The sequence below is a fragment of the Centruroides vittatus genome, unplaced genomic scaffold (genome assembly GCF_030686945.1).
Source record: "Centruroides vittatus isolate TY-2023 unplaced genomic scaffold, ASM3068694v2 contig_954, whole genome shotgun sequence".
In the NCBI taxonomy this organism is placed as follows: domain Eukaryota; kingdom Metazoa; phylum Arthropoda; class Arachnida; order Scorpiones; family Buthidae; genus Centruroides; species Centruroides vittatus.
Window position 1 is genome coordinate 308,094 of NW_027122633.1, and position 144,179 is coordinate 452,272.

Here is a 144,179-nt window from a genome sequence, read left to right on the forward strand (position 1 = left end):
CAAATCGACGACGTGACATCAGCGGGAGTCTCATTAGTGTGCATTATTAAGATAGATGTCCCGTTGCATTCACGTTTTGTTCGATGTACTTCGGCATTCGAGCTAAAACGGGAGATTATCTCTACTGATCATTTTTCCTGATTTGTGGATTAAAGTGATTGAAAGCAGTCGAAAAAAGAACTAGTCTATTGTTTTGTTGGCTGAAGAAAGAATGGATTTATTGCACCAAAGGGACCGGGCAATATTCCTAATAAAGGTCAATATACATTCTTTCGATATTTTCTTCTTTCTACTTATTTAAGTTTTAAATTATGAGTGTCGGGAAGAAATTAAACCTGTGAGATTGAGCAAAGTTTCTAGCAGCTGTCGAATGGAACCTTTTATGTAGAGAAGAAAGGGGACGTTTTAATTAGGTAACTCGCGGGAACTCATTAAGTCTTATATTACGTTTAATTTTTTCTGCCTATCTTGTCTCTATCGGTATTACACCATAGTTTATTTAGAAGGCGAATCTTCTTTCTTTTCAAACAGATGTTTCATTATTGGAAAGCAAAGGTTCTTCTATTTTAAAATATCCAAGGTCCATCTAACCTCGGTTTTCTTCTGCACGCATGGTTGCCACTTACTCTTTTTAATTAAGTTTATTGTGGTTTTTATGTATTCTTAGGATGATAAATATTGAAGATTACAACCTTTCTGTTGAATTTATTCTCGCTTTTCGTAGTAATTTATAACGTATAAATTGTTTTAAGTAAAAATCTTTTTACGTTAATTCTTTGGAAACTTAACATTTACTTTAATTAAAACTTTAAACATCAAAATATCGTCATATTTCATATTTAAAATATAAATATATGGGTATGTATACTTGCTTTTTGTTAAGATAATTTATCTTTTAGCTTAACTATAACCATATTTGGAATAGCTTATTTACTTTCATATTTATAAAGTATCGATTTAAATTTTAAGATGATTATTACGACAAAAATACTTAGTTAAAACGTATAAATTATTTATTCTTTATATACCGTTGCCAAACATATTGGCAAGTTAACAAGAACAAGTTCTTACTCTTGTTCAAGTTGATGGATTCACATAAAAGTTTTAACAATATTCTAACTATGATATTTATTTCTGTGAAACTAAAGTCTTAAATAACGAGAATGAGTAAAATCAATTGGAATAATGAATGCAATAGTTCTCTGCATTCCTTTTAATAGGAAATGAAAGGATGGAAAAAAGACAAAGGTGTATTGATGCGTGCCCTACACCGGTAAGCTCATAATGGTTTTAGGTCGGGATGTTAACGTTCTAAGCGAAGAGATATCCACAAGTAATTGGATTGCGAATTCTTGAATCCATACGAGGAAACACCGACTGAAATATTCTAGACTTAAAACGGGGGAAATTCCATTTACGGTAATCCGTGCTACAACATAAAGCACTCTCATTACACAAGTGTTCCATCGACCCATCTTGAATAACAAAGTCTTTAGCTGTCGCAAATAATATTTATTCGCCTGTACACCTCTGCATAACTGACAAATTGTATCTATTTTTGAGAATTCGCTTCTTTCTCTGCCAATGGAAATTGATGGGGACGTTGATAACATTTCCTGACACTGTCAAGTCAATGTCAATAAATTGAGACGAGTTCCGTTTCGTAAAGTTTAATGATGATTTCGTTTCTTTCTGAGATAAACACAATAATTTGTTTTATCGGTCTTATTCTGCGATAAGACATTCCTTCTATTTTAATTTATAGGGAAAGTCTTCATTGTTAATTATTTTAAGTTAAAGACTGATTTCTATTTAACAGAAATCTTATTGTTAAATATTTAATTTTAAACATCCTAATTAAAAATCAAGTCTGTAAATAATGCAGTTTAATTAATAGTCTAGTTTAAGAAGAAATAAATTTATTCATAAAAGAAATGTTTTAAATTAACGTTTAATTTATATTTTTACGAAGTGCGATTTAATAATAATTTTAATAACCATAAATAATAAAAAAAATTCAATATATATTTTGGGAAGAAACAATTCAGTTCAGTAAAATATGTATGACGTATAGATCCAGCTAGCAATTTGGAAACACAAAACTTTAAACTAAACGATTACTTTTTGTTGTTGTGGTTGTAAAACGAGATTTCCAATATCTCAAATCTGAAATGTTATTGCTGCATTTTATGTTATAAAATGAAGAAACTGTTGTCTATCAAATAAAACAGGTCGTTACTCTATATTCTCTGTGATAAGACGAGTGTTTTCTTTTAGCTGCAAACATTACCCAATACAGGACAATTGTAGAGGATTTCTCACTTGCTTTAGACGGGATATTGAAATATTGTAAAAATCTGATTTCCTATAAAAGAAAAGGAAACAGAGACTTTTGGACAAACACATCTCTTCCATAAGTGAATATAGAAAGTTTCATTCGTTCTAGTATAAACTTTGAATTCCTATCACTTGTGTCCTTTGACATTCTGAATTTGTTTCTAGTATATTGTTTTTTTTTCTTCTTCTTCTTTCACAAACAAAATAAAAACTATATATTCAAACCCTATGAAAAAATCTGAGTCCATGCGCGATGCAAGCTTTGCCTTAGGCATCACTTCTCAACAACCGATCTCTTGCAGTTATTTCGTGTTTAGTCAGCGCAAACGACCGTAGTTCCTGAATTCGAGAAGGCACAAGTGACCCTAGTCCAAGTTATAAGAGTGTGGTTCCTGATTATGATTTAACAACCTCTCATCTACGACAATATGAAAGAGATAATAATATGATAGACTGTAGAATGCATCATGTCACGTCACTGAGTAAAGAGAAACTTCTGGACAATGGTTTATAGAGTGGTTCGACTTCCCTCATCTTCACAAAATATATGTTTTTACACCGATATATTTAAGTTACTCACCAAAAACGTATATTTCTTCTGTAATATTTCAAATTTAGTTAATTCTGCTTTATTAAGTTAATTTATCACTTCAAATACGTCGTAACATAGAAGCCATAATAAACATAAACGATTTAAAGATTTTCTTCCTCTTCGTATGCTGTTTATATTCTAAAATATGTTGAAGTTGTTTGTTATTCTATCTGTAACTGGAGTGACGTTATTGTTAACTTTAAATTAGAAATTTTCTTGGATTCTTGTCATTTAAAAGCAAAATACAGCAAGATTTTGGTTAAGATAACTCAAATTTAAACCACAAATATAAGAAAATTTTAATAAATAGAACTGATCAACTAGAGAATAATTCAAAAAATAAATAAATAACGAGATAAATTTAATAAATTTTAAACCGTTATATATATATATATATAAATTTATCCAAGTAAACAATTTTTAAATATAACTTTCTTCCATTTTATATAACCATAAAGTCAAGTTAATGTTATATGTCATAATTTAAGCTATTACGTTTCGGAAATTTTTCAAATAATATTCTGTTTACAAAATAAATTTTATATTTAGAAAGAATTCGCATAGTAAAGTAGAATTTTAATAATAGAGTAAAGGCAGGAATATTAAATATCGCCACCAAATTTAGTTACCAAACAAATTATTTTGACCTGTCGTGTATGTAAGGTCTTTTATTTCAGTAGAGTCAATATGTACTTAGCTTATGAGAGGAAGCCATTTTATTACCAGGAACATTTTTATCAAAAATTTTTATTAAATAAATAAGAAACCCGATAAATTTGCAAACATTTATTTTTTTAAAATATAATTTATACTCTAATACATATACTTAGAACAACGTTTTATATATTAATTATTAAACAATATTTGCATATTTAATATAAAATGGGTAAATATTCTGTATATTGTTAAGTTAGTAAAATTATAATTAAACACATTTTATTAAATTGAATCTTAATTATAATCAGAAAAAATTAATTATTAATTTAGAAAATTTTATTTAATAATTCATCGATGTATAAAATTTAAAATTAATAATTTTTTTTTAAATTTTTTATTTAGTTAAAAATATATTTTATAATATTTTAATTTAAAAAAATATATAATCTTTAATTATTTTTATTACCAATACTGTATTTAATTTTTCATTTTGTCTTTAATTAAAATTTTAAAGAAAAATTATATAAAATGCGCAGTATAAAATTAGATTTCTTTTTCTTTAAAAAATGTAATTTAAAACTATAAAAATAATTCTGAATATTTGACTTTTAAAAGTGTCATGCTCATTTTTCGAAAAAGAATATATATATATATTATATATATATATTATATATATTTAATTTAGTCACGAACCCACGCTATCTCTTAGTTATCAGCTCACCTCTTTAGGATCTAGCAAAATCTAGTCTATCATTTTCAGCTTTCATTTTTATCAATATAAATATTCACGAAAAAAAAATGAGATAGAGGAATAAATTCACAGAAAAGAAAGTTATTAAGGATATAAATCTGAATTTATCGCAAGATATCTATCGTTTTTCGAATAAATAATATAAAATTCGATATAAAATATAATGAAAAATTTATTATTTAGTAATATTTTTAGAAGGGTAAACATGTCGTTAGATAGATAGAAATCATTTAAATTTAAATATTATAATTAATATTTTCGATTAAAAAATTTTAATTGCGTATATTAATTATATAATTATAGTTATTACGTTAACAACAATAGCATTGCAATAGTAGAATAATAATGATCGGATGACAATAGTGATGATAAAATTCATTAGCATTAATTAATAGACATATATTCATAATCATTTGTAATAGGGTCTTCATTGTGATTCTAACGGTGAGATTATGGTTATGTTACTGAACACTGTATGCATTTTTATATTTACATGAAGTCATTAAATATTCACTTCTACATAATTTTAATTTTTTATAATTGAGTTCGATTAGATAACGAATTTAATCCATTAATATGGAATGATAATTATTTTATCTTATCGTAAGAGCATTATCACACAACGAAGGAGATAATCTTCATCGGCTGAATCTTCTCCAATGGACATTTTGGCTACGTAATCCAAATTTAATTAGAGATAAGAATTCGTTTTAGGAGAAATATTATTATTAAGTTACTTTAATAAAGTTTGAAAGTGGAAATTTTCTCTTTTATAATTATTAATAATACGTTCTATTATATAATAATAAGAATTGCCCATAAACGGACGGTTAGGAAGAGGTAAGCGAAAATCTAAATAATTCTTCTTACTAAATACAAGTCAGATAATAAGAGTGAACAGTGCGAGGTCGTTCAATACATGAATATTTCAACATGTTTGTTGTCTTTATCGGCAACATCTGGCGTCCAATGCATAGCATCTCTAGAGAATCTACAGACACAAGTCTATCCTTATTGTGTTAGATAAATATCTCCAGAGATGGTTTATGCATTATCCACCATATGACATTTAAGCGAGTTTGTTGAATTTCCCTAGATATTGTCTTAAAGATTGATTTAATAAACCGCAAGTTGAAGTATTGTTCACAATTTTCAGATTCGTTTCTTAGATTTATTCATTTAAATAATCATTTTCAAATATTTAAGCAAATTCCTTATACCGTAAACGATACATTTAGTACGTCTGTTATATAACATTAATAGTTCTTAATTTGTAATTTAAATATTTGTAATATTTTATACAATATCCTCGTGCGAAGTAATAAATCTTTTCTTCTCTTACCTTTATATATATATTTTTAAAACATTAATATGTGGAGAATACTGAATCAATGAGATTGTTAATGTTAAATCTAAATAAATCTATAGTAAGATCGGATTTATTAGCTGAATCCGTTAATGTAAATATAGTTAATAATCTCATTAATTTCCGATTTGGAGTATTTTGCATGAAGACCATTACATTGATGGATCTATATAATGGATGACTGTGTTAATGAGGATAATAATGAACAATCATGTTTTATCGGATTCTGAATTTACAACTCATGAATCATTGTATAAGCTATCGTTTAATTATTTATATTTACCTACGGTTAGTTAATTAAATAATATATCAATACTTTTTAAAATGCTTAACTGTTTTATGCTTAGTTTAATTTGAAATAATTTTCTTTTTAGTCCAACAACGTTGCCAATTATTAAATACGTGATATTTAAATTATTAAATGGTTCTGGAGTGGTTTTATTTGGGTCAAACATTTTGGCAATGCATCGACAAAATTATAAAATAACTTAAAAGTTTCAACAATTTTCTAAGTATTAAATTCATTAAAATCTGAAACGAATCTAAAATATATTAGAAATTATTTTTAAACTTTAAAAAAATTTTAAATATATTTTTTTAAATTATAAAAATAGAGTATCTATAATAGAAGATTGTGAGAAACGTTTTATAGCTATAAAATATTTTTATATTTTGTAAAGGAAATTCTTTTATTTTCATGTAAATCAAAGAGGTTATTACTATATTAGCAATGAAAGAGAGATGAGTTTAAGATCCTGAAATTAATTTTCGCTCTTTAATTTATAGCTTTTTCGCAGGATTACAATGTTGCACGTCCTGTTGACGATATCGTGACTGGGAGTGATTTACGGCACGCGCTTTCCTCGACCACCAGCTACAGTTGCAGATGACAAGATTAGGACAGAAACCATGGAAACGCCACGACACCATGGACAATATTACACTAGGGAACATAGCAGAAATGACTTTAATAAACGGCTCCTAAACTTCGAACAGGTAACTAACTATTTTATACAACAAAATATTTATTATTTAAATAAATAAGGAACTTTAAAATTATATTCCACATTTTACAATTTTAATTGCTACTAAAATGTATGGCACATTTAATTCCTAATAAGCAAAAATGAAGAAGAATAATTTTAAGTATTTAATTTATGTATTTGAAGTAATATTATGCAAAGTAAAATTTTAAAATGCATAATATAAGAAATGTCTTGTGTAATTAATTGTTCGAAGAAACAATATTAGATTATTATCTTAAGAGAATTTGAAAAAAAATTCAAAATCTCTAGAGATATGAATCGGAATATTTTCGAAAAAATATGCTGTTGAACCCTTGTTTAAATAACAAAATACGATAACAGATGGCAGTAAACGACAGATGTGATATTTATATTTATACCAAAATATAATATTTATAAGAAGATTTTGAATGGTTCTGGAATTTTACAGTTCACTCAAACAATTGTTCAAGTTTTCTGTTATGTAAATTTTGCCAGAAATGCGATCGATAGAGAGCAGCTCAATATTCAATCCAGGAATGGGATGGCGGTCAACGAATGCTGGTAATAGGCAATCACAGGAAACATTGGCACTTGGGATTAGAGACTAACGGATATCTATTACTCCTTGTTGTTCTCGCTCTGCCACCTCCGGCAGAGGGTTCAAAGAAGTGGACTGTAAGATCTATCCTTCTTTTTTCTGTCTTTATCTGGGAATTGAGAAATTCGATTTGCTTCGTTCACGTTCCACAACAAAAGTGCCTAAGAAAGAGGGGAACGAAAAAAGTATCAAAAAGAACAAAAAAAAAAAAAAACTAGCAGTAAATGAAGCCGTATCCTCTAACTGGGCTCCGTTGCTTTCCCCCATCACAGCTTACCTCTACTTGGAGATTTTTCTAAGTGATAATTGTTTTAGCTTGTCGCTCGTTCTGCACTCTGATCACGTGCTTCTTCTTTTCCTTTTCGGATGTCGGATATAGAAGCCAGAGGGAGGGTTGCAAGCATCCAAACTGTTTACAGGAAGTAAAGGTAACCATAGCCTTGTATTTCCAAACACTTTCTAAGTTGTTAGCTAACGATGAGGAAATTCTTCTGAAGCACATCATTTCATTCGACAATGGACTAAGTGTTTCTAATTGTTTCGAAACTCTTCCATCAAGCTAACATGCTGCAGTTAGTGATGTTTTGTCGATGTCTGGCTTCCGCTAAACTTTTCTCCAGCTTTATCATTGATTTTCTTTGGCGTTTGTTTTTATTCTTTCTATTCGTTCTACTAAACCGTTCTCTCTTTTGTTTTCTTTTCGTTTTATACTTTGGTTTTTCTTTCTCTTATAAAAAGTTAGTTCAAAAAATTTCGATGATTCAATATGTAGTTAAGTTAAAACGTTCCATAATCAATTAGAATTAGATCCATCAAACTTCAGAAAGCTTAATTAATTATTTAGAATCTTTATATTCGAAGTTTTCCATTTACTTTGAAAAGCAAATATTTTTAAAATTTACATACAAATTAAATTTTCTTTCACTAGATAATTCATGGTTATTTTATGAAAGCAAATCATGAGATTTAAGTACCATATATTCTTTATTCAGTGCACTTTGTAAATTCTATTTATAACATAATGCTGCGGGAGAATTTTTTCAAAGAAAATCCTCTCATTTATTTCAAGTAAAGATAACAAATTCAACGTCAAGTATATTTACTGTTATTTTTAAAATAATGTGATACTTAAATGTGATGATTATATAAAATAGTTTCGAATATCAGTCTGTATTTAAAGTCGTGCAAGAAATCTATAGAAGAGAGGCTACAAAATAATTTATGGCAAGAGTTTATTTCGCTATATTTTCTAAAACTGGTGTTATCGAAGTACATTTGTAAAGAAACTTCTTAATGAAATGTTTACTTTTCTCCGGATACACTTTACGAAATTAATCAAGATTGTAAAGATTATAAACATTCTTTAGGTTTATATATATGACAAAATGTAGTTTAAATCGTATCACAACTTCCTCGAAATCTCTCGCGTGGCTCCGAGATTCATTTTCAATTAAGTGATGGGCATTTAGGTCATCTTCTTGCAATTTTTCATCAGTAGTAAACGTTTTCAGTCACCCTACGACTATCCGGAAGCTTTTTGTCAATTGTGGTTTTTCAGGAAATTGAACCATTCTGTCTTTTGTTCTCTTAACCGTAGAATATCTTTTGGTTTTCAATCTTGATTTCTTTATCTTTCATAATGTGCATCACCGTAACAGCGTAAAAGGAATACTAGAGATAGGCTTAAATTATCTGGAAGCTTCTGAGTGCTTTGCAACATCAACTTTATGACATCTATTTGTAGCATCTATACAGTTTTATTCGCCTCGTACCTCCACTTCATTTTTTATTTTATAAATTGTACATGTCGAAAGTTTTTCTTAATCCTACTACTATTATTACAAATTAATATGTTTACGTGTAGCAAAGTCGTTTTTATTAAATTATAATTTATTATCGCTATAACTCAGAAAATTATATTCAGGTTAAGGAATATCATAAATAAAAAATGAAATAAAAAAAGTAATTTAGTGTTATAATATTCACATTTTAATGTTGAAGAAACAATTTTCATTTTAGCAAAGAAAAAAAAAAACAAACAGAAACACTTAAAAATTAAAGTGTTATTAGTGAAATTTAAACAAAGCGATTTACTTTTTATACAGACGATGTTTATTTAATTTTTTTATTTAATAAAATAATTCATATTAATGATGAAAGAATTTTCAATTAAAATGCATTTTTATTCAAATAATTTAAATAAGGATTAACGAGTATTAAACGGAATTAAAACGAATTGTTTCCTGTAAACTATTACATTTTGCAACGAATGGAGAAGATCCATTTGTAACCTTATAATGTTTATAAACATTTCAATAAATAACAAAGCAAGAAAGCGATATATCGTCATTTCATTTATATTATATAACAGAAGGACAAGTCTATTATTAACTGAATAAAAAATTCAAAAGAAATTGTTCCATAGTCACGTGTAAATATGTCTGGCAACTTTCCAAAATCCATCAGAGGAAACTATATCCGGCAAGTGGCAAAAGCACATTTTTGTACGCAATTCTCGTCTTCCATTTCTTTCCATCAACAGGCCATATACAGTCGGTAGAAAGTATGCGCTTTCGTCTTTCCTCTCATACTTCAAATTCTGACATTGATTGAAGTCATCAGAAAGCTATAAAACAAACACTAGAAAGTCAAAGAGAAACCAATCAATGGGTTTCCAGAAATGGAACAGATTTATGATGAAATTCTTTTTTATCACTACTACAGTACTTCTATATATATATATATATACACACGTCGCATATTTTTTGAATGCGAGATTTAGGTTTATTGGTCGATATTGAAAGGAGTATGCCTTCGCTCCTTTACTTAAAAATCTTTTTCGAAGTCCCCGTTACAATCAGTAAATAAAGATATTTAAATTCTCTATAGCAATAATTCTCTATATGCATTCAAGTTTCTAGGTATAAGAAAATAGTCTCCAAGACTACACATCTTTCTACTCGCTAAAATTCATATTAGTTATAAATCACTAACTTTTAAGCTTTAAAAACTATGACTAAAACATTAACTTTTTATTATAGATTTAATTAATCGTATAGAAATTTCAGAATATAATTATAATAATTTTTGATGTAATCATTAATTAAGTCATAATCTTAAAAAATTTTAGTTAAATAACAGTATGAGGTGATAACATTCCTTGCTATTATATATACAAGGAGCTATTCATAAATGACCTCCACAATGCAAGGGAGGGAGGGGGTTTGAACTTCAATGGACGTCCGTTTTAGTTCATTAAATTTTATACAGTTTATTATTACATTTTATTATTTATAAAGTGGTAAAGATTTTGGGGATGGTTGAGTTTGTTGGACGTCCGAAGAGGGGGTGGGGATTACGGAAACTTCGACAAACTGGGACAATGGGGAAAGGGGGAGTAAAAATTTCTAAAAAAAAATGTGGACGTAATTTATGGACATCCCCAAGAGTAAGGTGCTTTAACGTTATTTTCTATTCAGAACTCTGAATTTTAAAGAGTATTAAACTTTATTTAATAAGAATGTGTACATAAAAACTTCCTATTACCGGTGAGGTTATTACAAACTTGTTATGATTAGTTTTCTAATAATAACATGTCTAGCACTTTCATAAGATATCTGCCGGATTCATGTTACACGGCATCTGTAACCGGACACCGATATTCTTGATTAGTTTCCTCATGTTACATGATTGTTTCTATTTCAACGAGATCTTTGCTTTATTTCTTGATGCAGGAGGAAAAAGAGAAATCTGACGAAACGATTCGAAGAGGAAACCAGTCGTAAAATTCGACTTACACGCCATTAGCGTCCTACAATTGTTGTTTTCCTGAACAAATGCTGACATCCACACGATTTTTCACAATCTTGGCAAATTATGACTGTTCGCTTGACTAATAGGTTTTGCGTAATTGTCTAATTGTCGTGAAATTTCTGTGAAATATGTGTAATCCGCGGAAATATTAATTTCTCAAGCCAACAATTGTTAATCTCTGTTTATGTCTATTTAGAAATGTTCTGAAGTTGTAAATTCTGCTTTTAATGTGCATTCGCAATGTTATCTTTGTTTAAATTCTTATCGAAATATATACATTAGTTTATTTCACCATTTAAATATATTAAATTTCGTCTTTCTTCATTTCGTCAATAAATAATCGAGTTAAACATATTTTTTTTTATATATTAAAAATATTTATCATTAATTTTTAATTTGTAAATGATTGTTAAACTTAATTACTATTAGAAATTCTATCTGATTTTAACAAGCGATTAGGGTGTTCGAGAGAGCTTGTTATTAGTCATTATAATTATAATCTGAAGAGAAATTTGAAAGATATCGTAAGCATTATCATTTAAAAGAGTATAAAGTTTTAATGAGTGCAATTTGATTCCTGGAAGTGTCGCTTGATATTCCAAAATTATCAAAATAGCATGAATATCTTTACGAATAACTGATTAACTACGTTATAATCTTTTATTCCTTTAATAAACAATTTATCCAAGACTTTACGCAAACTTTTACTTATAAATTATTATTAATAGTTATTTTAAAGTATATCTACTATTTAAAATTTATTATCTAAGTATGTACAGTCGAACATCCGTTAACGGCTACTTATAAACAGTGGTCATTTTTTCAGGAACTTTTTAATAATAATAATAATAATAATGCATACGAAGTAACCTCCAAACAATGACCATTTTTTGAAGTATTCACCAGTGGCCATTGTTCACAAGTTTGATTATATTTAGATAAAGATGCGATAAGATAATATTGGCAAATTCTTTTATATTAAAATAATTTATTAAGACGTAGAGATGGTTTTTTTTTAGAATTTACTGAATAAAAATTAATTAAAAGATTATTTTAAAGCACTTAAAATAAATTCTCAAAGTTACATTAACATAATTTCTTAAAAATATAGATCTGATTCATTATGCGATATTTATTATTCGTGTTTAAAAAAATTTATTGTAATTATAATTTTAAATTTTAATAAACAACTTTAATTATAAAATAAAGTTATCTAATAATTAAAAATATATTAAAAATAATTTTAAGATTATATTTTAAAGCATGAATAATTTATTCGGGTTTCCATTCATTAAGCTAAGGAAATATTAATAATAATAAAATTCACCTTTTTTGATAACTAAATAACATAATATATTAAATTTCAATTGTCATTCATCTTACTTACTTTTATTTTCTTTTCGATTTTAAATCTTTTTCTAAATCAAAAGAGAAATGTATTAATCAAAAATTATAGTCTAATGGAAACGTATGTGTAAACAAACATTGCATTAACTAAAGCTAAATTAAACAGAATGTTTATAAAAATGTATCTTATTTCACAATTTAAAGGTTGAGTAAATTTTTATTATAATTAAATACTGTGTATTGTTAAAGAAAAAAAAATATATATATATATATTTTAAATGTTTATTTTAAAATAGAGAGTATTAAATTACAAATATAGGCTTTTAAAATGAACTTTTTAACTAGTAAATTTACTAAGATGTTAAATATTAGGTTATAAGTTAGCATTATATATGATAACGATACATAGTCTAATCTTTCTGCTATTTTTCAAATATATTTTACTTGTACGATGGCAGAAAGAAAACAGTTTCTCATAAAAATAAATTTCCTCTAACAAATTAATTATGTTTATTTTTTGTATTTTCTTCTTATTTTATCGACTCAGAGTAAAAAAAAACAAAAACAAATTATAGTTTATTTCTCCCTCCAAATTTTTAAATTTATTTTTTAATATACTTAAATTAGCTTGTAATTTTGAAACGGGATCTGAAAAATAACTTATTAGGCTAGGAAAAAACATTTAAATTTTACTTTAAAAAAATCAATATTAGTAATTTAATGTTTCATTTCCAGGAAACCGCCAGGATCGTATCGAAAACAGTTTAATTAATTTTATAAATTAAAGAAATTTTGCAAAATTTTACTAAAATTTTTCATACTTGCTTATCATTATAGATAAGTTTTGTTCTTTAAAAATAGATTTTTCTTTTCTACACATATTATATTCTTATTTTAAATTTTAGAAAATAAAATTTATATTTTCATTTTACATAAGATTTGTATTCATTACAATTGTTAAATAATTTTTAAAAATTTAAATATTAATGACATGACCGTTTTATGTTCTATATTTACTATTCGTGTGCAAAATAAATTGACAAATTTAAATTTTTAATTAAATTTTGTCCTCTATGTCTTCTTATAAGCTTCTTTAATTCATAGATTTTATTTTACTTATTTTGTATTTACTATAATTCGAGAACTTCGTATGGGGATAGAGCAGGGATAGAGCGGGCATTTTAGTATTTGCCATTAAAAAAAAAAAAGTGAAGTTTAGAGAATGTTTCATCATTAATAATAAATAGTGTTAAAGATTTTAATTTTATATTAGTAAAAATGACTATAATTTATAGGGGTAAGAACCACTAGAGAACCGTAATTTTTCTCTAGAACTGGGGAAAATTCCCACTCTGGATGGTTCTCGCTATAACTAATTTTACTGTTAAAGCAAGAAATCTTCATTTGAAAGAGATGTCACTTTAAGTATTTTTAAAATAGTGTAATAAATAAATAGTTGTTATGTAAACGTTTCATTAATTATACTGTATTCATTAGTTGACAGCTTAATAGTGTAGGTCTATTTCTTAAAAGTAATCATTCATTTTCATTGTTGAGGAACATTTTTGGATGAAGTATGTTCTTCGTTGCTTACATCTTTTAGTTTTCTTAACCATAAAAGTGTTGCTAATTGAATATCACTTGCACATTTAATTAAATTAAGCCTTCTTTATTTGTTATTAGAATCCTCGTATCACTAGATTTGTCTTAGGTTGAGATTTGTAATTAAAATATTTAATTATCTGTGAATAATAACTGATAATATTTTCTATCAAATAAAATGAATGTTATTAAATAAATAATTACTAATTTCTCTACATAAAAATAGAAACATTATATTTATGATTTTATGTTGAAAAATAAATTTTGTGATACATTACATCATAGGTATATATCTTTTGGATTTTTCGAACCATTTTTAGATAATATGTAACCGAATAATAAATGTAATTATATTAATGAAATATATTTATATTGTAGCAATGGTCATACATTATGCATGTTCATATGTGTGGCATAGCATTATATATAAATAAATTCAAAAGAGATATCATATTTTCTCCTTTAATAATACGCATTTAAGGCTATAAATTATTAAATTCTCCGGTAGTTATGCTTTTAACATTATTTTCTATTTGTACACTTAGTTTAATTACTGATATTTATTTGTATCTGAAACCAATGCAAAAACAATTCAACAATATTAATTGTGATGCTACATCCACAATTTGCGTAATGAGAACGTAGGTAGAATTGATATAAATTTTGTATCATTCTTGAATATTGATTATTCATTCGCATTCAGCTTGAATAAATCTTAACGGTTAGCTTTTATTTTAGTTTAAGCTGATTTTATATAAAGAAGAAGAAATAATCTTCCTCTCTCTTTTTCCATGTGTTTGAATATGCGTAGGTCGTCTGAAAAATTCAAGGAATCGATGCATTTCGGTGAGAATTGGATAGTGAATTTTAGAATAAGTAAGAATTTAAAGTCAGAAAACGTTTTAATTATTAACAAAATAAAATGTAATTTAATAGAATTATTATATCGAAATTTTAATGTGTAATTAAAAACAATTTTTTTTAATAGAAAATAAAATGATAAATACGATAAGGGGCGTTATAAAATAAGAAATAAATGTCGAATACGACATTTAATGAATAAATATAGCAGAAAATTTAAGAGTTAATTAGAATTATAATGCTACTTAAAAATTGCAATTAATGAAATTTTTAAGTAGCATATAATCCTTATTAACTCAAATTCTCTGTTAATATTATAATCCTAATTAAGTAGCAAATAGTATAACATTTTAGTGTTTTGAAAAGTTTTCAAATTATTATTATTATATGCTCAATTTTAATTATTAATCTTATTAAAACATTGAGAATTAAAAGGAAAAGCAGTATTTCATTTAGCACCTAAGAGATTGTATGAGAATAATTTCATTTCTTGCTTCTGTTATCTGTGCATGAATTTATATTTTATACAATAAATAAATAAGTTTAATTAATTTTTTAATATATATTTGATAAAATTATTAAATTTCAAAGGTCTATATTTGTTTACTCCCATATAAATTAATTAATAAGTTTTAGATATACATAAAAATTGGTATTTAAAGTTGTAATTTTTTTAAAGAAACAAAATGTGTGACAGAATTTCTTTATTAAGTTAATTATTCTGTAAAAAATATCGCTTTAAAATAAATATATTAGTTAATTAATATTCCATTTTGAAAGATTATGTATAAATTTAAAATAAATTTACGAGCTTTCTCGATTATTATATTTTCCTGTAAACAGTATCACATTGCAATTCATACTTCCGATAATTAAATATTATGTTACTTGTACACTTGTTTAGCATCTCAATAGAACGAATGTTACGTTTCGTTTCAGAACGTCATAACAAGAAATTATTTATAAAGCATCAGGAATTTAGTAAGAAATTTTATTATTTGTAGTAACATTACGCCATTCTAATGTATATACTAAACTATAAAAAGGTATAAGACTATGCAATCTTAATATTTTAAATGTATTGTTTAATGATTTGTTGACAATTTTTATATATTTCATCACTTACATATATTATTTTTTATGTAATTAGGAGTTTTGTACCTCTTTCGTCTTTTATTTACTTAAGTTTATTTAATTAAGTACTCGTTAATTATATAACAATAACATCATTGCAGTTGCTCCTTAAAAGTCTTTAATAAATTTTAAATTATATATAATCGAATTTTAAACTATTTTATATTTGAACATGCATTAAATGTCTAATTGTGTTTCATTCTATAAATATAATTATTTTTGTCTACTAAATTTTATCGCCTAAAAGCAAAATTATATTTGACGTAAGAAATATAAAAGCCTTTAGAGTACTTTTTGCATATCTCGATGACTTTAAATTTGGTTTTAATAGAGATGTGCCAGGTTAAATTTATATATCAAGAGTGCAAGAAATATGTAAAAAGCATTTCTGGTCTGCAGTAACTTTGCTCTTGACGATGAAATTATAACATAGCAGAAGAAATTTATATCATATCCCAGTCATATTCGAAACTTTAATAGAAGATGAAGTAAAAAGGAATTATATAGTTAATAATATTTAAAATGATTACATAAAAATTATTTTTTTGAATATTGGAAAAGTAATGTTTAAACAACTTTTGAAATGAAACAAATTTTAGAATTTTTGATAGAGCCTTTTGTATTTCATTACAGTATAAATTTATCATTTCCTTCTCCTAAGCAGTTATAAGTGATATTATTTTAAACTTAAAGATATAAAAAACATGATAAATTCTGTTTTTGTAGCCTCTAATTTAATTAATTGAAATAATGCACTTTCCTAGTTTATGAATATAAGATTTTTTCGCCAGTGATACGTGTTAATTAAGTAATAAATTAAGAAATTAATTAAAATTAACTGAGATAACTTTTTAATTTTATAAATTTTTTGAGTTATTAAAATATTACGAAGAAATAATTAGTTGAAAGTCTTACAGTTCAAAATAGTTTTTTTAAGATGCATAATCTAAAGCATCAAGACCTATTCAAGGATCTATCTAATCTGACGAAAGGAAGAGAATGAGGGACGAGGAAAAGAATAAGAAAGAGGAAATTAAAAGATGCATTTAATTAAAAATAGTTATAAGAAATTATTAAATTTTAAATATTCTTAAATAACTTAGAGATCACGGAACCATTAAATTCTTCTTGCCTATTTCTGAACTAGCAAAGATTAATTTTTAAACGAGCGCTTATTTATTGCGACATCTGCAATGCCAAGCTGCAATTTTAATCGTATTTTAATTTCAAAATAAGTTTTCTATATCTGGTCTCGATTATCATCTATCTAATTTCCTTCTAGAGATTAACGAAGGACAGACGGACCGACAGCGTGCAATAGATATAAGTTCCTTAGTTGCGTAATAAATACATTAATTTGTTTTTTTTGTAACGATATTTAGCCTATAAGCTTAATCGAATAATTGCAACTAAATTAATTAATAATTTCGTTTTATTTAAAATGGTACAGATCCGGATTTTATAGGATATAATGAAATGTACATAAAATCTAATGCCAAAAGATTACGCTTCAAAATAAAAACCATTGTATTCTACAGTCTTTATCCATCTTGATACCAATTCTTGAATTTTGCAGTTAAATCATTCCTTGAATTTTGAGGCAAAAACTCCTTGATTCCGTTTTTAAAATTCACAAGTTTTTCAAATTGTTTCCCATGCAGAAAGTGTACCATGGACCGGACCGGGAAAAGTAATAATATGATGGTGCTAAGTCTGAGCTTAATGGTGGATGTGGCATCAACTCCATTCTGTCCATTTCCTGAATTTTTGCTTTTGTTAAACGTGCAACACATGGAGGAGCATTTGTTCTATTGAAGCATCCATATTCGATTGACTAAAGTTGGGTATTTTTGGATTAGAGCTACATGCATTCGCTCTAATTGGGCACAATAAAATTTTCTTAATGTCTCTATCATCAGAAACCAACTCCCAGTGGAGTGAACCCTCAAAATTTCATTTTTTGACAGTTGTGGCAGGTATCTAGGATCTTCCATTCACTTCTCATGTCAGGATTACGAAAATATATTCATCAGAATCTGACAATCTTTGAAGAAACACTGATCATTAGGATTTCTTAGCAATTAATGTGGCGCTGAGCTTGTGAAGGTGTCAAATCATGAGGTATAACACATCAGATTCTACTAACCTTACTAAGCTTATGAAAGTAATGATCAACACTGGATTGTGATATTCTGGGTTCGTTAGATGGTGTTGAGGTGCTTCTTCTTGGATTGAAAAGAACAGATTAGTTTATAGCTTTAGAAGCCACTATTGTAGGGCTTCCAGACCGAGAATAATCTTTCAGTCTTTCCAGTTTTGAAACGTTTATATCAGCAGTATTTTCGAAGACAACACCTAAACTCTCCACTGTACAAATTTCCTTTGCTGTAACTGTCTTATTAAAAGCATTTTTTAAGAAAAATTGTAGATGACAAATTTTTCATCAATTTTCAAGTTAAATGGTAGCTTTGAAAGATAACTCAATGGGAAAGCTGAGATCAAAACGTAATGTTCAGTAGATAAATAACTAAACAATATTCAAATTATGATACAGGAACTCACGAGCGAGTCGTAATTGACTAATAAGTGTTGCCATTACAAAACCACAACTTAAGGCTCACCCTTTCTATTGTAAATATTGTAACCACATTTCAAAACAGATTTAAGTTCCTTAATTCCATAACAAATACATTAATCTGTGTTTTCTTCTAGTTCACGGATAGTAAAGAATAACAACATCGTCTATATTTTAAAAATTAAAGAAAAATTTAATTATACAGATTTATAATTATATTTTAAATATAATTTAATGGGTAAAGTATGTTAATAAAGTATATAACAGAAATGAAAAAACTGTACTTTAACGTATTTATTTTTTACTGTGGCCCATTTTTATACCTTGTGGTCATCTTTACCCAAAAGAAATGATCGATCGCTGATCTTTGATCATAATATTTAATGTTTACGAAAAACTTATAAATTATAATATCAAACATTTTGTTGCAAATAATAAAATATTGTAAATAAAGATTTCGATTCTTCAAATATAAAAGTAATTAGCAATTATTTATTGTAAGATTATCACAATGCCGGGTTGCAATTTTTAATCATATTTTTAAAATATATGCTCTCGATTTTAGTGTCTTGCCCCTGTATATCATACTTTTCCTGTTAACAATAGAGTCATGCCAGTCATTTATCTAACTCCGTTCCGGAGAAAATTTTTGAATTGAAATCATGTAACTTCCGGTCCAAACCGGAAGTTTTCGGACATAGTTAATTAAGGCGCCCTGCCTCTAAGCTTTCCATGCTTTCCATATCTAGTCTCGACTTTAATGTATCTAACTCCGTTTTCGCCAGACAGACAGCAGTGGGAATTTATATGTCGGCAATTTGAAAATTACATCCCAATATTTTTTTACTTTCGCTAAAAATTAAAAACGAATGTAAAATTATTATCGGTTTTAATTTCAAAAATAATATATAAAATTTCAAATGTAACTTTCTCTATTGATCATAAATAATAAACAAATAAGTAGCAAAAAATCCAAGACGAATATACTATTAAAAAGTTCTCTAGTAGAGGAAAAACACCTCTAAAAATGTCAAAGAAGCATATCTATAACTTGTGTTTTTCACACATCTCAAGAAAAAAGTCAAACGACAGAGTCAATCTTTGTTTTGAGGCCCTCTTGGCCTCACTATGTAAAATTTATTAAAATAATCTCTTTGGCGGTGACACAGTACAGAAATATATCAAGTAGTAAAAAAGTCCAGGACGAACTATCCAAAACTACCAGAAAAATTCATTGACTTTATTTTCTTGGTGTATAAAAAGGACAAATTATAAAGCCACACTTTAAATTTTTAAAGTGTTTCTTCTATCCTACAAAAAAATTTAATAGTATATTCGTCCTTGGTGTTTTACCAATTGATATATTTTTACACTATGCTACTGCCAAAGGGATGATTTTAACAAGTTTTACATACTGAGGCCGAAAAGTGCCTCAAAATACAGGTTGACTCCGTCGTTTGACTTTGTTCCTGATGTATGTAAAAAAGATATGGACACTTCTTTTGTATTTTTAGTTTCTTTTATTCTAGGAAACTTTTTAATAAGTAATAATAAAACGAAATTATTTATTTATTTATAATAATAAATAAGCAAATCACTTTATATATAAAACTTGTTCAAGAGAATAATTTATTGACAATAAGAAAATGTATTTAATATTATTTTAAATTAATAATAAAACTATAAAAGAAATATGTTTACTCTCATGTTAATCTAACTTAATAAATCTTATAATAATATATAACATATTAAATATTAACTAAAATTGATTTATGTGTTAAATTATTTAATTTATCAAATTACAGGAAGAATCAAAATTTTATTATCCATTAAAATATTAATTAATCATTATATTTATCATATTTTAATTATATATTTATTTATGCCCCAAAAATTAATTATTAAAATATGCCACACTTTAGATGAAGAATTAATTTGGTCGAAATAAATTATAGCCCATATTTATGATCGACATTGGATTAGAAGTTACAACTAAATCAAGAATTTTAATTTAGCCTTCCCGAGTATAAAACCATAAAAATATTTAAGTTAATATAATTTTATTCAGTAAAAAATTCAATATTCTATTAAATTAGACGTATTATTTATTATTAATTTTGCAGGAAGACTTCTCACATTTCAGAAATATGAGAAAGACAAATGCAAAATTTCAAATTTAATTAAAGCATTTTGTTTTCTTTTAAATTTTATATTTACATTTATATTATAACTTTCTACTTTCTATCAGTTTCTTTACTTTTAAACAATTTTTTTTCCTGTTGGAATCTACTTACTCCAAGTTTTACATAATTTTAAATAAAAACAAGTTATATCATAGTAGACCCAAAGGAATATTATTATCGGTAGCCATGTCTGTTGCACTGCAGTCGACCAGAGGGGAGAGGAAAAGGAGATAAAAGCAATCGATCTCGGATTCTCTTGATGATACATTGGAGCATTCTTTTCTCAATTAAACACTTTTCACTTCTTATTCTTTTCGTTAAAAATATATAAAATTTGCTGTTAAGGTAAATGTAAAAATTATATTAAATTTTTCTCCCCCCTCTTCTTCTATAAACGAAATCAGGAAACTTTCAACACAGTTCTACATTACAAAAATAATATTTTTACCCTCTAACCGATATATCGTTTCCTCTTATTTCCAGATGCGCCTCTTCCCAGCAACACACTTTATTGCATAATTTCCAATTTCTACCTTCTCCGATAAATATAAAATATTCTATATTCGTAAAAAATTTTATCGTTGGAGAGTATATGTATGCCATATTTCACCTTTATAACTCTTTTATATTTGGTTAGCAAATTATGTGAGATTTTGTCCTATAAAAATAAAAAAGAATTACTTACTATTATTATCAATTCTTTCTTTTTATTTTTAATTAGCATATTTTTATGCGAAATTTTAACTCTGTCCTTTCGCTGAATTTTTCTAGACGTTTTTACGATCGTTCAATCTGTCGCGAGAAATCTTATATTGAGAAGAAAAGTTATAATTCTTAAAAGGAAAAAAATATATATATATATTAAATTAATAAATTTTAGATAAGTTGTATTTTTATTCACGAAAATTTAAATTATTTTCTTATTTTAATATTTATTTGTGATTAATTTTTAACTTTATGGCTTTACCAACTGATCAATATCATTTGCTGTATATAGGCCTACACACTATATATAGTAGCTCGTTTCCGATAATAGACTTTATAAAAATGTAAAAATTCCATTCTGACTTTATATATTAGAAAGAATAATTAAAAAAATGTGTTTATTGGAATGATATTTCTACAGATAAATGTAACTAAAACCTATAAATAACAAGTATATCGGTAAGAATGATAAGTATTGCAATAAATCTCTAGACAAACATTTCTTTTATTTATATATTCGTTTTATTAAGCTTCAAATAGAAAAAATATATATATTAGCAGAAAAAAAGAAACTAAAAATAAAAATAGAAAATTTATACTCCTTAAGAACTTTTAACTTTTTCCGCTGTTTTCTAATTTAAATATCTTTTAAATAGCATTAATGATCCAATTTGAAATAAAAGTTGATACATCTAATTGGATCAAATTTATCCAGTTTTAATACATTAAAAAAATTAAAATCTCTCTTAAAATTTTTGTTTCAATTTCAAAAAAGATTATTTTTTTCCATTAATTAATATTTCTTTTAAAGTAACATAATAATCCAATTTATTTATTATTCTTGTTTTCCATTCTGTAAAGAAGAAATAAATTTATTAAAATGGGTAGAGTACAATACTATTTGTAATTTTATCCTTTTCTGAACAAAGCTTTCGGAAAATGTAAAGAATAATTGCAATTACAGAACACGTTATTGAGGTATAATCCCAGTTTAATATCATTATCATATTGAAAAATTACTTTTTTGTGTTTACTTCTTAAAGACTTTTATAACTTATTTTCATTTTTTAGTTATTAATTATAAGTTTAGTTAATTTGAATGTTTTTTTTTACATTTTTCAAATATTACGTAATTAAAAAATTGTAAAAAATAATAATTTTAGAAATGAACTAAGTCGTATTTAAAAAATAATTTATTACAGTTATTTTTATACTTTGTATTATTTAAGAATCAAATCATAGGGCCGAACGGTTGAGGCAGTGTTTTTCAACTTTTTCTAATAGTGGCACCTTAACTTTATAAATTTTTCTTGTGGCACCCCTACTTTAGAAATGTAAATCTAATGCGCTTTTCGTACTTTTGGTAATATACGTAAGAGGCGTTAAGGCTCAGCACTATGTTTCGCGGGACCCCAAAAATCTATCTGTAGCATCTTAGTGTGCCACTTGACCTCAGTTGAAAATCACTATGTAGTGATCTCAGCCTTCTCATGTGAGAGGATCAGAAAACTCCAAGAATTTATGAAGATGATCCGTCCCAGATATGTCTGGTCCCTTTCCCTCACTAACTGACTGTCCCACTGTGTACCTGGAGAACCCACGAAAGATCATCTCAGTGCCCACAGGGTGGAATGAGCAAAAAGGAAGTTTGAAGACATAAAAAAAAATTATAGAAAAATAATAATATTTCTCTTTCATATTTTCTTTTCTTTTTTTATAACTTAGAAGAATTTTATGAAGATATTTAAACTTACCATAAATCTTTATTAAAAGCATCGACGATACTCAAAGTAACAATTCTTCAAGTTAATGATCCTTTTTATTCAATTTAATGAATTATTCATAACATTAGCATAATTATTCTTATAGTCATAAATTTAGTATTTATTGAAACGATCAATTATATTCAGTTAATCGTAAATTTTAAAAATGTGAAAATTGTCAGCCCGCTTCAATTAACGATGGGATTTTTACAATAAAGAACTCGTCGCTTCGTATGGACGTGCGATTTGCAGAAAGGAATTTTTGAATATAAAAAATTTTATATAAGATGTAATTAGTAAGGAACTTTATTATTTGTAACATAAATTTTGTAAATGAAGATAAGAGTTTACTTTCTTATTAGTGTTGATGATACAGATCAATAAGCAAAATTTTCTGTTGAAAAAAAAACCAGGCAAATGTAGCCACTTTAAATGCAAACTTTTACCTCCACGAGAAGACATACTTATTGAAATGAAGTCGAAGATTTCTTTTATTCTTCAATATAGAATGGCTGCGCAAGCAGTTCTTGAAAATTTAATATTCACCGAAAGTAGTGGATGAGAGTTCATTGCAATATTCAACCATTATCTAGTACAATTGACTCGATCGATCGAACATTATACATGCCAAGGTATCCATTGTCTTTCCTACTATCATTGCCAGATTAAACGTGACGCGTTAAGTAGGGTGTCTGGCGTAGCTTCAACCCCACAATTTATGTTATTAGTGGAAAAAGTCCAAAGTTAAGTGGACCGAACACGCTGGAAACCAAAGAAAAATCACCATTCCTTCGGGCGTACATTATTAACTGTCTTTTTCTTGACATCTGTCAATTGTCCCGAGCGAAAACCTGAATAACTTTCTAATAAGGTTATAAATTCTTCAAATAACAAAGTGGAAATTATTTATCTTAAGAATATTGTAGAAAAAAAATTTCTTTTAAAATGTTCCATGTTACTTTTTTATTCTGTAATGAATGTTAAAATGGGAAAAGAAAATGAATAAATGTATGTTTTTATTAAAATACATTTTTTAACATCATATTTACATTTTACATCTGGTTGTTATTTTTAGAGTTGCTGTATGGTAATGTTTCTTTTCACCGAAATAAATGCAAATTATTTTACATTATTTCTTTTTCTTCCCCCTCTTTTTTTGACAGAAATTCATGAAAGTTGAGAAAATGGAAATTTTTAGAAAAAATTTATTTATATATATTTTTTAAGATTAGAAAGCAAAAGTAAATATCAAATTTTAGTGATATCAAATTCTTGTATATTATGTTTTAAAAATAAATCAAATATTTTTAACCGAAAATAAGAATTCAATTGATTTTTTTTTCTTCTTTTTAATGGTATTTATTTCAACATGTCAAAAAAAGTTTGAAAAATAAAATAAATATTAAAAGGTTGAATTATTTGATTTTTTTAAGATTAAATTTTTTAAAATATATTTTAAGTTTTAATAATTTTATTTTTTTGTAATTAAAACTTAATAGTTAATTCGTTGTTAATTATTTATCCAGTTTAAAAAACGAATTTTGTATAACGATTTAATCATTTATTTTCATAAATACAAACAAAATACTTTACTTTTTTTTTAAATTTGTAAAATGGAATTTTCTTTTTGTATCATTTAATATAAAGAAACTTATCGAGTGTGATATGACTAGAAAAAACATAAAATATTGGTCGGTGAATTCGATAGCAGAATACAATCTGTATTCAACACGTCTTTAATAATATCAATAAACGGATTAAAGGATCAGAACCATTCAAAATTCAATATGTACAGCTTTAAAAAGTTACCCAGAATACAACATCTGTGGACACTACAATATGCATGGCTTCTTCGGGTGAAGGCTAGACGCGAAAATCACAACTTCCCATCCAGAGAAAACGTCATTGCCGCTTTTTTTAAATTTTTTTTTTAAATAACAAAGTGCACGATATGCCGACATATACAATCGCTGTTACTTCCATTCGGTAACAGAATTTCCAAGAGCGAAATAATTTCTCTCAGTTTTCCAATACACTTGTCACTTGTATTTGTGATGTTCAACAAAATTGTTTCTTGCAAATCGGCGATGCCGCTGTGATGAACATTTTTCCTATCATTGGCACCGTGATTGCTAGTGTCGTTATCCACACTTTTGACCAAGGAATAAACACTCGAACTCCTGCCGTCAAGTCCCTTGTCATGTCTAGAAAATTAAAAAGTAATCTACTATAAATTAATAATAAAATTGGTGTATTTTTTTCTCTTGTTTAAATTTACAAATTTATTTAATATCGGAATTTAAAAAAAAAAATGTTAGAAAACAAAAATGAAAATTGTATAAATTTTTTAGACACTTCAAAATTTGATTTGTGTGTGTAACGTTATTAAAATTTAATGTTTCAAGAAGAAATGTGCAATAATTTTATGGACACACATAAATTTAATGTATTGTCAGAATAATTTTCTTTGAGATGTCGGAAAAATGACTAGAAAACTAAACGCATCAATATATTTATAAAGCAATCGTTAGAGATAAACATTATTCTTGAAATAATAAAATAATGTTATAACAATGTACAGCGACTTTGATCATTTCCATTAAAGGACTTAAACTCATAATTCTAACTTTAAATAATGTTTCTTTATCATATTTTTATAGTTTTTTCAACCCGTTTTCGGCCTTCAAACTAGGCCACTACTAGAAATAAATTTCGAACCAGTAAAAAGGGACTTAATTGTTGAGGTACTGTTTTTAAGATTTTTATGAAGTAAAATTAAAAGAAAAAAATGTTATAAACATAATTAGCTTGGTTTAAATCAACGATAAGCTTAAACAATTAGTTATTCCTTTATAATTAAATTTATATTAATACGTAATAAATATTTAAATTGTTTTAATAAATAAATGTGTTAATATTGCTTCGATTATGGTTTAAAAAAATTTAAGGTTTTTTTTAAATGAGTCTATAATTGTTATATGCAACATTATATTTTTATATATATTTAAACAAATATAATAAAACAAAAATAAAATATTAAAAGGTGTATAAAAATTTAATTTAAAATTATTTTCATAAATAAATTGATTATTATTTTTAATATCGCAAATTAGAAAATACTGAAAACATTAGTTTTAATTTCGACAAATTTGTTTTTCGCTGAAGTAATACATTTCTTTAGTGAATTAATTCAAAGCTATTTATAAGAGAAAGTATCATTTATTTCTGGCGAACGTATTTCCGATGAGATTTTTCAGAATCGGATAATATATTACTTGTTTTCTTACCCTAAACTACTATTGTAGACTTAGACATTCATCACTCTAAGTAAGGAAAGTACTTTGTATCCGTGGCAAATTATTTTTTAAAGATCATCATTTAAATTCGGACAACAATTGAATGTTTCGTTCCAATCTGCGAGCTTCATTAAGCAACAATAAAGCATTCATGAGATAAAACCCACAAAGCATACAACATATCCTGTTTGTATTAAAAGAGCTAGAGCTATCCAACATTTTTCTTTCTGGTCTTCCAAGGACCAACTTCCATCTTGCCAATAGAGTTAACGAGACGTGGAATGCCTAACGAAGCCTGACCGATAGTATCATATCAGTTGTTTGCTCCAAATAATCTTAGATCCAGGGCATCGGATCAGATCTAGCTGCTTCTAATGCATCGCTTTCTTTTCTTTTTCTATATTCCTTTTCGGTTAAAAAACCCTGTCAAAACTCCCAATCTTCTTTGTAATCATTCATAGAACTCCTGCCTCTTTCTATATTGATATCACATTAGTTAATTTACCACCAATATAATCCATTAACTTAATTCTAGAGTTGAAAGCACCAATAAAGTATGTCTAAGGCGATTTAGAAATTATCTTGAGACCTAAGAGGATAAGGAAGAGTAAGTACTGTGCAGTCTAAAATTATTTGGCGAATGAAATATAGAAAAATTTCCTTTTTCTTTTAAATTAGCTATCGTATCTATTCAACTATTAAAAAAAAATTTTCTTTATATACTCGAGGAAATTTTAAGTCCTTTTAAAGTTAAACTATCTGACAAATTTAATACGTTATTTCTCTATTCGTATTTTCCTTTAACGCATCTTTTTTAATCTGCAAGCAAAATTGGACTTCTTCACTCATAAGTTTTCATTCAAAGGAATTCCTCTCTTGTCATTTCCGTTACTTCCATCGCATAAACGATGTTATTTTACGCACATTCTGTAATAGAGAATGACTGAAGAGATGGATAAATCTAGAGAACTTTATTCCAAATCTGTAGTTTCCTGGAAACATAGTTTAAGTTACAAAAGACTCGACGTAACAAAGTCCATGATAGGAAGTAAAAAAGACAGGAAATGATTTCTAACTCGTTTTCCTTCACGACATAAACTGTCACTCTTTCTGGAAACGTATTTTCTATTACAGCATCCTCTGCCGTTAATGGAGTATCGATCAGTATAGAAGTGAGAGGGTTACAAGCTCCTTCAAATACTTTTTACTAACCTCACCGGTATACGGACTTCATGCACAAGAGTGCAAAGGGAGGGGGAAAAAAAGAGGATTTCGAACTAAAAAGAAACTAAAAATAGAATTTGCTCCTGCCTGATAGAAGGAAATGGGTGTGAGAAAATCGCATTCGATTGAGTAAACAAAAGAAATTGATCATACTCTTTGGCTAAATTTACCTCCAATTTTCTTCGAATCTGAATATTTCATTCTGAGTATTCATTCTCTGTATGAGATTTCTAGCAAACGGACTCAAATAGTGAATAATTAATTTTTCTCTCAATTAAAAGTTAATTAAAATTAAACATCTTGATATGCATAATCACAAGAAAGTTAAAGAATAGAAAATTCATTTACTATTCTGCTCATTTTTATATTTTTATATCTATTCATTAGAATAATGCTATTGATTATTTAAAATAAAAGAAAATTCTTTTCTTAGTTATATCATGACTGTTTATGTTTGTCTCTATGGTGTTATAAATATTGACAGATGAAATATAATTGAATATTGCGTTAATATATAATCTTCTGTAAGCGTCACGAGACATTTAATTAAATTACATTAAGTCAAATAGCAAATATTCTATTAACATATATGCTTCTAGTTCATTATATAATGAAATTCTAAAATTCTATATTTTTTAGTGTAATCAAAAAGAGGAAGTTATGTTTTAAATTTAATTTATAAATGAATTTTGATAATGTTTTTATCTATTTTTTAAAAAATAATTTTACAAATTTTATATTAGATAATTTAATAATTAGTTTTCTTTTCGCCCATTTAAAGGTTTTTTTTTATAATAAAATTTTATAAATTGTGCTTTTAATTGAAGGATTGAAACTAATTATTCAATTCGTTAATTAATTGAATAAATTTTTACCTATTTCTAACAATTATAAATTTTTCTAGCAACTTTCTTAGTTACCGAATTTATCTGACAGACGTAAAGTAAATCATCAATCAAATTAGATATCCAGATAATCCTTGATCCTCTTAACCTTCTTTCTCAATTTCTTTCTAGGTGAAATAGTTTCCAAAGAATTATGTCTGAAGGATAGTTTGTTCACATTTACAACCCTCCGAACATCATGTTGAAGGCTAATTTACATTAATTGACATATTAAAAATCCTTCATATCAATCATGATTTAAGTAGATTACAATTACCATAATTTTTTCTGTCGTATACATAAAATCATATCGGAAAAATTTAAAGAAAAGGAAAAAAAGGGGGGTTTAATGTGACGAAAACTCATTAAATACAATTCGATAATCGAAGTCGAATTTAAAAATTCATTTAAAATAATCATTATAAATTAAAATGATATTTGATTAATAATAAATTTACGATGCAAGAAACCAATTCCCTGATTATATTGATTTTTAGCTATGAATTTTCTATTCTTTTAAAATTTTATGATGCTAATAAAAGAAATTTATGCTGATCCCTTCATGTTAAGAAATAGCATTCGGCAAAGTCAAATCTGCGAGACAAATCTTCCAACCGAGAACTAATTTAAATTAACAAGAAACTTAATGCATACTTGAAGTCGAAGCAACATTGTCTTACCGCATGTTTGTTAACGGATAGTAAGAGAAAGAAATTTTAATTATATTTGCAGTAACTTAAGACTCTGCTGATATCATGATTACAATGTTTTACAATATTTAAAAAGTTTATTTTAAAGATTATTCTCGTGTTATTAGCATCTATTGATGCTCTAAGTTTACATTGTTTTGTTATCTTCTTCTTAATATAAATAGAAAATTTATATAAATATAAATTTTTGGATGTTTTAAACATTAAAAATCTTAGAAAAACTTTTATATAAACTAAGAAACATTCGAATATTTCGCCTTTTATCCTGTACAATGTGAAAATCTCAAATGACTAAATCGTTGGAATATAACTTTTGTATTAAGTCTATAGTTAAATAAAAGACTTAGGAAAGAAAAACAAAATGGATAGGTATAAAAAGATTATAAGAAATTGGCTAGTCGGTACCAAGATTTCTAATAGGATTTTTTCTCTGGGGATAGGTAAAACATCGCATCAATTCATCTCGAAATAGAAAATAAAATATAATAATAATAAAAAAAAAGCTAGAGAAATCACAAAGCTACATTCTGAGTGTGTAATGAAATATCCTCTTTTCTGCCATCTTCACTCAAAATGAAAACTTGATGAGATTATGTCTTTATAAATAATATATCTTGGACAGTTTTTGATATTGTTTCTCTCGATTGTTTCTCTTCTCATTTCAAAAATGAAATAAATATATTCTTTAAACAGACATAACTGTCTTGTTAACTCGTATTTACATTTTAAAATTTATAACTGATAAGTGTGATTTATATTAAATATTTTTATTCAAACAATTCGAATTTTGAGCATTTTCAGGAATGTAAACTAAGCATTTGATCAGAATATTTGTTTTATTATGTATAGATGCTTACTGACCGTACATTATTTCCGGACAAGACAAGTTAACAAAAGAAATTTTTAAAATCATTTAATATTGTCTTTCTGTATCACTTAATATTTAGTACTTAATCGTTTTGTTCATTATTGGGACAAATTGTTGACAAAACATTTTACAGTAGAGAAGAAACTTTAAACTTTTAAACATCAATTATATTAAATGATATCAGTTTTCAACATTATTTACAACTAACAACAAAACCTATTAAAACGTTAAACGCTGTTCTTTATTAAATCTACAAGTAAGAAAATAATTAAAATGTAACTTACAATTATAAATGAATTTAGCGAGTTTTGATGATGTACAACTTCATTATTAGTTAAAGGATAACGACAATTACAATATATTTTTTCCCATAATATACTTTAATGTAATATAATTAAGTTAATGTGCATACCAATCAGAATTTTTTTTATAATTTTGTTAAAATTATGAAAAATACTACTAAACCCTAGGCAAAATAACATCTAAATGAAGCGTTCGTAATGAACTATATCGAGTAATCAAAGATGATAGTCATTAGTATAACATCATTTAGGAAAGAAGACAAGAAGTGCTTGACATTGTTTCAAACACTTACCATATTTTGTTGATCATCAGGGACTTATACAACATTCTACGAAGACCCCGGAGTGTTGTCTATGTCCTGGAGGAACATTGATAATGCAACTAAAGAAATTTTGCACAAACCACTTAAAACATCTAACAGGAGATTATTAATAAGTTTACTTAAGGAAAATTCACTCCAGGCTGTTTACTTTCTCTTCGATGACAAGATTCGTAATATTCCGCACGGTACCCTCCCGACCTTACCTTTAAATTCAACTTTATGAATAAGGGTATCGTCAACTTCATCGATCCGTTCTAACTTTACCTGTTCGAGACTCTTAATCCAATTAGTGAGTTGTGGCAGAAAGAAGGAGAAACCCAAGTGTGTAGGTCTAGACAGACAATTACGTTCCTCCGGAGAGGTTACTAATAATTAACCGCCCTGCCTTTCACTTGGTTGACGAACAATATTTTGTGTCGCCATTTTTGACAGAATTTTGTCACCAAATGATCGAATATTCAGATACGTCTCACTTTAAATATTCGCTCAGGAGTCATCGTTTGTTCTTTATTAATAATAAATTAGCATAACCAAATTTATACTTTTGCTCGCACTGAATATTTTAATCATAGAGCGAATTAATTCTCCTTCTAAATTAAGCTAATTAATAATATTTAAATTTATTATGATTGAATTTAATTTACAACAACTATAAATTTCTTTAAGTAAAGTTATGAATATGTAATTTTTATAAATATTTATATAAACAAATATTTTTATTTGCTTAAATATATTTGCGCACGATACTAAGATTTGAATAAGCGATAAGTTGTAATCTACTCTGACATTATAGAAGTAAAATTTTTTAATGTTATCATCGGTGCTGCGGTCTGTCGGTTATAATCGATAACTTTAATAACCCCTCTCACAGAAATGGCCTCCTATAAATTTCTACCTCCTGTAAGTAACTCAAATTGGCATCAATTCACTTCAATCTTAAAAATCATCAACTCTAATTTCGACTCATTCCGGATATATATTTAAGGAAAATTTTAACCCGGGGCTAAACCAGATGCATTACATCTTCCGTAGAGATAATGGATTCCCGCGCATACTTTTTTCATCTAAGTGGCGATTCCTTAGAATAAACTTGATTTTCTCCGGAAAAATCTAATCATTCTGTCTCTAACATAGTTCTATCGCTTTCTCTTTACGCAGAGAGGCAAAGATTGAAGAGTAGACAAGTGAGGAGGAAATAAAAAATGCTAGTGTTTTAATGGATTTTAGAAGAAGGACGTCGAATACCAGAAGAGTGAAGCAAAGAAATCTGATGGTCCGATCAATAAATTTCGTTTCGGATGTACTGTGTATTTTATTTCCACATCTCTCAAAATTGAACAGGTATGGCTAACATTCTTTTCAACTGTTACTTCATGCTTATGGACAGGAACAACAATCGTTATATAGGCCATTATATTCGACAATCGTTAATCGTTATATCAAGAGAAGACGACAACTTGCTCGTAAAACACATTATTTCGACTTTACAAAATTTTAAATATCTTAAATTACTACCTTTAAAGCTTTAGTTTTGACTCTTTATATTCAATATTTTCATGTATAATAATAATGTAAATGTTATTCAACAGGATAAAGATTCCTGCTTTAATTCTTGCTTCTTGAGACGATACACGTTTACTAATAAAATGTTATCGTAATGAAGTAATTACATCGAGGAAGCTAGTATTTCTAGATTCAGGTTATCATGTATTACCTGTCATTGATAGTTATTTTCCACTTCCTCTCCAGATCCGATAATATATCTCGTAAGCCACAGATGATCCAGAATCAATTCGAGTCTGCTTTGATAGATATTTATGCTTCACCGATTATGGGATCAACAACAGAATGAATCCTATTGGAATTTTTTCCAATCGTTAAACTAATATCTGCTAAAAGCGTAACTTAATATAAACATTGGAAACGATTTAAACGTTGCAATGAAAGGTAACAGTCTACTTATCGTACTCAAGAGGTTTTGGCGAATTATAATGAATACAAAACAGTTTTTGTCGAAAGGTGCAATAAAGCGATAAATGATAAATCATTTTTCATTTATTCGATATTGAAATATCAACATTCTGATTTGAATTTCTAAAGTCCATTAAGAAGTCTATAATCGTTTGAAAACATCAAACCTAATTTCGAATTGACAAATGACTCACGTTGCAAAAATTGTAAAGGGATTGGAATATTCAATTAAATGCACTCAGACATGCACTTTTGTTCCTAAAGAGATTTTCCTATTCAATGTATCGTTTGTAAGAACCGTTCCAATTCACTCCGTAAATTCAATTTCCAAGTATTTCTCCATCAATCACTCGGATTCGTGTCTTCTTAAAATTCTTAATTTAGACTCGCTGTTTGATATTCCTCTGGCAATTTTGTTTCGTTGGTTTTTCCAAGGTTAAAAATAAGATCTAGGGATGTGAGAAACATATTCTTATCCGCCATAGTAATTTGCTGTATTGTTCTAACCACTATCGCTTCTATTCCTTGCAGCTGATCGTCAGATTTAAGTATCGTCTCAACAGAATACTTTCTAATTGTATAAATGCTGGATTTTAGCTTTTTGTACTGGTAATTTCCTTGTGTTAATTATTGTAATAACGACGTAATTACTCGATGGTTTGTTGTTATTCGCGTAATAGCTCGACACTCGAGGAAGAATCTTATCTGGCCATCTTGTAAATTGTTTCAAAATATCAGCAGAAAGAAGGAAAAGTGAGCGATAAGACACCTTAGCCGTTTTGTAAAATGAGAAATTTTTATTTATTCTTGGAAATTTCTTTGCAAACGGTTAGTTCGCAGAATGATAGGTTGTAGAGAAAACATTCAACTCTTATCGATCCGAGTGGAAAAGAAACAAATATTGACAACGTCTCCATCTAGAGACCGAAACTCTCACTATCTGCTGATAATATACGCGTATTAAACAATATTAAAAAGAAAATTTAATGAAAAATTTCACTTTTCAGTTATTGGAAAGTTTCTACATTTCTACTTTACATTGGACGGATAGTGAAGTTAAAAGAGCAAAATTAAGATAAATAAGAGAAATTGAATTTTATTCTGTAAGGAGTTCTATTTTCGGAGTTAAATGTGAAAAGTTAAAATGGAGTGGGGAAGGTGGTCCTATGAAGTTTGGTAGTCGAATAATTCACCTTTCTTTTCTTGGTGTCTAAGCGAGCGAAGATTTTTTTCCTGATTCAATCTGCAGTGGAAGCAAAGGAGAGGTGGTGAGCATTGTAAAATCCCTTCAGACGTACAATGGCCCGAAAAACGAAAACTCCTTTTCGCATTAAAATTTATTCGACAAGGTTCGGTTTCAATTCTAAATTACTTCAATTCTTAGCGAAAATACTCCCAACAGAAGATTACATTTAGTGACTTTGGCTATTCGGGTTAAAGTTCTACATTTTCGGCGGAGAATAGCCTCGAATGAAATAAAAAGTCTGTCGAGTAGAAAGGCAGAACGGGAGTACTTCAATTTCTACAGTGGGCCAGATAATTGCTTTTTTACTTCCGAAGACTTCATCCCACCGGCCGTGCCTCTATTGTTCGACACGTTATATTACCAGTCGAGCTTAAAGTATACCCGTGATAAGGCATGGACGGGTTCATCCGAAACGACTTAAGACACGATGAGTTTCTTCGTTTTTCTTCACTTACACTCGTTTATTCTTTCTCAACATGCCAGAAATAACCTAAAAACTATAACCTTATCTTCCTTCCCTTTCGTTTTCATTTCCTCTCACTTTCTAATTTATTTTGTTTTGAATTCCCTCTTCGGATTATCTCCATTCCTACGATTGACTCCAATCGGCCATCTTCTTCCTCTCTTCTAAGAATAAAAGAATGCGCCAACTAATTCGATTTCTATAACAAATTTCGCTAATGATGATAATTATGCATATTGGAGAATATAAATTACTTTAACGTAATTAAATATAATTAAGCAATAATGATGATTATATTAATCATCATTACGGTGATTACAAACGTTAACCAATATCATGTATCGGTAATCATCTTTTTAAGGTAAATAAATTAATGAAGTGTTATTTTTTTAATTAAAATTTACTACTTAAAAATTCGTTGTATATATATATTTACAACATTTTTTTACGTAATTTTAGTAATTCGATCATAAACATTGTTATGTATAATTACCAAAAAAAAAATAAAAAAAGGATCAAGAAATAATTAATTTCTTCGTTAGAGGCGATCGTGTTATTGCCGTATTGAGTAATTAAAATCGATAAGAATTTTAAAAGACGGATTACGTTTTATTTCGCCACCAAAAGAAAAATTTCTAACTTCTCGGCTTTCCAATTAACTTTTGCGAGTTCAAACTTGATAAGATAGAAAAAAAAAAAAATAAAGTTCTGTGGTTGTTATCAGTTATTTTCTTCCCCACTGTTCGACAGAACAGGAAAGCAGGAAAAAAAGAAAAAAAAGAGAGAAGAACCGTATTATTTTTGTTACCTTAATTGCCCACATTTGAGTTTGGTATGTTAAAAAAACTTAAGTCTAGATCCATCTCCCTTAAAAGGACTTATGTTTATCTAAGCAAAGAGTCTTAGTACATTTGCTTTTCTTCGTTTGGTTTTCCCAATCCAAAATCGACGCCTTTAAAGTAGGATTCAAAAAATTCCCAAATCAAAGAATTCACTTGGACGTGGGTAAAGCTGATTGAAACTCAGAGACGATTTGATTGCCTCAAAGAACTTTAGTCCCTAAGGCTCCGGCTCTTTTTTAAAGAATCGACGAAGGAGAGAGAAGAGAGAGAGAGAGAGAGAGAGAGAGAGAGAGAGAGAGAAAGAGGGATGAGAAATAAGTGTGCAGAATTCTTTTCAAAAGGGTCCAATCTATTTCCCTATCGAGAAACTATAGAAGAACGTCCACAGATGCGAAGATAACAGCTTAGCTTTTTAGCTGAGGCAAGTACAGAAACAATTAAAAGGTCGTAGGAATGTCTTCGGCTCATTTAGCAGAGACTAAGCGATCTTTTAATGGATTAACAAACTACAAAATAATTGAGAAAAAGACTTAAGTCGCTTAAGGGACTTACAAAGATAAATACACTGGTCTACTAAATATTCGTCGTTTAAAAACTCTTTTAGATGTAAAAGATAATGCTAATGAAGCAAAAAAATCTAAACAATTCGCCTTTGGGTTAAGAAGATCCCGAGGTTAATTAGAATTATGGTAACGATGCATCACGCTATTACCATATTACATTCTTCCCTTCTACCTTCAAGTATTGCATTTCTCTTTCACGAAATATCTACTGCATTCGCTTAACTTTAACATCGAATAATCATATAATTACTATATCGATTAATCGATCATTTCTAATTAGATGTGTTATATTTTGTGCTGTATTGTTTAGCTATCAATATCAAATATCATTATAAGTATGAATATCAATATTTATTGGCATATAAGTTACAGAAATTCAGAATATGAGCATTCGAGTTGTTGAATATACAATTTTTTTAAGGATCGTCATGGCTCGTACTGACGCCTTAAAATAGTATAATAATAATAATACAAATATAATGCAATTAAGGTTATTTTATATGATACAGTACAGTTTAAATGTATAAAATGTAAACAAAACTACAAAAATAATTGATACAACAGTACATATTCGTGAATACTTCGAAGTACATTTTGTAAATGTAAATGAATTTGTTAATGTATTAATTGTTAGTAGTGTGTTATTATATTGAAAAGTTAAAAATTTAATATTACTGCTAAATTATGTTAGAGAATTTTTAAAATTAATAATGAAAAAAAAAGAGAGAGAGATTTAAAAAAAATAAATTTCAGTAAACTTTCAAAAGTTAGAAATTGTTTAAATTTAGAATTTCTACTAAAAAGTGATAATTAAATAGAAAATATAAGAGAATAAATCTATTAAGCCTTTAAACTTACCAGAAGCCGGTCTGGCGATGCCTGAAAAATAAAGAATAGCCATTGTTTAGAAAAGAATTGAGAAATTAATTATTTAGATTTTCTGCCAATGCATAAAATTATAAAAGTTGAAATTATTTTAAAAAGTGTAACAATTCTAAAAAAGTTTTTTTTTGTTTTTTTTTTTCTTCCTTCTGATAAGATTTCTTTAAGTGAATTTCTTTATTGAAGGGAATAATAGGCCTTAGTCTTCGTTCTAGAAATACATTCTTTAATGCTAACACCAGTTTTCTATTAACAAACTAAGTGAAAAACCTGATAGAAAAATACAGAAATGCAATTAACATACAAATGTGGAAACTAAGTTTGCTAAAGAGTAAGATAGTGGTTGTTTCCTTCGCTAATATCAATCCTTAACCCGGGTTTTTATCAGTTAAATATACAAAAAAAATTCTTACAAAAGCTTAAAATAAATTAAATATTAATTGAACATATTTAATAAAGCAAAAGATCCTTCAAACGTGATCCTATTTTCCAATAAGATAATTCTTTCTATAGATTCTGAGTGCAGAACGAACTGTTTATATTTATAAATATAAAATAGGAAATATTTTGTGGACTTTATATATATATATATATATTACTTTTTATCCTTATTACACTACAAAAAATTTATTAATATCCTTATAAAATTTTCTATGCAATCAATTATTTATTACAATACAAAAATCTATGAAAAAATTATAAGAAAAATAACATTTTTACCTTATTATAATCGAAATATTTGTTCATTTTTTCATAAAATTACCATATATTATCACGCATTTTAACTTTAATATTCATAATATTAATAATAAAAAAAATACCAAGAGAAATTCGATCAAGTAGAGCAAAACATGGCGTGATAAGATTCTGTAATTGGTTTTTATGTAGTTGAAAGGTAGAAGAATGAGCCAATTACAATATGAAGGATTAAAAGCCAAAGTAGTTTCTCTAGTTTTCCCTGCAGGATCTATAATACTAACAAACGATGCATCTAACCAATGCATTAATCCCAGCTCCACACGTGTTTGATCAAAGTCCATTTCCACTCTTAAATTATCCAAAGTTTCGAATTACTTTTATCCAGTCGACCTTCTTTCATTTACTGTTATTTACATTTTCCGTTGTTTACAAAGTAGAAAGCGTATAAGTGGAAAGTTCTTCAATGGTAATCCATATTGACATATTCGTACATTGTATTGATTTTTACGTAAATAATTAATTAATCGGGAATTTTGTTTTTAGGAATGATAGTTTCCTCTGTGATTCGCAGATGGCGCCACCGATCGGAAGCTTCTCCATCCCTCCCCCCTTTTTATATACATTCTGTTGATGATGTTTAAAGAATTTTAATAAGATCCGCCCAACCAATAGAAATTCGTTTCTTAAAACATCAAAATTCTTCTCGTCTAAAAATATATTTTTCTGGAGAAATTTAAAATAACTTCCACCCTAAGCTGACTGAAGATAGATTTATATTATATTTAGTCCCACAAGACGTGAATTTAATATATTATATATATAAATTTATTTTAAAAATTATTTTACTGAATAAACTTAATTAATTTTAAAAAAAAGAACTATTATTGTTCAATTAAAATAAATTTTTTAAGCAAAACTATTGTCACTCCCGTTTGAAAATTGTTTTTATAATAAATAAATAAATAAATATTATTTTAATTTTTATTATTTTTATTAAAAATGATCATAAAATACGATATTTAATATTAAAAAAAGAGGATAATTATAACAGTATAGAAGCATAAGTTTTGGAAAGATAAAATAACGAGCGATCAAATCTGTAATTTTCCTTCTGTCGAGGACGAAAGTAATAAAAATGTTTGAAAATAATACTCAAGAGGGGGAAAAACACCCAATCAAATTCAACATAATATATTTTCTTATAAACTTTCTTACATCTTTATGTACAGTAGAAAACTTTCCTTATTTAAACATGGAATATTAAAGTTCTTAATGTTTCTATTCCTCTTAGTTTCGGCATCCAATTTAAAAGTGTTATTGAAGCGTAGAATTTATTTTATTTTATTTTTTTTTTTGTATGGCAACAGGAAACAAAGGATACTCCCTGTTAACGACGAAGAAAAAATCTTATAAACTACGATCTTTGCAAAGATTCTGATTTAATGATACTGTTTTTAAACCCGAAGGAGAAAAAAAAAATTTAATATTTAAAATAAATAAAAAAAAAGAAGTTTCTATTGTTTGTTAATTCTCTGTTAAAATTGGAATCATTTCTCTAACTGTATTTAAGTTTAACGATGTTTTTTAGTTGGAATATTCTTCTTCTGTGTGGGTTATCTTTTAAATTTTGTACAGTGTAACAGCATCATTACTATAAAATATTGCATAATTGTATTTTATAAAATGAATTAAATGTGAAATTAAGAATGAAGTGGTGCTTATTTAATATGGTTTTTTTTTTAATATCGGAGATGGAGGAATAAATGAGAATAATTATAATAATTTTTGTAGAAAATAACAATAAGTCATTTTATTGTTATTTTTAAGTCACAATTGTTTTTTCTCCCCGTTCGAAACTTAAGAATTTGTATTAAAATTTATATAATTAAGTGAATAAAATTATTTATAACTTACTTTTAATATTATATTTTATAAAAGTAAAAGATAAAGGTGAATTTATAGTAAAAATGTAAATAAATTATTAAATATCTTCGTACTTATCGAATAAAATTCTTGTAAAAAAGTTCTATCATCTCAAGGGAAATTAAAATTATTATGAAGAAAAGTAATTCTTAAAATAATTAATCATATATTAAACGAAAGTTAAAAAAAAAAAAAAAAAAGTGTTGACTTCTATTTTCGTAACACGATAAAAAGTTTGTCTTCTTCGCTAATAAATTACCTCGTTACGTAGGATCGGATGGAAAGTTGTTAAACATTTCAGGATAATGTCAAATTATACAAACGAGATTTTATATCTGTCAAGTTTAGTAAGGCAAAGAGGGACCGATCTGTCCAACGAGCGTCAAAACACGGTGGAAGAGGAACAAGATTTATCTTATTATTCTAATTATCCAACGTACATAACGGTGACAAAACTGTCACGTAAGCGTTATGAAACATTCGTTATCGTAGGAGATAGCAGACAAAACTGATATAATGTCCCATTGGACACGTAACTACTATAATAAACACGTCTAACACCTTAAGTCCCTCTTCCTGCTAAGTGAAGTCGTAGGAATTCTACAGTAATTAAGCGAGATACGTCACAATACCCCGAAATTGCTTCGACAGTCGTTTTGTACAAATAAAAATCAAACGTGACAGATACTTTACTCAATTGTCAGAATTGTTTATTAAATTCTGTGTTTATTTCGAAGCAGCTTGAGGATATGGAATTAATAAAATTAATATTATGAATTATTTATAAGTAATTATTTAAATACATTATGCTTTATTAAGTTCAATATAGAATGACACTTCTTGTATTTTCGAATTTCTGACGTATTTAAGACGTTAATCACTCTTCAGATGATTCTAAAGTTAAGAATATTTTAATTTTTATGTAGAAAACGGAATATTTTAAATATATAATAAAGTTTTTTAGTTATAACTAAACAGAATTTAATACTCTTATATAACCGTTTTTCTCTATTTTAAACTAAGTTTCTTAACTTTATAATAGAAAGAATAAACCACGATTTAGGGACTTGTGCGATTTAAAAGTACGGATGGAATATTTTTTCCTCTTAATGGAATTTTGGAAGTAAGCTTAAATCGCAGTGGAATAATCCCGAACCATTTTAAAAATTAAAAAAAAAAAGAAAAGAAAAAGCCAAGGAGCTGCACAAACGATGAAAGATGCGGAGAACGAGAAGTGTGTTGAAAGTGGACCGGTAGGCGATTCTCAATTAATGACATTCCATAGGGGAGAATTCCTGATATCAGCAAAGTCTGGACAGCCTTTGACATTGGAGAAGCGTCATCTGGACAATGGAAGAGGAAACAGAGCGAAGAAAGAGGACCCCCCCCCATCAGGACAATGTCCACTCTCTTAGAATTGCAGAATTATCCACTCGTAACTCTGCTTTTTTCCTCCTTTCTTTCTTTCCTATTTATCTTTCCATAAAATATCTAATTGTTTAAACATAAGTTTAATTTAAAAATAATTTTTTTTTATTAAAGAATAAATATATTTCAATTATATTTCAGCAATATAAAATTTTGATTTCGCAGCTATTAATAAAACTTTTAAAAATATTTTAATTATAAATTGCTTAAAATTTTATGAATTTTTATACTATTCTATTCGATATTTTAGCGAAATAAAACAAACTTTTTAAATTACTAAAATCATGGAACGTATAAACTCGTGGCGCCATCTGTTGATGTATATTTGCATTACATGTTTTTTTTTTTATATTTCGAGTAATGAAATATGTCAAAATAAATTTATTAGCAAACAAAATTATAAAATAAGAAAGATTTAAATATTCTTTTAATAAGGAAATATAACTAGACGTTTAATATATTTAAATAGTTACTTTTATGTAGGCGTAAGTATGGTAAAAATGTCAAAATTTGTAATAGAAAAACTATATAATACCGTAAAATAAAAATTATTTTCGCTATAAATTGAATTTATAAATCATTTCTTTAAGCCAAATTTATTAAGAGGGGAGGGGGGGAAAAAAAGAAAATTGAAATCGATTTTCCAGTTACGTATTCGTCCGATAGATGGCGACACGAGTAAAGAGGGAGAAGCGACAGATACATCGATTAAAGAGAGTAAGACCAGTTAGCCAGGTTAGAGGGAAATTGTTCGATATCATGTTGCGGGTCAGAACGAAATGACTTTTTCTTCGATGTTCTTCGCAGACCTTCCATCAATCTTCCAGTGGGAGCAAAGTTTTTCGTGTGTCTACTCGTTTCTCTTTGGCTGTTTCTTGCCGACAAAATAAATGACGGACATTAAAAGAGTCGTAATAAAACCGACACGAATATAGCTCAAAAGCAACAGGACGGATGACGGAAGAGCCAATCGTTTCATTCATCAAACAGTTGATAATCTTTCAATAACATGTCGACTGCACGGAGAAAGAAAGTAATGACCGCATTTTGTCAGGCCATCTTTCTTGCCAAAAAATATACATCAAGCTTCCTTCCAACTTCTTTCGATCGAACCCTTTTATAACGCTCCTCCCCAAAAACCCATTAACCACGTCCCGTTAACACCTATAAATAAAGCAACACTTTCGGGTTGGGTGCTTATATTTTACAATATTTTTTTCGCCTACCCATTTTCAAAAGTAGTGGAAGAATGATTTACTGTGCTTAAAATTTACGTATGGTACACTTAAAATTTTAAAAAAGTTGAGCGTGTTGTGGAGGGGGAAAAAAATGCATTTTTTATTGGGTTGAGGAGCAAAATCCCTTAAGTTGAGCGATGTCTGTGTCGGATGTCTCTTTCCATCTGTCTGAGTTTGACCGGAGCACGTTCCGCATTTATATTGTTCCCTGGCGACTAGGTTGGCTGATACGAGAGGACATACTTTATCCTCTTCTGTAAATAATGTAATCATCCACTATTCTTAGAGCAAACATATTCCGGTTAACTTAACCAGAAGATAAGTTGCTCCTCGTCGCCACCGTTATAACCTCTTCACTTATCCTTCTTTATTTGGTATATTTCTGTGCAGGGTATGGTTACTCTTATGTATAACGAATATTTTTGATCATTTCCAAGTATGTCTTCCTCTTTTTTTATTTAAAAATTTGATTCAAATTGTGCTAATCAATGTTTTAAAAGTTATTCTTCGTATGTTAATGTATAGGGTTGATTCATGCAATTATAATCGTATATCTTTTTGCACTTTCTTAAATGTATTTTAAATAAAGGGTATATTTATAATACATTCTGAAATAGTTTTCATTTGTTTAGAATGTCGTTTTTCCTCTTTTACTCCTGCAATTAGTAGTAGTCCTAAACTCATCTCATAGTCCTTATTAGTAGAAATCCTAATTGTTACAGTCTCTGTCAGTAGTCCTGCCACAGTCTTCTTATAGTTCCTATTAACAGTCCTTCTGTAGTCCTCCCTCTTATAGTCCCTATTAATAATCCTCCTATAATACTTGAAACTAGAAGGACTTAAGTTATGCTAATTGGAAGAACTATAAAAATAATTTTTTACATTTAAATAACATTAGAAAATATTTTAAACTTGTAAGATTGCAAGAAGACAAAAAATTCATTGAAAAAAGAATCAATTATAATATTTTGTTGTCGTTAACAGCGATAATGAGAGAATTTTATAGTGATCAAAGAAGAATTTCCGATTGTATAATCTGATCAATTAGTCGTATTAGCAGAATCACTCTTACTTTCTATTAGTGGTCTAAGGATAATCTGGAGAAGTTCTGGCAAGCTGGCATTGTCTGCAAGAAAAGATCGAAAGTTAACAAAGAAAAGAAAGTGTCTGTCTTCTCGTTGTCGTGTCTTCTATTAAAGGTACTAGAGCAGATTAGCTCTCCCAATCGCTAACAAATAGAAGGGTGATTAGAAAGTGCACCTTAGCAAATTGTGTTTATTCCTCTTCATCCTCTTCGCTTCTGTATAAATGTGTCACACGCGATCGCTGATTTCTTTTCTAGAAATCGAAACCTTTATGTAAAATAAATTATAATTATTTAATTATTCTATTAAAAGTTAGTTTTTTAAACAAAAAAACCGACTGTGACGGCATAAAATTATGGGAAAAAAATTATTTAACTTCCAAAAAAAAACAGGGTCATTTAGTTATAAAAATGAAGTACAGATGGCGCCTCTATATTAGTTGGCACATTTACTCCCATTTATTTATCGTATTAATAAAAAATAATATATAAAATTTTTCCATTAGAATATTCGAATTTAAAACGTGAAAAACGTATGGAGATATTATAATTTTTAAATTATTTTATCGCATTATAAACGAGTTTATATTTTTATTAAAGTTTTATAAATGATGGAAGTTTAGTTCTTTTTTTTTGGTATAAAAAAAAAGAAATAGATATTCGAACTATCCTCCCTAATGAGTCTACAGTTTCATCCTGGTGCTCTTCTGCAGTTGAAGTCGCATCAGTTTATCGATCGAGTATAACTCGCACTTCGCTAACAACTTTTTCCCCAAGTCCGATAACAAATGTGAAGAGTCACACACACCAAAATTCGCAACCCCAAAATACATTGAGGTGCTCTTAAATATCTCTTAAAGTATTAAATTTTCTTCATTAATAAAGATAAGTTATTCACGCCACTAAATAATTATTTTAGAATGAAAGATAAATTATTAATCTTCCACTTGTTATTAAGGTATCCAAAGAAAACGAGTGATTAATCTATATTTTGAATAATGACGGATTTAAATTTGACCTTTAAAAATGTCCACGTTAAATATACAATAATTGGAAATCTTAGAACTAATTTGAAGTTTTAGAATTTTTAATTAGATATTTTTTATTAAATCTTTGGAGAATTAAATCTTTTGTCGGTTTGTGTATGAGAAAAAAAAAACAAGATTTTTTCAAACTTTTAGGCTATTTAAACCTTAAAAATTAATGCTTAAATACCCGAAATTTTTTAAATAAATTAATTATTTTTTTCTTGCTTATACAGTGTGGCCAGAAAGTCACTAGCCAAATGGGGAAAGAGGACATTTTACAAATTACAGACTAAATACTGTAAATGACTTTAATGATGTTTAATGCAATGTGTGACACTTAGGTTGAGACTAGTGTGAGTAAAGTATTGTACTGTACACCACAGTACTTATCGAAGCTCATGTTTAAAGTGTTTTCCACGTACTCAAATAGTGATGTACACGAGGCAAGACTTCATGTGTCACCACTTTAAGAATCGCGTGTGGAATTAGGTACCAAGTCATTATTGCATTTGAAACAATAATAACTGTGATTACATCCATTTGGCAATCAACTTTTTGGCCACGCTTTACGTAAAGAACTGTCGTCTTCCTCCTTTATCCTAATTGGAAGGACTATAAAAATATTTTACATATTAAAAATAATATTAAAACGTGTTCTAGCGATGAGAGATTTATTTAAATGTTTACAAATATTCTTACAAGATAGCTAAGGTTAATTCAAGTAAGTGGGGTCGTTTGTTATTCTGTGTACTATCTCTTACATAAATTAATATTTTATAGTTTGAATAGGCGAAAAATTGGTATGAAACATTGTAAATTTTATTATAACATTCCTCTACACCAGTTAATCAGTTTATAAACAACACATCGAATTTAAACAACACACACTAAAGTTCAAAAATTGAGTTAACTATATAGGACCTCGAGCATTAAATCTGCTTAAAATAAATATTAGAATTAGATATAGTTTTAACATTTAAAAGTTAATAATATTTATATAAAAATTCTAAATTTTGAAAGCAAATATTCTCATATCTGGCCGCACAATTTTTATGTTTTCTCACACAAAAATTTTATCTACATGAAAAAAAGGGGAGGAAATCGGTGACGAACTTTATAAACAACTTTCCTGGGATTTATTATAGTAATAAAATTAAACATCCCTCGCCTTTATTTGCAAGATACAAAATGTCAATGCTGTGCAAATGTCAATTTTTTTTTTCTTTTTTCTTTTTAAATCTCATCTTAATTTTCTGCGAAATCGACTTTAGTGCGGGGACACTGCAAAGTCTTTTACACACAGCGACTTTTCTTCTCTGCTCATAACTGTCAAAAGTGCACAGTTGCCGACATTTTACAACCCGTTAACTTCCTGTTAATAATTAGGAAGAGAATATTAAATTTAAACTAGCCGAGATAATTTTTGTAATTTTATTACAATGATTTGCATTAACTGTTGAATAGTAATAGGAGTTACTTTAACTTTGTTTAGCCCTTATCCTTCCATCTACCCTTTCAGATTTTCGAGTAGATTAAGCGATTTTAATGATTTATTAATCGAGATAATAACACCAGACGAAATCTCTCCGTAAATAATTAATTCACAATGAATTATAATAGTAAAGAGTGTGATAGAAGAAGAGACCATTCTGCTTACTTTAAAATATATGCGAAGATCGAACGAATCGCCATTTTCTCGACCTTTTTTTTTCAGCTACTTCATCCTGTTCGAGTTTCTTTCGATACTAATACTTCAGTAATTGGGTCTTTGTAGCCCTTCGAGACTCTCAAAGCTCACTCGTTGAACCAGTAACTGCAACTGTTCTTAAAGGCGTACAATACTTCGAACTGTGCAGCCTTCTATCAATCACCGAAGCAACTATTCTTATATATTCATTGATTGATTCGTGAATAGAAGCTACATAATCTATAACACCAATATTCTCTATCTAAGATATTATTTTAATTGTCAATTTACCACGCGTTGAAGTACACCTTTCGAGTGTCAAAGCCGAACTGAAATTCCTACAATGAGGTAAAATGAAGCGAGATTATCGAGTAATCTTCTTACGTGAATGTTTTTTTTTTTTTTTTTGCTACTGTTCTTCATTTTCTCGATACTTTTCTGGGTTTTTGCACCATATTCTAGCAAAACTGGTTATATTAAATATGCGAAACACGTATGGCATTAATGAATATTCCGAGTCTTGTTGAGGAGGTCGGAGTTAATGAAAAATTCGGGTTTCGGTCCATGATTGGATTTTGCCTTCTTTCGATAGTCACGTGGGCCACGTCACGCCAGGCGATCGTTACGCCCCGAGCCTTTCAGCGGGCCTGATGCCGAATTAGTAGTCTGCACGCAACTGTTTTGATTTGCATAGAGATTTAAGAGAAAATTAGTAGCTGTAGACTTCCAACCGATAAAATTCCGGGGAAACTAATTCCTTTTGCTTTCTTTCCCTCGTTGTCTGCCTGGTTTTTTTTCCAAAAATAAAAATAGAATAAAAAAAATAAGAAAGAACAAAATAAAAAAAAAACATAAGAAAATGTTTCCCCTAATTAAATTGTTGTAAGTCTACCGGTTGGAATTTTTTACTTTTCAGTCGTTACCTAGTAAATTTCAATTATAATGAACAATATTTTTTTATTTTTTAACAAAATTGATTTTTGAGGAATTCTTTCGGGATGAAAGAAGAATTATAATTGGAAACAGTTTAATAATGGAAGTAAGAAAAACAATATTAATGCAATTCCGAATTGGAATTCAGTTTGTAAATATCTAAAATTAATTCCGTTTCTCTTATTGGAGAATTAATCGGAGTTAATGGAGGCTTTATAATGATAAATGCTCTAGAGGAAAAAAAAAAATTAAAAAAAAACCTTCATCCTGTTCTATATTTTAATAAATCGCCGACTTGTTAACTTTAAATCTTTTCCAATTTTACTATTTAGAATTAAATTTATTCTTATTTATAATACTTTTTTTCCCTTTCTCACGAGTCTGTTTTATTGAATTAGAACAAAACTTTTAATCGCTGTTTTATTATTATTATTATTATTTTATTAAAATAATACTTTTTAAACATTTAATCATTATGTTAATTTGTGTTTTATATTTTATAGACGTTAAACTTAGAATATAAATGATATATAATAAAATCAGAGCAATACTTAGAAGAAAACACTAATTATATTGTTGTTAACAATATATTTTCATATAAGAACGACTAGTCATAATTATATATTATTATTAAATTATCCAAGATAAACTTGAACAAATTATCATTATTATTACATGCAATACATTCATTTTTTATCTCGCAAATACATATCTTCTTTCTCTGTTCTATTTTCTGTATGTCTTTCGTCTATTGTTAGGTTCACAGGAGGGTATGACCTACTCTAAGATAGGTTAACATCGATAAGGATTGAAAGACGAAACAAAGCTACACTAAATCAAATATTTTCCACTTTATACTGAAAACAATAGGGCCAAAATATATCCTTCTATAACAGCCGGGTCTGTGTAATGTAAATAAAAAACACAGTTAAATTAAACCTTTGTTATAATTGATTCTTCTGAATTAATTTGCAATTAAAAAGGAATGGTTATTGTTGGATTTTGGTGACAATAGATTTATATATATATATATACCGCTCGATAATCATTATTTATTATTATAATAGAAAATAGTGTGAATTATTAAATAATTTAATTGGTAACGTCTTCATTTATGCCCAAAAACACCCCCAAAAAAACTAATTTTTTTTATAAATCGAGTCAATTATTACTTTAATATTCCTCATGCTGTTACATATAAAGTGTAATTATATCTCAGTTATGACTGTCGTGATGCAGAAATCATTTCTAGAACATGCGAAACTCATTTCTAATTTCGCAATTTCTAGATATTAAAGCGAGAGAAATAAATTATAATGCGTTTTAAAGGTATAAATTAAAGAATAATGAAAATTTCTACATAGAAAATTACACGAGTTCAGTTGATGTTGAAAGAGAAAAGAGCAAAAATAATTCAAATATTTTACACAATGTAAGGGAATTTTTTTGCCAAAATGTAAAATTGTTGTTGAAATTTTATATTATATCAAAAGAAGCGAAGAAAAAAAAAAGAGGTGATATTGAATTCTTATATTAAGAAGAGAGAAAAATCTTACAGATGGTACTCTTGATAGAATCATTATTAAATTGAAACAAATAATAAAAAAAAAGTACATTGGGACATAGAAAATTTTATTTTAGATAAAAGAATAGAAAAATTTTCGAGACAATGCTGTAAATTCAAATGAAATTTTCAAAAATAAAATTACAAATAACATTATTTTAAAATAAATAAATAAGAAATTAAGTATTGTGTAAACGTGGAAACAATCGACATCGATCAAAATAGATTTTACTTTCCTTTTTAAAAAGATATAATTAAGCCAATTATTTATTTAATCATTAATCATTTATTTAACTAGCAACAATAGAATTAAAGCAATTTTAATTTGGTAATAAATTTTAGAGTATTTAAACAAAATTCTAATTATAACCTGTAAAAGAAGGCTGCTAAGCAATTAAATTTTTAATGTTATTAAACATAACCGAGCAAAATTATAATTATGAGATATTATAATAAAAGAAAAATAATCGTTTTAGAGGAAAAATAAGAGAAAATATATTAAAACATTTTCGTCTTAAACACGAAAAGAAAATTAAAATAGAAAGAGAAAGAGAAGGAGAGAAAGGAAACATAACAATAATTTGATTTCTTTAACTAGATTTAAATAAACATTACAAATTTTAATTCGCATTTTCCTTACAATTTAATAATAAATTCAATTACTTATATTTACTAAATGAATTTCGCCTGAAATTAATTTTGTAAATTTGAAAAAGACGACTTAAAAAATGTAGAAGAAGAAGAAAGAAGATAATCTTCTTCGTTAATGTGAATCACAGAAGAAAAATATTCGTAAACAATTTAATTTATTTTTAATATTACCTTTAACTCGACACACTTCATGGATATATGATCCTTTATTATTATTTTTTTTATTAGAAAACTTCTTGTAATTCTCTTCTTGAGGAATTAAAAGGATAAATTGTTACGTTTCTTCACTTTATAAAAATCATTTGGGAGGTTAGAATTTTAAAAAATGGCGATAACTTTATGTAAATCTTTAAAAAAAAGCCCTAGAAAAATCTCTTGTGTAAACACTAAATTAAAACTCCATTAATAAATCATGTGGAAACAAATGATTAATATGAAGAAATGCATGGAATAATATCACTTCAAACTGTTTTCCTGTTCTACATAAATACTTTGGGAATTAATTTACCTTGACTAAATTATCATAGTAATAACTGTACCAATAACTGTAATAATTTGGTGACAATGCTGCTGATATTACTGCCTCTGTAATATCATTAGTACGATTCTAGTATCCATGATAATTAGTTGTAGTTTTATTAATAGCGACTGTAAATACAATTATAACTGATTACGATAGTTTCCATTACCATTTAAATGATTTAACCCTTTCCTATGATAATATATTTATATATAAATCGTAACAGAATTCTAAGTTAGTAGTGCACTGCAAATTCTGTTAACTGCGCTTTAATGCTAACACGTTGTTACTACGAAGATTTTGGTTTCAAATTATTTAAATATATTAATCTTTTTTAAAAGATTAAACGGTGGGGAGTAAAGAAATTCAATACGTATATATATATATATATATATATATTTTTTTTTACTCGATTTAATTGCTAATTTCCACATTTATATTGATTTTTGGATTAACTATCGCGGCGTAAATTAAATTACACAGGAGTCAATGAAATATTTATAAAAATAGGAGATGAGTTATAGCGAGACAAAACTCCTCGGATGAGAGATAATTAAAGGAAAATTTGAGATGATGTTTACTTTTCTATCAAACTCAACCCAATTATTTAGTTTTATTAGTTAAAAATAATCGAATTTGTAGCAAAAATTTCAGAATAAACAACACGATTTTGTGCCATACTTTTGTAAAATTTAAAATAGTGCGTGATTTAATTTTGCACTTTACTTTCGAAGTAAAACAGTTCGACTGCCTTCTTCTGAAAATAAAGTCACGCTATTTACTTTTACAATTGAAACTATTATGGATAGTTTACTTCTGCACCATTATGCATTAGCAATTTGAAGCTCTTTTCATTTTTTGCAACGATAAAATGTTTATTATTATTTTTTTTAAGTAGCGCTTTGTATCATTATGATTAAATATTATAGTCTTAAAGATAAAAAAAAATTTTATAAAATTAATATTTTGTAGCCATTAGGGGTATTATAATATATATATATATATATATATATATACGTGTTTAAGAAGGCACGAAATTTTATGTAGAAAATCTGGAGAAGTTTGTTGTTTGTGAATATAAACATGCGAAAAACCATACGAAGCATGACAACTTAAGAATTCTAATACAAAATTTCTAAAAGAATCTGGAAAGAATAAAAGTTTTATAATTAAAAAAGTTTGGGGAATGAACAGTATGAGTATAATTGCAAAATTTTCAGCATGGTCTATCGAGCGTCGGAGCAAGAGAGGAAAGGGCTAATATACTTAGGAATTACTCACAGATATTTGGAATGGCTATAAATATCTGGCTTCTTAATGGAATTTCTCTGTCAGGATATTGTAATGCTTAACGCACGATGTGTTTCATGTTCTGCGTTAAAATAAAGGAAAATTTCGAACCGTAAGATGATGTGATTAATGCCAACCTATTTATCTCGAAATCAATGCCACTGTAAAATACATACCAAGTGCCAATTTGACCATTCCATTAGTTTTTTATACAAAAATCACTGCAATGACAATAATTCTACTAATCTCGTTAGTTAATATCAAACTATCTACAATTCTTACGCTCGAACGATTGATGGAAGACTTGCTTCTACTTCCAACTTTTTACTTCCCCCCTCTTCAATCAATCAAGCGGACGGCAACTCCGAGTAAATCTATTGTTTCGAAACTGCAATGGCCAACTTCTTAAGAGTTAAAATGGAGAAAGGACGAGTATCGAATTCTTCGAAAAGAGTTTGATATGTTACTTCGATTTGTCACTTGCGATTTATATGAATTTAACATTGAACATTCCGCGCCGTTCTTGAAGATGAAATAGTAAAGAAAAACAAAAAAAAACCCGTTTATAGAATAAGAATCGAACATCTTTTTGAAACTTCTTTTATCGTAACAGTGATATATCTGACAGAAATTGAAAAAAAAACAAGATATTTGAAGTAGGTGAGATATAATAGATGTAGTCTGTATACATTTTTCTCATTTCGTTCAATACAGCAACAGTTTAGACGGTTGTTGGGTTGCCAACTGGGCAATAACTTGTATCGAACTTGTCCATTAAACTAATGTCTATTATAGATTTTTTTACTCGTGTTCTTCGTGGAAATTCTACAATGTATAAACGATAAAAACACGAAACATTTTTAGAATCTAACAACAATAAATAGGGATTAGATTCCGTAGCAATCAGATTTTGATCTATACTTTGGTGAACTATCATGAAACTGTTTAAATTATAAATTATAAATTATTCGAAGTCCTCAAAACTACGTTCAGAAAGGCTCTTCTTGCGTTACGTTACGTTACGTCCGTCCAATTAAAGAAGGCGTTATAACGTAACGTAACGCAAGAAAAGCTTGTCTGAGCGCAGCCTAACAAGTAAAATGAGTGACGAATTATAAATATACATTTGTTTTATTTACACAATTATATAAATGAATATTTATAAAGATTTTGCTAAATCCTATTAAATAATTAAAACAATAAAAAATCCATTAGAACACTTGAAATAATTTATTTTGCTTTTAAACATTTTGTTAAATATTAATTCATTGTCCTGAAATCAAATTTAACACAAAATATGTTCAAAAATTTATTCAGGAGAATTTGAGAATGTTTAAAGGGCAAAAAAGCAATATCTTAAATAAAAGAGGGAAGTCATTTAACGTGTTGCTACATTATAAAACCATTAATTTCGACTGTCTCATATGTTATTTAAATTCATTTCGTTGAAAGATGCTTTTTTATGAGGCAATGCCCTCCTACTCATATTATCCAATATTTTAATTGCTATATGTTTTGACAATTCTTATCTCTACGGGCGACATATTTATTTGTTTCGTCTGATTCCCAGAGCATAGGGGTTCCATGCAATACATGAATATTTCAAACTATTCACAGATTCCTCTCGCCATTATTATTTATGACGTATTCGGGTGCTGCCTTTCTTCTGCACAACATGAAACATTTAAAATGAATTCATTTAACATTGTTAATAATTTAATATTTATTATTCTACATTAAACTACGGAAACGACGTACAAATTATTCATTTACTTTGCTACTTTATCTCTTTCGATATTCAATTTTATTAAAAACGTACAATGTTTCCTTTACATTATGTTTAATTATTTATTGCTAATGGGACTACAGAATGATAAAGTATAATTCGGCCAATTATTTTAATAGTTTCTTTACAAAATAATGTACTAATCTATACATTTGCACTTTTTGCGAAGATAAAATATCTAATTTTCTCATTATATATGAACTAGTTGTTGTCTTTTAAAATTTCATTTTGTTCTCTTCTCCGCTGACATTTCTCTCAAAAAAATTAATTTTCAACGAATTAATTTGCAATTAAAACTCAAATTTTATAATCCTTTACAAGCCTACTTGTTTTGCGTCATGAGTACATATTTAGTGGTGAAATTTAAATTCTTTTTTAATTGAATTAATATATATTAATTCAATTAAATAATTATAAATTTATTTATTTAAAAAAATAAGTTTTCTAATTAATTTTTATTGATATTTATATAAAAACATTTTTTAAAAAGTAATAAAACTTAATTAATATTATAAAGATTGGTTTACGAGAGACGACAATACAACACATGAACGATCCGCCAAAGAGGTGCCACACGAGATACTGGCCTCTCTTTAGGTGTTAGGCACGTGAAGAAAACCCACAAAACTGCACGTGACTACCTCGTTTATCGGGCGAGACCCACGACCAACAAGTGGTCAGTTGGTTTTACCCATTCGATCCCTTAGTGAGAACAATATTCTAAGTAAAATGAGATTAACTTACAATATGTTTTGAAACCGAATAAATTTATTATTTATTAATCATACAACGTTAGAAATCCAATTAAATTAATCACATAAGAAGAACTGCAGTAAATAAAGTTTAATAAAATTAAAATACTAAGAAATGTGATATTTCCTCTTTCATTCGTTACCGATTTTAATTTTAATCTCGTTAGTATTAGCGAATATATAGCAAAATTTCATTAATAAATTTAAATAAATTTAATTTAAAGCGACATGTAAGGATTGCAAGTTAATTATACATATAAGTTAATTTTCGAATATTTAGAATCGATTCAATTATCTTAATAAGCTTAAGATAAGTTCAGATATATATTTGTTGCAACATCTGTTACCATTTCGACTGTTATAGTAGTACTTTAAGCATTATGATGGGACATTATATAGCTTTCGAGGTTATCGATATAGAAACATAATACAGAAAATACTAAAATAGTAGTAATGTTAGCTATTTATTTTCTAAATGTAGTTTGGAAGTTTCGATACGTGTTGCAGTAAAGGAAAAACTTTACTTTGCCAAATAATTCAATAAATTAATTAAATTCTTTAGTCTATATTGAGATAAATTCGAATTGATTAAATAATGAATACAAATTAATGCTCAAGTTTAAAAGAAAAAACTTTATCTTAAACTCTTTCTGATAAGTAAAACTTCAAATAGGATAAATAAGCCATAAAATCTTTGTAAAAAAAGCAATAAAATACTAAAAAAAATAGTTACTTTGTCTGATATCTGTATTCTCTATTGAATAGTTGCGAATCTATTCTTAGTCTTTATCCACTCTACTGTGTAAATCTTCTAGTACGTTACTTCAAATCCACCTTTCTTATCTCTATTAAATCGTTGCCATGTTGGATCCTGTAATGCTCTAAGCTTCTATATATATTCAGGTTATTTACTTTGTCTGTGTTCGATTGATAAATCGCTAAATTCTGTCAATAGAAAAGACTTATTTTGCATACTTAAAACATCTGGCTCCTGTCAACAAAATTGTAAATTATGTAAGAACGTAATGCTAAAGTCAATTAACTTAGTCTCTGGAGGTAATATTGCTTAGTTTAATCTCACTGAATGCAATATATATATGGTTCTTTCTCCAAGAAATTAGTGTTGAGCCAGATTTGTACGTCAGATGGTAAGACGTAGAAGCGCTTGAATGACACTTACCACATGGCCGAAGTAAAATCAAAGAGGAAGTTTCTGTTACCATTGCTTCAACTTAACCTCCATTGACAGAAATCAAGATGTGGTTTCTGTTGTTTGCTATCCGAAAATCTAATTTGTGAAATTCTACTTCTGATGTCAATACACTTACAGATGTTTGTTGTATTAAATATTTACATAACTAAAATGATCCATAAAGAAAATATCATTCTGTAAAATACACTTTAATTAAAATTGTTTTAAAAGCTTTAAAAAAATTTAATCTATAACTTTTAATTAAAAAAGATAAACAAATATAAAATTTTTAATTAGCGTATGTACTGTACAAAAAATAGAATTTAATAGTTTATTTTAATGAAATAACTGATTTAAATTTTACAATATAAATAGTTTTAATGAGATTATATTCAATCTACAGCTTTTAAAAAGTAAAAAAGGCAATTAAATGGAATATTTTAATCCCATTACTAAATATTCTGTTAGTTCAACAGTAAAAATTATATAAAGTGTTAAGGTTTCAAATGAAAATAATCATAGTAATTCTAGCAAAAATTATTTGCTGATTCCGTTTAAATCGATAAATTGAATCTCAAGTCTAGCGAAAGAAAAATTTTTTCTTTTAACTTTACTTTTTCTTTACTTTGTGTTCTTGTTATTATTTTATTCTTTGCCATATAATCGTATATTTTAAATAATTTAATTCATTATTTATAGATCTGATTAATTTGTATTTCTCGAGTAATGTCTCGTGGTTTGTAGATAGAATAATAATAATAATATATATTTAAAAAACTTACTATCGATGTAAATAAATTTCGTTTATTTCATTGTGGACATCTTTATGAATATTTTAGACGGTAGCAAAATTTATCAAAAGTGAAAAGTCACCTTTCATAAGGTAAAATGCTGTAAAAGTCTTCGTTTTACAAGTCAAATAACTTTAAGAGACAAGTCTATTAGTCAGACGTTTATAAATATACAATGTACAGTTTTATTTCCTCTTCCATTTCCTAAAGGAAAGAAAGCTTCGATTTTTGCCCAATGAAGAAAAATGGGACATCCATTAAACAACTAATTCCCAGAAAAAAAGGGATAAAATAGAAAAAATGCTATACTGATTTTTAATCTTTATCAATCATGCATGAAACAAAAAATTCCTTTGATATCATTCCGACGATAAGATATGACAAGAAAATCCTTTTACCGAGACAAGTAATCTCTGAAGAATTTCGTAGATTAGACTATGTTTGCCCTGCTAACTAATATTTTCTCATTGAAGATGATCCTTTCTCTCTATTTTCTTTTTTCCTATTTGTATCCGTTATAATTCTAATGCATTTTTGATGTCCAACTCCATAACTACTAAAATAAGAGTGAAAATTCTTTAGTATACTTCTTAAAATACAATGGTCGAATTCGCACTTTTCTTTAATTTATAACTCAATTTTTCTGTTTTGATATTCTTTTACAGATTTCTCTATACAATATACCACTAGACTCTGAACCAGATTAATTTTTTAACATGTTAAATAACGTTTTTTTATTTTGAATTATATTAAAATATTAGCAATTATTATTTTATATACAATAAAAAGTTAAGAACAGTAAAATTTTTGAACTGTGAACGAGTTATTACATATGTTTTTTCTGTGATATTTTAGGGTAAATAAACTGTGTAGCTGCAATTTAACACGATTGATTAAATATTAAAACGAGAAAAGACACGCGGCCTGAGAAGAAAATCACTATAATTTTATAATAACGATAATGGAATAAGTGAAAATATTTGCTGTTAAACCATTATAAAATGAAACTATAAACAATTATCAACTAACAGCTTTACGTGACATTCGTGTAGAAACTCGTGTCGTGTCATAAACGTGTAAAGCTAACTTGCAGCGGAGATATTATCGTGACGTAGGACAGATGTGTTAATCTATGCCAGTCAATAAATTTAAAACTATTTTCATTTTATTACACAGACGTGTTCTTAATGAAATTTAATACGGCATTAATCAAATACTGAAAACTGGAGTTCGTGTTTCCTAGAAGCTTTTAAGTAGCTTAGATATTTTAGACAGTTGGTCAACTGGGATGGAGGAAGATAATCATTAACGATTATTTCCGAATCGAATAGATATCGGTGGAGCGGGCTACTTCTTTGGTGGGAATGGAGGAGGAAAGAGGAGATTCTACTATACCGTTGCCACATCAATCCCGGCGATATTTCTCTCTTAGAAGCAGTGTGAAATATCCTTTTATATCTAGGCTAGATATCAGTTATTTCTGATCAGTCTAGAAGCAATAATTGTGTGTCCGTAGGGATGATAAACCAGCTTTAAAAAAGAGCCCAGACCCCAGAGTGGCCATTACGACACCATTCCATACAATATAGGCAGTTCTCCAAAGCCATAAACCGATCTTTTTTCCTTCTGTCTCCCTCTTCGTCACTCGGGAGTTCTGGTCGAGCGGAAAAGAGAAAAAATACTGTTTCACGTCGTTGACTACGATATAGACGTAGAAAATTTCAAGCTAGAAGCTTAGATAGTATAAAGTAATCTTACTGAAATAGTCAGCCTTAATACACAGACGTGGAATGCTGGAAAATTGGATGGCTTCTTACTGTTAAAATGCCATAGGTGAGTAAGTTCCTAGTCGTAGATGTAGGAACTCTCACTCCTGATCGAATTAAATAGTTTGCCAAGCAGATTGAGCAAGAAACTTCTTGCAATATCTTTACTCTTGTAAAATTTGTTTACCGACTACGCTACAAATGGAAGCATATAGCAAATATGCGTGTCTGCTCGTCTGATTTATTATTTATCACTTTAGCCTTTTAATGGGATCACTGCTTTTTTCTTCTAATTTTGCAAGATTTTTTAAAATCTTTTTTCTATTTTGATTCGATAGAGTGTAGCCAAATCCTATTTTTCTAAAAATTTATGTAATATTTTCAAATTATTTAAGTTAAGAAAAGGTACTTCATACAAAAAATTTTAATCAATTTCTTTCTATAGATTTCTATTGTTTAATTTAAAAAAAATTTACTTTATACAATAATTCAAGTAAAATAAAAAATATTTTAAAAAATTATCTTTTGAAAATTTTTAGAGAAGTTTATTTTAATTAAAATTAACAGCTAAGTAAATAAAATAAAATAGAGATAATAAGGTTATTAATATTTTTCAGGATAATGAAAAAAGAATTTAATATTCATTCAAATTAAACAAAATAATTTAAATAAATTACATTAAGATATATTAAAATAATTAAAATAAAGTTATAATTCTTAATTAAAATAAATTTAATTAGTTATAAATAGCCAAATAGCAGCTTTTGTAAATAATTTTTCTATTTAATTTATGTAAATATATGATTATTATTATTTTATATTTGTAAATATAAGGCTCGGTCTGTAATAAATTCGAGTTATTACTTTAATATGTGACTTATTTATTTTACTGAAATAAAGTTTATAAATTAAAGTAGAATTTAAACATCGTCTTAAAATGTTTACAGTAACATATTACATTTCTGTATACGCTAATACTGAATAAGAATAAGACTATTCACTATAAAATGGATAAATATTTGCTGAACAGAGTGCTATTAGTTAATTATGGAATTATTTATTAATTATTTTTATTAATTTTACCCAAAAAAAGGTTACTGATACGAAATATTTATACAGGAAAGATGAGCCGAATTGAGACTTCACTCACCTGGATAATAAGCGATTCTCTTTGTGCTGGTATAGGTGGACCCCTGAATTTCAAGTTGGCATTCGAAGACCGATCCTTCAGACTTTTGTAGTCCCAGCGATGGTATCATCCGATGAAGTTGGATGTTATATACGCCGTGAGACTGTTTCTCCACTGTCTTCTTGGCTTCTAACTGTTGCCTCATAGTCTCCCCCGACGACAATAGATAAAGTCGAAGATTGGGGCGAGGATATAGACCTTGAGCTTCACACGTTAAGTTGAGATCCTTTCCGGTTTCGATATAATTAACGTCGAAGGTAGCGGCAGGAACTAGAAGAGAAAACGAAACGGTTTATTTTACGTATCATTAAGATAGCTAATTACATCGAGTGCAAAAGGCACGGCCGGTTACAAAGAGCTTTGGTAATTGGTATTCATTCGGACATTTTGCTTCCGGTGTGGTAAATCTGCGTGTGGGTAAGACACATCGATTGCTAAGATTGATGTCTTTCGATCTCCGACTTCTTTCTCTTTGGTAATTTGGACCGTTTTTCCCCCCCTTCTTCTCTTCTTTGTGTCATGGTAAATGGAAGATCAACGCAGTTTCTACTAGTTTAAAAACTTTTTTCTTTTGCAAGAATATCTCTACAAATTTTAACTTTGATTAATATAAAAGGCTAAAGTTTAATCTCTAAAATGCTACTTTGGTCATTAAAATGGATAAATTTACATTAATTTGCACCTCTTAAATATACATATTATTGAAATTAATCCAAAAGTTAGTAAATTAATTAACTGCTTTGTTTGCTAATTATACCCGGTAAAATAATTAAAACTTTTACGATAAATTAATTATATATATATATATATATATATATATATACATATAAGAAATTTTATCATTTATTTAAAACTATTCAACTATACTTATTTATAAATATGCTGATCACTCTATTAAGCTTTATATATTCGTGTATTATAAATTAAGATTTTATTCTATAATATTTTACATAAAATTATTAAGAAAGAAAAATTGGATACTGGAAAATATGCATAGCTTAAACTGAAATAAATTATGTTATTCTTTTACATAGGTATTAATAAAGATAGATATATTGTAAATGTAAATTTTAGAAAAGCATTTACGTGTTATATTATACAAAAATGAAAATATACAGAGACAAAAGTTCTATATATTATGTGTAAAATAACAGACACTCATGTAAAATTCATGATTTATATATAACTCTCTGGCATTTCTTTTAAATGCCATTTATGGTGATTGTATTCTGCATTACAACATATGAATAACTTATGAAAACTGCTTTTAAATTTACATTAAATTCTTACATTTGTTGTTAACAACATTATTTAAATTAATTATAATATTTTATATAAGCCTACATAGATATGCATATTATTCATACGTAAATTTTAGAATTTTATTAAACAGAAAGCCGAAAAAAGTTAGTTTTGAATTAATTAAAACCACCGTAATTAAAATTTAATAAAAAGGTAATTATATAAGAAAAACAGGGTAATATCTTCGTCAAAGAACAGAACATGGTTAAGATATTACACGCATATAGTACGTGTACAACAGACGTAGACTTTTTAACTAGTTGATATTAAATCTAGTATCATAAACGAATTAAAAAAACTTCTAACTTGTCGACGGTTTCGATCACTTAAGCATTAAATTTGGACATAATCCTTCGACAGACGAAACTAATTTAAAAAGTTACAAACACATTACTTTCTTTAGTATCAAAAAACGAAGGGAAACCATTAACCAATTTTCCCTTTTTGTAAATCCGAATAAATAATTAAAAAAAGGAAAAGAAAATGGAAACAGTAGAAGCGTAAAAATCTTTGTCATCTCCAGCAAATTTACTAACTCATCTTAATCGAAATTTGGCCAGTCCGCGCCGATGGTAGTAGTAGTAGTAGTAGCTGCTGCAAATGAAAGATTGCAGATTGAATGAGTTATCAAGCGAGTGTTAAACAGCTTTAACAGTAGAAAGCACAACGGCGCCTAACCCAACCCGGTTATCGATCTCGTACAATGTACATTTGTATGTAAACGAGTAGCTTCCGATCTTCCATGTGAGAGCTGAAAGAACGATAATATCGCGTCATTCTATTTCCACTGCAATTACCTATCGACGACAAAGGATATAAAATTGTTCTGTTGACTCATGATAGAGTCCGTTTCATAAATAAATAAAACTCTTTTTAACTAGAAAACGTAACGAAATTATTACTTGGACAAAATTGCATTTCTTTCTTCCCCTTCCCCCATTTTCACTCTTAAATCAAAAATGTTACTTTAATGCCTTTTAATATATTTAATATATATATATATATATACTTTTACTGAACTAATAAAAATATTTAAAAAATTGCTTTTTTTTTATCTTAAAAACACTAAATTCTATTTATTTTTGATTATATAAATACGTTAATATTAAGTACGCACCATTTCCGATAAGTGTTTTTCTTTTTCCAAATATCTCATTACGAACGAGAAAATATGTACGAAAAATAATATATAAATATAAACATATTTAAAAATTTTATTTTAAATTAAATAACTTTTTTATCTTTATTATTTTACAAACTAATTAAAATAACTGGCATTCTATTAAATTTAATAAAGCGTTGTATATAAAATTTAAATAAATTTCTTCTTAATATAATCAAGTTTGGTAATATTTAATTTTTGAAAATATGATCAAAACTGAATAAGTTACTGAATTTATTAATAAATTTAAAATTTTGTTTATTTAAAATATTTTAAATCTTTCCGGAGATAAAGAGGTGCTTATATAAACTCTTTAAACTTTCAAAAAAAATGTTTTAGTTAACCAAACACGAATGAAATGTAATAAAAATCGGATTTTTAAATCTATCGATTAAAAATATCAATAAAATTTCTGTCGAAAATTGAAATTTAATGAGAATTTTTCTTCGAAAGTTTAACACACAAAGAAGGCATTTTAAAATTCGTAACACAAGTTTATTTTTCTATAAAGATGACAGTTCATAAGAGAAGTTGTTTAACAACCATTAAAAACTAAACTATTTTATAAACCATATACCTGTCATTGCAAAGACAGAAACTTATACTTTTTGCTGAAAAATCGGATAACAATAGCTTTCTTCTACGTTCTAATTTGGTCCAAAATATCTATCTTACTCGAGGTCAAAAATAAATAAAAAAAAAAAAAAACTCTCCAATCAATAAATTCTGTCCTTTTGTATTGAAGTTTTTCTGGCGGTCAATCAGATGAAATTTTCCATTATTCTCCCATTTCATTTCTTGTATTTCCAGACTATTATACAAAATAAATAATAGAGTCCGCTTAATTCTGTATCTCTTTTAAAAAATTCACTTTTCAAACTGGGTATTGATCGACTGTTTAAAAAAATCCTCTGATTTTGATTTTCCATACATCTTCAGTGTTTGAATAATGTTTCGGATTAAACATTTATTTTTAAATAAATTTATTTTAAAATTTCTGAATATTTTTAAAATATATTCTCTTTCCAAGATACAAATTTTGAAATTTCTCTTACAATTTAGCAGGATTTTTTTTTTTTTTTAAGATTTCTTGAAAATTTAATGGTAATTTATGGTGTAAATAGATATGACTTTTTAATTAAATAATTAAAAAAATTTTTTTCTAAATAAAATTTCTTAAATATGTTTAAAATTTGAAACTTTTCTGTTTATTGATCAATGATTCTAATTTCATTGTTATATATGGAAATATTTTTTATGCAATTAAGGTTAATAATATAGAATCAAGAAGGAAAAAAGAGGAATTCCATTTTAACAAGCTTATTTTCCAATATTATTTTATACATTTATTATTTATTTGTTCTTGTAGTTTGTTATTTTCAGTTCATTATTGAACGAAAGGAGCATATGAATCGAAATCTTTCTTTATATTTCTTAACCATGAATTAAAAATAAACGAGCAGTTATTTGTCGTGACATCATCACAATACCTGGTTGAAACTTTTAATCATCTTTTAATTTAAAAAAAATCAAATGACTTCCGGTCAAGAACGGAAATTCGAATACAGTTAATTGGGGTTTCCGGCCCCTACACTTTCTATCTGGTCTGGATTTCAGCGGTTTATTGCCCCTGTACATTATACTTCTCGTGTTAAAAGTCGAGTTATGCCGGTCATCTAACTCCGTTCTCGGTATATTTTGAATCTAGACCGGATGTTCTTATACAGTTAATCGGGACCTCCTCTTTCTAAGCTTTTTCGCATACGAAATCTCGATTTATATCTATCTAACTACGTTCTCGAAATTGATGTAGAACAGTCATACGGACGATATTGAAAATATATATAGATAGGCAATTTGAAAACGGTATTCTAATAAATACCCAAAGATAAAAATATCTTTTCTTTCCGAAACATATTCTTGTACGTATATGTATCTTTTTACAATTATCTACAGGAAAAAAATACATTATCTGGTTACGCTACTGATTCTGTTTAAGGCTTATGATTGAGGATGTCCTCGATTTTCATAAACATACTTTAAATTATCTAACACCATACTCGAGATTAAGGAGCGACAGACATGCAGACAGACGGACGACATTGGGAATTTATAGGTGTACAAATTTTTTTCAAATTGCATCTCAATTAAATTCTATGTTCGGTTATTAATTAATCTTTTACAAGGAAGAATATTGCTAATTTATACCGTATAAAAACTTTAATACGATAAAACGTATAAAATTTTATAGTTTAAAATAACGTTTTAACTATAATTTTGGAAAAAAAAATCGATATTTTTTATAAATCTTTTTACATTCTATTATTAGATTTAATAATAATATAAAAAAATGTATAATAAATTCTGAACAGAAATCTTACACTATCAGATTTTGCACTTTTCTTTCAAGTACTTTTTTTTATTTCCAAAATCATCCATCTTACTGTATACACACTTCATTCAATTCAATAAGTGTGGATATCACTCTGAAATATCAAAGTTAACTTTTCCTTACAATTTATAAAAATTCTCAGTAACGTATCCTACATCTCAACTATGTAAGAGAAGAAAATTGGAGCAAATTCGTAAATTGGCTTTAAGAAAAAAAAAACAGTTTATTATAATTGAAATTCAAAACTTATAGCGTTATAATATTAATGTTCTGTAAGAAAGAGGTCGGGAAATTAATTTATTTTACGAGCTAGAATTTTTACGTGAGTATTAAAAAATATATATTAAAAAAATTGATTAAAGATGGTAGATAACCAAAAGCGATTTGACTTAAAAGTTATTAAATATAATCGAAGACTTTATTTTTCTTATAATCGTCGCCATTACACGGTACACTAACCTATTATTAATTGAAAATTCTTTTATCAAATTAATCCAAATAGAATTAGAACACTAATTAATATTTATACCCGCAACGTATGACATTCAGTATCAACTTGTCAACGATGAATTTTATAATTTACTTTCCATACTAAGTATCGAGCAATCTGTGTAGAAAATATTGCTTCCAAAAATATTTGTTAAATTAAGATATCATTCTGAGAAATATTCTTTGGGGCATATTTCATCATTTGTTTAAGTGACCGTATAAAACGGTATATAATGAGTTATCGGGAATTTCCACTTCGCTAATTTTAAACGCGTTATGCTAGCTTGTTTTTTCCGAGAATTTGACTCTAAAAAATTAAAATAATTATCTTCGAGTGTAAAATAACGAAGTGAAATCACGAAAAGTAGTTTGAGATAAGAGAGTTTTTTTCCCCTCTTATTACTTATGCTTAAAAGCTTTTACATTAAAATAAAATTAATTTCATTCCCTGTTTAAAAAATAAATTTTACAACTAATAATGAAAATAAATGTATTTATTAATTGCTTAAATTATCATATTATCAGGGTAAAAATTCAAATTAAATTTTTCTCCTATAATGTATACGGGATATTATAAGATAAATCCATATGCACTTTGACCATAAAAATCCATTCCTGATATAACCAATGATTAGTTAACACTTGAAGGTTATAGGTGGAAACGTAATAATAAAAATAGGGTAGATACGTTCCTATTTATAAATTTTAAATTCGCTTGTGTCTATTCGGTTTAAACTGAAATAGTTTCATCGAAAATTATTTCTTTTATAACAAAACTGTAGATCTAAAAACGTAACCTTTATCCTTGTACCGTACACTACGTTCTTTATCTGTCGTGTACTTCACCTTGTAACTACACGAAAAGTTGCCTTACAGGCTAACAAGTACATTAATTTTTCTGTTAATCTGTATTTGCTTTCAACGAAATTGCAAAAATACTATTGTGTGTTAGGATAATATTGCATGTTTTATTAAGTAATGAGTATGAGCAAGCTTCTCGGAAACTAACTGCAAAAATAAGGATGCTTATTAAGTTGTATGGTAACTTTCTAAGAAAATTCATCAGCATTAAAAATATTAAAGATAATGTTGTTTTCAACTTATCATTTTGTTATATAACGCTTTTAAATCGAACCTTTTTTCCCCTATTTTTACATTAAATAGATGACCAGGAATGAGGTTTTAATTGAAAAACTAAGATGTAAAAGTTTGAAATTCTTGGAACCGCTTGCGCTTAACCAATTGTTATCATTATATTCCAAGTAAATACTCTTCAAATATTAAGTAATAATATAAAAAAAAATTACGTAAAAGTATTATTTTGCAATACCCTGTTTATATTATCCACAAAATAGCAATGATTATTCGTATATTAATTTAATGCTAACTACTATGTAATCTTTTGAATGTTTATAATTATAAATGATAATTTGCTAAATTATAAGAATTGAAATGGTAACATATCTGAAACGCAAATATTTATATAAAAATTATATATTTAAGAAGATTTATTTAAATATTTTAAAACTGAAATTACAAATAATAATAATAATAATATAAAAGCAAGGTAGACTGTATTTTATCTATCATATTTTTCAACAAGAATGATTTTTTAGCTTCTCTAAAGAAAAAAAATATATATATATATATATATATATAAGATTCATTCCTTTCAGTAAAGCTGTCTTTTTGTTCATTTATTTTGAAGAGATTTATTTCAAATCTTTTTTGTTTCAACTCTAAAATTTTTAAGAATTTTTATGATTTGATAAAGTCTTAATAAGGATTTTCTTTAACTGACGACATTTATATAATTATCTTTATCATATACCGGTATGTCTTCATATTAAAAATAATATTTGCATGATACTGTACTCACTCAAATGTACTTATTCCCTGACTTCAATTATGTTCTATTCGTTTCTCTGCAATATATTAACATTACGAAACAGTTTCATCGCTTCCTTAAGCTAAAATAATAATTATAATATAATTTTTTAAATTAAAAATTAGAAATTTTCTTAATATTTTTTTACGTAAATTTTTAAATTTAATTTAAATTTGCAAAAATATGATTTCTTCGTATCAATTTGTGGGAAAAATTGATAATAAAAGCAAGAAAACAGCTATACAAACGTATTACTCTACAGTAAAAAGAAAGTTTAATAACGAATATGAATAATTAAATTAATTGAATTTCATGAATTAATTACAAATAATAAAGATGAAAACGTCTAAAGTTTCAAATCAATATTTATACGACAAAATATTGAAAAATATAATTAAAAACAAAAAAAATAACTTAATTTTTCCTTTGAAATGATATGATTAATCGATTTTAATTTGAATTGATGTAATTAATCATATCATAAATGTTTAAACAAAAAATTACCAGTTTAATTTTTGTTTAAATTCTATATTTATTTAAATAATTACATTTATATCTATTTACATATAAAAGAGAATTAAAAAAATAATTGAAAATGGATCGAATAAGATGAAATTTAAGCTATCAGTAGCACAGATAAACAATATTTATCACATGAAAGATAAGATGTAGTTATGTGAATGCTATGATTTAACCTTTCTCAGACCTTAAACAACGTTTCAGTTTATTAAAATATATCTGAAACTTAAAAGATTAAAATATTATATATGTTTCTAGTCCTTCCTGGACATTTAACTCGAAAAAATCAAAGTTAATGGCGTACGTTTTCTTTGATTAATATTTAAATTCTTTATACAAATATTTAAAATGGAAAAACATATATATTAATCTGTGTTTTTACATTTACATTTTATGGAATTAATTAGTAAAGATATTCTACTTAATTATAGGCTATATTTTATTTTTAAACTGTAAAAAAAATCTATTAGAATTAATATACTTTTAATACGCTTATTATCTTTTTAATAAAATGTATTTTTTCTCTCTAGCGAGAAAATAAATAAGTATAAATAGTAGAATCAAGTAGATTCAAAATAATATTTAAGTAGAATTCAGATGAGATATCAATGTTAAAACAGTAAATTTCTTTTAAAAATATAAAGTTTATATATAAAAGATCCTTTATACTTTTTAAGCTTTTATTGATAGACTTAGTCAGGAGAAAATACTGGAATGTAAAGTAAACAGAGTTTTTACATGGAACATAAAATTCTGAATTCCCTCAAGATATGGTATTTGTTTCTAAACTCTATTTAACAAGTGGATACATAGAAACAAAAGAAAAAAAATATATATATAATATAAATAAAATTAAAAAATCATTCTTAAACAAATTCCTTGTTAAGTTTGTTGCAACATTCTTTAATGCGTAAATAAATTATGATTAAAATGTAACTTTTTCCTATAAAAATAACCAGTGTACCATAAATTTATAAAAATTAGTTTTTAAATTGTACTCCAAAGCAAAAAAAAAAAAAATAGCGAATATTTAGATAAATTGATGTAATTTTATCTTTTCTGTTTTGCAGAAAGGATATAACATTTTAGAAAAAGAAATGAGTTTTGTTAAAAGACAATTATTACTATTCATCTTAAGATTTAAGCAGTTATTTAATATAATTTCATATTTTAATTATTATTTTTCAATTATTTCTTTAAAATATTATAAAATTAATCGTCGTATTACCTTCAAATAAGCGTATAATTTAACAGAGAAAATACTAAGTTATAATAAGTAAATTAGAAGAAAATGTTTACAACCAATTAAATTTTTACATGAATAAAAATGTATAACATTTAAAAATTAGAATAAGAACATATTAATTATTTTAATAATTACATCTTATAAAGGATTATAATGTTTTTTTTTTAATTGTGTGGATTAATTAATAAATTTTATATTTTCTTTTAAAATTAATTAACTATCAATTATTTGTACTTTTATGATTTATTTACAATCTGTATTTTAAAATATACAGCATACTTTATTCATGTAAAATTAATAAATATTTAACTACTTCAGTAATAATTAAATAATTAGAGAATGCTATTAATGCTAATTTAGTTAAGTTTGTTTAGTTATATATTGGTAATAAAATCATCGCTATAGAAATTAAATTTGATTTTACTGTTTAAATGTTTAATGTTAAAGTATATAAAATAGTAAAATACTAATAAATTAAAATTAAATTATCGATAAGTTGTAGCAAATATTTGATAAACTGAGAAACTCTTTTTATAACTCTACACAGTATTAAACATTTAAAAAGAAAAAAAAAGAGTCAAAATTGGAAGATATTTTAAATTGTTAATGATGATAATTTAGTAAAATAAATATAAATGAACTAAAATACTACTATATATTTAAATTTCTTTTATTATTTTAAATCGTAATTCGCCTTAGTGATTATATATTCCGGTCTAATTATTTTTGTTTAATTATTAAGTAGGTATAATCGAGATAATTATTAGAAGATTATTAACGATAATTAACGTTTAAAGTAAAATAATTTTAGGTTCATTTTTGAAAATATTCATCATAAAACTAGGGCGGATTATATACTTTATAAAATTTAACAAGTACAGTGTTTCACTCGAATTTTTTTCAAATTTTTCCATTTATTCTGTTTACTAATTTAAATGTCACCTTTAATGACTTGTTTTAAACCCGTTTTAAATATTTTTAAATTTCTCTCAATTCAATTCTATTTTTACCGCAAAAATTATAATATATAATTTATTATTTATATATTATTCTATTATTCACAAATCTAATAATATTCATACTTATTATCAAGATGTGATTATTTATTAATCAAATAATTTAAAACACGAATTAATATTTAATAATAAAACGATGAAACTGTCATTTTTAAATGAAGTTTAAACAATATTTATTAGATTTATTACGAATTTAATCATTAATAAACCATTAAACAATTTAAGAAAAATTGAAAATGAATTTTTAAAAAATCTTATTAAAAAAAATTAATAATAATAAAAATTTGTTTAAATATATTGATTAATTTTCTGAATTTATTTATTTAAGTTAATAATTAATGCCCGGAAAATAATGCAATGTTAAAGTTTGATGGGCGCATCCTTTCATTGATTTTGTTTTACCTTGAACAAAACAGGACAACCCCATTATTATGATTTATGTTCATATATTTTTCTCAAGATCAGTTTATGAAATATTAATGTGTATTGATATACTTGATAGATATTGATGTTAGTATTCATGTTGACACGCATTAGTGGATTAATAAATTGTTGAACATTTGTTAACGTGGCCTTATTCTCGCTTATATATATATATGTATATATATTTAAAACTTTTATATAATATATTTAAACATTGTAGTTATTTTTATAAATGTATTTCCTTCCTACACGATGCAATAAGTTATATTCTTTGTAGAAATGTTTAAAGTTTCCTTTGTTTTCAACGTATTAATATTTTAAAGAAAAATATTCGAGATGAAATAATTCAATTTGTCACACTACATTAATTTCTTTAGTATTGAAATCAGATATTAATTTAGTCTAAAAAAAATTCTTTCTTGCCATCTGTTATCTGTCTTTTCTTTAAATCTAGTAATCTGGGCGACATCGGCATATGCTGGTCGATATTACCACATTAAATAAAAATAATTGAGAGAGTTAGAGTAATAATGAATAATCATACTATACTACAGTATATTACAAGGAGGATAATCTTTAGTTTTTGAGAAAGGAGAGAATTTATTTGAATTTTAAACGATTCTTTTGACATCTTGGATTATTATCAGAGGCAGAAAGCCTCTGTAATATGTCCTGAAGCATTAACTTTAATACTGGCTAAAGGAGGGGAGGGAAAAAATCCAGTACTTATCTACAGAATCGTAAATAAGAGAATTTAGTTTCGTTGATTCCACATAGTTGTAAATTCAGAGAAATTACTTCATTAATCCTATTTTTAACAAGGTTGTTTCATGCTAAATAATTTCCTCCCGTATGCAGTTAAAAGAAATAAACTTGAATATTTTAATGCCGAAAATTTAATAACGTACAATTTTATAAGATCTATTTTACCGACTTTATATTTTAATTTTATAGGTTAAGAAGAATTTAGAAGAATTTTTAAAATTCTTCTTAATCTATAAATATTTAGAATAGTTGAAATGTTGATTTCGAGTTTTCTAAGTATTCTCGTGAGTAAAAGAATATTACATTAAAAAAAATTAATGCGGCAATATGATTTACTTTAATGCTGCTTATCTTTTTATTTTTGAAATATTTTAAAAGCTTTTAAGGTTTTAAAAATATTACAAGAAATTTTTTACGATTTTTTTTAAATATCTGTTTGAATATTTCTTATATAAATAGTTGAAGAATTCCATTTCATTGTCTTTTCTTCGTGACTTTTTATGTAATTTTGAACAATGTCCCCAATTATTTTCATTTTTTCTTCCAATTTTTGTAACAACGAGTGAATGGAATTAGAGAATTCACTACCTTTCAAAGTATTCTTTCTTTCTTATTTAAACTTGGAAATTCCTCAAATGACTGAGATTATCTTCATTATTTTTGAGAGGCGAACTTCTTTATCCTTTCGGTAATTTTGATCCATAATTTAATTGAAATATTTTTTAAATGGTCGATCTCGCTATAAAAAACTAAGAGGTTAAAAAACACCAAAACCGATGATTAGCAGGAATTTGAGAGGATTATTTAAGAAGACTTTTAAAAAATATTGCCCTGATCATTTGATGAAAATAATAATCTGTGAATAACATTTATTAAATTCGAATTTTACTAGCATATTCAAGGAGAAATTCCAAATATTTTACGTTGTTAGATGGGGAAACTATTTTAAGAACGTTCGATTCCCTTCCGCTCTACTCCCAGGAGTTACATTCTAGAAGTATAGCTTATCTCAATTTACTTTACAGACTTCACCGAATAAATTTATAACGTTCATTTTTAGTTTTCGGAATTTTTATTAATTCCTTTCACATCCTTCAAAAATATCAAGCCACGCATCTAAACATTGATACGTACAGTACGAAATTCTATAGATAATATTTAAATTTTAGTAACAGAAAAATTCAATTATTTTAAAATTGTTCCCCCCCTCTTTTTTCCTGTTAGTTAGTTACTAATAAATTTAATAATGTAAAACTGAATTTATTACGAAGGAAATAATAAATATTTTAATAATTATATCATAAATTTGTCATTCCCAGAAGTGTCAATATTCATTGGTTTCGGAATATCTTTGATTTAGTTTAAGGCATTAATCTCGAGTTTATTATTATCCCTGGTGTAATCAATGAAGGCCCGTTTATTGGTTTCGCCATGTAAATTTAGCCAAAGAATTAGTTAAGATGATAACATCGTCCTGTTTACAGTAAGTAAATTTATCCCTTCATTAGATATTCGATAATGCCAATAAAGTATTCTACTTTGAGTATTATCGGAATAAAAATCTAAATCTGTTAAAGATCTGGTTACGTGATATCAATGAATTAATAAATTTAAATGAATCAACTTCCAATCAGAAATTTCGTAACTAAACTCATTGTAAATGATTTTATATAGTCTACATTTGAAATTTAAATAAGTTTTTTTTTTTTGCTTTTATACATTAAATACTTTAACTTTTGTATTTTTAAAATAAATTTTTAAATGACTAATCTCGTTTAATTTTTATAATAGTTTAATGTATTATACATTTATATTTTAAAATTTAATAACATTTCAAAATTTTAATTAAGCATTTATTAATTAAATTACTAAAATTTAATTATAATTTAAAATATCATTTAAAAGAAATATTAATATTATGTTTTTTTGGGTAAATTTTTGAATGTTTTTTTCAGGAATTTTGACATAATTTTTAAGGATTTTATTGATATATATTAGAAAAAATTAATAATATAATTCTGGAATATATCGCTCAAGAACAACCAATTAAATAAATTGAAACGAATATTTGAACTTGTAGAAATATTATTAGCATTCTAGAAAACATTGATCTTGTACGGATGCTCACTTCCTAGTTCATTAAGAAAGAGGAAAATCGATAAAATTTAATCATTCTATATTCGTGCATTTTGTTTACTGATAAAAAGCGTTAGATAAAATTAATTTCCAGATTTACTAAGTATCATGAATTAAGAAAAGTAAACAACTGTTTAACTTGATTAACAACGATGACATGTGCAATCAACAAAGGTTTAATAAAAATCGAAAACAAATATTGAAAGCTAACTGTACGGTAAACATAACTTGTTTACCACTTTTTTTTATGATATTGTACAGAAAAAAAAAAGAAAAAAAAATAAATAAATAAATTCGTTAGTTAGAAACCAATTAAAGTTATCGACATGTGCTGATGGCATCCTTTAACTTGCAAAAGTATATCAACTTCGATGATTAATATGTGAATTTAAAATAAAGAAAAAATTCCAAAAACAGATGAAACAAATGACAAAAATATGGAAAAAAAATCACCTCTAATATGAATTTGTCTTAAAATCGTTAAATAGATAAAGGAAATTAACATATTGTTTTGATTTGATTCGTACGGAATTTATTTTTCTTTTATGATTACAAAATCATGACGAGAGTGAAATCCGTGACATCATCAATAATTAAAGAAAGGAACACCAAGATTTTATAAATCAATGAGATTTATCTTGTAGCCTACATAAATCAATAAGTAATGTACTAGGACTACGTTATGACGTAAACCTATAAATACATCATCACGTAACTCCATACTATATATGAGCGTATAAGCATTTATACACGTGCTTATGTCCTTATATATAATTTAAATTTACATTGAATTATTAAATTTAATGTTATTTTAAACATAAATTATGTAAACAGAAATATGACAATTTAATTTTATTTCCAAATAATAGGATAATTAACAATCGCAGAAATTAATACAATAATGAAAAACTAAGATAAAAATTGAAGTAAAATTCGCTTTTTACTTTTATCCTATTTAAGAATTTTGTTTTCTTTAATTATGAAATCTCTCTTACATTTACTACTAAAACACATTTCTTCTTCGTGTCTTTTTTTCTTTTAAATATACATTTAAGCTTTATGAAGTGAATATGCAAGTATATTGTACACATCAAAGATTAAAAAATGCCATAGTTAAAGTTAAACTTGAATAAAAATAATTCTGTTTTTTATTTTGAATATTAAGAAAAGTTTTAATATATTCCTTCACATGTAAACAGTTAAATGTTATCATGTCTAGGTTAATATACACTTAAATTCTTCTGTTGTTATAGTAATAATTTTATTTGTCATTTTGTCCGGAAGAATATAAAATAACCAATTAAAATTTTGTTTCTATTACCGTAAACGTTATATTTTTTTTCTCTGATCGAAGTAAAATATTTTATTCTATATCAAATAATAATGCTTCTGCATTTATAAATATATTATTTAAAATAAGAATATCATCTCTGTTACTACTTGAGAAAGATTCTAATATGTTCTCGTTAAAATTTTAAAGCATAAGGGCTTATTTGAAAAAGAAAAAAAAAATTAAAAGTTTTATAAAAACACTTTCTACTATTTTATAGTATAATATTACAGGATGTTTATTGAAAACGTTTTCTTAATATATTACACTAATATTCTATTCAAAATAATTAATATAAAGTAGTAGAATATTCAAATATTCTAATAAAATTATTTGATAACAATAAATATTTAAAATATATAATACAAATTCTCTCATATTTATTCTATTATATAAATTAATTGAAATTATATTAATAGTATGCGGTTTATTGCTATTATTATTCTTTTTTTTACACAAAATACAACCAGAAATTGATAATAAAAAAAGAAAATAGTTTGATACAAAAATGATAAGATTTACGCGACATTACCAATCGGTAAAGCTAGAAGAAGAAAAGAAGTACGAGGACGATCCTGCAAACGATGGAAAAATTCGAAATTTTTCGCATGTCGGTTTTTTTTTTGAGAGAGAGAAGGAATTAAATGCCAATGGAAGACGATTCGTCTCTATGGTTAGTACCTAAACATAAATTAAAGAAATATGTTAATAAACTTTCTAGATTTGTTATTATCATAATTTACTTCTTTTCTTCGATAAAATTCGAAATTAAAGACAAAAAATAAATGCGAATACAACTAACTACGAAAAATTTAATTAAAAATAATTTGTCTATACAGTTATATTGCAAATAAGACTACAATTTAAACTGCACATATAGAATGCAATTTTATTCAATTTTAATTGAATAAAAATTGTATTTAGCTTAAAAACAAAGCGAGTAACTCTATTAAAAATAAGAGATTCCGTTGAGATAGAAATTGCTTAAATATTTGATAAAACCTTCCAATTGTGCTACAAAAATAGCAATAGTCATTTAGGAGCGGATGAAGTCATGATCGCACGGTAAATGTTTATCTTCAGAAAAGCGGGACAGGAAAAAAAAAATCTACTAAAGCAGAAAATGAGAAGACACTAGTTTTAAAAATAAATTATTCTAGACTTCATTTATTTTGATTCAATGTAGAAATGAAATAAATTTCAAATTGCAATATGCGAATAAGATAAAGAAAATGTAAAATTTCGATCCAATAATAGTAAAAGCATTTTATTCTAGTGGAATATTATATACCTGTTCGACTTAAATTTTCAGCTTCTCTCACGAAAACTTTTACATATATAATACCTTTTAACTTATTTATAATCCTTATTTCATTAATAATGGCACTTTCGTGAAATTGCTTCATTGTTTCTCAAGTTTTTAAAAGAAATTAGTTTATGCTTGAAATTTTTATTACAGGAATAAAATAGGCGAATTAACATACTATTTGGTATTTGCCTTTGGTATTTAATTTTCATAGAAAAACGTAAGGCATTTCCATGACGAATTTAATTTCAACTACAGGACGAACATACATTTATTAAACGAAATTATTTCTTATAGTTTGGATGTTTACCATACTCAAAAAAATTATTTGAATGCCATTTAAATCAGTAAAAAACGAACTATTTTACTCATTTTAATAGTAAAATATTAAAAACTTTATTATTTTATCTCTGAAATTAAATAACTGATATTAAATTATTTTTCCCTATTTCTTTCCGGAGTGATTGCAAATAAATATGGATTCCTTTCCCATATTCAATGTCCAATTTTTCTGTACAGCTTCCATTATTTCTAGATACTTGCACAGTTTGATTAAAATTTTGATTGCCTTAATCCGTAAGAATCATTCATGAAAAACTAGATCGATTATTTACGCGATCTCTTAACTCAGAAGTTTGAAGGGGTATGTACTGTGCTGTACATAATGATAGCTATTCATATATCTTGGCATTATCTGCCCAATTGGATGAGTGTTAACTGTTTGTAAGAACGGTAAATCTGCTATTTTTCCACAGTTGTAGAGAGGCAGTCAGAAAAAATATGGAGCACGATCAATATAATTTTATTTATGAAACTACAATATATTGTAAGCTGTCATTTTTCCCTCTGTGTGCAGATTTTCTTCTTAATAATTTATACTATTATCTACAATTATTATCAATTAAATGATTTTTTCTCTTTTCATATTCGATTTTTCTGATTAAATGTTTAATAATTTATAACTTGCAAATCTGTTAATACGCGTTATAAAGTTTTTATCTGTTATAATTCCAATGTAATAATCTTACTCAATATTTTATCATCAAAGCATAGAATGGGAAGAAAAAATTGAACTATTATATTTTATCAAATATGAAAAATTGATATTAATTTTATACAAACTTAAATTGAAAATTATTCCATTTTAATATTCAAAACTTGAATTCTTATTAATGTTTGTACATATTGATTCTGTCTTTACATTAATATATTTAGGAAGATCGAAAATGTGACTTTTTTTCTCTTCTCCATTATCATATTAACTGTTTGCATTTCATTATTTGATATATAAACAAAGTATTACCTCATTTGTTTATTTTTCTTTGCAATATTTGATTTCAGATAATTGCCATTAGTTATGAGATATTGCAGAATTTCAAATAAATATTAATTCTACCTCTTAAAAAATTATTTGTATTTTTAAATAAATTTTAAAAGTTGAATTGTATACAATATGCGTATTTGAAATAAGTAAATAATGTATTATAATTTTTATCTGCATTTGAAAAGATTTGTTTTAGTTTTATTGAAAATAACTCAAATTTATTTAAAATATTTTATGATCTACTTAGCAAAGTAATTCTAATCAAGGTAACGTTATTGTTATATCTGTACAATTAGTAACTTGATCTTAATTAACCTAAACTTGGAACTAAATCCTACTTAGGATCGGATTAATCATTAAGCAAAACACGCAACTGCATATGCCCCATAATGGAATGAAATGTTTCCTCTCTAAAAGAATTATTTTTTTTTAACCATACAATATAAAAAAAACGTCTTGTATGTAGGGAATAAGCTTTCAATAATAAGCAAGTTCCTTACAAGGTTTTTAAATACTTGAAAAATAAGTATCTTTTATGCACGTACTCATTTGATTCGGTTTGGTTTCTCCTTGACATTTAAGAAGTTAAAGTATCATAATAATGAATAACAATTATTTCAATATTATTTTTTATTATTAAACTATTTTTACGTAATGTATATTAAATTGTAGTATGTAAAATTACTGGAAAATCGTTTCAAAATTCGTATTGCATCGTCTCATTTCGTAAGAATTAATATTATATTTTTGGAATAAAATTCAACAGAAAAAAAAGCGAAAAAATAATGATCATTCGTTTCTCTTCTTCAACCCACAACTCATCGAAAAAGCATTATATTCTTTATTTTTCAATAATTGGTAGTTGATCATTCTATTCGAAATTATCCTGAATGCCAAATAATGCAGAAAATAACAGAAGTTAAATTTAGATTTCTTCCATTTAAAAAAATTCGTTTCTTATTATTTAAAAAAATATATAACTTAGAGTACTTTCATTTAAAAAAAATAATAATAAATTTACCTAATAACGGCTTAAATAAAGAATTTAAAAAAAAATTAATTTTTAAATGATGCATTTGAAAATAGGTGTATTGATTTGTTATAACAACAAACTGCAGCAACTCTTCTATTTTAAGGCTTCGCAAATTAATTCGAAAAATAATCGAGGTTTTAATAGGTATTCGTCACGCTATCGAACTAATAGTTTGTCATGCCGAGTGAAAAATAATTAAATTTTTTGTTTTCAGTTTAATATTTTCTTATATCTGATTTGTAAATAATTAAAGGTTACAATAATCGAAGTCTGAGTTATACGAAGTGAAGCGACATGATGTACAAATCTATATCTCTTATTTTCTTCTGATTCAATTTATTCTATCAATAATTCTCTTTCTATTTGGAAATACCGAGTTTCAGTTTTATTTGTTCTGAAGGAAAGTGAAAGCTGTGTAGATAAATAATAAAATAAAACATCCACTGGTTAGCCATAGGCTGAAGATATTCATTAAACAATTTCTTGTATAAAGCTAATTTAACCTTCTCTTAGTTTCTTACCTTCATAAATATCTCAGCTTTGCATAAATTTTCTCTGGTGAAAAATTATTTATTCTTACATTCTTTTTCTTATTTGTGGTTTGTTTGAACTATCGAATTATAAAGTCTCTTAATAACTAGAACAAATTAGTTTATAAAAGAAAAGATATCATCATAAATTATGTACTTATATATTACTTAATTGTTATTTATGCCGTACATAAAACAGATTTATATTTTATCCTTATTCCATATGAATTCTGCATCAAACAAGATTTGAAATAAACAAAAAAGTTTTTGTTTTATAAACTAAATCATAAATAATTGCTCCCACTAAAGGATAGATTATTCATAATGTACTTAGTACTCGTGTAATTTATATTTATTTGCTACTGTTGTTAACATGTATAATACATCTTAGTTGAGATAATAAAATAAGTCGTCTTCGAAAGCAAAAATAATGAAACAAAAAGCTCAGAGACTTATAAGAAATTACGTAATGTTTAATTAGCTTTAGACATTTTAACTGACTGCTATAACATTATTCTTAATAGAAAATTATCTCAGGGATAAAGACGATCTTAAGTCTTTCAGCTTTGAAGAATTAAAATTTTAATTTATGCCAATTAAAAAAATTTATGGGGTTTAATGTTTATACATAATTATCGTTAATATAAGACACTTTATTAATTAAGCATTTATTTTAAATAATAAATATTCACTCATAGAAAAGTTTTCTAATCGTATTCTTAGAAGATAATTGCGTGTTAATAATTTTATCTTTCAATTACTTTGTGAGAATTTCACACTAAAACCTCAGTATATGCTGAATTTTCGTGTAATTCTGACATAATAATATAATTTACTGTCTAATGTCTTATGAATAAAAGATAAGATAGGGCGTACTTAACTTTATCTTAAACCCATCATATATACGCCGTGACTAATATAATAAGCTTTCGTGTATTTTTATACCGTCTTTTTTGTTTTATATGGGTCTACTCGAGCCAAGATGTCCATTAATAATTTATGATCCTTTTTTATTTTTATTCCAAACTGCAGACTTCTACAATACATAGAGCAGGACAAGGATAACAATGGTAATATCTAGTATCTCTCGTAGCGTGTGAATATTTATCGTCACACTTTTGAATATTCTGTTAGGTTTGCGACAAACTTTCTATTATTTTTTCTCACTTGTATGAAAACGACAAAACTTCTTTTGTATTGCTATATTCTCCTTATTTTATTTTTATTCCCCTTTCCTTTATCCTTTTAGATGTTTTGCTGTAATTTGATTACTTCTTTTTATAATACGAAAAATAATTTCGTAAGAGATCTCTCAATTTAACGTTTTTTTATGTTATATATTTCATAACTCTATCGTTTTGTAACTCTTGAACGCTTTCAGAATGAAAATGCAAATTGTATCCACAATAAAATTTAATATAAAAATATTTTTATAAATTTTAAATCTTGTTATGTATCTTATACTATTTTATATATTTTGTATTACAGTCAAGCCTTTAAAAAAGTAAAGGAAAATTGAAAAGCATAGCTGCCGAATTGTAAACTTCTCTAAAGAGAATACATTAACAGAAAAGAGTAGAAAATAAATTATAAACGAAAGATTAAAAAAAAAAAAAAAAAACTTTTAATTAGGCGATAGACAAAATTGATTACAAGTTTCAATTAAATGCATTTATATAGCTACTAAATAATGAGTATAATTTGCATAATTTAAATTCGATAGGTTATAAGCAAAAATTTGACAGTTTCTAGTAATGGCTTCTTCTTTGCATAATGCTTTTTAGTCCATCAATTTATTCTCTAGAGTCGATGACCTATAAGTTCTCTCTACATCATCACTATTTTAATACATGCAACTAACGATCTTACAGCAACCATTACTCTTTACCACACGACTTGCTTTTGTGTCTTGCTTTCCTTTTTATTTCCAAATTAAGAATTAAAAGTTAAAAAAAGAACCAATACTAAAGATCTTTTTTAACAATTAATGATTTTTCTATTTTGTTAAAAAGTAGATCTTACTACATTAGTTATTCTATCGCAGCTAATCACATGTGAAACATCAAAGATTATTCTTTAAAAAAAAAGAAGTAAAATTTATATATTAAAGTCTAATTTTTATTTTTAAAAATCAATCAGAGTGGTCGAATATTTTTAAAGTTTAATAATGTAAAAATTATATATTCTAGTATCGATCTATGTTTATTACAATAATTTCTGGAAAAACAGAATTCAGCATATTTTGACATGTAAATTCAATAATAGAGTTTCTACAAGACAGTAATGCTATATAAAGGTAGCACCATAAACCACGTATAATCAATATAGGCTTATAATATATTAGCGCAACATATGTAACCAAGCAGATGGGCTCACTGCCGTATGATAATCAGTATCAATTCACAATAATATGGATTATAGTGGTATTAATGTAGTTAAAAGTATTAAAGTTTAGTTTATTAAATTTAGCATAATTTTATTACGTATTGTTTAATAATGAATATTCTACTATCGTATTGGAGAATTTAATACAATTTAATTACTTAAGAGTCTTATTAAAATTTATTGCTGTCTGACATCCATTTTAAAAAAAAGAAAACTAATTTTTTAATAATAAAACGAAGAAAGTAAAGTAATTTTTAATAAAATTATAAATAAAAAATTCGTTTCTTCAAAAATTAATTAAATGTCGTATTTTCTAAATTAAATATTATATTACAGTTCGTGCAATAATGTCTATGATAAGGAAACCTTTTAAATTTTTAAGCAATATTGTTTAAATTAACATATTAAAATATGACATGAAAAATATGTTTAGAAGAATGATAGCATCTTATGCTATAAATACTTTTGGTTTTCTTCTTAAAATTGCCTTTTTCTTTCGTTTTTTATTTATTTATTCTTTGCATAGTCAGCGTTATCGTAACTTGGTATATAACTATTGTTAGATATTTTTACTTCAAGAAGTAATTTAAAGAAAGTTTAAGATTGGGTTAAAGTTTTCAACGAGTATAATAATAAGTTTTCTCACTAAATCATAACATCTGAGAAGGGAAATATAAATTTGATCAAAACTCACCATAAACTGTCATGTTCTGTTCCCGGGAGTCTTGCCCCGCTAGTGATGTCACGAGACAAGTGTATTTGCCACTTAGCTCCGTTGTTGGATTCAAGACCTTCAGAGCCCTGTAACGAGAATAAGCGTCGACCGTGTTCACGCTGAAATTCAGATCTAAACGACCCTGAAGTATTCCCGATGTATGTCGCATGTTCAGTTCTGGTATCCATTGGTATACCGGTTCCAAGTTATCGTTGAAGAACCACTTTACCACCAGTCTGATGTCGTTCTCGTTGTAGACGTATTCACAGTCTAAAATCACAGAATCAGTTCCATTCTGAACCCACTTTGGCACGGAAATGCGTCGGATTTCTACGGCTGAAAAGAAACGAAATCCTATTAAGTTACCTTACAAAAAGTAAAAAAAGTAGTAGTTTTAGAAAAAATAAAATGAGAAAAATATTAAATTTATATATATATATATAAATTTAATATTTTAAATATAATATATTATAATATTTAATATATATATATATATATATATATATATATATTTAAATTTATAATAATGTAATGTAAGTGAACCTTCATGTTTATTTAGTAAAAAATTAATTTAAAAACTTATAATGTTTTTTCTTTTATTGCTCATCTCATGGAAAATAGCATTTAAAAAATATTGATTACACATTATATTTTTTTGTCTTTTGGTATATATACCAGTATAATATACTGGTATATAAATAGAAAAAAATCTATATATTTATATTATAAATTTACAGATTTTTCTAATTGTATTAAGACAATACATACAATTATAAATTGTATATTTAGCGTTTAAATAACGTTAAATACTTATTAGGGTGTAGAGTATTATAATATAGACCTTATTAGATATTTTAGCAATATTATAGTTAATATGCACTACTTGTACCATACATATTTAATTTATTGTGTTTATATTGTAGTATAATTAGTATATTAATTATGTATTCTGTAGATAGGTATGTAATGTAAAATTTATTGGATATAAGAAAGACTCTAAAGAGTTATATCATTGTCTGGTCTAGGATATTGATGTTCTCAATATGAGCAGAGTTAAATTACATCCGTTCATTTATAGTGAGGAAATAACTCAGGGCAATAACTAGGTTGTTAATGTTCATTAATCAAAACACGCGAACAGGTACCTTGTAACTTGTACTTTTAAATGCATTCATTCATCACTTTCTAATTAACATGTACGAAATTATACAATAATTTACTTCTCTTATTTCTAATATATTTAGTAAAATAAATATTTACCAAGATATAAATAGAGCTACGAATTATCCTCAGGATATTAACATTGAATCTATACGTTAAATAAATTTGTTCGATAAACTACACAACACGTGATGTAACTTTATTTTTAATATAATGTTCGCTACTGAATTCTATTGTATGTTTGTATATGGTGTTGCCCATCATCTGATAGAGATCCGAGTTAGTTTTGGCAACTGTTGACATTCCTAAAATAATATCAAAGAGAACATAAATGTTTTTTTTTCCACTGTATTCATATCCATTCGAGAGTAGTAATCGACTGTGCTACGAAGGAGAGTACACTCGAAATAGAAGTTCTCTAGAGAAACGATAAGAAGCAAGTATTGAAATTCGAAATTGCGCATCGTACTTTATCAGTAGTCATGACAAAATATTCCTATAAACTTATCATAATTCAATTCCGGGTTTTCTTCATTTACCAATTTTGACTCTTTTGAAAAATGCTTCTATCGCGTCACGTTTTGCCGTGCAATGTCATATTTTGTGATGAATGAAATATTTTATCTGTCAGACCAGGTTTACGTTTAAAATAAGTTAAAATATACTTTTATTAAACAAAACAGTTGAAAGAATTTCCTTTTTTTAAATAGAAAATATTTTCGAAGACATTAAAATTGTTTTAAAATGTTATTAATTAAAATTTTTAATTGTTAAAAAGTAAATTAACATTCAATTTGGAAATCTTTGAAAAAATAAATAAATAAAACTTTACTGCAGTTATTGCTAAAATAACTATTTAAAATCTTTATACTGCTAAGCTATATGCAGAATAAAAGTGTGTATATAGAGTAACATATTAAGAAATCAATCTACACGATCTTTGAACCTAATATATCACGTTACAGATTCTGAGCGTGTAGATAAACAATCTATAATAAGTACTTTCTGCATACATAATCGAAGTATATTTATCTTTATTAATATCATATATATACACGCATCCACACACACACACACACATATATATATATATATACATGTACAATACTTGCAAAGTATTAGTAAAGATGCAAATTATGTGTATAGACAGAACTTTTAAACGCTAATTGGAAGCTTGATAATTTTATCAGTTATCATCAGATTCACAAATAAAGAAATATAAAAGATGAAAAATATTCAACAGCTTATATTTAATGAAAATATTTCAATGTTTTGTTAAATAATATCTTTGAATACTTTTGTTAAATAACTATTCTATTCTTCTTGATGAAATCTTCTAATTCTTGAATTGAATTAATCTGTTTAAAAATTCATTTTCTCTAAGATAATATAAAACTAGAAATCTACAAGGTTATCATTATGTAGTTTTGCGTGCAAAATTACATAAAAAGATTTTCTAGTAATGCTATGAAACACGTTTGATTATCAAATGTATTCCTTAAAATTTGTTTATGAAATGCTTCTAAATTTTGATTGCTGAACAATATCCTATAATTTTTTAAATCAACACTTACTTATATTTTTAAAATGTAAATTTTAAAAAACTATAAACAAAAATTCAAATGTTAGTCTCATTTAAAAAATTAGAAATATAATCATAGCTTTATGTGCCATTTTTAGGAACATATTTATTTTATATACTAGTGCTTCCGCAACAATAATTATCAATATTTATTCAGAACAAATAAAGTTAAAAATTTATTATAATGCATTACAAAATTAATGGATATAATAAAGCAGATAATATGAACTTATGTATGAATTTATTTTTTATTGAATAACAACTATGAATAATTTCTCAATTATCGATTAACTAGAGAGAGAAGGAGACCATACACTAGACGTATAATATATTTCGATAACAGCTCCAAAATATATTATTCTTACCTCGTGTATTTATACTAGCGCATATACCTTCATTCAATATTGAAATTTCGAGACGAGAAAGTCGCGCAAACGAAACCATAAAGTTATACAGCGTGTATGTCTACGAATCTATATTTGTATATAAATGTTTATTTTTGGAAAACGTTGAGCGGCGATTTATTTGTATTAGGATATCAAACACGGTTCCATTTTGAAGAGACGAAATGCTTATGCAAACAAGTGCACTAAGTTTATTCCGTAGACCTGATTTAAAGGCACTAAATTACGTAATAAGGTTTTCCATTGTGTGAATGCAATTACACCAGTTTCGGGCAATGTCCATCATTGCGTGTTCTCTTATTCATTGGCCAGAATATGAGGGACATTCTGTCGTGACTGATTTCTAAACTACATTATTTGTTTGTTAATGGACGATAATGTTATGTTTCAGTGCGTTTCGAATAATCAACTTTGTGTTTGAAATTTCTATTCTCCTATAAGATTAATTCAATGGGGATATTGAGAATAATAAAGCCATATCGTACCCGTTTCCATGTAAATGAATAGATAATATATTTAAATATGTGTAACAATAAATTTCAAGACTCACTGACTTCCGGCTTTAAAAGCAGATTTATTTTCCGAAAATAGAAATTTATACTGAGAAATATAATTTCAATAGAGTTTCGTTATTGGAAAAGAGAATGTTTCCGCGTTCATTTTTTTTTTTTTTTTTTGGTTTTTTAGCTTCTGTCCATGACAACGTAATGGTGTCCCTGTCCATTTAGTGATGTAAATATTTGAACACCCATTCGCTATGTCGAAACGTTGCTACAATCATCACTTAAGTCAATAAAAGTTGATTGTACAGAATACTAGTGAATAATAATCCCTTTGGATCTTTATTTTTTTCCTTCCTTGCGACTCTCCTTCGCTCGTAAAGAAGAAAATTTTAATCCAAATTGGATGAGTAAATCCTAAAAATTAACTTTCCTTTGAAGACAAAGAAACCGTGAAGAGCATTTGTAACAATTTAATACGATTTTCCTACTCATTTCTCTTTTATAACTAAAGAAGAGGATTCTATATAAAATTTAACTCTCTTGGTGTATAAGCAATTTAAAATGTAGCAAATTGTGTAAAGTTGGAATATATTTTAAAGTTTTATTTGCTCAATACAAAAAAATAATAATAATATGAAACTGTAATTAGCGTTACTTAATTTATCAATTGTAGAAGAAAACTGAATTATTCTCTTTAAGTAGTTTTTTTTTTTCCTTTTCCTTTCTAGAAATCCAAATATTCGTTTCAAAAATCTTCACATTCGCTTTTAGTCGAACCCGGCATCACACGATATATAATCATTTATCTTACTTTATCAGTAATTGCAGAAAATCCTTTAACTAAATACAAAGCGTTTGCATTATAAATATTAAAACGTGAAAAATCTCCATGGTGCAAGGACGAATTAAGCTGAAATCACTTTAATAAGACAAAGGTAATACATTAAAATTTCCGTACAGGGATTCATTTCTTGTAGTCAGTATCATAAAATTCTCCAAAGAGAAGAAAAAAAAAAACAAGATCCGAGAGAATAAGAACCGAGAGAAACAGAAATGAGAGAAACGCCTCGCAATGATCAGAAACTTAGGAGGCATAGCTCTGGGACCATCTAATCTATGATTGGTGATATATATGGCTTTATGAGAGAACTGGTTTCGTGCTATCTCCCTTCACCTACCACTTTCCATTTCCCCGGGCAGATTTAGCCAAGCTATCACAGCCAACCTATCACATCGTGAAGTGGGAAAAACAGGCGATGCGACAGCCTGCTGCGCCCAACACAACTGACGACTGCTATAACACAAACAGACGGGGGAAATCTTTTCATTCCACTAATAATCAGATACGGCAGTCGAAGAGCTATCGTTCATAGTTCCAAATACCGATGCTGTTTATAAATCGACAGAAAAATTCCTAAATGTTCCGCTTTCGGATTTTAAGTCTCGGACCAGTTGTCTTTGATCAATTTTGCTTCAAATCGACATAGATTTAACACCGAATGATTTGTTGCCAAAAAATAAAAAATAAAAAATAAAAACTTTTTCCTTTGGACAGGTGTTACCGCTAACCTAATCATTATTTTATCAAATTATATTTAATCCTTACTTCGAACGACTTTAATTTAACAAAACCATTGTGTTAAAGACGAGATAAACGTCACCGAAAGAATTTCTATTCCGTTTATCTTGATATGAAAATACAAAAATAGATTAATTTAAATTTCTTTATCTCTCTTTGGGCTATCTATTTTTTAATTCAATCAAACGTTCGTTATTATTTTAAAGTTTTATCGATAAGAATTTAATGAGTTTTTCGGTTAAAAATTCAGAATTTTAGCTTTTATTTTTTTGCAAAATTTATTTATATAAATGAATATTAATTTATTATTTTCGTATAGCAATAAACTGCATGTTAAAAAACTATTTAATAATAAGATTACATCTACAATCTACGAAAATAGTTTTTTCTTATCTATATGCAGTAGAGTATATTTTTTCCTCTTCCTCTTAAGCATATAGGATTTAAAATGAATAAACGTCACCTTTTCTTTTTCTGACAATGCGATAAATATTTCATGGAGAAGTAATATTAGCGGAGGACTTAGAGTGGAGACAATTAATCCAAGTTAATTTCAGATGAAAGAAAAAGTGGAAGAGTCGACAGACGAATCCGGACATTTTCATTCAGACAACTAGCCTTTGGGTCGATATCGATGCTTACTTTAGTGAAACAAAAATGATATATTTTCAATGTGTAAAAAAATCTAACACAGGTAATAATTTATTATTAAATATAAGAAATTTTCGAAAGTAATTCTTTTCAAATATTACATTTTTCATTAAAACTCGCGAAATTCTTTTTTTCATTTATTATAAAAATATGAGTGAAAAACCTTTTAAAAATCTAATTTAATATCATATTTTCTGTTTCGCATTTACAGTAAATTATAAATTGTTTTCTATTTATATTACATATAACCCATATAATATAACATCTTTTTATTATATAGATTACAAAAGAATTATACAAGTTATACTTGGAATTTTTTCTCATATATACTACAGAATGAATTTAGTTTCAAGTAAGTAATGTCTAATTCGTAAGTTTTTTTTTATTATATAGACAAAAACATGCTGATTAAAATAAAGTTGAAATGGGATAAGTCTTCTTTCATAAGTTACCCGAGAGCTTATAACAGAAAATTGAGAATTCCATATCTGAATTGGTCTTCTAACTGGAAACTTGGTGCACTTTGATCACTCAGCACTTTCCTCGCCTCGGGCATTGCACTAGTCTAGAATAATGGTAGTTTCTCACTCCGTAAGGATTTCCTTTGTGCCTCGACATCTTGTCTATGGTGCAATTGTGTGTTCGCTTTTCTGGCTCACACATACCTTAAGGTGATAATGCCTTCTTGTCTTGAAAGGTTCTTCCAACAAGATTGGTCCTTTCAAAAAATATTTTTGTTTGGCGAAAAAGAAAATATCACCCGGTCGAAGTTTATTATTCAGCAATATAATCGAATTTATGAATTATTATGTTTAAATAAACATCATAAAGAGTTTTTAATCTTAAAACTTATAAAATATACGCTAATAGTTTCAGTTGCAATATAAGAATGTCTTTGTATTATGTGATCGAGTAGCCTATATTTAATAAACAATTTTATTCGAAAAATCGTTTTTTTTTTTTTAAAAACTCTGTTCAGTGAGTATGTTTAGTATAGAGTGGAGAGTTCTAGAATTTAAATTTATGAAGTCGTCGTGGATCAATGAAAGGTTTATTGAACTAATATAAATATCAAACTCGTTTTGATAAGAAGAGGCGGAGATGGAGAACACACCCATTATAAGGAATAAATTTTATTATTAACTCATCATTCTATTAAGACAATATTTTCATAACTCGAATGGATTATCTTTTCAGAAAAGCAATTAAAATTCACTCGAAAAGATTTAAAGCGCGCAAGCTGGACACACCTGCTGTCAAAGTCGACTTAAGATCTTCTGAATTCTGTTTCTCAACAATAGACAAAATATCCATCCCCAAAGTCTTATAGATTTGCTGTCACATCTGAATGATGGACAGACATATCGAAAATAGATGTTAAAAAATTCATTCGCGTGTGTTTTTTTCTCTTTTCTATACGTGTTTAACTGCTTAAATTAATTTTTTATAAAGCTGTGAAACAGTAAAAAAATACGGACGAAAATATAATATTTAAAAATTGATTTTTTTTCGATTTAAAACTTTAAATACTTATATATATATATACCCGAAAGAATAAATAATTAAACTAATATATACTGTAAAAATAATTATAATTTAATATTATCGTGGATTAATAATCGAATTATTTAATTATAAATTTAAAAAAATACATTTGATGAATTTTTAAAGTATTATATAACTCATTTGAGAGAATTCAAGTACGTACATTTTCAGTCGGCTTATGTAAGTAAAATATATAAAAGTGAATTTAAAGAAAGATTCTAAAAACGCATTCCTTACACTTTTTATATGGAATAGATAAGAATTTTTCCTCTTCAGAAGAATCAAGAAATAATCTACTTCAAAAAATACGTCAAGTTTTATATAATAATATACGTTATCTAGGTATCAAGAGACGATATAACGTATATATAATATAAAAGAAATGACATAATCTTTCAATCGAATTTTTTGGATTAACTATAACTTTTCTTCGAGTATTGCTTTCGCTTATAATTTAAATTAAAAATAATGCTTTATTATATAAATTAACTACGAATTAAATTGTCAGATTACTATAAGTCGTGCCACATTGACTTTTGAACACAGAAGGGATTATTGCTTCGTGTCTTCTCTCTCCCTCTCCAAAGACTTCACCCGTACCGACTTATACTGCATCAAATCGTACCTTTGAAACCTTAATACTTTTGAGATTCAATTATATTTTATCCGTATTTTCGCCATTCTTAACTTAAACTTCCATTCAATTAGGAACGAGGATGGGAAAAAAAAAGAAAGGCAAAAGTTGATGGAAACCGCTCCGTTTTACTTTTCGTCATTTAATTATATTACGTAAAACGAGTTGTGCTTTAAAAGAAGTTAACCACATTCGATTAGAAAATTTGCAATTATAACTCGATTTTTGAATATTAAATTTTTTTAAAAAATATTTTTATATTTTACTTCCTTCTAAAATTATTAAATACAAGATGTATTTTGACAGAATATAAAATAATTTTTCTTTAATATTTCATTGTTTATTTTTGGAAATGAGATCAATGTCTGAAGATTTCTTGAAAAATTCAGAATTTGATAAGTTGGCAATACTCTTACACTTCACCAAATGTAGCGGTAATCAATTTTTGTGTTTGAAACGTCTTCCCAAGAGACAAATGTCACTCTACTATTTTCCTATCTATAAGTACGATGCAAGATTGAAGGCCGAAACTACACACTGGGGAGTTTTCTTAATTGATGCGAATCTATCATTTTGACTCATACTTTCTAGAACATCTTCTACAGCTTCTCCTACGGATCATTTCGATTGTAAAATATATCAATATTTCTTTATTTACTATCATTAAATATATCTTTATTTACTTTTTCTTTACATTTACAGGAAGTTATTTTTTATCTCCTGTAACCGAGAAAATATTTATAACTTCTCCTTTTTGAAAGAAGAATCTTAGTCACTTTTGTTAATAGTATCATTAATAATATTTATACATATATATATTCTAATTTTCGTTATCGACGTATAATGTTTTAATTTATAAATAAACAAATTAATTAATTTAAAAAATATTTAATGCGACAGAAATTTTTTTTCCATTTATTAAATTATATTTTAATCAAATTTACTTAATAATTGTATATATATTATATTTCTCTAAACAATAGTTTAATTAAGTTATTAAAACTTAACAATTAATTATATTATTCCGTGCAATTTGATGAATTTATAGTATAAAATTTAAATTATATGTATTAATATAGACTATTTACTGAATATACTATTTCATAATTTGAATGAAATTGTCAAGTGGAAATGAAACTATTCGTAAAGTTTAATGGTATTAAATATAATTTCTATGTAAATTTTAATAATATTAATAGTAATAAATCGTATTCTGATGTATTTATAAATACTGCGAGTAGAATTTGCTTATCAAATTCTGCACTTCAGTGAAATAATACAAATCATTTCGAAATGATATTTATTCGATAAGATTATACAAATATGTTTGTATCGTGTAAGATAATACCTTTTATGCAATCGTTAATTAGCTTATCTTTGGTGTTATTATACAATCTATTGATTATATAATAAGAGGAAAAGCAATTCTAGTATATTCGAAATGTATCAGAATACAGCAAAGCCTACTTTTAAGCAATGGTTGCACTGTTATAAACGATGTTGTCATCGCAATATTACAATAATAGTCCATTGTGGTTACAGTCAAGTAATTCGAGTTGTTATGCATCCGTCATCTGCTTCATTGTCATTAAATAATTAACCCCATAGAGCACAATTATAATTCTACTGCACTTAACTCGCCATTTGGAATTATATATTAAAGTTATGCTCTCCTCAGCTCTAATTTTAATTATTAATTATCCATAAATTTGATCAGCGTTGAATAATTATTTGTACTAAAGCATGCTTTAATAAGTTTTTCGTTAAAAATTATTCTGCCAAAGAAGTAAATGTTTAGTTAATGTTAATTTAATCAATAATTTAAACTTATTTGTTTACATTTAAAAATATATAAATTATGTTAATGACTCAATTTACTATACAAAATAGAATATTAGGAAACTATTTTATATTTTTATAAGCAATAAATTGTGTATATTTGAATGTTTAATTTTCTTTTTAACGTTTAAAATATTAAATACAGTATTTTTAAATTTTAATTAAAGGATTTTCTAATAAAAAATCTTTGATTCTATTCTAATTTTGTTATATATTTGCATTTTTTTCTGTTTAAATTAATGATTATACTATTATTTATAAACTTGCTATAAAAATTGTTGAGAAGTTATTATAAATGGAAAAAAATTGGCTTTAACTTCATCTTTCTCTTAATAGAAGCAAGTAGAAATTCAGATAGAGAATAAGTGAATTACACTCATACAAAAATAATAATAAAAATAATATGAAAATTTGATTCTAACTTATACATGCACATTATAATTTAAGAGAACTAAATTTTATTTTGTTAATTAAAATATAATTTATTTAAAATGTTTATTTTTTTTAATCTTTATAAATTATTCAAAATGTTGAATAAATTTAAAACTGATTAATTAAAATGTAGGGTGAGCATAATTAAAAGAGGAAGGATTCAAAGCTATTATTAGACGAGTTTCAACCAAATTTGGTATACATTTTTGGTACCGTTGGAGAGAGCAGCGCCAAATTTCGCTATAGTGGCTGAATGTTTAATCACAATTTTTCCCGAAAATCGAGACAGAATACTCAGACAGTATGTATAATAATTATGATCACTGTATGATCAACAATTTTTTATTCCTTCTGATTTAACAACATTTAACTACGTTTCAAGACAATGTTGTTAAATCAGAAGGAAGAAAAGGAATTTTCTTTAGTTTAAGTCTCGAAAAAAGATTTATAGTCAATAAAAATGATATTATATATTAAGATAATGATAATTAAGATCATAAATTAAAATAATTATTATTGTATAAAATTTAAAGTGCTAACACTATTTGAAACTATTTTTCTGAGGATAAGTTAAAACAATGATGTAATTTAAAAAGTTCTTTATTAAATATATAAATATTATTTTAGTTGATAGAGTAAGAATATTAAATAAAATTTTCAGATATTCCTGTTAATATCACAAAATGTAATTTAATTAATTGAACTTATAACATTTAATATTATTACTGTTATTAATCACAGAAAATTTGCTAATTTAAATTTTTAAATATTTGAATTAGAGAAGAAAAATATTATTTCATTCACTCTCAACACTTAAACTTTACAGCATTTTATTGTTAATTTTTAAATCCGAATTATTTATTTATACAAAAATATATACAGAAACAAGATACATCGTTGAACTTTACTTAATTTTTAAAATTTATAATTTTAAAATTAAATAAAGTTCTTATAGAATAGAACGAAGAGAGTAAAAAAAATTCTAATTATTTAAGATTTTTTTAAAATCTATAAACACATTTTCTTATTTTATATTACACGATTAAGTTATAGGTTTATCAAATAAATTGTGTTGTCGTTGGAATATTTATTTTTTCTTTATAACATTGATAAATTGCATTAGTTTTTTTTTAAATTTAAAATTATTGTTTTATTTTTTAAACACTTTTATTTTATTTTTATATTATTTTACTTAATTCTAAATCAGAAAATATTCCTGAAATAAATTTGTACTTATTCTTAAAAAATTAAAATTTGTGATTAACCCCCTAATAAATTATAGAAAAAAAAACTGATAAATTTTAAAATATTGTCACTATATAAACGTTTTATTTATTTATTAAATCAATGTTTTATATTATTTTAATTAAATAAGATAAATGTAAATATTCTATCGCTGATAATTCAAGTAAACTTCACTATAAATGTATAGACACGAATTCATTTCTTTCCTTTCTATCTTACCTATTTTAGAAATATTAAAATTTACATCTCATATAATGTCTTTTAAATAATTTATAACTTTAAATCCTGGTTATTTTAATAAAAATTTGTTAAATGTTTAAAGATTGGCCAATTTTCTGAAGGAGAAAAAAATCTTTAATATCAAGTTTCTTTAGATATTTTCCATATGTTTAAAGACTAAAAAAGAAGTGAAAAGATTTTTTTAAACTATATATTTTTTTTTATTCTTAGCATCGTTAAATAAAAAAAGAACTTATTTAACATAAAAGACAGTATTATATTGTTGAAAAAGACGGAATTTTTTCAACAAATAATTGGATATTTACTTTAAAAAAATAACAAATTTTAAGTATTATCTTCTTTTATAATGCTATTTTTCGTAATAAAATTTGTAGATTATACTGTTCCGATTTTAAGCATATAAACTTGTATAAACTAGTCAATATAATGTATACAATTTAGAAAGGTCTGATTCCGAATTATGTACTTAATGTAAAGAAGCTGCATTATCTTTAATTTAAAAAAATGAAAAAAAAAAATGATGAGATTATTTATAATTGGTATCGTCAAATAAACATCTTACTAATTCATTTTATATTCTTATTTAATTAGCAATACATTTTAACATTTCAGCAACAAAAATTGATAACTATTTTTGTATGACGATAAGAAGTTACGCTTTAAAAATAAGAAATACACATTTTTTTTAAGCTTCATAAAAATTATTTATAACGCAGTAGATTCAATATAAGAACGTTGTATAATAAAAAGAAACTTGTTATGTACTTAAATAAGTTACAATATTAAATTTTCTTTAGTATAGCATGTTCTCGATAAAACGTTTTCGTAATTAAAACTTATGACAGTGTTCTTATCAAATAGTTGATGAACAAAAACATGTTTTTCTTTGATCAAGTTGCTTTGAATATGTTCAAGAAAATTTTTTATTTTCGCACTTTTGATGTTTTAGTAAAGAAGCAAGAGTTCCAAGGATTCCTGTGCAAAAATTATATAAAAATTCATATTTTCGTTAAGTATACATCACATATGTGCCGCATAAAATAAGCATATTTTTATGTGGAATACTTAACAATCATTATTTTTTTTACTGTGTTACGAGTCCACAAAAGCCCCTTCACCTAATCGGATTTGCCATTGAAACTTCCGATTGCATTTTCTTTTTAAATCACTATATAATCTTTTTAAACTGCCATTTATTTTTTAATGTATTGTTTTTGAGAATAGATTATTATAATCTCTAGTTTAATTTTATTCATAAAAGATATAAATATTTCTACTGCTGTATATAGATTTTTCAATGAAAAAAATAATGTCATAAGTAAATTGCGTGCATAACTGCATTTAAGAAATATTCTCATAGCTATAATAATGATTATTATTATATAACTCATTTATTTTAATAATATACACTTCAGAGCTCTCTGCAATGTATCTTTTTTTTCATTTTACAATAAGAAATAACCTATTTTTATAATAGGAATATCTCTAAAATTTCCATGAATTTTTATTAATTTTATGTAAAAATAACGCAGAATTGAAACAGAAAATTCAAAAAAAAAAATTTTTTACGTAAATATTTTAATGTTTTATATTATTTTTGAATATTTTTTCTGTTAGTGTCAAACTTATAATTAAAGGCTGAAACAGAAAGACGTCTTTGTTTGTTATTTATACCTTCGAACTGTTAAAGATTTATTTTACATATTAAGACTTTTTTCCGATTTAAACGGAGTAAACAATGAAATTTAAAACATAAAACTTTTAAAATTTGATTAATAACACACATATTTAGTTTATAGTTAATTTTAATTGCGTTATATTTTACTTTCAACATTATAATAATGAAATTAAATTCGTTATATTGTCGATTTAAATTGAATTACTCGTAATTATGCCGAGTTTAAATAAGCATTTCTTAATATATATTCATTTTCCATCAAGTAAAATAATGATAATTAAATACGTAAAATGTATAAAAGTTAACAATTAAAAAAATTTTTTTATTAACAAATTTTTTTTCAGAACATAAGATGGAAAATTAGATTTTTTTCCGAAACAATAAAAGAAAGGAAGAAAATTAATACCGAAGTGGCAACATCTTTATTACAAGCTTATGACAACCGGTAAGAAAAGCAATGTTTTTATTAAGCCATATGTTTGGATCTGTTCATAAACGTTCATAGGAAAAATTAGGAAAGATTATTTTTCTATTATGACGTAATCTAAAGGAGACTACATACTATCCACATACAAACAAATAGATAAGTAGGAAGAGGAAAACAAAAGAAATAGCAACAATAGCCATACGCAAAACTCAGATAATGCGATCCGTGTTGTATAGAATTCAATAGTCAAAACATTCCTAGAAAATGTATACATCAGATTAATGGATATGAGGCTGGAAATGTATTCAATATATATAAGTTTGCATAGCATATAAAGGGCCGAGATCAATTTTGATGAATTCGCGAGTCTAATATTTCGTGTTTTCTATCTATATTTAACGTTTAAATGCATTTTTCGAATTATATACTATACACAAATATATCTTTACGGTAGGTTTACGATTGTTTATTCCGTTTCTGTAAACATCATTAGGCAATAAGTTATCAACTAGCATTATTTAAATAAGTATATCTAGCAGTTTAATAGTTTTGTTATTATAATTTCTTTCGTGATTTTAACAAATGTATTTTTACCGGAACAGAGCTAAATACATTAATTTTTCCTGGTAATTGAGAGAGTTTCATAAAAATTCTTTATTATTATTATTTATTTTATTTTTTTGTAATGCTCTCCCTCTCCATTTATATGTGAACAATTGAATTTTAAGAAAGCATTTACCGCTTATTATTACTATCCTGGAATTAACTTTGATATAATTAAATTTTCCCATTTTACAATACACGAATTGGAAGAGTCGTAAAACTGTTTTATTCATTCTTTTCTTGTAAAGACTGTCGATGCTTAAGCTCTATCTAGTTTTATGCTTCGGTAGTGAAAGTGGAAAAAAAAAATTCCTAACGGTGTTTTAGAGATACTTAGAGCTAAACTGTCAATAAAGTAACGACGACTCCGAGGAAACCGATTGAGGTAATGCAGTCTAAATTGCAATCTTGGTGACGAACACGATCACTTAATTATGTATTCATCGCATCTCCTGGCAAATTAAACGCCGACTGGAAGAGCCGCTATTGATAGTCTCTTGGGATCATTGCCCATCATGCGATCATGTTCTGTTAATAACCAATGGGGTATCTGTATCTCTTTAAATTACTTCTTATGACATATGTTTTAATACAAGCGAAAAAGTAATTTTGTTTCGCTCCTCCAAAATTGATCACTCGACTATGACACCGTAATCGTACTCACTTTTGACTTATGAGTTTTTATTGTAATGTTGTAAATAATACATACATATATATATATATATATATATATCGCTTTAGCAGATTTTATTTAAATGATTACGTGGAAAAATAATTTTTCACATAAGTTTCTCTTTATAAAGAAATTGAGCATTAACACGTCCATATTTCACGTTTTTTTGTGTATAAATTTTGACACTCCGAGTAATTTTTCATGTGAAAATAAAGAAATAACGGCTATCTGCAATAATTCGGAAATGGTAAGAGGCGAATAAATACTCTATCAAGATTATACAGTGATATTTTTATTGATATCGAGTTTATTAATAAAAAAAAAGAAATAAAATTTATTTATTTGCAAGTTATTTTCTGTGAAAAAAAACGTCTTTATAGAAACGAATTTTAGTAGAAAATTGGTTGTACTTATTTCAATTTATAATAGAATATTTTAAAATTCTTATTCGAAGTTTTCTTTAATTGAGTAATCAAAAAAATTTTTAAATTCTTTTGATTCTTGTTTGTTCAATTCGTGTTTGCTTTAAAATCTAAATAGAGATTAAACCAGTGCAATAAATTTAATCAAGTTTTTTCTCCTTGAGCTTTGATGAATTATTTATTTCCTTGATTTTTTTTTGGCACAATTGTTCCCGATCAGACTGAAAATTCATTTATTAACTGTTTTTATTAGTGTCAAATTGCTCTTCGATCTCGACTACAAATCATTAAACTTTCGGTCTTGTAAAAATAAAATAAAAAAACACAAGAGAAACAATTAATTTGCATAGGAAGGAGAAAAGAAGATTTCAAAAATTTGCTTAATTTAAACCATTGGAGAAAATTTTGTTTAACAAATTAGTTTAATTTAAATTTGTTGTTAATTAATTAAATAATTAAGATTTCGTTAAGGTGTTACAATTGATAATTTCTTTTTGTATATAAAAAGGCCTAATTAATTTAATAATGTTTTAAAGTGTTTAATGTTACTAATTGCTATATATATATAAATAAAAATAAAATAGTTTATTTTTCTTCTTCTTTTTCTTTTTTAAATCGGGAGAAGAATTATTTAAATTACTTAAAAATACAAGTATTAAAAGATAAAAATGGACGTGTATCTTAGAGAAAGATTTAATCCAATGGAGTGAAAATTCGATTCCAAAAATATTCGAAGAAATGGTAGGTTGACTGCCGTTCTTCTCTCGAAAATATTTTTTAATATTTCTGAGTATAACATAAAATATTGTTTATTTTATTTCGGGATATCTCTCAAACCTTACACTATGAAGTCAATTTTATTTCCGTGTAAGACTACATTTACGTGATATATGCTTTTATATTAAAAGACAAGACAGTGGCTATCAACACCATCTTTTCTCCGTAAACACAGCTGACAGCCTGATTTTGAAATTCGGGGAGAAGAAAAAACATCTGTTGAGAGATTCGACTGAAATTCTATCTGCCAGTTTCCAGAATCGCTCTTCTCTGCCAGAATTTTTGAGAAAATCTTCCAATATTAGAGAAGGGGAGAGGAAAAAATGAAACTTAGTATATGTGAAGTTTTGATGTTATTCAAACTTTGTGAATTTAGATAAGAGAAAAATAAACCATAGAGATGACACCCGAGAGAGATCAATTTAAAATGCTTCCAAAGTTTCACTCAGTTTACACGAAACACTTTTCAAAATGATAAAATTGATGCTTAAAAATTAAATGTACTGTATATATATTTTTTAAATTTATATCTAACTTTATATATATTTAAGTGACATGTAATTAATAAAAATGACTTTTTTCGAGTCGTAACAAATAAAATATCGGCTTGATATCTCGACAGATGTTCTTGTTCTACCTGAATTTCAAAATCAGGCTGTCAACTCTGTTTACGAAGAAAAAATGGTTATGATATCCGTTGTCTGATCTCTTATCGGTTATTTATATATATAAAAATAAATTTGGCGTATGTACTTTTTATAAAATTTCTAGTTTTTCTCTTGTCTTTCGGTTTAAATTATTACTGAGATAGAATAATGAATGATTTTTTCGTGCCAATACTTCGAATTTGAGTTAAGAAAGCAAAACTTCTGAAATAGTTCTCTGCTCTAAAAGTCGTATAATTTATAGAAAATTAATCGAAAAATAAGTAGGATTAACTCTAAATCACTCATTATTAGCCATTTAGCATATTTAGTGAATTGAAAGTTTCATATTTGATAAATTTACATTGACTTTAATAATGTAATGTCATGAGCCAACTCAATCTAATATAACGAGCTTTCTCCAATTCAAAGCAGCTTAGCGTCATTTTAATTACATTTTAAGCTCTATTTACTCCTTAACAATTAATTTTGTTCCGTTTAGGAATGGTTCCAAAATTCGTATTATTTGTTATTAAAAATTATTGACAGTTAATTGTTGCGCGGTGTTAATACAGCGATTAATTATGGAAGATTATCGGTTTATTTTAATTATCGCCATCTTAAAATGAAATTTAAAAAAATAATAATAATAATCGCCCGTTTTGGTGTAAAGGACTTTTTTTTGAGTCGATGAGGATGCATTATTAATCAACATGTAGTCTTCGGTCGTCAGTACAAGCAGATATGATTGCGTTCAGTATATTAGAGAGAGAAGTTTGTTGTCCCGTATTAATTCCTTCTTAATTGCTTTCATGCTTTAATGAGCGATTACATTTAATTAACATCTTCAATTACTAAGCTTTATTTTCTGAAATTTCTTTTGATTTATCTTTTTAAGATCTTTCCAAAAACTAATGGTTTTAAAGCGCACACGATCTGTTTGAAAAATGTTCTGGTCTTTACTAAAGAAACAATTTCTGCATTACGACACTAATATGATTTCATCTTCCTTTGTTTTCGCATATATATATTGAAAAATTTGATTTCTAAAAGTGCTTTTTTTTCAATTTAAAACAATGTATTTACTAACTGTTGTAAGACCAACCTACATATTGTCAATTTTTCTTTTAAATATTTAAGTACTTCGTTAGACTTAACGAGGTTTAAATTTTCTAAACAAGATGAACAGTTAAAAATTTACTTCACTACAGAATTTTTATTTCAAAAATATCCTTCATTTTCCTATTTTTACTATTAAACTTACTTTTTAAGACGAAAGTTTAGTAGCATTTTTATGTTTATTCCATTAAACATTATTCTTTATAGCATAAATAGAAAACTAACTTTTGCCTTAAGTTATTATTTTGTAGAAGTTTAAGCTATGCCACGTTTTATTGAAGAATGTAGTAACTGCTATTCTACAAAGAGTTAGCAAATTAAATATTCATCTTAAAATAAAAACGCAAACATCTAGAAAAAAAAATTCAATACTCCATAGTTTATAGAACAATTTTCTAACTTTTGAAACACATCTCTAACATTTATTTTCTATCCTTAAACATAATTTGCGTTGGTGATTTACCGTCTGTGTGTGGGAGATACAAAATCTACACGGCACACATAAACGGTATAAAGAAGTGCACAAAAGTGCACTGAATTTCCTCTAGAGATATCCAATTGTTAGATTCTTGATAGCGAATTAGAAAAGTAAAAAGACTTTTCTACTTCCAAATCATCCAAATTAGTTAGAAGAAAAGAATTTCAGCATTAATTTATTAAATTTAGAAATACTTCTCCGGAATAATAAAATAAAATAAATAAAAAATAGAGCGTAGAATTCAAACATTAACATTTTCAGCTCGTTATCCAATAAAGAACAAAAGAATTGAAATTTTTGGTAAACTACAATAAACAAAAATGGGAAGATTCTAACACTTTACTTCCGATCCCCTTGTTTAAAGTTTCATGTAGAGATCGTGGAATTCAGCAATATATTAAGAGAAGAAATAAAAGAAGCTAGTAATAAATTTATTTGACGCACATTTTATCGAAAGATAAGGTCGATGAACAGCAGTTGTTATTTACGTGGAGCTTTCGTCTCTTCGTTCAGTGACAACTTCCTCATTAAGTCGAAGCCAACATTAGTGGTTGAGGCTCCCCACGGCACAGCTGCGTTTAATCTCACATTCCTCGTCGTCTGTTGCTACGTTTTCTTTATGAGCATCCTCTACCATCCTTCTCGTAGTTTATAAGCGACGCCATTTGATTAAAAAAAAGAAAGTTGAAGTACTAACCAAGAAAGGAAGCGCAAAATGAAATTATAGAAAAAATTGGTCTAAAAGAGATTTGAAAGAAGTGTCGACGTATTAAAATTCTGCTTTAAAATAATTAGGATGGTTTCTAACGGAATTTTTTCCTTTTGTTGTTATGACTTCTGGTGTCATTTCCTCTCGTAAAGTAGGATGTACGATACTTCTAACAGATCTACTCTTCAATGATATTTACTTATAATTGCGTTAAGTATAGATAAGTTTCTGTGTTTCTTTACTCGCAGAATTGTATATTTTTAATAAAGCCAGAAAATAATATGTAAGTTTAATTATAGATAAATTTTTCCTGTGGTGTAGTGTATATGATAGAGTTAAGTATGATTGCAGCTTCGAGTGTTATTACCATTGCAACTTTTAGTCGTTTTCTTTAAATAAACGGCAATTTACTTTAATTTTTTTTAGTTATTAAATCAGAAAAATGCGGGTAATAAAATAATTCCACGTCTAATAAATTCTTCGTAAGCAACTTCTAATATAATCAAAATTTACTGTGCAATTTATAATTAAAAATATATAAAGTAAAAACAAATGTCTAATTTAAAATAATCAAATAAATAGTTAATAAAATTATCTTAATGTAATTCTTGATCGATAAGAGAAACTAAACGTTTATTTTCGAATAGCTCAACTTAAATTCTCAATTCCATTTATCTTGATAAAAATTACAGTTGTAGAAGAGGAAAAAAGAATTGTACAGGAGTTTCTATGTAACAATATAGGAGAGACTTTAATAACTGGATACCAAAGTAAAATTGTAAAGGGTTTGTAATAAAAAAGCATGAGCAATATTTTTTTTTAAAAAAAAAAAGCTAGAAATCAAAATGTAAGTTTTAAAAATAAACAAGTAAAATTTTATTATTTTTTCCTACAAAAATAATTTGTTCTAAAATTATTAAATTTTGCTCGAAGTGTTCTTAAAAAGAACTTGGAAACTTTTACATAAATTATTATTAGTAATTTATTGCTTATTTATATATATAAATATATCGTTCAATATTTAAGTATGGTTAACATTTCGTAATAAAATTAACCAAGTGTCGTAGTTAATTAATTACGTGTGTTATAAATATAATTTTTTGTTGTTAATGTAATGATTAATAAACACGATAATAAAATACGAATTAAATTAAATGGAAATTGAACCAAATTAATTTGTTATATCAAATTGTTTTTAGAATTTATATATCTCAATAATAGTGAATTTATTTTTAAATTATATAAATAGTATAAATTAAATTATAATTTTGATTCGAATAATTTATAATATTTCTTTTTATTTTTAGCGTAAGTAGTAATAAATTCATTTATAAAGTAGATTAATTTTTTTCAGTATTTTTCGTTAAACTTTTTACATAAAAATCTGTTACGTATATTAACTTTTAATTACAAATAATTAGTTTATATAAGATGAAATATTTTGATGTTCATTGAACAGAAAATAGAAAAAATAAAATGCTCTTGTATGCACGAAATAATAAACACAATATCTTTGATAAAACACCGACGACACTCATCGAAATATTTTCCAATATAAAATTTATGAATACTAAAATAAAAAGGAAGCAATAACAAAACTCAATTATTTTTTGAAGTTTGGAATTTAACTATATTGGTAATTTTCTCTTCCCAAGTGATTTTTTAATATATTCTTTAGTCACTTCAACCACATTTTGGTCTTTTTATTTTGTTTGTTTTTTTTTCTTCACTCCACACTCTCACATTATCCATCCATTGCCGCATTTGGAATTTTGAGAAAAGAGAGACTAAGAATCTTTTTATAAGAAACGACTTTAGTTAAAGATCAGGATGAAACCGAATAAAATCAAAAGAAGATATAAATTGTAAATTTTACAACGAGTTTTTTCATGCCTGGAAACGATTATACTTTTTGACGTTTCATCATCGGTAAAAGCGGTAGGGGATAGAGCTAAAAAGTTCTCTAGTTATCCCGGAAAAGAAACTTGAAAAAAATATTCTTCTTTTCACTGACCATCGAGTGGCTTTCAATTTCCAACTATTTAAATTCGCTCCATAAAATTGATCGAAAATCAATCCTCGACCATCCAAAAATAGGAACTGTCAAGGCTGTAGTGGAAAAGGAGCAAATTCCTTCTCTAACTCTCTCCAGTTATAGTTCGTTACCCTTCTCTGTGGTTGTGACTTTTTTTTATTTACCCACGTTATTTGGAAAACTAGATTCTTACCTCTAGAAATAAGAATATTACACTTCTTATTTTTCCTGATAACACGCATTTTTTCAATTTTAAAGTTTAAGTTGTATTCATAATCTCTGTTATTTTCAGTATTTACACTTTTATTATAAATAACTGATGACTTGTAATGATGACGATATCAATTTTTATATATTCTCCAATTCATTAGAAAAGACATCGTATAAAATATCGAATTTATTTGTCACGTCATTCTTCTTGAATATTTCAAGAAATTTCGAATTATACAAACCAATATTATAGTACTTAATTATGAAGATTAAAAGAATCGATCTTAATATAGCATTTAATTAAATTAATTTCTATATTAAGAGAAACAATTCGTGAGTTTTTTTCTTTCCTTTCTAAAATTTCCATAACCTTTCTTTCAAATACTTTCTTTAAAACAATTACGAATGACATTTCATTACAATTTGCGAGATAATTAAAACAGGTAGAGCTAGATTGAATAGGGAAGTTAATATATCTTATTTAAAACTTGTATCTAATTTAAAGCCAACGAGGGAAAGCAAACAATGCAAATCATCTTCCATGTTACATAAGGTTAACCCAGACTATTGTAAGATAACTCGCTTGAATGCAGAAGTAAAGCGACAGTTGGTGCAGGCGGCCACCAACCGAGCTTAGCCAACTCTTAGACTAACACATTCTACTAATTTTATCTTCCTTTTCAGTGAGTAGCATTATGAAAGACAAATGCAGCAAACTAATTCATTCGTATCAATGAACCGCTTGTCATCTGCAGCGAAATTTCTCATTGTTCGCCTTCCTAAAGAAAACTGTAGAAGATTGTTGATTCGAGTCTCCCTCTTATCCAATCGTTTTAGTAATTTTGTCACGTTTAAATAGTGAATCGGATACCGTTGGCACGATTTGGACACGCTTCCTTTGCTTCGTGATCAATATTTATATAAGTACCACCAAATAAGCATTAAACGATATTTTGATTAAAGGAAGTTCGTTTTAACTAATGGGATATTAATAAACATATAAAAAGCTATATTTTTAACACCGTTAAAAATTGTTGTAAACGATTTTTCCTCCCTATTCCTTTTAACGTTAATTTATTCCTATATAAAGAATTTTCTTTCCATATAATGCTTCCTCGTTAATGATTTTTTTATATATCTAAAATGAGCTTTCAAACCGAAGATACTGGCCTAAATCTTTCAATTAATGAATATTTTGAATAGCTTAGTGTTAAATTCGATTCATTTTCTCACGACTTTTCATTAAAAGAGAGTATCCAATATCGGTCAATTGGCTTGCCATTGTCCAAATTAGAAAATAAAATTAAATAACCGTTGAAAGCATTCTTGTCAGATGAATCGACTTTAACAAAATTTCGATAAACATCTAATTCGGAATAAAATTTTTATAGGTAAAATATATTTTTATATAGAATTTATCCGAATTTTATAGAGAAACTCCCGTAATTATTCGTATAAAAAATTATTTAATTTGTAGAATAATTACTAATTTTAAATTAATTATGTTATGAAATTTTTAAGGATTTTTTTCCCTTCACATCCTCCGAAAATTTTTAACTTAATTGTATCTTTTTAAAATTATAGCATCACGATTCTCCTTATAATTAATGTCGAAAGAGAAATATTCAGGTTTTCTTCTTCAAGAAACGTTGATCTTCTATCAAGAGTTAGAGATTCGAAACGTGTTTAATTTATTAAATTTTTCATAAATGAAATCATAAAAGTTTATTATTAAATACATAAAACACTAATTGCAAATTTAGCAGTATTTTTTCTTTTATTTTTGATAAATTAAGCAATTTATGATTATTTAGCATCTTAATTTCCAGGCCAAAGTTGAAGATAAGCATGGATATCTTCTGACATAGCTTACAGACTATTAAAAATTTTAACGATTCAACTTAGTGGGAAACTTGAGACTAATCTTAGCATTAATCGACTATTTATTATATTCATTTTCCTCCAGATAATTTCCTAGAATTGAAACTTTATGATCTACTTATAAACGAGTTTGATACTATCATACCACGGTTATCTTTAACTAAATACGTATGAAATATCAAACAAATGATATCAAAACATGGCTTTTCATGCTTCTTGTGTCAATGTTTGGTTTATTTAAGAGCAAATGCAGTTTCTGAACTAAACGTCAGCCTTCTCTTCTGACGAGATGTTTGGATTTGTTCAAAGCGGAGATTACTCACCTGCAGGGAATATTTGTTCTTCTCTTACAGATTTCTTTTAAATCAATCTTTACAAGTAGATAGAAAGAAGTAAAGAACTTGTAAAGATACTAACTTTAATAATAGAAATATTTTTCATATCTCAAGCAAATAATGCAAGATCGTTTTCTCGTGACAACAATTGAAGCTTCACAAGAGACTTATACATTTTTATTTTCTAAATTTTAAATATTTGTTTAAATTTTACTGTTTCAAAGATTTTATTTATTATAAACGAATATTGTCACAAATAAAGTTTCCTAGTTCTAACACGTAATAGTAAATAAAGTGATTTTTTAATTTTAAAACTGATTAACGTTACGACAATGTACAATACATTTTTATATTCATACATATAAATTTTTTATATCAATAGACACGAGAAAGACTTAATGGAATTATAGAAGAATTGCATCAATTATACTGTATTGGATTACAATTATGCTAATTATATTTGATTTCAACATACTTTCGAGATATACTTGACAAACAAATATATTTATTACTACTATCTCAGTTGGAAAATATAAACTTCAATCTACACAAAATTTATTAAACCTTATTATGCTAATTTCATGTATTTTAAGACAGTCTTACATGGCTAAATATAGATAAGAATGTTAAATTCATGACAAAGTTTCGACCGGAAAATAAAAGTTAATGGCATGAACGAAACTTGTATTTTATATTTATAGCAATATTGAGATGTGTATGTGTATACTTTTAACGTTGACACAGAAGTTCTCGAACGTAAATGAAATATATCTAACATACACTTCTAGCAGTTTATTTAATTTCTATTGTAGCATTTTCTATTTATGATATTTAATAACTTCTGTCTTATTCTAATTCATCCCGAGGATATATACGATCTTCATCCTTCTTTAAACTTTCAGTTCTGGTTTATTAATTTAATTAAACTATTCACTCATCGTGAAGCAATTTAATCTTGGAAATTTATAAAATTTGAAATTGCTTCAACGTTTTCAATCTTTTATTGCGATAATTATGTAATATTTTCTTCTAAAAAGTTCTTTCTTTTGTTTCTTTTTCTAGATCAGGAGAAGGCATAAAAAGAAAAGAAAGATGCAACAAACACTTTAGTAAATTTAATTGTTTCTCTTTTAAAAAGATTGTTAAAACCAATCAACCTCTTCACAAAAACGTTCTGGAATTGGACTAGATTTTTTTTCATTGTATCCAATTCCCGATGGTTGAATCAATTGAAGTTAATCTCAAAGATTACACGTTGATACTAAGGAAAAATTAGACCTCGGGTTAAGATTATTTGCATGGTTCTCATTTGTTAGTAACGTAAAATCGTACACGGACCTTAATCTAATCTATCCATCAGAAGACTAGATAACAAAAGACATTATCCAGTCACAAACAATTAGTAGAAGGATTCGTTCGACTCTTCCCAGACACGTATCTCCCATCAAGCCGGCCTCACTCCATTAGTCACCCAACATTGCTGTACTGAGAAAATCGACGACAGCTCTACAAATGTATTGTACATGTTCTTACTTTTTACAGTACACGCTTTCGTACGGTTTCAATTTATTAAAATTTACTTTTAATGTTCCAGTCGGGTATGTCATCAGCTTGTCATAAACTTAATTGTTACTGAAGTTATTATCTATCAGCTGTCCCGTGTTTTGAGTAAATATAAAAGCACAATTATTTAAACCAATAAAAACAAAAGTGATTATATATCATGTTTTATGCGTAAACGTAATCAAAGCTTCTGTTTTTTTTAAAAATGATGTCTTGACATTTATAGGGTATTTATTCTTTACACGGAGAATTTGTCAGGAATGAAAGATTCCGTGAATGAAAATTGATGTAACTCATTAAATGAAATAAACAACTGTAAAAGTTAATATCTGCATGGTTATTAAGTTTGAAATAAATTCAAATTAATTTCCTTGTTTTTTCCCCTCTTTACTTTTGTACTTTTTCTCGATTTTATTCTTTTTCCATGCCATTTAAAAATAGCAAATAACTGAAAATTTTATATGCAAATTTATTTTCGTTTAATTTATTTACATTAGAAACTAAGGCATTTAATACTTAATCTGTTAAATAAACCTTTAAAATAAATTGATTTCGAGCATATTTTATTTAAATTCGTAATATATTCAACACCTTAATATAAAGTATGAATATTCAGAAGCATTCTTAATTACGAAGCTATATTCATATTTTTTTGAAATTCTCGTTAGGGCTGCTTTACTTTCTCACATAAAAAAGAATCATTATATATTTTATGATTGTTATATACTGTAATTATAAACCATAATTTTAATATAACTCGCGAATAACTTTTTTTCTTCCTCCATCTCGAAGTTTAACTGGTGTATGTTTTCTGTACAAGTTTAATTACTTTTGTATAGCAGAAAACCGTGGAGAACACGCAAAACAAGAGAAGTGGAAGAAATAACTTTTTCGCCTTCTACTTAAGTTTTTAACTCACGCTCTTACGAGCCTCATCAGAAAAGGAGAAATTTCTAAAGTAGAAAACGTTTGACTATTTCTAGCCTAAGGGATGAAGAAAAGAGAAAATACGTTTGTTTCTTCAGCCACGAAGTTAGGGAAAAAATCTTATAAAAAATAAGAAAAAACCCATACTTCCCAACTACTTGCATCATTCTCCTAACATCCTTGTTCTTTTGTTAACAGAAAACCTTTCTAGAGTATTCACTTCCACTTCTACTTGATAAAAATGAAGTTCCAACTTTATAACAAATTCAGACATAACTTTTAGCGAAGATTTTCTGTTAAGATATCTTTTTGTTTAAATTTTTTTCTATTTTGAAATTTTATTTAAATATACTCCATAGTTTCTTCCAAATTTTGTTTCGATCAAAGAATAGGTTTTTTTTACATTATAGAATTTAATATTTTTCACGAAATATTTTAATAATTAATGGGATATTCGTCTTTAAAAAGTTAGTAAATTTGAAATTATAATATAATACGAATTGATGGTAAAATTTTACAAAAATCTTAAATTAAAATACTTTATAATAGGAAGATTAATATTACTTATTTACTATTTTAGTACTGAATTATTAATAATGTAAAAGAAAAACCTAATTTTATCGAAAATAAATGTGTGTATGAAAATGTATTATATTAAGTTCAAAAATATCTCCTATGACATATTCTTCGTTAATAAATTTTCTGGGCGATACAATTACATCTTGCATGTTTAATATACGATGTATATCATTACTTGTAATCGCTTAAAACAAGGCAAACGATGATTCAGATGGCGTCGATAACAGCAATTAAGCGAAAACAATGCGTGACGTAAACTAACAATTTACATAATCAACAAACAACAAATTATAATTTAAGAAGGGAAAAAAAGCACACACACACCTCGAAGAATCATCCTAAAATTTGATGTATGTTTGAAATTTTACATTCAACACGAATGACGTAAAATATACATAAGCTGTATATAAATTTAATTATTATTCACGACAGGTATTGCACAGTATTAGTAATGGGTTGAACATTGGCGTGTGTTTAATAATACAATTCTTGTAATTTTCTAAATACGTCAGTCTATTTATTATCTATCCTGAGTTTATAATTGATAATTTCAATTTTAAATTAGAAATATTTGATGGTTTGCTAAAATTTATAACGAATTAAGTTATTACTTTTAGGAAGAAAATAATAATAATAATAATTTATATATATATATATATATATATAAATAATCTATTCTGGTGGATGCTATAAATGTCTGGTTGTTAATTTATAAGTTTTACAAGGTTTTCATGATTCTTTCTGAGATAGTTTGACGTTCAAGATATTTGTTTCGTGTAAATTAAACATATGTTCCGCGTCAGGTACGAGTCGCAATATGTTTAGGTTTGTAATTTAAATGAATTACATGTCTTTTCGTGTTAAGAATATTTTCTAAATCCTGCGATATTTATTTTTACTATTAAACAATCGAATGTTTTCAAATCTGAATATCCGATTGTTTCGGGTGTTTTAATCGGGTGTTTTAATGTATTCGAATCGAAGAAGTTTCTTAATTGTTCAACTTACGTAGAGTTAATTTTTTGTCATTGATAAATAGAAAGGTTTATTCTTGTTTTATCCGTTTACTATGCTATAAAGAAATTTAACTTTTTACGATTTTAGGTTGTTCGTATACTTTCTCTTCGTTGGGATAACGATGAGAAATTTCTATTACATCTCACTAATGATGTTCTTTAATATTTCACAGATGAAGAAACGTTAACAATACTTTCTCAAAACGATTTATATATATTATATAAAAATTTAACGACGCGAAAAACTAAATCAAATGAATGATTTCAATCCCGCTCCATTACAAGTGTCATTCTAAACCGAATATAAACAATTAAAACTTAGTTACTTCAACGCTTCTAATAAATACATTCGGTTTTTTTAATGCAAATTGAAGATATATTAATGAAATATTCTCGTTTCCTTTTGCTTCTTTCATTCAGATAACTTTATAATTTTTAGCTTAAAAAATATATCTTTTTAATCATTTCCTTAATTATATTGATATAAATAGATATTGAACTAAAACTGTGATAAAACAGATGTCAATATAATCTTTATGACATTGATTGTACTGCGGGGTGTGGTTGTCTACATCTTCCTATCTCGTCCCACAAAATTTCTTCTTCGCTCTTAACAGATCTTAAACTTAGTAATTAAGAGCAGTCATACTCTGTAATAACGTCAGACTCTTCACTACTGTGAATTATATCTAGAGACTGCGAATTTTTTGATTATTTTGAACATTACTTAACAAATTTTATCTTATAATTTATACGTATCTTACGTTTATGCTGTTTTTTAGATAATTTTACATTAATTTTTACAGGAAAAGGAGAAGAATAGTAAGAAATTTCTCATTATTTACGTATAAAATTTGTATAGTTAATTTCAAGGGCATGACGTGTTAGAACTTTGGCACCTTATAGGTTAATGCAATCAGCATATGCTTCACTTTCTCGAGAATCAATTTTTCTCCCATTTGCGGAGTGAAGGGATTTTATTCGTCTATAACGTGACGCAGTTCCCTAAACCATTTTTCCAATCTTGAAAACGACCGGATATTAAATGGAAAACCACACATCAGCCGACTTTCAACGTTCTGTGGTAATTTATGGGACGAAGTATGTCCGAAGCCAGGAAACAAATATATTCAACGCATTAAATTTCTTACGGAGGCAAAAGAAGAAAAGAAAAATATGTTGTAGAGTGAAGAGCGTGTTTTAGTTGGTACGGATTATATTTCAATGTCGAACCGACGTGTAATTTAGTCAAAATGAGGTAAATACCGATAAGAAAGTTGCACTTCTTTATCCCTGGGCAGTTAGTACGATTATTATCGAGCATAATTCTGAAACGCCAAAGTCAATTGGGTGGTGAAATACATTTTGACGATTTACATATTTATGAGCACAGTATCTGCCACTCGATATGCTCTAAAGTAATATTTATGAGAATACCGAGTCGCATTACGGTTTCAGCAACAGCTGTCTTTCAACACAAATTTCGCGTTCAACTTCTACTATAGACTTTTTTTTCCTTTTCACTTTCTTTCTGCATAAGAAATTAGGAAAATTCCTAGTAGAAACATCACCTAATTGCCGCGCATCTAACCATTCTGTCGCTCAATTTACTTTTCTAAAAATGAAAGTTTTCCTCCACTGTTTTGTTTTTCTTTCTTTATTGTGTAAATGAGCTAGAGTGATTTTTGTATGACGCATTTGCATTTATAGATTCGCCTGCCATTTAAATAAAGTTACTTTTTGAATTTATGACGGAGTATAATATTCATGTAAATTTTTGTAGTCTTCTTCGTTGTTTTTTAGATACTTCAAACATTTTCATACGATAAGTAAAAGATAAAAGACTCGAGTTTTCGATAAATTCAAAACCGATGAGCATCACTTTATCATATTTCGGCATTCAAATCTATAAAGTGATGATACTTCGAAGCAATCGACAATGTACTGTACAACACGGAATTTTTAGGGGGAGTTCAACTGATCAAAATTGTTTAAATCTGTTTCTGTTTTAAACAAAACGGTAACGATAGAGACATTAAAATTTAATTATATTTATTATCGAGAACTGTCGTAGGAAGGCATTTTTTTCGTTCCCGACATTTAATCATTATATAAAAATACAGGATATCGCCATTCGGCCGGCGTATCTTGTTAATTCACTAATCAAAGTAGAACACACCATGTACTCATCGACATTAATAATGAAGGGAGTGCAGTCTTTCGTGCATAACTTCTGCTATTTGCGTAATGCGAGTCACCAGTTCTTTCAAACACACCGATTGTTGTGGTCGGTAGATCGATATAAAATTAATAACTCCGAGTTCTCTCTCTTAAATTGCATTAATGACCGAGGCAAAAGCGATGCTAAAATAACTTTAGAAGCAAATTAGGCAGCATTAAAAGTAGTATACTTTTCAGTTAGGCTCGTTAAGGTCTAAATCTAATACTTATCTTCCCATTACACACACACCAACGAGTGGAAAAGCGAAGCCAGATAAAGAGGAAACGGCCGAACAGACGATTCCATAAAAGATTAAAATATCCGCCCCAAACCTACAAATATTTACATTTTCTTTTTATAAAATTATTCGTGAAAGTACTTACCTTCTACGAAAAAGTTTGAGATTAACGTAAAGGTTAAAAACGTAACGACTAGGGGACGATTTGGTTTTTCCATCGTCTATCTCTGTTGTATTTCTAAGCGGGAGGAGACATGTCAAATCAATTGCTGACAGTTCTTCCTGATCTTAAATGTCTAAGAACGTGACAAGGCAAGAGGAGAAGAGCTGCGCAGCCGACCACACTCCACAAATGCACTGATCTAACTGAGCCCAGCTATCGGCGGCAACTGCGAGTCATAGAGGCAACGACTAGCTTCGTCAACTGCACACGCTATACGGGGGTGAAGGTATCGGCGGAGGGGAAGTATCTTATGGTGCTGCGATATACGCAGGATACACCGGAGCGAACACCACTTTTTTGTATTTAATCTTCTTATATTTGTAAATATGTGACGAAATTTTTTTCTTAGTAAATTGAAAGCGGGTGGATTTTCCCTTATTCTATTTAAGCCAAACATCCTCTTTTTTAATATATATATATTTTTTTCTTATTATTTTTGTTTAGCCGCAACCTTTATATTCGGATTTCGATTAAAATTTTAAAATGTATTTAAATTTTATAACTATCGATTATCGTTTCGACTATCGAGTATCGTTTCGAAATCATTTATTTATTTATTATGTTTTTTTTTTAAATAAAATTTTTATATGGATAAGAAAATATTCTTCGCTTCGTATTTGAATCAATAAATGAAGATTTATTCAACAATTCGAGTCCATGTGAAGGAAATAAACATATGTTCTTTCTTAAAATAGAATTCCGAAAGAGTCTTCCTCCTTTTGTGGCAGAAATATTTTTCCTTGCTAATCAAACTAAAATATTCTTTCGCCAACATTTTCTAGAATTATTCATTAAACAATTTACATCTTAGTATATAAAAATATCCCCAAGAAGTCTTAAACTTTCTAACTTACAACTAATTGATATTAATTTCTTTAGACGTAATTAAAGAATTAGCGAGTCAAACACAAAGTGTAACTTTAAATTCTTCTTGTTTTACTTTGTAGATCATTTCAGAAGGGATAATCAAGTTTTGCCATCGATCTATTCGTTCTACGCAACCCAGCTTGCTTTACTCCCTTCATATGAATTGCTAAAGTACTAACCATGAATACAAAATATATTATTTTTAACATTAGTTTAAAGTACTTAAAATGATTAATTTTAAAATTATTATTTTAGCGAACATTTAAGTAACCTAAAAATAAGAATATTTCTTTTCTTTTCCTTCCATAAAAAACGAGAATAATTTATGTAATCTTGATTTGTATCTCTTATAGAAAGACTGGACGAAATCTCGATAATAAATATAAAAAAACACGGTTTTGTATAAAATCTGCATATTTTAAAATAATCATACGAAGTAGATTATTCTAATCAGTTTGATTTAAATAGTCATCGTCGAAATTATAATTTCGATTCGTACAAAAATATCTCGAAACATAGACGTTATGGAGTAAAAATTTTAAATAAGATAAAATTAAATGTAAATATTTTAAATATATACTATAATATTTCGATTAAAAAAATAGTGTTGACATATTCTGAAGTAAATGAATGATAGTGAAGAAGATTCAATGATTCTTTGCTCTTATATGTATGTGTACACAACATAAAGATGCTGCATGTTGAAAAGAGAAGAAAGAACGAAAAAGTTCAATCGTTCTTACATTTTCTCAATTAAATCTGACTTTGTTTTTTATTACACTTAATTAATTTTATCCAAGATAAGTATAATGAATAATTAACCTATTACTTTTATTGATGTCTATGCATCTAAAAATGTTCTAATCTAATTAAATTACCAAACCAATTAACTTATTATTTCTCAATCCGAATGAAATAATTAAAGAATTATTATTTTTTCCTTAACTCTAAACTTTTTCTTTTGAAAAATTATAAATTTTCTTCTTTGGATTATTTTAAGCATCTCACTTCTTTTTTTGGAGTGAGAAATCTTAATTAAATCAAAAGCTAAAATATTAATGCTATTTTTCATAGTTAAAGTTCGAAATTTTTTTTCCTTTACATCAGATATCATTAATTATATTTGAATTAATAATAAGAGAATACACTAAGGCGAGAAGTTTCTGCATATTATTTATAATTTTAATAACAATTTTTCTTTATATATGAGCTATCAATTGTTTATCTCCTAAGAGGATTTTCGCTGCTAAAGCCATGAATCAATATTTAAATTCTTAAAACTTCCGTTAGATAAAAATATTAAGTATATACAAGGAATTATAAAGCTTAGATTGATGAAAATTGGTGAATGTTCTTTGTGAAAGTTCCAGAATTTTAGAAGTGGATTATATCTTATTTATAGATCATCATCGAGAGGACAAATAAAGCAGACATAAAAGATTTTTCTAAGTATATATAGATTATACCAATAAGCAAAATATTTCGTATGTCATTTACGAAAGTACCATTACCGATACCAAGTTTATTCAAAGAAAAGATAACATGCATCAACCGAATTGAACGAGTCATAAGTTTCGGTTAACGTGCATCATCCGAAAGTTTTCTTATTATCATTGGAAAATTCTCTGCGTTTAGAATATTTCTACAATGTTACATAATGGCTGTTGTCGAAGATAAGAAAGAAAAAACTAAAATTGATTTTGAAACTTTAGAAAACTTTGTCATAGTAAAATAAAAATTGCAAAAAAAAGCTGTACTCTACATGACTAGTTGCTTCCCATTAACATTTCTTTTGACACAATAATTACACCGGAATAGGATTTTGCCAAAGAGGAAGTAATCATAACCGTCCCTAATTAGGTATTGTAATAGGGTAGTGATACCTCTGTTACGGTTTCATTGTTTTAAAATGAATGATGATGCCGAAAACAGGAGGAAATTGCGAGAAGCTGACGATACCAAATCGACCCAATTTGATGAGCAACTAATTAGAAGTGCAGTAACGAGGAAACTTGTTCATTTACACGCGCCACTTTAAATTTTTTCTCTCTTAAAAACCTGTAATATATATATATATATATATACGTATATTTTCTCTTTATCTCATTTTTTCCCTCTTCCCTAACAATATTTTAAAATTTTTAAAAGGGGGGTAAAGTCTGGAATGTGTTGTTCCGTTATAAAATTTTTCTCTGGTAATGTATACACGGTATGTGTGAACGCCGTTTTTCTTTTTTTATTCCATTAAGCAAAGTGTTTCGTCCAATAATGAAGCCATATGGTCGTCTTTTATGTAGCTTTACTACTCATTGTTGAGTGGAATTCCACAAGATGTAGTATTGCAATAGTATACACCAATTTAAAACTTGTTTCGTTTCTTATGGCAACGTCTTTAATTCTCTGTTATTAGGGTAGTACGACGTGACCCGCGTATCATACTATAGTTTTGTCCAAATCTCCAGAGAAACTGTCTAGACTTATACTGTAATGGAATTCCTTAATTATTTATGAGGAATTGACTCGGGTAATTTCAACACATTGGCATACTGTTTCCTAACTATATTGTCCTCTGAGCCACCAACATCACAGCTTAATATATCAATCGTTAAAAGAGGAGCTACAATTTGTTTTATTTCTTACAATATTAAGATACAATTATTAATTGCAAAACTTTATTATTCTCTCTTACCTGTAAAAAAAGTTAGCAATTTGTTTTCTTTAGAAATATAATATAAAATACTTTAGTACTGGTCAGTCTGTTTAGTAAAGAGAGTGGTTGTGGGATATACAGCACATTTCTTTTGTGAAGAAAGATACAATTGAATATAGAATAAAAAATATTGACAGAGCACGAAATGTCAACATAGATTCATGCTGCCTTATTGAGATCTAAATATGGCGATTGTAAAAGGATGGTAGTTTTTATGATAAAAGGTCGTTGTCTATTCGTGAAAGTATCTTTATAACTTTTTGAATACGTTGTTTTTGGTAAATACATCGAAAATTGGATACATTCTCTATCCGTTGGGATCCCATATGAGACGTTCTCTATTACTATTGAATTGCGCTTTGTCGTGTTATGTGCACCGTTTATTTGCATTTTATCCAGATTATTTTGTCATTTAAATAAGAAATAGAAATTTTTGATTTGTGTTTCTATTTTCGTCGTTTATCTTAAACATCTTTCCTACCCAATTTTACATGTGAAAGAATAATACCGTTATTATAATAACAAATTACATCTGATACATAAACCGGAGATATTTTTTATTGTCTTATATTTATTATACATTTTATTTAAAAAAAATCGACTCGCTAGGAGTTTCTAGTATCTCGATTAGTTTAGAGAATGGTTGTCGTTACATAAAATCTGCATTCGTAAGTCACAAAACGTAACTGATGTTTATGTAAGTCTAAGTGTATAAAAGACAGAGCGGGCAGAGAGAACGTCAATACGTCAATGCTAGATAAAAGAGCATCTAGTTTGTACACTCGGTTGAAAGGAGGATTGCTATCTTCTAGAAAAATGCATCCCGGTTGACAGTCTGTCGTCGATTTCGTGTATAGTTTTGTTCATCGTGTATAAAAGTAGTTCGCAGGTCACCTTATCTCTCTTCCACTATCTGTTTTCATCTCGTTCTATCATATTTCTCCAAAGTCTGGTCACATATTTGATCTTAGATCTTAGATACATAGTTTGAGAAAAGTATATTTCTATCTAACCCTTTGTCGAATCATTTTATTTGGAGAATTTATTTCTTTTCTTTACTCAGACAATAAATATAATAATTTTCGACATGTGGATCGAAAACTATAGATTAGAATTCAATCTTATCAGCACATTTTCTAAATTTAATATAGTAATAATCAAGTACAGGTATAAAATTTTAATATTTTTACATAGGAATAACTCTAAATAATTCTTAGATATATATGTAAAGTAATATATTATTCAGTAAATTTATCTCAGAATCTTTTCCAGTATCCGATATATTTGTTGGTTTGATGATACAGGCATTCATTAAATTATTGATAAACATTTGCAGACAGTATGCAGCCTGTGTGTAAATGAGATATTTCCAGTCACGTTGAGATATAAGGTGACTACTTGACACCAAAAATATCACCAAAAAAATAGATAACCACGTTAAACTTTATTAGAAAAATATCATATTTTTTTTCAATATCATAAATCATTTTTGTTACTATTAGAAACTTAAGAAATTTTTAAAAAACTTATATTACATTTATCTTAATATAAAAGTTACAGTTGTTTAAAATATCCAATGATCTCTGTATGTAAAAACTGTAATGGTTATTATCCTAAATCAAATATTAATAATAAAATATACCCGATAAATACTTTAAAAAATATTTTTATAAGTTTTAATTTCAAAATTTCGTGTATTTTTATAATCTAATTTCTAGCGATACAAAATTTATCAGAGAGAAATAAAAACAGGAGAAAAAAAAACACGGTAAATGCGTGATGGTATCTTATTAATAACGAATGTTTATATCTTTCTACTACTTCGCGTTTTCCATTCAATTTTTCTATTATGAAAACACTCATCTGTCTATTCTAGTAAAGGAAAAGAAAGAAGAAATGTGCTATATTATTGGCATTACTGTCTCAAAAAAGATTTATTTGGCAAAAGAAAATGCATTTTTGCTATGAGAAAAGAGATATTACGCGAGCATAAGTCACATCCAGTCAATTTTTAAATCTACTTCCGAAATAATGTTTGAATGACTGAATGATAGTGGATGATGACTTTATACGATGTGGCCGCTCACAGTATAATATTCGGCGCTGTCATAAGTCATTTAATTGAATTATTCTAGCAGTGGATGGGTAATGACACGTAGATCTCACTGACATCGAAAGAGAAAGAAAGAGAGTAGCAGACAATACAATTCTTTCGCACTAAATCAAAAAAAGGGGGTTTCTAGATACGAAATCTCCAGTTACGACAGTTATTACATTTAATATCTTCCATATTTTGCCTGAAGGCCATATTTGAATCGAAAGAATTATGTCTATTCGTAGTTTAATATTCTACTTTACTCTTTCCCAAAATTCGATTCTTTCTCTTCAAAATAAGAAAATTGATGCCAAAAAATAATAATTAAAAGTTTCATTTATATATAATTTTCATTTACAGAAATACTCTCTCTTTTTTTAAATGTTTTTATTCCGTGAATTTAAGATTACTTTAATCAGAATTCTAAATAAATTTTTATCGAAATGTACGCTCGAATTTGCAATTAACTAATGAAAAATTAGAATTTTTAAAATAAACTCTTCCCTTTTTTTAATATATCGAAGTAAACATTTAAGCTAAACAAATCGTGTTTATATTATATTTGATTTCCTTAAACGGAAATGTCATCTTTCATATTTTATTTCTGAGACAAAACAGATGGAAATGCCCATAACTAGAAGAAGTTACGTAGTTATTGTATAGAGAAAAAGATAGAATAAACTTCTGTTTCACATTCGGTCTCAATTTAAATGCCTGAGGTCAAAACTTATTGAATTATGAAGACGTAGAACATATTTTTCTAGTTTTTTTTTCTTTTTTTTATGATTCGAAATGGGAAAAGTTACGTTAAAAATCCTACTTATATTTTTTAACATTAACCTAATTTATTGGCTGTTAATAATCCTACTACCAGGAAATAGTTATCATCAATTATTAATTAATAATTTAAGACATATCTTTCATCGGATCGATTTTTCTTATCGGACAAACTTCCATAATTTCTCGACTAAATCAATTTTTAGGTTGGTATATTTTATATATAAATTATAGATTATTTCTCGTAGAAATTTTTTACAATAAGAGATTTTATTTTATTTCATTTTTTGAACAGAAACTAAAAAAGAAATATTCCATTCGTTGACATATCCGATGTTTTTTGGTACCTTCCTATTACATTTCAGTCCATCGTGGTTCCCCGGAGACAGTTTATCTCGATTTCTCTCAGATTTTGCTCGTGTACAAAATTGGTTCCGTATTCTTGTTGATGTATTTGTCAGGATCGTTCTATTTGGCCAACTCCCTGTCTGCTCATAACTGCAAGTTTTCTCACTGTTTCGCTGATAACGTCGCTCCGTTTTATGTCCATCCGCTTCCCGTAGATGCTCCTCTGTAAAGGTTTCGATAGCGTTGGGTTGTCTATTCCTACCTCTCTTCTACTTTTAAGTCAACTCTGCGATTCTTATCTCAAGCTACAGTAATAAGATTTGGGACCTTCCATCGTAAATATTAATTAAAATAATTTTGAAAACGTTACCTCTTGTTACAATGGCGTATCTCGAATTTTACTTCCTACATTTTATATAGCGAATTGCGCCTTCCTTATCCGTTTCTTCTTTGTAGCCTTTCTGTTTGATCTATAACATTGTAAAGTATAAATTTTCATTTTTAACTTTTCAAGCGTTGAGAATGATCTAACAATAAATTCGTTTCTGTAGTTTACAGTAATTTCTCTAGAAAAAAATTGATGTGTTGAACAGATCTCACTGTTCTAAATGGTTTAAAAACAATTTTAACCGTCCGAATGAAGAAAAATGCCTGTATTTTGCTTTCAGATAGTTTTAGATTTAACAATTTCAACGCTTTAGTCTTTTGTAGGGTGAGAGAACGTCTAAAATGATTTATACAAAAATTTTCCAAAGATTAATTTTAATTTGACAGAAATTTTTTATCCGTGTCTTATCTATTTTCGTATCTTCGACTCGTGAATCATATAAATGAACATTTGTCTTTCATTATTTATCCGAGAGAAACAAACAGTTTTAGTTATATTGTGCGAGATGGAAAAACGTGCTTCTCTCATTTGTTCCTGATGTGAACATGCATCTTACATGATTTATAAGAGAGAGGTGAACATGGTTTCCATTAGAAGCCAAAACAAAGATAAATCAACTTCAACACATTAAATATAATCCGGGATTTTATTTAATGCTACAAAATTTACATCTTTATAAAATATAAAAGCATATATAATGTTTTCATCCTTTTTAATGTTAAAGTAAATTTTGATTGCATATTTAACGCCTGTCCTTTGTCTTTATAACTCTCATTTGAATATTCTTGAATTTCTAACAACTAAATACAGAAAGCTTCTTTTATCCAGAAAGGAGATATAGTATCATATTTATGAGAACTTCTTATCGCAAGGTGAATTTTCAAATGACTTTATAAATCCTCCATGCAAATGAACTGAGCTTCTAATTAAGAAGTAACATTCTTGAAAATAAGATAATTCTAGATAAAACACTACTTATGAAGTATAACTAAAATTGACGTTAAGAAGTTTAATTTTATATAGAATATCGCATTAAATAACTTCAATTTTACACTTAAAAAAATGGACAAAGATAATCTTTTAAGTAAAACATTCGTTAATCTCTTTAAAATGAGACTTTCAAATTTTAATAAATATATTATTAGATGAATTCTATGTATTAATGTTTAATAAAGATCGTTTTAACATTTGTAATTTGAAACTAGTCTCTAAAATATCATTTTACCATTTGGAATACTTTGAAATGGTCCCATGTGCATCGTTTTAATAGTTCCCAACTTACATTTCTCAAGTAGTGCTTTCCAGCAAAATTTTAATTTCAATATCTGATATTTCGTAGTATAAATTTTATGTGTATTATAATATATTAATATTTGGTCTAAATTAAAAGTTATAGGCAACGTACTTTACTGTATACATAACGTGGAGTCCATAAATATTTTCAAGTTGTATAATAATTATAAAAAATGTAAAGAGTGGATTTCTACTTTCGTCTACGTAATACAAATAGAGCAAAACAGAACTAAACATCGATTTTACGAATGATAACTAAAAGACACAAAAGTAAAAGGTCGATGAAAAATGTCCTACTCAAGGTCCGATCGTTTACCGGAAAGAATCGAGAGGGGGAGAAAGTAGAAATCCGTCTATGGAACCGGAAAGAAGGTCAGTTCAATATACATAGAGGTTCGATCAGTTTTTCCCTAGTGTGAGCACGTACCAGGTGTCGTAGTTCGATAGGAAGACATGACAGATGTTCATCCTGTCTGTTCACGATCTGCCAGTAGCAAGCGCTAAGAGAAGCTAAAATTTTCTACCTAGAGAAAAGATCTATGTCCCCATCTAATAGACACTCATAATTCAAAACCTAAAATTCTTCTCTTTTTTCCTAATCACCTCTAGCTTGTGTCATTCTTCTTAGTTTTTTTTTCTTTTTTTTAAATGATACCATTCTACCAAACTTTTGTCGTGTTTTCCACAAATTCTTCATATTCTACAACTAGAAACTAAAATTTTATATTGGAGGAAAAAATAGAGCTGATGTTATTTTATAAAATTTTATACGCAATTTTACAAAAACGATAAAATTTTATTACACAATTTTACAAAAAAAAAAACCGAACAAAATTAACCATTTACGATTTTATAAATTAAACTAATAAGAAATTACATAGAAAATAGAATCAATTATTCTTATAATCAGTTTGTACTTTATTAAATTACACGAAATTTTAAATAGGAATAAAATAATGAAAAAATTTATTATTTCAATTAAAATAATTTAATCGTTATTTATTCCTTTTTTTAAAAAAAAAAACATTTTCTTTTTTTCCAAATTAGTTAATATTTATATTTAAAAGTAAAAAGAAAAATTCGACAACCAGAATTACTTTTTCATTAGATGGAAGCTTAATTGTGGTGTTTGTATTTTTAAACTTTTGGTAGATAAATTTAATTAACGTAAGATAAGAAATGTGTAGACAACGATCACACGAATGGTCAAATAGAAAATAATTCTGACCTTTATTGTAATGGAGTGATAAAAATTGTTTTTAAACTAAATGAAGTATCATCGAGAAACAAATAAAAAAAAATACGTTTTTCTACAAGTCAAACAACATTTAATTATCTTTATTTTTGAAATTCCATTTAAGAATAGTGAAAAAAATAAAAAAAGTTAGGAATTTTTTAATTAAACCAACAAAATTAATTACGACAAATTAGAATTAACGAAATCGGAATGTTATTTTCATATTAGTGATTATTTTTATTTATAATTATCTTATTTCTAGTTTTTATTTATTTATTTATTTTTTTAAATTTCCTTAAATTAAATATTACTTGAAATATAAACCTATTGAAAATATGTTTTCCCAAGATGTTTTCAGGGAAATTTTTATTAATTTAACACGACTTTATATAAAGAACAATCATCTTAATAATAAGATATTAAGTTACATTTATGAATTAAAAATTCATTAATCAATAATCCGATTAATTTATTTTTTATTTTTTAAATTTTATTTTAAGTCTGTGAAATTCGAGAATTTTTACATACGTATTAATCTAAGTTTGTAACAAGATAGGTAAGAATATATATATTTTTTTAATTTTATACTTAAAAAATAATTAAACAGACTGCGTTTGAATTATTATTATTATTATTTTTATTATTTTCATTTGTGGGTGTAAGATAGGGTCAATTCAATATATCCAGCTTAATTTAGAACACGTGTAACATACTCACGTTTGATTTTGTTACGAACGTTCGTTATTTGTAATGTACAGATTCATTTTTAACGATAGAATATAGGTTATATTAAACTTTTGTTCGTCCGTTTGTCAGCACGTATTCGATAAATATCTCGAAAACTGTTTGAGAATAAAAATTGAAATTTTTTGAATAGTTCTGGCGGTCCAACATATATTCTTTTGCATTGTTTAGTCAGGTCGGAGGAAAGCTCCTGGGGTTATCTTACGAAATTTTAAAAAATTTTAGGAAAAAAAATTTCAGATATTATAAATATAAATATTTCTTATATATTTTGTTTTTAATTTTTATCTTGGATTTATTTTTATTTCAAATATTCTATTTATTTAATAGTGTTAAATTTTGAAGCAATTAGAAGTATAAGATTTAGGATATTTCTTAATTTATTTAACTTAAAATGATGTCTTACCACAACTGAAAAATGCTTAAATATTTTAAGTAATTATATCTGTTTATTTTTTAAAAAAATCAAAATAAAAATGAAAAAAATGAAGATGGTCATTAAACTTTTGGTAGAGATGCTACACTTACCCCAATGCAGATTATCGAGAAATCTTCAGATACACACTAGAATTTTCATATATTGATAAATCAATATAATATAATATTAAAAATTTTGTTTGTTAAAAACATATATAACTAGATATTATTGATTTAAAAATAATTAATTTATAGTCTTCTCTAAAAAAAACATTCTAAACTTTTTAAGAAAATAGAAATCATCTTCGATTTTTGACAAGGTTTAGTTAATAGTGATATTAATTTGTAAAATTAAAATAGATTTAATAAGGAAAATAACCATCGATTTTCTTCTGGTCAAACTTTTGATGATAAATCTATAAGAATCGTTGGAAGATTTACAAACCCAGATGCTGCGTATCTATTACTGGGTTCATAGTTGTATAATGATGGATTCGATAAAAATTGAAATTTTATTCTCTTCCCAGCTGAATCACTGAGTCTGCGAGAGTAGGTCGTGATAAAAATGTTACCGAAATTGAAACTCCTGGCAGATGGTAACCATGAAGGAAAAAGTCACGAAGTAAAAAATAAAATCCATCTCAGATGAAAAGAACCACTTTCCTTTCTCAGATACTTTTTTTCAGCATGAAGTCCACTCAGTCACTGTGAAATAATAAATACATGTAATTTATGTCGTCTTTAATCTTCATAAAAGTGTTCCACTAAGCGTTTTCTTACTTTAAATACATATTTGAAACTGTATAAACAGATTTGATCTACGCTCGCTTGAGTATAGAAATTTACGCCGCCTTCAGCCACCCTGTAGCTTTGAATGTATTATTATTATTATCATCAATATTACAATCTGTTTCCTTTGTAGAGAAAGAAAAATACAGATTGAAAATGTAGACACAAAATGTCTAATTAAAATAAAGATTTCGTGATACTAACCACCGTGACAGTAATAATGTTAAAGGAAATATTTATGTTGAGTACTTAGCATTTATATTTATATTTGTATTAAAATTAGCATTTACATAGATTACATTTCAAATGCTAATTTTATTTATGAATTCGTCATTCGAGCATAATTGAAAAATTTCTATTAAAAAAAAAAAGTCAATTATTTAATACTTCTCGAAATATAATGAACGTTTCAGTTGATTTGTTAGATGTCGAATTCGTATACATAAAAGTTTCTTTATAAATTTATAAATTTTAATAAATATTTTAAATGTCCTTAACATAATATTAAAATGAATATTTAATTATATGTTTTAATGTTTTAAAATAAGTAATATAAAAAATAAGTTTGATAGTTATGTTCTTTGATAAGAAATGAAAAATATGGAAGATGCATTGAGTGTTTTGTTTCTTATAGTTGACATATTTTGCCATTTCCCGCATCGGACGACTGTTTCCAGCTATCTTTGTCCGGAGAGATATGTCGTCTCTAGAGACTTTGCTGATTAGTGACGTATCCCTCTGGGAACATGAATTATGACTGCAGCTCGCATTCCTATCATCGAATCAAATCTTCTGTCAACAAGTACAATGTCGGTGCGAACAAGCCGTAAAGAAAGGAAAAGAAAAGTGCACCTTGTGTAACTGTGAGGAGAAAGTATCATCTGAGACTCTGTCATCAATCTCCTCTGTACATTCTGTTCAGCTACCAGACATTCCTTTTGAACACTTTCGCACAATCCTTATGTTGAACAGAAAAGACAGCAGTTAATACAGACCTGTTGGTTTTACACAAAGAATATCTATTTATCTCTTTCTGCAATAAAACTTTCGAATATTTATTTTAACACCGAATAAAATTATTATTATTATTATTGTAAAGGTTAAATTAATTTCTAAAATTCTAAAATTTTATTATAATTAATTAATCCAATACATAAAAAAAATTAGAAACTTTAAAGACAATTTTCCGTTTTCTGTTAAACTTTATAAGAGTTGAGCAACAATAAATTTACGTATAAAATTAAATTAATATCTTTTCAAACATATCTTGTAGTCCATGACTAATATAGAGTTTTACTGATGATGTGAGAAACGAATAGATGGTTGTTTTATTAACAGTGTTTGAGATAAGAAAAGAAAAGCTTATATTGTAGAAGATTTACTAAAATGGCTGTAATTACCCTTATAAATTTTAACTCGATTTTAAGGCTGACAATCAGGTTGGTTGTCATTATTTCGTATAAACTACTCTGTTTTGTAAGAGACGTGAATATTAAAAGGAACAGCGAGATATCATCGAACGTTAAAGTAACAACATGCATAAATCATTTAGCACGAAATAACATACATTAATAATCGCGACATAAACAGAATTTAGATTTACTATCCTTTCAAAGAGGGAAAATATTAAAATTTATTAATAAAAGGATTTTTAAAATTTACAGAAATTAATCGAAGTAATTAAATACTTGTTATATATATATATTGTTATTTTTTAAAATTTAAAATGCATATTTATTTTTGAAACATAAATAAGATTTCTCTGTAATTTGTCTTTTAAAACATTAAAAATAACACTTATATTCTGCGAAGTAATATAAAAGTATAAATAATAAATTAAGAAATTTATAAGCATTTTTAACTTTTCGCTGCATTGTGTTAATAAATTTATGCTTAAAATATTTTTTAAATTTTTAGTTGAGTCTTCTAAATAAAATACTTTTTTTAAATTAAGAATTTAATCTTAAAATATATGCAAAAAAAATTATTTAATTTTAAATTATTTAAATATTAAAATTTAAAGAAAGAAATGAATATCAAAATTGTATATAGTTATATTTATTTTTTAGAAAAATAATTAATTTCTCTTGATGTTTTATTTTTCATTTTTCAAAATTTATTAACGAAGTTGTAATAAAAAATTCATGAGGATTTTCTTTATTTTCTTCAGTACTTTTGTTTTGAAAATTTCAGTGGCGAGTTTCTAAAGTAGAATATTTTATTTTCCGGTAGACCTACTACGCTTTCTACTTGCTGAGAAGATAGTAAAATTGAATTTTATAAAGTAAAACATTTTGTTTTCCTCCGAGTATATTGATGTTTGGAAACATTTCTCTGACAAATCTAACAGTAAGTGGAATGGATATTCGGAAATAACAGACTCTGCTTTACAACTGTCATCGAGTAAATGCAAAGAGAGTCGATGTTACTTAGAATCGAAAGGAGTAAGAAAGGCAGTACCAATGACATTTGGTAACGGAGTAGCCAATAAACACCTGACAGCGAATGTCAATTGTGCTGTGTTCCTTATTTTCGGAATTGAGGAAGATGATTCGTGTTTCTTTTCGTAAAATAATCTTGTTTAACGTCGTAAACAACTCTCGCCTTCCTGATTTCTTCTGGGGTTACCCATAATAATACTTTATTTATCAAATAAAGACCAGGAGCCATCGATGGTATTTTGGGCGGAGCTATCACCTCGAATATCGATACTCTCCTAAAGATAACATGTCGAAGTGTAATGGTTGTTTTTGTCTGATAAAGTAAAATGTGTCGATATTTATTATTGAACGAATCTTTCCTCCCCCCTTCTTCTTTCCTCATACTCTATTAATGGCAGTACACTATATACGTGGGCGATAATGCGTAAATGTCTCAGATAAAAGAGATGAATATGAATGATTTATTTCCTATCAATTTTAGAGTTATGACGTGTCAAATTTTCGTGGTCTGGATGTCTTTTTCTCTTAATAAATTTCATTAATGAAGTACAATGTGGCATCGTTGCTTTCAGTTACATAATATGAGTCGTTCTTCGTTATCTGTTTAGTATCTGTGAACACACCTATATCAGCTTGATATATATTAATACGAAGTAAAGAAAATAGTCTGCCTTAGTTATGTATAAAATTTTCTCCATATCATGCATTGTTTACTGGGAATTCTTCATACACTTAATTAATATTTACTTATTAATAGAATATGTGAACAGATGTTTAGTATTTTAGACAAGTTATATCTAATTAATACAGTAAATCGTTAAATAAAATAAATTGTTTATTAATATATATAAGGGTGTAACATCTTTAATACATAATTTTCAAATTCTAAATTTAAATTGATATATCATTATGTGTAACGATTAAATTTAATTTTCTTAATGTGTATGTTTATTATATTTTAGGAATGTATATTAATATAATTTATAAAAGTATACTTTTTAAAACTAGATAATTTACATTAATATATACTTACAAAATTATAATCAACATACAAATAACGTTAATAATTACACTTCATTAATTCAATATAAATTAAAAATTTACATTTAAAAATTGGATTTTTATTTTAGAAAAGGATATTCATATTTAAAATATGTAAATTGTAAATACAAACTTATGTATATTAATCACATGAATATTCATATTTTCATTAATTTCCATAGAAAAATCTAGCTTAAAATATCTCATTTTATAAAAGAAAAAAAAAACACTTTAATGTAGTTAAATTAATAAAACCTATTAAAAATTCATGATTTTATATGAATAAAATTAACTGCTCCATTTAAAGATAATTTTTAAAACGTAATTCAATGTTGTTTTAAATGTTAATTCTCTAAAATTAAAATTAATGCTCAAATTTTTATTATTAAAAATTTGTGAATTTTTCAAATTTTAATTGCTTAATTTTTTGTATGTATAAAATTATTTTTACAAATATTATTTTTAAAAGAAATTTAATTTAGAGGAAATAGTTTTCATCTTATCTTTCCTATTATTTATTTGTTTATCCTACATTTAAAATGAATTTTGAAGATAGATATTTTGTAATATTTTATCATTTTCATGGCTAAATAGAATATTTTTAAGCAAGAAAATACGAGTAACTATTCTTTTTTTCCAAGTGAAAAAAAAAAACTTTTCGTAGCTTGTTTTCTTTTATGTGCGTATTCTAAACATACTGATATTTTTATATCAAAAATCGCAAAAACCCATATTTTTGACTTCAAAATACTGCTTACGTGAGACGTAGCTTTCTTGTAGAATATATGCATTTATTGTAGAGGAGACCGTTTAGGATTTATCTGTTTCAAACGTATCACATAGTTTTGTTTCACTACGAGTAACGCACGTAGAAGTTTAAACATATCTTTACATTACACTCTTTGGGTTCTAACAATAATAAACTATACGCTATTGCTGGTTTAACTGTGATTTCTTGCCATACAAACAAAGATATCGCTTTTCATGCGAACGTATTACATATTGTAACAAATTTAAAACGCTTTCCTCTAAAAAAGAAAAAATAAAAAAAATAAAATACTTCGGTTATTTAACAGGGCATTAAGTGTTGCATATATTAAAATACAAACAAACCTTTTTTATGTAAATAATTATTTTCGAATAAGCTTACTTGATCCAGTCCTTACCTTTTTCAATATTTATATCTGACGAGTAATTGAATATGCTACTCTTCTTTAATCTATTTTAAGTATATTTTACAGTAAATTATGGAAAATTAATGAATTATATAAATTAATTAAGTTTATTTGTTGAATGTAATTAATATTAACAGATTTATTATGGTTACAATATTTATTTTCGATGTGGAATTACATATATTTTAGTGGCATAACGCCGACAAAATATTTCAATTGATATACCTGTTCTTGTAATTGTAAAATAAAATCTTGTACTTTCAAAAATGTTTTCCAGATTGTCAATATTTTCTGTCAGAATTTTTGTTATGTAGGCTTTTGAAGATTATATTTAAATATCCGTAAGCTATAGAAATTGCACAAGGAATTTATATATACTACAGTATATAACTTTACAATTGTTTAAAATGTCGTTTACTACCATTATAACAGGATATTATATCCTGAGATATTCTGCTTATACCAATAAATAATTCTAGTAAAGAACGAAGAATAAATCTTAGAGTTTATTTTGTTTAGCAAATCAATAAGAATTAGTTTAATTCTTCTAGTTTGAGTGGCACTTTTTTGAACAAAATTATAACTTTAAATAAATTTTTTATGTGCTAGAATAAAATATACCTAATGATTTCTTATGAAAATTATTCTTAATTCAGTTTATCTTTTGTTTTTTATACATTTATTATTTAATTATATAATGAGTGTGCAATTCTTTATTTGTTTTAGTTTTATTTTAATATAATTAAATCTAATTTTACTGGTGTAAATAAAAATTATAATTTAACCTCCATACAAATTTAAATAATTATAAATTTCATTTATATTTATCTGAATTAAAACTAGATGAAATTTCAAATTTCTTTTTAAATTTTCCGTCAATTCCAGAACTTACTGACGATGACATGAAAAGGAATATTGAATTATTTTTCAAATTTATTCCATTTCAATATTCCTATATATGCTCTGATAAAAATAAGCTTTTCATCAGTTTTGATTAACCTATGCTAAATTTATCTTTTATAAAAATAAGTTTATTGTATTAAAAACACTTTATTATTCTTTAATAAAATGTAAGACGTATGTTTATCATAACAATCCAATAGAAATAACGTATGAAAATCTCCAAATAGAAACATTCTGTAGCAATATTAAAATTAATAAATGAAATTAAAATTCAATATTTTTACTAGAAACAGAAATATATTTATGAAATTTGTAATATCTCTTGTTAAAGAATTGCTTTATGATTTTTAATGTCTATACATTAATCCAATTTTTTGTAATTAACGTAGCCTAAATGGTATTAACACTGTAGGATGTAGCTAACGATTATGGTTCTCAAACTTCTCATGAGTACACTAAAAATTTAAAAAATCACTATAAAATATTTTTAAAATATTATTTGTATATATTTTATATTAAAAACAATGGATATTCAATGTTACTTCTCGTTTATTATATAGGGGTATCTTTAATAGATTTGTTCGTGTGCCACCAAACCCACAAACTCAAAAAGTACTTGTATATGTTATAATATTATACTGTTTAGTATTATAAATGGCGTTATAATTAAAACGAAACTGTATTAACGTTAATAAATATATTTTCCTTTTAAAAGATATATGGAATGCATGCATACAAGCTTTTTAAAAATGACAGCTGTATACTAGATAAATCGAGTGTACTTTCTTCTATTATAAGCCTTGAGTATATTTTTATAATTTGTGTAGTTGATAATGAAAATACATTTTGTAAATATTTAATAAGTTTAAAATTTAGAGTAAATTAATTTCTCTTATAGGCCAATAATAATAAAAAAGTATGTATGTATGTATGTGTATATATATATGAAATAATTAATAATTCCCTTTCGTGAAGTCAAGTAGTTCTGTCTTTTGTTTTCAGATATGAATGTTACGTGCGATGGGTGATTAAAATAAATTGATTGGATGAATTTAACTTTTGCATTTTTTATTATGCGTTAAAGATTAAACACATGATGATAAAATAAGATTTATTTAACGCTTTAAATATAAATAAAATATCTTTGTAAGCTAGGTTATCCAAGAAACACATTTTTATTCTATATAAAAATTTATGATCGTAACATATGAAAAGCAATTTAAAAAAAAACATACAAATTTAAATATTTAACTTTTATAAACTGATTTAACAGTTATAATTAATTAATTTATGACTAATTAATTAACTATACAGTAACATCACTGTTATAATATATAAACACAGCAGAAATTTTAACATTATCCTTAAATATTTTCCAATTTAAAATTTTATTAATAATTGTTATTGGAGGTATTTCATTGTAAACGTACTGTACAATTAAACTTACTTCGTAATTACTGCCTCATTCTGTTAACAGTAAACGTCTCTACGGTAAATTTGCTGCTATAACTTTCCTTTAACCGTGATAAGTTCTTCATTAGGCTATTTCTAAATAGAACAATTGCAATAGCAAATTTATGAACATCAAAAAGATAATACATTAATTACTGTAGCTTATTAGACAGTAATAATTACATATTGTAATTATTGACTCAACCGGTTTAAACTTATCATATAAAATTAATCGGGCAAAATAAGAGGGATTAATATCTCGAGTGTCGATAATAATCCATCCGGTTTTACTTGTTCACTTTGGTCTTCCATCAGCCTTACAAGTCACACGACAGATCCCTGTACATTTAATCAGATGAGTAAATATAAGAGCGAGTTGTGGACAAATGCATTAAGACCACTCCGGAAGTATTTAGAAATCGTAAGATCTCGTTTCGATTTCCATTTGTGTCAATTCACATGGTTTCAGAATTGATTAGTTTGCTTAAATATATTTATTTCAGTAGCCCATTTTCCTTTTCTGTTTTAAGAAAAATAATTGCAATTCTTAAGAAATTATTTGAAGATATTTGAGAAAATGAGATAAATATTACAAACCCAAAAGAATTTCCTTTCTAACATAGAATATTTAAAGTCAGCAGAGAGAATTTTTAAAATTCTATGAATAGTGTGATATTTTTTTGTCCTTTCTTCAGAAATGTGTCTTGAGGTGCTGTCAGCCTCATACGTGACTTTAATGATACTTTTGGATAAAGTGCTACTAAGCTTTGTTCTTGGAAGACTTTTCCTGTCAAAAAAACCAGTTAACTCACTGTCAATAGTGAATCCTTTCTTCCTATTCTTATTAGTCATTTATTTTATATATAATTTACTTATACATTTACCTTATATTTTTTAAATTTGTTTTAATCGATTTATTCTTTGATATTAATATAAATTTTAGCTGATCCTATGTATATTCTAAATTAAATAAAAATTTCTATATTAAATATCTGAATTATATAAAATATAATAAATTGAATATTTACATTTTTATTCACTTACGTAGCGTAAAATAAAAATAAAATAAGTTAATGTAATTTTGCATCCAATGTTTTTGATCATCTTTCAAGATAAAAATTTTTTTCCATAAAAAAATGTAAACTAAGTAAACAGGAAAGAAAATGCAATTTTAGTAAATCATTATTTTAAAAAAAAACAAAATTATTTAAATTATATCTTTACAAAATTCAGAATATTAATCTTCGATGTTGTTTTGAAAATAAAATAAAACCAATAAAATTCAATTTTATCTATTTTAAACACGTAATATGTCATGAAAACTTGAAAAAATTATGCAAATTATTTACTTACTTTCAACGCGCCAAATTTTAAATATATGCAAATTTGGAGAGCTGTCAGTTGGCTTATCTCATTGTTTCTTTAATAAACGTTCGACCAAGAAAATTCGATAAAACATTAAAAGAAAAAGCGATTTGCATAGTTATGTGATTTTTTCGCTTATTTTTAGCCATTATATGATTTTAAAAAATCATAAATTTATTAATACTTTATAGAACATTATTGAATAAATTCGAAATAGCACTTAATGACCGACAAACAACATTTATTTTCATTTTGTGAAATATTGAATTAAGCTATGAAATCTCGTAATTGTCTTCTTAATTATTGCTCCTTCAAGATGTGTTTGCTTTAAAGGCCGTTTATCATTTCTGGCTCAACATAGTTCAAACATACGCACAAATATATATATATGTGTGTGTGAGTGTGTGTAGTTGAATAATGAAGGGTTGTCACGCTTTCGACTTAATAGACTTTGCCTTATTATGGTTCTTCTTTCCTCAAAGCGTGAGAAGTGTCAGGAAGGCAGTTTTCTCCACCCTAAAAGCTACTCCTACTCTTTTATGAGCTGAGTTATTAGAACCATTTCGACTCGACTATATTTATTACGTCTACATTATTAATTTTATCTTTCGGTCCTTTTATTCCTCCAGTCTTTCTCTCGTATTTTTATAAACTCTTCCTGAGTACATTATGTAGCCTTTTTCAGTTTGGTGCAGCTTTATATTATATTTTTTGTTGTAAAAATTAATTATATAACATTGATTTTACATTGATAAAGACAATAGGATAACTGAATAAAATTTAAATTGTAAAAATCGTGATTGATAAAGGAATTTTTATTTTTTTGTACGGTTGTGATTTCCACTTGTATATTTATTCCGTAAATTGTTATCGCTTACGCAGCATTTATATTGGTGTGAATCGAAGAAAACAAATGTTTTGTAGTCATTCTTGTGTACTACCGTTCTCGAATTTGTAGGGGAAACGTTTCAGAATATTAATTAGTCAGCCTCTCATTATTATGTCTCCCTGTTGTAATTCTCTTCCATTAACCAACACCGAAGATATTAATATTTTTAATGAAGCGTGCCAAGGAGTGCTATATATTGAAAAGTCGTCTGAATACGGCTGGGATACTCATTTATTATAATAAATGTTTGGTAAGCAGAATATTCGGTTCGGTTGCTCCATTTGTTTTGTATTGTTAGCAAAATCAACATTACGAGCCAAGAAAACGACATATCGTAATATGTGCTTTAAAGCAGAAATCCTAGACATTAATACGGCGTCATTAATTCCGTAATGAGTGACAAAGAATAAAATTAAGGGAGATGTAACTATCTTCAAACTTTTGTTTAACAATGGTAATGGTTTCCGAATTACATTTTCTTAAAAGGTTCGTTTAGTCGAATCGAGTATGAAACGAAGATGTTAAGACGATAAGAGATGAAAGACCATTTTTGTTTTGATAAGAATTGCAATTAAAATTAATTTGCCAAATGTATGTCAATAGTGTTGATAAACCTGGGGTTTTCCCTTTGATTTAATTTAAAATAGCTAAACTCTTGGGAGTTCATTCTAAAGTTTAAATTCTCTCTTAATTTGGATTGGCATCTTCAACTAGCAAGCCAAAGATAGGATATCAGTTTATTCCATTAATTATGAAAATTGATTCTGTTATAACATTCATTTTAAACAAGTTTTCTCAATCTCCTGATAATTTCTTTTCGTAAATAATTAAAAATAATTAATTAAACCGTAACATTATTAACTATATAAACTTGTTTTGGAAATAGTGAAAATAATTTTTTTATAAATTGAAATTCTATCCAATTAGTATTTTATATAAAATTCCTTTAAAATAACCAAATGTACGGCACTTAAATAACTTCTATCATATGCGACTGCAGATCTTGTTAGCAAGAAGTGTATAAAGAGAACCGAAAAGATAGCCCGAACACATTTGTATACTAAAATATTTGAAGATATAAAAGAATGAAGAGGAAAAAATTCAGCAATGAAGTTAAAGTGCTTCCAGTGCGGAAGTTGACAAAAACAAAATAATAAAAAAAAAGCTACTTCTCTAATGGACTCGAACCGTTATATATAAAATCTAAGTAGATTGTCAGCTGGCACTAAATAATATACTGCGGGTCTTCACGCTACGTAAAACTACATTATCTATGGTATAAGTTAGTGTTTAACACTCAAAACATTTTACGATCAACCTCTATTCAAACACGCAGTTAAATGGACTGATGCGCCCGTTCACTCGTGAAAGGTCAACGTCTATATCTGTCTTATTTGGCTTGATTTATGATCCGTTATCGGAATGCCTTGTACTGATACGATAGGGTTTGTCCAATCCACCTCCTGAGAGATTTAATGCTCCAAATAATTGGTTTCTGCAGGTGGATGTTGTTTTATTCAGGTGGAAGGTCTGCAATGACGATTCGATATCTACTTGTTAAATTCAATTTTAATTTGTATCGTTTACTAATACTCTATCTAAATGTGAATTATATGATAATGTCCCAGTTGTTGACCTTTATCATATTTTGATAGAAGACATTGGTTATCTCTACTCTTGTTTTCTGTATTAAGTTCTCTGTATTTATCTATTTAATTAATATTTTATCTTTCATAAGCTCTTCCTTTATTATTATCGTATACTTTTCAATTAAATTTCCTATTATTTTCTTTATCAATTTTGATATCGTTTATAAATTATTTCAATTTAGCAACTTGAAAATAACTTTTTCACTCGATATTACTTAACGTCTTGAATTATTGCTATATATGTTCTCCAGAAATTTATAATTTATAATATATATATATATATATATATATATATTTAAAATAGTAATATCATAATATTAAAAGGCTAAACTTTATATAATAAAACTTTTCTTAAATGTCCATTTAAGTAAAAATAATACGATTTTGCTAACTTCTCTAATTTATATTTTAGGAAATAATTAACTTTATAAACTTTAATGTTGTTTAGATAGATTTATTTTTGATTAAAAATAAAGTTTTTATAAAATTTGTAAAACTGTTTATTTTCTAAACCAATAATATTTTTAATTATTGTAACTTTATTAACTTTTCATAGAAATAAAATTCAATGTTTTAATTATATAATATTAAGAGTGATGAATGTAAATATTTTTTCGTTTATAAAAGTGTTAGACGAAGAAGATCTGTAAAATTGGAGGATTTTCCATTAGACGATTCATTTAATATTGTTAAATAAATAATTAAAATATATATTTATTTTTCTCTAATTCGTCTGAACATTACAGGAAAAGCATTTTTACAGGTAGAAACTAAAATACTAAATCTCTTGTAATAGCTACTAAAGTTTTCAAATTTATTTAGATAATGTCTTTTCTTGCCAAAATTAATTATGGAGATATATTTTTCTACAAATAAGAAATTCAAAATGAACATAGATGTAAGGAAAGTGGGAGAATGAAGAGTAAGCTTTCTATCCTTGACATGAATGCAATTACCAGTGAATCACGATTCCGTTAATGTGCATGTTAGTAATTATACTGCTACTACTACGGTGTAATGCCTGGTAATGACCTGTTACTCTTACGAATTGCATGATATATAATAAACAACACTTAAGCAACAATCTTAAGAAAAATCTGGTTAAGAAAATTTATAATAAAGAAATTATTAATTGCAGCAAAACTTTATTTATATTTTATTAAAATTAATTAATTAGAATTGAATAAAAATCTTTATTATTATTATTATTATTATACACTTCATCTTCCTCAATCGATTGGTTCAAAATGTCATATTTCAGATTTGTCCAATTTTTCATTATCTTTACTGTTTATATATTAAGTGCGACGAATCGAGAATTATAAGAGGCAAATGCTTCGGGCAACATCTGCATTCACTCGCCATTCTCCTCGCAGGAAAATTTGAAATTATTCATAGTTTAATCAAGTTTGTGGAAGCCAAATGAGAAGAGGTACTAAAATTTCTGCGTAATATGTGTCTGATCGTATTATATAGCAGAAGGTACTAAATTACAAGTAGTAGGTATAATCATTGAAATTTCTAATCCCTAGAGGAGGTGCCGCAATACGGAAGCAATTTTGAGTACGAATTGGTGTCACATCTGTGATAAATGATACTGATGTCGACTCTCTGTTATTTCTTTATCCTATACTTTTTACAGCCTTGTTTAGTTAATTATTCTTTGATGCATCATCTATGCTATTATCGATACTGCAAGGCTGACATTACGAGATTAAAACTGCTCGTAATAAACTAAAATCTTTCTAATTGTTTCTGTTTTAACTGTAAAAATGCTATTTCTAGAATGAAAAGTTAGATTTATAGATTTATTTTTAGATTTTGAAGTGTTAAATCTTTAAGTTCTAAGCATTGCAAGGATGGAAAAATTATTAAAATTACAAAAAAATAACAAAAGATTATAATTAAAAGGCAAATAATTGTTAATTAGTTTCGAACATCTTAAAAATTTAATAAAAAACTATATTAAATGCATATTTTTTTGTTTCTAATTTAATTTAAAGGAGCATATTAAATTTAATACTTTAATCAATTTTTAATTATTTAACTACTTCAGTATTCAAAGTTTAATAAATTTTATATAATTTTTTTTTTTCATTTTAAAATATAATTACAACAAAGGTTAATAATATTCGCTTGACTTTATCATTTATAAACTTAATAATAATAATTAAATTTAAATTATTAAATTATATGTGAATTTTCAAATTCTTAAAATGAAGTCGAAATTAATTCTGAAATTAACGTATTTAGAGAGACGTAAGATAGAAGAGATATATATGTGTATCTAAAGCCTAACCATCAAACAAAGAATTTACATAATTATGTTATTGTTTAACATGTAAAAGTGTCTTCTACAAAATGAATTTCGACGGCAGAACATCGTAAATGCAGAAAGTTTGCCAACGCATTCGCCACATTAAGTATAGTTTACTTGCCAAAATAGCCACAAGAAACGGCCTCATAATACTGTTTATCACTGACAGAAGACATGTTTAGAGCTAGAATTTGTTATAATCTTTATGGTTTATGAAATCTCTCGTAGTTATGGTCATGTAGTGCTTAGTGGAAAGAGCTTTATCCATGTTTACATAAGAACTACTTTCTCATCGTGAAAATTACACTGTTGTAGTGGAAATAGTAAACTTTTAGCTCAATTTTAAATAAAAGAAATTTATATTTTTAATTAATTTAAAATTTATCCTATTCTACAAAATCCCTTGTTATTCTTATGTATTCATGCCTCCAGTTGTAATAATTTGATATTATTAATATTTATTAAATTTAGCTTTTCTGAAGTGTATATTTTGTTAAAAATTAACGAATGAGAAGCGCTGTTTACTTACATTTCTTCAATTATTAATTTAAATTTCGTATATAAAAACATCGATTTATTAATAACTTATAAAATATAACTTTATTAAATATTTTAGTATGATTAATATTTAAGTAAAAAAACTAATATTTTCATATTTTTTAATTATAAATTATTAAATAGAAATTAAGGAAAATATCTTCTCAATTTTTTTGAATGCATTGAAAATAATTTGAATAATTCTAAAGGAAATGAATTATAAAAAAAGTTTTATTGATTTATATAGAATTTTTTTAAATGTAGTTTTTAACACGTATTATTAGATATTGATGTCGAAGTAATTATTTCTAAACGACTTACGATTAATTAAAAGAAACTTCAAATATAATCTATAGTCTGATATTTAAAAATGAATGTGGAAAAGATGAATATGTTTGTTAGAGAAAGTAATAGGAAAGAGTACTTTAGTAATTGCTAAGTAAATCTTGATAATAATTTAGAAATTTTTATACCAAGAAATATTATTATGGTTTGTCTCAAAATGGGACAAAACGTCAAATGCTCTTTCTTTGACATCAGGTTAATTAATTCTGCCAACCATTCCTCTGTGTACTTGGCAGATTTGTTGGACCAGCTGTTGACCGAGAGCAGGTGACACCAAAGTGGGATTCGACAGCTACAATTGCTTGTCATACTCTGCATATCGTAGTTTCCTTCCGAATTCATATTCTTTTCATTCAACCATATATTAAATAATAATTCGAGAAGAGTTGGATTAACTTAGAACGATTTGAAACATTTAATTATAACCATCTTACCATGTTTCTTTCAAGTTTCTTCTATAAAAATTGCATTCCTCTAGTCTTAATTAAGTCTCAAAAGTATAAAGAATACTCATTTCTAGATAAGAATTTATTATCAGAGATTGTAAAATTGTTTTTAAAATAAATTCAAAATTTTTTTTAGCAATATTGCATTTTATTTTTATTTTTTTCAAAATTAAATAAAATTTGAATGTCAAAAAACAAAGGCTTCAAATTTTGTAAAAAGATGCAATAATATGCAATTTCTGTAATAGAAAATATATTTATATTTTAAAATTATTTAAAATAATTACATAATATAAATTCGAATGTATATAGCTTTATTTTTCACTTATCCTACGAAAAATTTCGGGTTTTTGATTTAAAAAATAATAATATTGGTAGTAGTAAAAGCATAAAATCAGAAGGAAAATAGCATGGAATTACATTCCCATCAAAACAGGAAAAGTAATTCGATTTGCTTGTTTACGCCATTGTCCACTTTTAACAAAAATGAATCATTCTCGAAGGAGAATCGAGAATTCTCCAAAGAGAAAGAAAGTTGTGGAGATGACTTCAGGACATCCGAGAGGATCTAAAAGAACGGTGGATCATTACGACAAGTGGCAATTAGATGTTTACGGAGACGGCTAACAGTTTTAGATTCGAAGACGTAACAAGAAGTAGAGACAAGGTACAGGCTTCCAATACAAGAATATCGGATTTTAATTAGCGATCATAAAGCTCTCATAACGATATGTTATGCCCTCGACGTCTTTCAAAAAGAAAACTCGTATGGCATTTATGTGATGCTAACAGATCCAACAGAAGATACAATTAGCCTTCTGTCAAAATTACTTTTAATGGTGCGAAAAGGTTTTATTAATTGCAAAATTTAATGTGAAGTTATAATCGAACATTTGTGCACTTTAACTTCACAAGAGAAAATCTTTACAAGTAAAAGTTAATTGATATATTCTCATTAAATATAGTTTTCATTATTAAAATTCTTTTAAAATTGTTAATGATATATATATATATATATATATATACATACACAGTATCTTATCGAAAATTATTTTAGATATTTAGCTATTATATTTCTAAAACAAAACAAAGTTTCCATTTAATATATTATTTATACTTGAATTAGAAAAGATAAAAATAATAGTAAAAAAATAAATAAAAACATTAAAAAATATGAATTGAACATAGGAACTTCTTTGGCAACTCAATGTGAAATTACGAATGAATTTTTTGGTTCTTCTTACACCAGAGTATATAATTTTTTTGTTTGTTCAGTTCTGGTTTGACCCTGAGGCTAACGATACAATTGAGAAACTTTTGTGGACTTGTCAAGACTCTGATAATTGCTTTCCGCATCACACAAAGAAGGCAAAAAGCGAGACTGAAGCGAGAGATGAAGAACAAACTAGAATTGACAGTCATGATCCACAATCAATTCCAACGTTTTTGAATAAACTTTTAGCTAAACAGAAGTAGAACAAACAAAAGATAGTTATTCCGTTTTCAGAGGCGAGTGGTAAACCTTATCATCGAAGATAATAAAGCCTTTCCTTACAATCCTGACATAGTTCTGTTTATAAAACCTTCATTTCCTGAGTGTAATTACGGTAGACATTCGTGCTTCGCTTCAACTCATTAGCTTGAGTGAAATGCCGAAAGTAAAGTCTGTTGAAAAACCATCGATTAAACTCCTAGTACAGTAAGAGTGCAAAAAACTGTTTCTAATCAGGAAATGGGCACGGGAGGTTGTTAGTCGAAGTCTTGGAGTAACAACACGCAACAAACGACAGATCTTTGGAGTTCTAAGGTAATTTCAAGTTTTCGTTTTTCTCTTTAGCATCTAAACACGGTTCAGATACTTCAAAAGGTAAAAAAAAGTACTTTTTCAAGGAAAAAATTAGAAAAAAAGGCAGAAAATTATTCTAGTGAATAATTATTCTAATTATTATTTTTTGGTATCTCAAAAAGTTTCGGTAGAAAAAATTGTTTTATGTTAAAAATTTACCTATAGAATAAAATTTATAAATGTATAAATTTTTTCTATATCTTACTAAATGTTGATAACTAATTTTAGTCGTGTACAAAGAATGTAAAATAATAAATTCATTAATCCGAATATATAAACACGCTTCTGTTAAAATGCACCAATAGATTGACATTAATATTAATGTTATTCTATGTAAATTTTGTAATGTCAATAATTAAATTTTAAACTTATATTTAAGCATATAATAAAATTCTGTTTTACTTTTCCAAGTTATACTGTAATTAGCCTAGAATTTTGCTCCTTACTTATTCATTATTTTATGTGGAAAGTTACTTAACAGAAGTTTCGGTTTTCCAATTTAAGCAAATGTGCATGAAATTTTAGTTCTGCATTCACTTCTGACATTTCCACACTTAAGCAAATTTAGATTTTAACGTTACCTTTTGTTAAGTAAATTTTGTTAAAACTTTCGAGTAACTTGGTCATTTTACCCGATAAATATTAAAAAGTTTTGTGGCTATCTTTTTAAAATAAAATGTTTTAGATGTTAAAACACGATAAAAAATATTCATTTATAAAAGATATATAAATCTATTTCATTTAATTTTGAATAATTATATTTATTACCAGCAATTCTTTATTGTGAAATCGTTACAATGCCGGGCTACAATTTTTTAGATCTCGATACACAATGCTCTTGATTTTGATAGTGTCTTGCCCCTGTACATCATACTTTTCCTGTTAACAGGAGAGTCGTGCAGGACATCTATCTAACTGGAGAAAATTTTTGAATTGAAATAACGTGATTTCCGGTCCCAATCGGAAGTTTGTATATAGTTCATCGGAACTTCCGGCTCCTAAGCTTTCCATTTCTGGTCTCGACCTTCATCTATCTAACTCCGCTCTCGAGACAGACACAACGGATACCAGTGGAAATTTATAGATCTGCAATTTTAAAATTGTAGCCCAATTATTACTAAATGTTTCTGTAATTAAGTTAATTATAGTATAAATAACGTGTGTAACAAAGAATTAATTTACTTCGATTATGACATAAAAAAATATATTTATTTTATTTATATTAAAATAGTTCTAATTCAAACAAACAGAAAGCAATCAACCGCCTCTTCCTTAATCATACCCAGCAGCTTCAATTGAAATGGCTTAAGCATCAAATAAGACACCTTGAAATTCTCTATGTCTTCTCTCTATTCTTCTATAAACCTCCAGAAAAATAGGAGGAAGAGGAAGGCCTAGGCAACAATTCAACCGATACATCAAAAGCTTAATATTCCCAACAATGAGCTCTTCATAGAAAATATCTTTAGCATAGAGCAAGACAGATCTCACTTAAACGGCATAGTTATAAATTCTGTACATAACATTAATTAATGCTCTTATTCCTGTTTGCTTTTCAATGTAATAAATTAATTAAAGATAATAATGATAACGATTAAAATATTTATATTTCGATTTAAATATATAAAATATTTAATATTATTGTTAATATATTTATAATATATTAAAATATATAAATAATATATTTTAAAAGTAATTTCTTTTTAAAAAAAAAAGACAAATCTTGATATTTTTCAAATATAAAAATGCAAACATTTTTCAATTCATTGGTAAATTTAAAAACAAATTTTTAAATATTAAATTGAGCAGAAAACGGTATTTTTGCACATTTTGTAAATTAGAAAATCGATTTTTTTTTAACTTTTGATATAAAATTTCCTTAATAAATAAATAAGAAGAATATTAAATTGACATCATTAATCTTATTGAAAATATTACAATTATCTTACAAGTTTGAATTTGACAATAATGTAGTGATGTATACGAATTTCTACAAATTGACTCGAATCATTGATCACAATTTGTGAAATTACATTTGTCATATATTGATTTTCTGCGTCTATTTAATATTATTTTATAGAATAGAACTAATCTATACTTTGTAATATAACATTTTCTTTTATAAAGGAAAACGGAGAAGATTTTTAACAGAAATGAATGAAAAAACTTGTATAAAGACAATAATGACGATAATAGAATTTAATAATTTTGAAGGAACATATTCTAACACTTTAATAATTTTAATAAAATTGATTATTACTGAATAAAAATGGTTTATATTATTTCTGCTTTCTAAAAAATTATAATTTTATTAATAAAATATTTATTATTATTCGTATTTATAGTCTAAGTATTGAAAATAGGATGATAATTTTTTTAGCTGTAGTTAAATTACAGGATTAAAATTTAATAAATTAATTACTAAAATAAAGATGTATTATTTTATAAGACTTTTTATTCATTTATTTATGTAATTTAAATCTCTAATTCTTGCACATTATCATGATCAAAATGACCCAAATTATTATTAAATTGTTTAATAATGTCTATTTTTGGTAATTTAATTTTTGTTAATACTAATAAGAAAATTTTAAAATATTATTTTTATATTGTAAACATCGTACAGTTTTAAATAGCATAAGAAATTACCTTTTGTAAAGATTATTAACATCTAAAAATGATTAAAATATTAAAACACATCTAGCGAATCAACTATATATAATTACATTGTCGTAATTGTTGAAAAAATATAACATAATAATGTACTAGAGGGTATTCCTAATTTTGTTAAATAATTATTTTATTAATGAACTACTTATCATTATAAATGGCAATGTATTAATAGAAGTATTAAAAAATTCAGGCTTATATAATTAGAGATTTTTGAAGTAATTTTTGAATAAGTCATACGTAATTCATTTAGAATCTTTTGTGGAATATAAAATGAGGAAGCATTCATTCTATAAATGAATTTTAATTCAGAATTCCTATTTCTCTCGGTTAATACTAATTAGGTTAAGGAAATCCGTAGGAAATCTTTTAAACATAATTATAATTTATATTTAACCTATCAAGATTTAATTTATAATCAAAGTACTTTATGTCTTTTTGTATTGAATTAAAGAATATTTAATATTTACATAAATATATTTCCTACAAGAAAATATTTTTTCACTTTATTTTTATATAATAACACTGAAGGTAAGGTTTTGAATACGTGCAATGATGTGTTTGAGATTTTAATCTGCTTTAAAGAAAGAATAAAATCATTTAGATATAAAATTTGACCTTTTAATATTGTGCTTAATATTCGAATTAAATTAGTGCATTATGTAATGAATTTATAAAATGGTATTAATTAGGCACTCTAACAGAATAGCAACAAATACCATGAATAAGAGTCGTAGTCCATATTGATTGCCTCGCAATATCTTCAATCGTTAATCCAATTGCATACGCTTGATATGCCATAGAAAGACAGATATCTGCCTATCCTTTTCTAAGAGCAGCCTTCGTAAGCTTAAATCCTCTTATTTGCTTGTAACAATGGTAATAACTTTGCCTCTTGCAAGTGAAGATCCATTTTAAAGCATGCATTTCTCTTAAGAGTAAGAAATATATATTTTAAAATATTCAATGCATAATTTTCGTAAACATCTTATTATTTAAAATATAAAAATTTCTAAATTAAATTCTTTTCCGTTTAAATTTAATTTTTAAAGAATTTAATTTAAGCATTTTATTTAAAAATTTTTTCAATTATAAAGAATTAATATAATTTCGATATTGAATTTAAAATATAAAAATTATTATTTCTAAATGAAATTAAATTTTTTTTTCTAAAATAATGAAATGTTTCGAATGAGTTTGAATTATTTTACTTTTAAAATGTATAAATACATTATTCAATATTTTAAATTCAAATTTTAATATTTTTGAATAAAGATATAGTTTTTTTAATGTTTAAAACATATTTTTCGTGACAAATTCATCAATGTAATTTTATATTTGCATGATTTAGATCATGAATTTCATTAGCAAATTTCATTAGTAATCGATCTTAATTTCACATTTGAAAGAATTATCCAAAATCCAATTTACATTTTGGTACAAAGTTAAATAAATTAGAGAGCTGTAAAATAAAGTTTTCAAGATATGATGCAAATATAAATTACATTTATAGTTCTATGTTATATCAACTCGAGAATAATGTAAATTATACATATTAATACCATAATATAATATTAATATAAATTACAAGAGTTAAATTTGAAGCACGGTGATAGTCAAAACTGACAAATACGGTTTACAACTAAGCTGAATTGAAGATTTACAACTAAGTATACAGCGATCATTGATGAATGAAGTAGTTATTACTCGACATTAAATATTAATTTCCAACATTTTATTAAAGAGAAATTGTCAAAAATTTAAATTCTTTTACTGGAATTGATTGTAAAATTTTGGTTAATAAAAAAATTAATAAATTAGAAAATGGAGAACATTTTCTAATTTATTAATTTATACATTAAACCACACGGAACAAGAAAAGAAGACTCTTTTATCAATATCAATTAAGAAACACGTTTATGTGATTATTTCAAATTATTTATTAGTAGTATAAATTTTTAAAATGAAGGAAATTTGTACTAAGAGATAGAAAAATATATGCAGAAATCAGTGAGACCCTTGTATTTGTATAATAATAATAATAAATAAACAGAAAAATATTTAAATATGATAAACGCATGTACAATCATGTACAGTATATATAATATATGAGTTTATTCTTCATTCACAGTGCTAGTGACTTCTCCACGTGGTACAGAAGTGAAAGTAGGATTGCACGTGCTAAGTACAGACACCCTATCAGTTCTGATTATACAACTGGCAGAAATTATTAATATTTTTAAAATAAATATTTAATAAGGGTATAAAAAATTTATTTATTAAAACTTAGTTTTATGCAATTATTAAAGACTTTATTAAGCTTAGAATCTTTATAATATTTATATTTTTACTGTAATTATTATTTTATCTATGTTTCATTTATTCCTGATTATTAAAATTATTTTTATTATTTTAACATCTTTCTTATATAGTTAAGTAAGTAAATTATTATTGTTTTAATTAGAATTACACATACAAAACATATTCTATATTTCTTTTAATAAATATGAAGTTGAAA

At 26.4% G+C, this 144,179-nt stretch overlaps 1 protein-coding gene and 1 long non-coding RNA gene across 2 annotated transcripts; one reads left to right on the plus strand and one right to left on the minus strand.

The window, feature by feature from the left end:
* The first annotated feature begins 4,687 nt into the window (after positions 1-4,687).
* LOC136985137 (uncharacterized) lies at positions 4,688-33,032 on the plus strand. The gene is made up of 4 exons (XR_010882288.1): positions 4,688-4,781; positions 6,490-6,699; positions 32,057-32,239; positions 32,648-33,032. It is a non-coding gene; the product is annotated as an uncharacterized lncRNA (long non-coding RNA).
* Positions 24,952-111,072, minus strand: LOC136985136 (uncharacterized). Its single transcript, XM_067282336.1, has 5 exons — positions 110,843-111,072; positions 80,327-80,683; positions 58,348-58,656; positions 36,842-36,862; positions 24,952-25,495 (listed from the first exon to the last, which is right to left on the minus strand). Exons 1-5 carry the CDS (start codon positions 110,913-110,915, stop codon positions 25,350-25,352), a joined length of 906 nt encoding a protein of 301 aa, XP_067138437.1. The 5' UTR covers positions 110,916-111,072; the 3' UTR covers positions 24,952-25,349.
* Positions 111,073-144,179: the final 33,107 nt, after the last annotated feature.

Bases quoted from the DNA above. Each gene is read 5' to 3' on its own strand.
- LOC136985136 (XM_067282336.1), bottom strand. From the start codon at position 110,915: ATGGAAAAACCAAATCGTCCCCTAGTCGTTACGTTTTTAACCTTTACG. The intron at 36,863-58,347 runs GTGAGTGAAGTC...TTTATTTTTCAG, and splicing joins GAGAATCGCTTATTATCCAG to GCATCGCCAGACCGGCTTCT. The intron at 25,496-36,841 runs GTAAGTTTAAAG...TTAATTTTCTAG, and splicing joins CATCGCCAGACCGGCTTCTG to ACATGACAAGGGACTTGACG.